At 42.7% G+C, this 144,179-nt stretch overlaps 1 protein-coding gene and 1 long non-coding RNA gene across 7 annotated transcripts; one reads left to right on the forward strand and one right to left on the reverse strand.

Annotated features, from left to right (window-relative positions):
* Window positions 1-14,967: 14,967 nt before the first annotated feature.
* On the forward strand, window positions 14,968-53,873 carry LOC130276299 (uncharacterized). Of its 2 annotated transcripts, XR_008845076.1 has the most exons (6): window positions 14,968-15,151; window positions 28,019-28,207; window positions 41,947-42,185; window positions 45,092-45,278; window positions 46,564-48,987; window positions 53,645-53,873. It is a non-coding gene; the product is annotated as an uncharacterized LOC130276299 (long non-coding RNA). The 2 variants fall into 2 exon arrangements; XR_008845075.1 differs by lacking the exon at window positions 53,645-53,873 and having other exon boundaries at window positions 46,564-49,320.
* On the reverse strand, window positions 20,163-107,602 carry SEMA4D (semaphorin 4D). 5 transcript variants are annotated; one of them, XM_056525451.1, is made up of 19 exons: window positions 97,657-97,810; window positions 59,516-59,594; window positions 53,903-54,166; window positions 53,171-53,316; window positions 52,480-52,542; window positions 51,557-51,655; window positions 51,301-51,394; window positions 50,880-50,996; window positions 49,331-49,482; window positions 41,945-42,117; window positions 41,536-41,692; window positions 40,079-40,301; window positions 38,434-38,549; window positions 38,030-38,202; window positions 36,883-36,926; window positions 28,016-28,222; window positions 25,488-25,691; window positions 23,915-24,009; window positions 20,163-20,546 (listed from the first exon to the last, which is right to left on the reverse strand). In XM_056525451.1, exons 3-19 carry the CDS (start codon window positions 53,997-53,999, stop codon window positions 20,517-20,519), a joined length of 2,190 nt encoding a protein of 729 aa, XP_056381426.1. In that variant the 5' UTR covers window positions 54,000-54,166; window positions 59,516-59,594; window positions 97,657-97,810; the 3' UTR covers window positions 20,163-20,516. The 5 variants fall into 5 exon arrangements, with proteins under 5 accessions (XP_056381426.1, XP_056381435.1, XP_056381443.1 ...); XM_056525460.1 differs by lacking the exon at window positions 23,915-24,009; XM_056525468.1 differs by lacking the exons at window positions 20,163-20,546; window positions 23,915-24,009 and adding an exon at window positions 27,250-27,272 and having other exon boundaries at window positions 25,581-25,691.
* Between the last annotated feature and the right edge of the window lie 36,577 nt (window positions 107,603-144,179).

The following is a 144,179-nucleotide window of genomic DNA, read 5'->3' on the forward strand; positions in this document are numbered from 1 at the left end:
CCGTGCGCGGGTGTTTGAGGCAATGAGGAAGTGAGCTGTCTACACACAGTGATTCTTTGTCTTTACTTTGACTGCTTTCCCTTCAAGAGTCTAAGAAAAATGGCACACAGTGTAAAAAATTACTCTTTGTTTTCTGGCATCGCAGGGAAGAAGTCTCTCCTCCACTGTCCACACTTATGGCATCGCAGGGAAGAAGTCTTTCCTCCACTGTCCACACTTATGGCATCGCAGGGAAGAAGTCTCTCCTCCACTGTCCACACTTATGGCATCGCAGGGAAGAAGTCTCTCCTCCACTGTCCACACTTATGGCATCACAGGGAAGAAGTCTCTCCTCCACTGTCCACACTTATGGCATCGCAGGGAAGAAGTCTTTCCTCCACTGTCCACACTTATGGCATCGCAGGGAAGAAGTCTCTCCTCCACTGTCCACACTTATGGCATCGCAGGGAAGAAGTCTCTCCTCCACTGTCCACACTTATGGCATCGCAGGGAAGAAGTCTCTCCTCCACTGTCCACACTTATGGCATCGCAGGGAAGAAGTCTTTCCTCCACTGTCCACACTTATGGCATCACAGGGAAGAAGTCTTTCCTCCACTGTCCACACTCATGCTACATACTTAAGCCCTGCGCAGGACTGGTTTTTCAATTCCGCTCCCGATTACCTTTTTGATGCTCCTGCCCGCTCCTGCTAACATAGGAATGTACAGACACTAGGATGCAATGCTCTGCACATACTCCCCATGTATACATGTAGTACACACACTGCTATACATGGGGGGGGGGTATGTACAGAGTATTACACTCTAGTGTATGTACAGATTTGAATAGCAGTGACTGTGCAGACTCAGAGGGGCCCTTGGTCTCTCACCGATGCAATGCTTTGCACATACCTGACCTACGGGGATGTATGAGGGTGCCGTTTTGCGCCGTGGTCTGTATTTTTTATTGGTACCATTTTTTTTATGGGACTTTTCATATTTTCATCACTTTTTATAATTTTTTATGGCATTAAATTTTACCCCACATGTTTTTTTTCTTGGTGCATGAAACATTGTATGGTAAAATAATGGATGCATATAAGTGTACAACTTGTCCTGCAATAAAATAAAAAAAAAAGTCCTTATACAACCCTATAGATGGAAAATAAAAAGGTTATGGCTCTTAATAAAAAGAAAGAAAAATGCATATTGCTACAAGTGAGAAGGGGATAATGCTGCTGTAAAACTACAACCCCCAGCATGCCCGGACAACCAAAGGCTATCTGGGCATGCTTGGAGTAGTAGTTTTGCAACAGCTGGAGGCACCCTGGTTGCAAACACTGGAATACATTTGGATAATGTAATGTCTAAGGGCCACTGTAGTGTGCAGTGTCAGTGTATTCCAGATTCTGACTCTACCTGAAACAATAGGAGTGTGCGCTTATGGAGGGCACAACAAAAGTGGTTTAACTATCCCTCTGTGTACACAAGAAATCCCTATCAGAAGCTCCTGGACAGGTCACCTCTGGCCCCCTGTGTGTCCGCTCCAGCGGCACAGACTGGAAGGGGAGGCAGCCTAATAAGAAGTGTATACAGAAACAATAATACACAGACTCCACACTTATAGAACCACATGTCACTCAAGTCTCCTCTGCTTCTTCCTCCATGTTGTCTGCTGCCACAAGGACCTGGTGAGTTCAGTACTCGCCCGGACTCCTGCTTCAGGCTCTGAGGGGATTGGGTGGCGGCAGGTCATGTGATCTCTATGTTGACATGGATGTTAAAGCACCACTGTGTGCTCTATGCAGGTGTCTACCTGGCCTATAGGTGGCAGCTGACTATGACTGTAAGCAGAGGGTGGGGCTGAGTCACTGAGGCTGCTGCGGGATTTGCAGGACCCGCAGGAATAGCGCCAGACCACCCACATGTTTTGGATTGGGTCCCGCGGGATCTCAATGCAGGATTCTACTACAGACTTCCCCGCTAGATCAGCGCTCCATGTGGAATTTGCAGCGTCTGTAGTTAAGAGTTCACAATCTTGAACCTCTAAAGACATCCCAGGTTTTACTTTGTTTCACCAGTGAAGCGATCTTCGGGTGCTGCCTATCTGGAAGGGTCCTGTTCCACCATCAGAGGCCTTTGAAGAAATTGATCGCTGGTCTGAATAGGACTCTCTTTCTCTGAGGAAAAAAAGTAGTTTTATTTCTTTTGCGTCTATTATAGAACCCAGGAACTTTCTCCTTGTAGCAGGTTGCAGATCTAACTTCTTTGTATTTACCGGCCATCCTAAATCTCAGTAGATTCGCTAAATGCTGAATCTGAACTCTAAGGCTACATTCACATGGCCGTTTACTACATATAGCGTTATATTTATAAATCCTCCGGCGGCGGTTATATCTTTAAAAACTGCACTGCGGGGGGGGGGGGGGGGTGATATATTATAAATATATATCTTGCCCCCCCAGTGCTTTTAATATAGATATGGCCCCTGCTGCCACTCACAATCTTCATTTTAAAAACCCCACCGGCAGCCCTGAAAGGCCATTCAGGACTCCCGGCAGAGAGACCCGGTGCGATCAATCCTTCAGCCCCTGTACTAACACCCCCAACATGGAACAGACTCTGTTCCATGATGGGGGTAGTACAAGCACTAATTTAGTCTCACCAGCCACCTGCAGACTCCTGCAGCTGGGGGAACTACTACTTCCATCATGGAAACAAGTCTGTTCCATGACGGGAGTAGTAGTAGTCCCACAACACTGCAGGAGTCTGCTGATTTCACCTCTTCTGAGCATGCTCAGAAGTAATAACGGATATTATAAAAACGGGTGCAAACGACATTAAAGGCTCATCCGTTTGGCATAGACTTAAATGTTAAATTTAAAATATCCATTTCTATTCCGTGATTTTTGATGGGAGGAAAAATACTGCGTGCAACTTCTTTTCACCCGTCAAAAAAAAAAAAAAAAAAACGGAGCAGGAAGCAAATGGGTGCAAACGGGTGATAAAGGATTGTAAATCAATGGGATTATTTTACAGCCATTTGCAACCCATTTGAAAAAAATTATCAAACGGATTGATAGCATGCAATTATTAACGGGGGCAGACGGCTGTGTGAACTATACTAGTAGTTTATAATTCACTTTTTATGTGTTCATATAGAAAGTAAAAAATTGTCCTGGCAACAAAAGGTTGAAGTCTACCTATAAACATTACCATGTGGATGGTATTTTTATGCAGGATGCACATTCAACCCTTGGGTAACTGATAATATTTTAATGTAATCACAACACAAGTCTTGTGTACAGTGTTAACAATTCGCCTTTTATTACTTGTATCCCCAGGTTTTCCTAAGTTAATATTGTTGAGATCACTTTTATTACATTAATAGAGGACAGGACAAGCCCAGAGCACATTGGATTTCATTTCCTGCACACAATAATAAATGCAATAAAGCATACACAATAGGAAATGCAGTACAATTACACACACACATTATATTATATATACACACACACGCATAATCTCAGTGAGTCCACCACTCATTTAAAAAAAATAATAATAATAATAAATATATATATATATATATATATTACTATATATTTTCAGGTGACAACACTGAAGAGATGACACTCTGCAACAATGTAAAGTAGTGAGTACGTAGCCTGTATACCGTAAAACTCGGCTTATACTCGAGTATATACGGTAAGTGTTTAACCACTTAAGGACTCGGCGTACCTGTATGCCCTGAGTCCGCTCCCTTTCAATAACGCGGGCCGGGACCCGTGGCTAATAGCGCGTGGCACTGATCGCGGTGCCGTGCGCTATTAACCCTTTAGACGCAGTGTTCAAAGTTGATCGCCACGTCTAAAGTGAAAGTAAACATATCCTGGCTAGCTCAGTTGGCTGTTTGGGACCGCCACGGCCCCTACCTGCCTCCTGCGTGTCCGATCGCCGAATGACTGCTCAGTGCCTGAGATTCAGGCATGAGCATTCAAGCGGCAGAATCATTGATCAATGTTATCCTATGGGATAATAATGACCAATGTAAAAGATCAGTGTGTGCAGTGTTATAGCCCCTATGGTAGCTATACCATTGCAAAAAAAAAAAAAAAAAAAGTTAATAAAGATCACTTAACCCCTTCCCTAATAAAATATTGAATCACCCCCGTTTTCCCATTTAAAAAAATGTTTTAACAAACATAAACATGTAATATCGGAAATGTCCGAATTATAAAAATATGTGATTAACCCCTTAAGGACGGAGCCCATTTTCACCTCTAGGACGAAGCCCTTTTTTGCAAATCTGACCACTGTCACTTTAAACATTAATAACTCTGGAATGCTTTCTGTAATCAATCTGATTCTGAGATTGTTTTTTCGTGACATATTCTACTTTAACTTAGTGGTAAAATTTTGTGGTAACTTGCATCCTTTCTTGGTGAAAAATTCCAAAATTTGATGAAAAAATTAAAAAATTTTCATTTTTCTAACTTTGAAGCTCTCTGCTTGTAAGGAAAATGGATATTCCAAATTTTTTTTTTTTTGGATTCACATATACAATATGTCTACTTTATATTTCCATCATAAAATTGACGAGTTTTTACTTTTGGAAGACACCAGAGGGCTTCAAAGTTCAGCAGCAATTTTCCAATTTTTCACAAAATTTTCAAACTCGCAATTTTTCAGGGACCAGTTCAGGTTTGAAGTGGATTTGAAGGGTCTTCATATTAGAAATACCCCACAAATGACCCCATTATAAAAACTACACCCCCTAAAGTATTCAAAATGACATTCAGTAAATGTTTTAACCCTTTAGGTGTTTCACAGGAAAAGCAGCAAAGTGAACGAGAAAATTCAAAATCTTCATTTTTTACACTCGCATGTTCTTGTAGACCCAATTTTTGAATTTTTACAAGGGGTAAAAGGAGAAAATGTATACCTATATTTGTAGCCCAATTTCTCTCGAGTAAGCACATACCTCATATGTCTATGTAAAGTGTTCGGCGGGCGCAGTAGAGGGCTCAGAAGCGAAGGAGCGACAAGGGGATTTTAGAGAGTACGTTTTTCTGAAATGGTTTTTGGGGGGCATGTCACCTTTAGGAAGCCCCTATGGTGCCAGAACAGCAAAAAAAAAAAAACATGGCATACCATTTTGGAAACTAGACCCCTTGAGGAACGTAACAAGGGATAAAGTTAGCCTTAATACCCCACAGGTGTTTCACGACTTTTGCATATGTAAAAAAAAAAAATATATATATCACTAAAATGTGGGTTTCCCCCCAAATTTCACATTTTTGCAAGGGTTAATAGCAGAAAAGACCCCCCAAAATTTGTAACCCCATCTCTTCTGAGTATGGAGGTACCCCATAAGTGGACCTGAAGTGCACTACGGGCGAACTACAATGCTCAGAAGGGAAGGCGTCATATTTGGCTTTTTGAGAGCAAATTTTGCTCGGGGGGCATGTCGCATTTAGGAAGCCCCTATGGTGCCAGAACAGCAAAATAACCCCCACATGGCATACCATTTTGGAAACTAGACCCCTCACTAGTCCCAGAATGTAATGAGGGGTACAGTGAGCATTTACCCCCCACTGGTGTCTGACAGATCTTTGGAACAGTGGGCTGTGCAAAATTTTTCATTTTCACGGACCACTGTTCCAAAGATCCGTCAGACACCTGTGGGGTGTAAATTCTCACTGCACTCCTCATTACATTCCGTGAGGGGTGTAGTTTCCGAAATGGGGTCACATGTGGGTGTGTTTTTTTTTTTTTGCGTTTGTCAGAACTGCTGTAACAATCAGCCACCTCTGTGCAAATCACCTCAAATGTACATGGGGCACTCTCCCTTCTGGGCCTTGTTGTGCGCCCCCAGAGCACTTTGCGCCCACATATGGGGTATCTCCGTACTCGGGAGAAATTGTGTTACAAATTTTGGGGGGTGTTTTTCCCTTTTACCTCTTGTGAAAATGAAAAGTATAGGGCAACACCAGCATGTTAGTGTAAATTTTTTTATTTTTTTACACTAACATGCTGGTGTAGACCCCAACTGTTCCTTTTCATAAGGGGTAAAAGGAGAAAAAGCCCCCCAAAATTTGTTAGGCAATTTCTCCCGAGTACGGCGATACCCCATATGTGACCCTATTCTGTTGCCTTGAAATACGACAGGGCTCCAAAGTGAGAGCGCCATGTGCATTTGAGGCCTGAATTAGGGACTTGCATAGGGGTGGACATAGGGGTATTCTACGCCAGTGATTCCCAAACAGGGCGCCTCCAGCTGTTGCTAAACTCCCAGCATGCTTGGATAGTCAATTGCTGTCCAGAAATGCTGGGAGTTTTTGTTTTGCAACAGCTGGAGGCTCCATCTTAGAAACACTGCCGTACAATACGTTTTTAATTTTTATTGGAGAAGGGGGGTGGGGGGTGGGGGGGCAGTGTACGTGTGTATATGTAGTGTTTTACTCTTTATTTTATGTTAGTGTAGTGTAGTGTTTTTAGGTTACATTCACACTGGCGGCAGATTACACTGAGTCTCCCGCTAGGAGTTTGAGCTGCGGCGGAAAATTTGCCGCATCTCAAATTTGCAGCGGGGAACTCACTGTAATCTGCCGCCAGTGTGAATGTAGCCTGTACATTCACACGGGAGGGGGGTCAAAACTACAACTCCCAGCATGCACTGACAGACCATGCATGCTGGGAGTTGTAGTTTTGCAACAGCTGGAGGCACACTGGCTGGAAAACCTTGAGTTAGGTTCTATGACCTAACTCAGTATTTTCCAACCAGTGTGCCTCCAGCTGTTGCAAAACTGCAACTCCCAGCATGTACTGATTGCGGAAGGGCATGCTGGGAGATGTAGTTATGCAATGGCTGGAGGCACGCAAGTACAACTCCCAGCATGCCAAGACAGCCTTATGCTGTTCCTGAATGCTTGGAGTTGTAGTTTTGCAATATTTAGAGGGGTTCAGGTTGTAGATCACTAAGTGGTCTCAAACTGTAGCCCTCCAGATGTTGCAAAACTACAACTCTCAGCATGCCCAGCCAGCAAACTGCTGTCTGGGCATGCTGAAAGTTGTAGTTTTGCAACATCTGGAGGGCTACAGTTTGAGACCACTTAGTGATCTACAACCTGAACCCCTCTAAATATTGCAAAACTACAAGTCCCAGCATGCCCACACAGCAAACAGCTGTCTGGGCATGCTGGGAGTTGTAGTTTTGCAACATCTGGAGGGCCACGGTTTAGAGACCACTGTAAACTGTGGCCCTCCGGATGTTGCTAGGCAACAACTCACCTAGCAGGACCCGGAAGCCGCCGCCGCCGCACGTGGGGGATCCCCGCATGGAGGATCGCGATCCGGGATCCAGGTAGGGACCTTCGGCGCCGACCCTCCCTGGACGGTTCCCCCGTTTTGCCCGGACATCGATAGGTGGGCAAAGCGGGGGAACCGAACTTTAACCCCCCCTCCCCCGGTCTGCTATCGGTCGGTCGCTCGGCCGACCAATAGCAGGGATAGGAGGGGTGGCAACCCTGCCACCAAACTCCTATCCCTTTAGGGGGATCTAGGGTGTCTCGGACACCTACGATCCCTCTTATTTTCCGGGTCACCGGGTCACCAGTGACCCGTATGACCCGGAATCGCGCAGATCGCAGGTCTGAATTGACCTGCGATTTGCGCGCATCGCGGTCATGGGGGGGTCTCAGGACCCCCCTTGGCGATGTGCCGGGATGCCTGCTGTTAGATAACAGCAGTCATCCCGGTCCGATCACCGCTACCGGTGACGCGGCGCTCCCGGAACCCCGCGACGTACATGTACGTCGCCGCGCGCCAAGTGACACTTCGCGGCGCCGTACATGTACGTCGCTCGTCGTGAAGGGGTTAAACCCCACAGTCAATGGCGTACGCGCAAAAAAATTCTAAACTCCACTTTTTATATCATGAAAAATTAATAAAAAGCGATCAAAAAGTCTGATCAATTAAAAAATGGAAAAATTAAAAAAGTTATAGGGGTCAGAAGATGACAAATTTTTTACGTATTCATTTTTGTGCATGTAGTTATAATTTTTCCAGAAGTACGACAAAATCAAACCTATATAAGTAGGGTATCATTTACAAAATAAAGAGGTGGTGTCATTTTTACCGAAAAATGTAGTGGGTAGAAACGGAAGCCCCCAACAGTTAGAAAATGGCGTTTTTTCTTCAATTTTGTCGCACAATGAATTTCTTTTCCGTTTTGCCGTCGATTTTTGGGTAAATTGACTGATTTCATTAGAAAGTAGAATTGGTGGTGCAAAAAATAAGCCATCATATGGATTTTTAGGTGCAAAATTGAAAGAATTATGATTTTTTTTTTTAAAGGTAAGGAGGAAAAATCAAAAGTGCAAAAATGGAAAAACCCTGGAGTCCTTAACCCCTTAAGGACCTGGCCAGTTTTATTTTTGCATTTTCGTTTTTTCCTCCTCGCCTTCTAAAAATCATAACTTTTTTATTTCCATCCACAGACCCATATCAGGGCTTGTTTTATGCGTCACCAATTGTACTTTGTAATTACATCACTTATTTTACCATAAAATGTATGGCACAACCAAACAAATATTATTTATGAGGGAAAATGGAAAAGAAAAACGGAATTTAGCTAATTTTGGAAGGTTTTGTTTTTACTTTGCACACTTTACGGTAAAAATGGCATGTTTTCTTTATTCTGTGGGTCAATACGATTAAAATGACACCCATGTTATATGCTCTTCTATAATTGTACGGCAAAAAAAAAAAAATCGCAAACTATTTTATCAAAATGTGTATGTTTGAAATTGCCCTATTTTGACCACCTATAACTTTCAAATTTTTCCATATATGGGGCAGTATGAGGGCTCATTTTTTGTGCTGTGATCTGTAGTTTTTATAGTTATTACTTTTGCTTAGGTTTTACTTTTTATACATTTTTTGGGGAATAAAATGTGACAAAAATGCAGCAATTTTGGACTTTATTTACGTTTACACCGTTCACCGTATGGGATAATTAACAATATATTTTGATAGTTAAGACTTTTACGCACGTGGCGATACCAAATATGTTTATTAAATACTTTTTTAAATGCTTTTTTGGAGGTAAAATGGGAAAAAAAGGATGATTTAAGTTTTTATTGGGGTAAGGGATTTTTCTAATTTTTTTCTACTTTTTACACTTTAATAGGGCATAGCACTGATCAGTGTTATCGTGATCTTCTGCTCTGGTCTGCTCGATCTCAGACCAGAGCAGAAGACCCCTGGAGAAAGACTGAGGCAGGTGAGGGGACCTCCGTCCGTCATTATGGATGATCGGATCCCAGCGGCAGCGATGCGCGCGATCCGATCATCCATTTAAAGTACTGCACTGCCGCAGATGCCGATCACGGCATCTGAGGGGTTAATGGCGGACATCTGCGCGATCGCAGATGTCCGCCATTACCATCGGGTCCCTGGCTGCTGATGGCAGCCGGGACCTGCCGCGCATGACACAAACACCAGTCTGGTGCTCGCGGTCATGGCTGAGTGTAAATTTACGTCATGGTGCGTTAAAGGGGTACTCCGGTGCTTAGACATCTTATCCCCTATCCAAACAATAGGGGATAAGATGCCTGATCGCGGGAGTCCCGCAGCTGGGGACGCCCGTGATCATGCACGCGGCACCCAGTTTCAAATCAGTCTCCAGAACGTGTTAGCTCCGGGACTAATTACGGTCGACCGCAGGGCCGGCGGCGTGTGACGTCACGCTCCGCCCCTCAATGCAAGCCTACAGGAGGGGACGTGATAGCTAGCATTGGCTTGCATTGAGGGGCGGAGCCTGCGGGAGGGGGCGTGATAGCTAGCATTGGCTTGCATTGAGGGGTCGACCATAATCAGTCCCGGAGCGAACACGCTCCGGAGACTGATTACAAACGTGGTGCCGCGTGCATGATCACGGGCTTCCCCAGCTGCGGGACTCCCGCGATCAGGCATCTTATCCCCTATCCTTTGGATAGGGGATAAGATGTCTAAGCACTGGAGTACCTCTTTAAGTACCACTGCACTATGACATACATTTACACCCATTATCGTTAAGGGGTCAATGTTGTGTCCCCTCAAAATAACTCACAACCATAAATGTCTAAACCTTGTCATCAACAAAAGTGAGTACACTCCTAAGTGTAAATGTGCAAATTGGGCCCAATTAGCCATTAGATCTCATGCATAAATGGGGAGCAGGTGTCCTAAATTTGGTGTCATCGCTCTCTCTAGATGGTGGCAAGCCATCAATCAAGCATGGTTGTGGGAGTGTCATGTTCTGGGCCTGCATGAGTGCTGCTGGCACTGAGGAGCTACAGTTCATTGAGGGAACCATAAATTCCAACATGTACTGTGACATACTGAAGCAGAGCATGATCTGTTCCCTTCAGAGACTTGGCTGCAGGGCAGTATTCCAACATGATAACCCCAAAAAACTCCAAGACAACCTCTGCCTTGGTAAAGCAGCTGAGAGTAAAGGCGATTTAATGGGCAAGCATGTCTCCAGGCATAAACCCTATTGAGCATCTTTGGGGCATCCTCAAATGGAAGGTGGGGGAGCTTAAGGTCAATATTCACCAGCTTCATGATGTGCCCCCACTTACTGTATCTAGCTGTTACTATAGACTTAGCCAATCAGCAGTCAGGGGATACCAATTTGCAGATAAATGAGATACCTAGTGGACAAGACCAGGGTTATTTTTCTGGGGGTAAGGAGTAATATTTGGTAAATTAATTTAACAATATATGTTAGAATTATATGAGCTCACATGGAGGAAAGTTGTTTTAAGTTACCGTGACAAGTCTGTTTTTTTTTATTTTAATTACACAAAATGTTTTCAATTTTTCAATGTGCATTTCTCAGTGAAACCATTTGGAGGCCTTGTTTTATGCAGGAGAAATTGTATTTTTGGCACTGAACACCAAAATAGCCAATTCTGCCAGGAGTACGGATATTCTAATTTCCCTACTGGGATTATCTAGTGAGGAGCCAACCTAAAAGGTGGCAATTTTTGATTTAGTATTCACAGATGGGAATTTGGTATCAGATATTACTGTAGGTGAAAGTGTGAGATGGAATGATCACCAGTTAGTCACAACAAACCAATGTTTTAGAAAAGCTGACTCTTCTAAAATTGGATTAGTTATACACAGTGTTCCCTGTTTAAAATATTAATCGGTTCCAGGACGACCATTGTATGTTGAAACCATAACTATGTAAGGAGTGCGGGGTGTCTCTGGCAGGAGGCTTCCCCAAAAATGCCGACAGTGCTGGAGCGCTTCACTGGTACTGGTGAAATAGAACTGCAGACTGCAGTATTAAAATCCAATAGGTATTTATTAGCTATGATAAAGGTAACAGAAAACAAAAAACAGGGGGGGGGGGGGATAGCAATCTTGTACGGACTACGCGTTTCGAAAGGTATCCCTTTCTTTGAGGACCTGAAGAAAGGGATACCTTTCTAAACGCGTAGGTCGTACAAGATTGCTATCCCCCCCCTGTTTTTTGTTTTCTGTTACCTTTATCATAGCTAATAAATACCTATTGAATTTTAATACTGCAGTCTGCAGTTCTATTGCACCAGTACCAGTGAAGCGCTCCAGCACTGTCGGCATTTTTGGGGAAGCCTCCTGCCAGAGACACCCCGCACTCCTTCCATTGTATTTTACCGCTCTCCAGCGGTCCGACATCCAGCTGCTCCTGGTCAATTAAAGTGGTCCTCCACCGACCCCTGCACACTACACGTACAGAGAGACGTGTGACCCCTACCACTATCCAAGCTCGGCTAATCCTAAGGGCTGAGGGGCGCAGGGATCTCCCGATATCTGCCCCGCATCTGGATACCTCTTCCCGCATCCTGCGATTAACATCGGAGGACCAAAGCACCTCCTCCTGCAGCACCGCTTTTCCAGCTAACGGTACCAGCAGTAACCTGCTCCTGCAGAACATCCACGGCCAGCGGAGAAGATCCAGTAGCAGAGGAGACCTCCAGCGGCATCGGGATTCCCGCCGCACTCCCCCCAAAGTACTGTCCAGAGTTGTGCCTGCTCGCTAGCACAACTTGACAAGGTGAGCAGGCATTTAATTTCCTAATACCTCTGCCTATCTAACGCCCTTTTAAGCAAAGGTAAAGGCAAAATCAAGGCGCCATCTCTGTGTTTTTTCTTTCCATATATATCCTGAAACCATAACCTGGTAATTGGTTCTGAAGCCCCAAAATGTCATTCAAAATAGGAAAAAGTGAGGATTAAACAAAAATAAGTAGATAACTAATACAGATAAAGCAAGTCCTTACATATAAAAGTAAGAAAGATCTGCTGTGAGCTGTAAATCACTGTCTATGTAGAGGACAGGAGCTTCTTCAGGGTCCTGTACAGTACACGCAATGTCCTAAAAAAGTAACATGGAGTCGCCCTTACTTGATGTCCAAAGGAGCAGCTAACTGTGCCACAGGTAAATAGTACAGAACATGTAGTACCTCCCTGTACTGTAGGGGGCGCTACTAAACAGACAGTCAGTAGATGCACTTCATTAAGAGGTATACGGGTGTTTTACCAGTGAAATGCTCATTCTCATTGGTCAGTTCTTCCAGCCATTGAAACATTTTGTTTCATATGGTGACCTGATGTCTAGAGAGAGTCTGGGAGAACTGGGACTACTTGAAAGATGCATTATTGCATGCAAAAGATACCTGCATTAGGCTTGTCCCTAAAAGAAAAAAAAAGGAAGTGGCTAAAATATTAAACAAAAAGCAATCATTTAGTAAATGATTAAACAAAAAATAACAGCAATGAGAAACTAGCATTGCCAGCGAAGAAACTAAAACAAGGAATAATTAAAAACAAAAAGGAAGGAAGGAATGTAGAAGAGGATAAAAGGACTGGCCGACTGCCTCAACAAATACTTCAGTGTAAAAAAAAAAAAATGATCTTAGTTAGGAAGGAAGACTAATGAATTATTTGATGCATGTGTCTTTACAGAGGAAGAGGTTCTATGTCAGCTGTCTAAAGCAAAGAAAAATAGGTCACAGGGGCCTGATGGGATACACCTAAAGTTATTAAAAGGGTGAACTAGGAGAACAGTTAACAGATTTATTTAAAGGGAAACTGACAGCTGTTTAACCCACACTAAACCCAATACAAAGGGTTATAGTGCGGATGAACTGGATTAATATGTATTTATCATCTGGATCGGTGCAGTAGTTTAGGAGATATACAATGTATTAAATAATATGTTAATCACCTGCTTTGAGCAATGGAGGCATCCCTGCCTATCTCTCCTCTGCTTCGGTATGCCAGCCCATCTCGTGCTCACAAGGGGCTAGAGGGTCTCATAAAGATTCATAAAGTGGATGGGCATATCAGAGGGCAAGGATGCTGGGTCCTGCCTCCACAGCAGGCAATACATTTATATGTCTGGATTAGTGACACCTATCTGAGTGTGTAATAAACGATTTTAATCTGGTTCACCCACACTATAACCCTGTGTATTGAACTTTGTGTGGGTGAACCAGCTGTCAGTTTCTCTTTAACCTATCACTGCTAACAGCAGTAGCCCCAGAAAAGTGGGATTAACAAATGTTGTGACATACACAAAAAAGGAATCGGGCCAACAAGCCTGACATCAATAGTGGGGAAATTAATGGAAACCCTACTAAAGGATAGGATTGTGGAACATCTAAAATCCCATGGATTGCAAGATGAAAAACAACATGGGCTTACTTCAGGGAGATCATGTCAAAGTAATCTTTTGATTTTTTTTGACTGGGTGACTGAAATAATAGATGGCAGTAGACATGGCATATCTAGATTTTAGTAAGGCTTTTGACACTGTCCCACATAGAAGACTTATCAATAAACTACAGTCATTGAGCTTGGACTCCAATATTGTTGAGTGGATTAGGCAGTGGCTGAGTAACAGACAACAGAGGGTTGTAGTCAATGGAGAATATTCAGAGCAAGGTCTTGTCACCAGTGGGGTACCTCATGGATCTGTACTGGAACCAATTTTGTTTAATATCTTCATTAGTGATATTACAGAAGGTCTCGATGGTAAGGTGTGTCTTTTTGCTGATGACACAAAGATATGTAACTGGGTTGATGTCCCTGGAGGGATACACCAAATGGAAAAGGATTTCGGCAATCTAGAAGAATGGTCAGAACTCTGGCAACTGAAATTTAATGTGGATAAGTGCAAGATAATGCACCTGTGGCAGAATATAGAATATTTGCCACAGTTCTGACCTCAGTATATGAGGAAAGGGATTTAGGGGGTCATTATTTCAGAAGACTTAAAGGTAGGAAGACAATGTAATAGAGCAGCAGGAAATGCTAGCAGAATACTTGGATGTATAGGGAGAGGTATAAGCAGTAGAAAGAGGGAAGTGCTCATGCCGCTGTACAGAACACTGGTGACACCTCACAGAGTATTGTGTACAGTACTGGAGACCATGGGAAAGATTTATCAAAACCTGTCCAGAGCAAAAGTTTTCCTCTGGACAGTTTTTAATAAATGTTACCAGACATTACCAGAGGACAGGTGTGGCAAAGTTTTTAGAAAAAAACAGCTATGTTTTCTAATCCTGGAAAACCCCTTTAAGCCCACTATAAGAGACAACACATTAAACAAAGACAAGTGGATTTTTCTTTTGCTTTTACCTGTAGCACACCCTTCAATAAAAAGATTTTATATATCTAAAGTTCATGTATTTCAAGAAAGCAGGTTATTGTTTATATCTATGCCTGATGTAGGCAGAAAACATAAGGTGAGATTTATCAAAATCTGTCCAGAGGAAAAGTTTCTGAGTTGCCCATAGCAACCAATCAGATCACTTCTTTCCTTTTTAACAAGGCCTCTGAAAAATGAAAGAAGCGATCTGATTGGTTGCTATGGGCAAATCAACTTTTCCTTTGGACAGGTTTTGATAAATCTCCCCCATAGAGCAGGCTCAGGAGCGGAGACTGCTTCATGCCCGTAGAGCAACTGACAGCCATAGTCAGCTAACTCCAGTTGCAGCCATTTAACTGACTAGATGCAGTTGTCAACATTGCACCCATGTAGTTAGAAGTCACATGCCAGTCACTTCAGACGTCTGATCATCCTTTCACACACTACATGTATCAGGGAGGAGTGCACTCCGATCAATGGGGCTGTGAGTAGCTGCGCAGCGACATTTACAGCTAGCACATCATGCACACTTGCTATAGATTACCATTTGTGATGTTTTATGTGCTGGACTTATAGCTGCTGTAAATTTCCTGGAATTTGTGATCAGGATCACAGGGGTGGTTTATGCAGTACCTGGTTGTGTGGGATCTCAACTATAAACATTAGATATGCATACTTGCAAATAGAGGTATACTGTCTGCATTTATGGTTTCACTTATTCTCTACTCCGAACTCACTACATTAGGAACTCCAGCCCAAACCATACTGGGGATATCCTATTTATTGGTTATAACTTGGAGATTTAAATTGTTTGACTCTCCTGGTAATTGTAGGTTCTGTCTCCCCTGAGGACCCTGTTTGATTTAGAAGCAGAAACAAGTAGGGAGCATTGGATTAACCATTAGAGTAGATTACCATATTTGTTATCTTGATTCCGGTTTTGCCCACATTTCCTATAAGTGTCAGGGGGGGTTTGTGGTTAAAAACCCAGACATTCTGCTGGTCTGCAGGACCACTGTGCAGACACCCGTAATAGTTGGCGAGACATACTTTTCGTTTTGCTACCCTTTACTGGTTGAAAGGCACTCTTTTTCTGGTGGTTTTTATCATAGTATTAATAAAATTAACATTTTAGGCACTTCCTAACTTCACACAGTTCCTTTGATAGATAAATAAAGTAACAGGGCATCAGAATATGGAGTTGCAATCAAAGTTTTACATTTTTTTAATAGTGAAAATAAACTGTATACAATTGGGTATTCTTTGTAGTCACTGACCCATAGAATGAAACATGTCAGTTTTACTGCACAACATTTGTTTCTTTCTAATTTAATCCTACAAATAACTTATTTTTTTAACTGAATGGTGCCATTGAGCCGGATAATTGGTCCAAAAAAAAAAAAAAAAAACACATATGGCTCTGTTGTGTTGTGGTATTACAACTTGGCTCCAGTCAATTAAATGGAACTTATCTGCAATACCACACACAACCTAAGGATAGATGTGGTGCTGTTCCTGGAATCTGCTCTGTTTTTCTAATCCTGGATAATTTCTTTGGAGTTATGGCTTGTAGAAAGAGAAGAAAATGGAAATTGGAGGTTAACTGGAGGCTGTATGGTCACCATTACCAAATAAAAGATCTCTTAAAACAAAGTTAATTGTTAACTTGAGCCAGCACTTTTATTGCTCAGCGTCTGCTTGGCAGAATCGTAACAGTGATTATATTGCAGTGGAGGAAATAATGCCTTAATCCACAGCCTACGCCTACAGATGTGAGGACAAGACTGCGAGATGAACTTTAACACAAAGCGCTCAGTTTAGCAAATTACCTTTTATTTGTTTTAAAGCTTAACCCCTTAAGGACCCGGGGTTTTTCCGTTTTTGCACTTTCGTGTTTTCCTCCTTATCATAACTCTTTCAATTTTGCACCTAAAAATCCATATGATGGCTTATTTTTTGCACCACCAATTCTACTTTGTAATGACATCAGTCATTTTACCCAAAAATCTACGGCGAAACGGGAAAAAAAATCATTGTGTGACAAAATTGAAGAAAAAAGTAAATTTTTTGGTAAAAATGACACCTCTTTATTCTGTAGGTCCATACAATTAAAATTATACCCTACTTATATAGGTTTGATTTTGTCATAGTTCTGAAAAAAATCATAACTACATGCAGGAAAATGTATACGTTTAAAATTGTCATCTTCTGACCCCCTATAACTATTTTTCCGCATATGGGGTTTTATGAGGGCTAATTTTTTGCGCCGTGATCTGTAGTTTTCAGCGGTACCATTTTTGTATTGATCTGACTTTTTGATCACTTTTTATTCATTTTTTCATGATATAAAAAGTGACCAAAAATACACTATCTTGGAATTTTTTTTGTGCGTACGCCGTTGACCGTGCGGATTAACGATATATTTTTATAATTCGGACATTTCCGCACGCGGCGATACCATATATGTTTATTTTTATTTACACCGTTTTGTTTTTTTTAAGTGGGAAAAAATGGAATTCAAACTTTTATCAGGGGAGGTGTTAAAACATCTTTATTATCTTTATTTTTTTTTTTTTTGCAATAACCCCCAGAGGGGGCTATAACATGCATTATACTGACTTCAGGCACTGATCAATGCTATGCCATAGATTAATGCTTTGCCGATAGTGTAATCGCCGCTTGACTGCTCTTGCCTGAATAGGGAAAAGGGGGGTGATTCAAACTTTTATTAGGGAAGGAGTTAAATGATCTTTATTCACTTTTTTTTTTGCAGTGTTATAGCTCCCATAGGGGCTATAACTAGGGATCGACCGATTATCGGTATGGCCGATATTATCGGCCGATAATCACGATTTTGGGCATTATCGGTATCGACAATTATCTTGCCGATAAGCCGATAATGCCCCGCCCCCCGCCCCCACCGCGATCGCCACCCCCTCGACGCACCCCCCACCGTGATGCTAGGCGGTATACCGGTATGGATTTTTCCCATACCGCTATACCGGTCGGGCCCCTCCCCCACCCTCCGAGTCAATAAAAAAATTTAAACTTACCCGTAATGGGGGTGGTCCGGGCCATCCATCCATCATTCCTGTAGTGTCCGGGGGCGTTCCGGGTGGACCGGTCCGGGCTGTCCTTCTCCCACGGTCTTCTTCTCCACTCCGGGCAGGCTCTGGCCTAGTACGCTGCATAGACGCCGTTACGCCGTGACGTCAGGTGCGTCGCTGCACACGGGCGTCACTGCGCAGCGGCATCTATGCAGCGTACTAGGCCGGAGCCTGCCCGGAGTGGAGAAGATGACCGCCGGAGAAGAAGGACAGCCCGGACCGGACCACCCTCCACCCGGAACGCCCCCGGACACTACAGGACCACCCTGACAGGTAGGGGGAGAGAAGCGGGTGGTGGTGGCGGCGGCCTATGGCCCCGCAAAAGCCACTGCAGATCATTGATTTTAAGCGCCCGCTTTAAATCAATGATCTGCAGCGGTGTCGCAGGGGGTTAAATAGCCGATAACTTATACCGGAATATCGGTATAAGTTATCGGCTATCGGACCTAACCTGCACCGATTATCAGTATCGGCCCTAAAAAAACGATATCGGTCGATCCCTAGCTATAACACTGCACTCACTGATCTTTTACGTTGTTCAATGGTTTCTGATAGGAAACCATTGATCAATGATGCTGCTCCTTGACTGCTCATACATGGATCTCAGGCACTGAGCAGTCATTTGGCGATAGGACACCAGGAGGCAAGGTAAGGGACCCTCCTGCTGTGTCTCAGCTGTTCGGGATGCGGCGATTTCGCCAGGGCGATCCCGAACAGCGCCCTGAGCTAGCCGGCAACATTTAGTTTCACTTTAGACGCGGCGTTCAACTTTGAACGCCACGTCTAAAGAGTTAATAGCGCGCGGCACCGCAATATTGAACGGGAGCGGACTCAGGACGTACCAGTACGTCCTTGGCCCTTAAGAGGTTAAGGACGTTTTTCGTTTTTGCACTTTTGTTTTTTCCTCAACTTCTAAAATTCACTTTGTTTTCCACCTACAGACCTACATGAGGGCTTGTTTTTTGCGCTACCAATTTTACTTTGTAATGACATCATTTCACCCCAAAATCTATGGCGCAAAAAAGCCATTTTGTAATTTTTGGCGGCTTCAGTTACTACGCAGTGCGCTTTTCGGTAAAAATGGCACCTTATCTTTATTCTGTAGGTTCATACAGTTAAATACCCAACTTATATATGTTTTATTTTATTTTACTTCTTTTTGCACATAATTGTGTACGTTTAAAATTGTCATCTTCTGACCCCCATAATTAATGTTTTATTTTTCTGTATAGGGGATATGTGAGGGCTCCTTTTTTGCGCTGTGATCTGTAATTTTTGTGTTGATGGGACTTTTATAGCTTTTTATACATTTATTAGGGTATACAAAGTGACCAAACATATGCAATTTTGGACTTTGGTATTTTTTTTTTTTATGTATACGCCATTTACCGTGCAGTTTATTTAACATATTTTTATGGTTCAGACATTTACGGACACAGCGATACCACATTTATTTTTGTTGACATTTTTTTTATATTTTATTAGGGAAGGGGTTAAATTAAATTTATTAACTTTTTTATTTTTTTTACACTATTTTATAGTCCACATAGCCATAGCATTGATCAGTGTTATCGGTGCTCAATTGCTCCAGGCTGCTGAGGCTTCCTGGAGCATCGAGCCACCGATTGGACAGAGAGGGGGCAGGTAAGGGCCCCCCTGCCATCTTCTCAGCTGGTCAGGACACAAAAGTTTTACCACAGTGGTCCCAATCAGCTCAGCTGAGCTGCCAGGACTGTTAAGGGTACAATCACGTGCACATTTTCTTCTCCAAATCTGCTGCAGATTTGCTTCAGCCGGTTTTGCTGCCCAATGACTTCAGTGGTATAAACATCTGCTACAACAAATCTGCAGCATAAAATATGCAAGTGTAAACATACCCTGACATGAAGTCAATGGGTAGCCAAATACGCCACCCATTGACTTCAAGCATATAAGAAATATGGCACGTGTGACCCTACCTGTAGGGTGTATTCACAGTATCTTGCGCATATCTGATGTACAGGATTTGAAAATGCAGATTTTAAGCTGCAAATTGCAAGGTAAACTACCTTGAGTGAACACAACTTCAAATCTGCTGCTTCAAATCCTGGGCATCAAATATGCACATGATACTGTATGTGTGACCTTTAGAGTGTATTTACACAGGCCAGTAATGTGTTGCACACCATACTGTATATTTCATCACAAACTGATGCAGTGTTGCAATGCATTTTCCAGCCACAAGGTTTTTATAAGAAAAAAAAAACTTTACCTGTAAAACTTTATCAGTCTAATTGAAGGAACTGGAAGACCGGAACATCCCGTATTGCACAGTACGGTTTCCACAAGGCTGGCAAGGCAGATTTCCATTAGTGAACAGGAAAAAGTGCAAATTAAAAGACCCAATCCTACAGATACAAATTACTTTTATTTCACGGGAATGATCAGCATATATTCACTGCTTTGTAAACTCTGTCAGTATCTTCACGGAGGGCTGAATTACTTTATAAAATATAGTGGTTATACATTAATAAAATGAAGTGCAAATTCAAAAGTGCTCATGGCAGAGTCTGACAGTACTAAATCTAGAGCCAGTCACACTCCCCATCATCTATGGATGAAAATAATAATTTTGTCCATAATGCATAAAGAAGCAAAATCGCTTTCCAATATTTTTTTTTCTGTCCCCATAATAAAACACTGTTCATGAAGGCCTGGCTGCTTATTCCGGGAATTTGTCTTGTTGCATTTTTGCCATTTTGTTTAATTGACGTCTTTCTTGTTGCAGCTCTCCTACAATAAAAGAAAACAGTTTCAGCACATTCCTATATACAGCGTTCATCAGGTCAAGTGTTATGGCAGAGTCACATGAAGTCTAAGCCTTCAATACTCTGGGATAAGTGAACATGTTCATAAAGCTCCCATGATGTTATGGAGAAAAAAATGATAACATGAATAACTTTGTGTTGACATGTTACTGTAAAGAAGCTTACCTGATATGTGCAGAAACACAATTCTCATGCAACTAACATTATACCTATATTACAACTTTATTAACATTCTCAGTTTGTGTAGCCCACATTGACTGTACTACTTACTCTCCATCTAAAAAGGCTTCTTTTTAATTTTTTATTCAAAAGGATCCTAGCAGTTGCAGTAGGAGCCTAGTTGGCATATTTTAAGCACTGCCCATATTTAAAGGGGGCTATCACAAAGATCTTGTGGGTATACTGGGCAGTACCACTGACATTTTTTTGTATGGGAACTATCACCCGACGCACGGATATACTAGTCATTCTTTGTTAACAGGGTTGTCTGGACAACCCCTATAGCACCTTAAAGCGTACCCGTCAGATCCAACCAAAAACATTTTTTTAAATATATCACTCCGTACCCAATCCTGACCATGTACATCTAATTTTTATTTGTCTAACACCTTTTTTTTTATTACACTTTTAATTTAGCTCACTAGTCTAAATTCCTCTCAAAGGCAGGGGGCGTGGCCTCACTGTGCATGTCTCCGCCCCCTCCCTCAGCATGCTGTCTGCTCACATCACCCCTAGCATTAGCAAAACTACAACTCCCAGCTTGTCCTCACTGATAGTAGTGGGAAACAAGCTGACAGTGGGAGGATTTTTCCTCCAGCTGTGAGCCCTGCGCGCTCAGCTGTCAATCAAGGTAGTGTGTCCATGACATAGGTGATGACGCATGGACACAGCAGGACTAGTATGTGTCCAAGCATGCAGGGGGGGGGGGGGGGGGGGCAGTTGTTTGACTGGCTTTTTCAGTCTAAAATACTGAACATTTTCTAATGAAAGCAATTGCAAAACCTATTGGTTTGGCATGCTTTACAACATATCAAAAGTTTTTGTATCTGACAGTGCCCATTTAAAGACACAGGGTTCCTGTGTCAGAGTACCGGCTGCAATCAGTCCAGCATGAACCCTTCAGTTGCCTTTATCAAAGTTAATTGTGGCATCAAAGAGTCTAAAAATATCATTGCCGGTCCTTTCGGGGGCAATGGGGGGACTAAAAAAATAGGAGGGGAGAAAAGTGGTTATCCACCATAAGGTGCTTTTAGTTCTTACCTACCAGACAGTAATAGACATGCTTAGGAGGGACCCATGCTTGTACTGGGGCTAAAGGACTGTGTTGTGAGATTACCATAATGCTGCTGCTGCTTTCTTTTTGAGAAATGGCCATTTCCTGTTGGAGTTCCTTTCCTCCAATTAAAAGTCCCAGGATCCCTTGTTTGTAAGTGTGAGGTCACACATCAGCCACCCCACCCATTGCAGCACACCTGAGCACCCTACAATGCTGCGCTGTGCTGTAAACTATAATTCCCTGCAGCCCTGTGGAGAATGATCCCCCCCACCACCTCACCCAGTGGTCGCTCCACTAATTGAAACTCAGACAGGCTCCCTTTTAACACCTAACTAGTTATGTAATGTGTGGGGTCGCACTGAAACCTGGGAAAAGCGGATACAACACTCATTTTTTATGCTGCTAAAAATTAACATCGGGGCACATAAGAATTTTAAAACCAGCCATTAAACTCAGGTACAGAAACTATATTATGAACTACACTAACTTTACAGCCCCTGTAGCACAGTGAAATAAAAAAATACCCCTTTAAAAAGGTGTACTCCGGTGGAAAACATTTTTTTTTAATCAACTGGTGCCAAAAAGTTAAACAGATTTGTAAATTAATTCTATTTAAACTGTGTCGGGAACTGTCCAGAGAAGGAGCAAAACCCCATTGTAAACCTGTCTGAAAAGTTCCTGACACGCACAGAGGTGGCAGCAGAGAGCACTGTGGTCAGACAGAAAACTATACAACTTCCTGTGGAGCATGCAGCAGCTGATAGGTACTAGAAGGATTAAGATTTGTATATAGAAGTAATTTAAAAATCTTTTTAAACTTTCTGCCACCAGTTGATTAGATTTTTTTTCCCCACTGGAGTACCCCTTTAACCTCTTAAGGAGGCAGGGCGTATCTGTACGTCCTCCTCCCGCGATATAACGTGACCCCGCGTCCTATCAGATTGGCCCCAGCATCTAACGATAGAGGGGACCCATGGCTAATACCGGACAGCACCGATCGCGGAAATTCCCAGTATTAACTCTTCAGATGAAAGTTTATTGCCGCGGCTAAAGTTTAAAAAAAACACAAAAAAATAAAATAAAATAAAAAAACATTCCCAGCAGCTCAGTCGGGCTGACGGGACCACCGCGGTGTCCTGCCTCCTCCTTGTCCAATCGCCAATTTGCTGCTCCATGTCTGAGATCAAGGCAGGAGCAGTGGAGCGCCGATAACACTGATCAATGCTATGCTATGGCATAGCATTGAGCAGCGTCTAATCAATGTACTGCATGTTGTAGTCCCCTATGTTAATAAATGTGATTTAACCTCTTAATAAAAGTTTGAATCACCCCCCTTTCACTATTTAAAAAAAAACTATGTTAGCAAAAATAAATATAAACATATGTAGTATCATCGCGTGCGTTAATGTCCGAAGTATAGAAATATATCATTAATTAAACCACACGGTTAATGGCGTACACGTATAAAATTCCAAATTCCAAAATAGCATATTTTTGGTCACTTTTTATACCATAATAAAATGAATAAAAAGCGATCAAAAAGTCTGATCGAAACAAAAATGGTACAGATAAAAACTTCAGATAACGACGCAAAAAAGCCCCCATACATCCCTGTATGCAGAAAAATAAAAAAGTTATAGGGATCAGAAGGACATCTTTTAAACGTATTCATTTTTGTGCATGTAGTTATGACTTTTTCCAAAAGTTAAACAAAATCAAACCTATATAAGTAGGGTATCATTTTAATCATATGGACCTACAGAATAAAGATAAGGTGTAATTTTCACCGAAAAATGCACTGTGTAGAAACTGAAGCCCCCAACATTTTTTAGTTTTTTTTACATATCTGTTTAACTTTCTGGAGCCAGTATATATCTCTCTCTCTCTTATATATCTATATCTAATCTCTCTCTAATCTATATCTCTCTCTAATCTATATCTCTCTCTCTCTCTCTCTCTATCTATCTCTATATCTACATATATAGGTTTAGATGTAACATAAATAGTAATAGTTTAATGATGAAAATATTTTTTATCCAATCACACAATTGCTATACCCATGTCTTTTTCCAGCCCTCCATTATGTTGCTATGCTCGCTGACAGCACTCTTCCATCTTGCTAGTTCATTTGACCACCCATGATTTAGTGAACCTAAAAAAAAAAAAAAAAAATTAGATCGATAGGTCACCGAATTACCTATATAGTGTGGCAGACTCATCATAAGGCAACCGTGCAGTAACTAAGGCCACATTTCCACTAGGGATCGACCGATTATCGGTATGGCCGATATTATCGGCCGATAATCACGAATTTGGGCATTATCGGTATCTGCAATTACCTTGCCTATAAGCAGATAATGCCCCGACCCGCCGCACTGCGACCGCCCCCCCGCACCGCGTCGCACCCCCCACCGTAGTGCTGGGCGGTATACCGGTATGGATTTTTGCCCATACCACTATACCGGTCGGGCCCCTCCCCCACCCTCCGAGTCAATAAAAAAAATTAAACTTACCCGTAATGGGGGTGGTCCGGGCCATCCATCCTTCCTGTAGTGTCCGGCGGCATTCCGGGTGGAGGGTGAACCGGTCCGGGCTGTCCTTCTCCACTCCGGGCAGGCTCCGGCCTAGTACACTGCATAGACGCCGCTACGCCGTGACGTCGGGTTCGTCGCTGCGCACGTGCGTCACTGCGCAGCGGCATCTATGCTGCGTTACTAGGCCGGAACCTGCCCGGAGTGGAGAAGATGACCCCCGGAGAAGAAGAACAGCCCGGACCGGTTCCCCCTCCACCCGGAATGCCGCCGGACACTACAGGAAGGAAGGATGGCCCGGACCACCCTGACAGGTAAGGGGAGAGAAGCGGGAGGTGGCGGCAGCGGCCTATGGCACCGCAAAAGCCACTGCAGTGCATTGATTTAAAGCACCCGCTTTAAATTAATGATCTGCAGCGGTGTCGCGGTGGGATAAATAGCCGATAACTTATACCGATATTCCGGTATAAGTTATCGGCCCTATCCCCCACCGATTATCGGCCCTAAAAAAAACGATATCGGTCGATCCCTAATTTTCACATGCATATAAATGCACGCGTCTGAAAAACACCCCTTTGCATTATGCCGGTATTATCGCCAATATTGTGTGGCCCCTGGTGAGAAAGTGAGGGAGGATTTTAGCTGTATGTGTTCACCGGCATGTTGGAACGTGGCCAATACTCCGTTTATGCCACTTTTTACATACAAAATGTGCCAAATTTGTGCAAAAGCTATACCAAACAGAGCACCAGTAATAGTTTTCTGTATCAAAGTCGATCACAGCAAGACAGGCTGCATTTCAAGTATATGTAGGGTCGGACAATCACATTTACTTCTCGTTTTCAGACATCATGCTTTAACATATTACGTAGATCTTTTGGACAATGTAGGATTTTAGTATCAAACGTAGAAATTTTATACAAAAAGTAATCATATGAAAAAAAACAAAAAAAAAACTAGTGAAACCAGTACTGTACTAGGCACATCGATCAAGGATGGGAAGAAGGAAAACTGAGATACAGGTTTTGTAAGCCAATACAGACAGTATAACACTACATCAGTACAATGACATTGTATAGCGCCTGCCGTAGGATTTTACCTGTAACTCTAATAAATACTTTTGAAGACTTCTGCCCAGCTTCTGATTCAATAGTGCAATGATACTCTGCATCCTTTGTGGCAATATCTCTCACCCAACTGAGGATGTGCACTTTTCCTTCAGCAAGTGGCAGTAGGGCTTCCTTAGCACAACTCTCCATTTTCACTCCATCTTTTTTCCACAAGAAATGTGCATCTTTTAGTCCTGAAGCACAAAAAAGTCTTATAACCTACAAAGTTGGGATATACCTAATGGAAGCTCTTAAAAACTTTGCGGTCCAAAATAGAAAAATTACTATGGTTGTTCAGCCAGTATTTTAGCTTCAACTGCACCAAAATTGTAGTGCAGGACAAGCATGTTTATTATACACAATGGCCCATAAAGAATAGGAAAGCGTGAGGCTTATCAGGATAATGGGCATACACCATGCCATGCACAACTATTTTTGCCAACAGTAAGCCAGTTAAGAATTGGTCTAAACTTAGTCTGGACATTAAAAACAGCCTGAGTCATTGGGATAATGCAAGAAATGGCCTAGATGTAAAAAAAAAAAAAAAAAAAAAAAAAAAAAAAAAAAACACTTTTTTTGCCTGTAAAAATGGTGTGTAATAAAGGCCTTAGCCTAAAAGTGTACCTAAACAATTATACATCCAATTTTGTTAAATGCCCTAGTTTGCTAGTAATGTAACCAGGTTAATCTTCATTTTTGTTACATATATACGTTTTTACTCGTTGTTTGGCCACGAATGCCCGATATTTGCTTATTTCCTGGATAAAGCAGGTTTAGTGGGTGCGTCTCAGGAAGTGTGATGTTGTGATATGCCAGCCACCCTTAGTACCAATTAGGCTTTGCGTCTGTATAAAACGTGAGCATACAAAAAGAGCCTCTCTCCTACTGGGTATGTACACATCTTAAACACTGTGGATTTTATGATAAACATTTTATGTTGAAATAAGCCAAAATTCCAGTCCTCAAGAGTATCACCAAGTTATATGTTTCCCTACGGTTTGTACTTTTCCCTAAATTTTTTAAATATTTTTACACATGCTCCGACGATAGCCGGGACCCGTGGCTAATACTGGACATCACCAATCGCGGTGATGCCCATTATTAACCCTTCAGATGCGGCAATCAAAGTTGATTGCCACGTCTAAAGTGTAATCTGGTTAGTTCAAAATAAATCAAAAAATATTTCCGGGAAACTAAATGAAAATAAGGACGGGTTGTTAATGGAGTTAGCATGTGACTGCACAAGTCTGTGTACACCTTAAAGGGGTATTACAGGCAAAAACTTTTTTTTTATATATCAACTGGCTCTGGAAAGTTAAACAGATTTGTAAATTACTTCTATTAAAAAATCTTAATCCTTACAATAGTTATTAGCTTCTAAAGTTGAGTTGCTGTTTTCTGTCTAACTGCTTTCTGATGACTCGCGTCCCGGTAGCTGTCCAGCTCCTATGGGGATATTCTTCCATCATGCACAGCTCCCGTGACGTGACATCATCATTGAGCAGTTAGACAGAAAACTTCAGAAGCTAATAACTATTGGAAGGATTAAGATTTTTTAATAGAAGTAATTTACAAATCTGTTTAACTTTCCGGAGCCAGTTGTTGATATATAAAAAAAAGTTTTTGCCTGGAATACCCCTTTAAAACCATCCATGGTTTGATTTCTGTCTCACTGCAGAAATGTACATTTCTTTAGTTAAAATAAAAAATATATATAATGTTTTCTGTATATTTTTGAAAGCTGGTACTTACTGTTGTCTGTCCAACATAGGTTGCTTAAAATTAACACAATGGAAAAATATAAATTTAACAGGTTAGCAAGATTATGAAAGTTTTGTTTAAATAATTTTTGCATAATAGTGGAAAATGGAAATATATTATACACACAAAATGGTATAGTATTTATGGGTATAGGGGTTGGTCACTTTATAAAATTTTTTTTTTACAAAAAGCCCATAAACCGTAATGTACAAGTAGTAGAGATTTTATACTTCACAATGTTGGTATAAAATCTGATTAATGGTATGGTACATCTACGGGTCACAAGATAGCAGCAGACAAGTCATTTATCCACTTCTGTGCAGCTGAACAGTAGCTGAGCGCCTTTAGTACATGCACGGATACAGGCAGCAGTATCTCCTGTATGTGCTTATGTCTGTTCACAGATTATACTGGGAAAGCAATAAGCCTTCAGTTCCAGAGATGGGGAAAAATATAGCCGAGTGTGCCAAGCATTACAGTTTATGTAGTTTTTGAATGTTTATTGTTTATTTATTTTTTTTAATTTATTTTTTTAGAAAACCTGGCCAAATCTTTAAAAGGGCTCATAAAACTTTTTAAAACAAATTAACTATCCTTCGGAAAGGCCTTCAATACGAGATCAGCAGTTGTCTCCACTGATCAGATGTTGATGGCCTATCCAGAGGTGGGTCCATAATTTTTTTTTTTAAGTCGAACAACCCCCTTAATAAAAGACATCATTTATGCTTACTAACTGATGTTCCACTTTCATACTTACCAGTTCCATGACAAAAGAGGTGAAAAGTTCCATGGACATGAACCAGCTGACCCTGATCACTTAGGAAAGGAGGGAGTAATTTAAGAACGTCTGTGTCTGTACTAGACAGAACTTCAAGTGGCATGCTGGATAGTGAAGGATGCAGTTCGGAAGCCATAGAGGATACAATGGAAGTGACGGAAGGAGGAAAAGGTATGGGAGATGAGGCTGTGTGACAGACAGGGACAGAAGAGAGAAAAAGGGAACTAAGAAAATAAAGGCAGTAAAGAAGTATATGACAAAATGAAATTCATGCAAGTTCAGGAAAGGTAGTTGTGTAAAACATGAAGAGCAATACCGTAGATGAATTAATGTCAACGAGTCACAACTCTGGCAAATTTTCTTAAAACAATAAAATAATACTTTAATTTTAGGGCTTTCTGAATTTACATTTATACAGCAGTGGTATAGAAAAATAGACAATCATTTTCTGAAATATAAACCGCAAGAATCACAGTGTATTCTCCCCTACAGTCTTATATATAGTATATAGAAAGTATGCCCTAAATAAATTACTGCTAGAATGCTTTCAGATTCCAGTCTTTTCATTTCAATCCAAGTTTATAAGATTCTGCAGTCTCACTCCAGTGTTCTGACTGGTAAAATATATTATAAAAAGAAGTCTTTGCTGAAGCAGTTTCTTTTTTTCCCTCATTGTCCAAACACGCAATTATTTTTTTCAAGTAGTCACTTCTAATTTCGGAAATGCTGCTCCACAGTATCATTGCGGAGGGCAGGGATTTGTTGCATCTTTCCATTTTAATATTTATTATTCATACTCTGGTTCCAGTCAATACTGTGAGACATAACACCTGGGTTCTGTTGTATATTGTAAAAGGAAGGACATCAAAAAATTGTTTCTTTTTCTCCCTGAGAAAGCAAATCAACTTAAAATATATTTGTCACAAAACCATAGCAAAAGGAAAACACTGAACATATGTACAGCATGTTGTTCTTCAATGTACTTCTTCAAGTACTAAAGAGAATAATGGGACCTATGTGGGCCCAGATGAGCACATCCTTACCAATCTGATAAACAATGAACTTCCAATTTGGAATTAACTTTATAACTCGGTATTGTGCAATGACTGAATACGCTTTATCAGTCTGCGGAGAATAGAACAAAAAACATTAAAAACAGAACAGCGTAAAGGAATGTAACAAAAAATAATAAAAATAAAAAAAATAAAAAAAAACACAGAAACCAGTGTATCTCAGGGCTTAGCTAAAAAGGAATATCCCAATATTCACATATTCTTTTACGAAAGTGAAGCTGGGCAGTGGACTAGTGGACTGCAAAACAGCCCCATTGCTTATGGCTCAGAATGCTTTAAAGGGAACATGCCAGCTTCATTTTGCTGCCCTTTGAGAGCTGCATTTGATAGTGGAAGGCATGCTGATTTCAACAGTGCATCTGCTATGTCCAGATATGCTGTAGTTTGGCCACACAATAAAACATTGAGCCTGATGTATAAGAGATAGAGTCTCCCCCTGCCACTGATTGACAGCCTTCTCCATATTACTGTGCATAGAGAGAAAGAAATCTGTCAATCAGCAATTGGGGGTGGGACCCACAGCTTATGGATAAATAGGACTCCTAGCACTTTGCAACAAGTGTAGTTTGTCTCCTCTGTATAAATAAGCTGTAAAAATGGCACACTGTAGAAATCAGCAAGCCTGTCACTTTGGCATACTGCTCTCAGAGTATAGGTGACACGTTCCCTTTAATTTCAAAAAGTCTGTTTTTCAATCGCCATCAGAATCTGCATATTTTATTTCACACTTTACATCAAATGGTTGGTCCTTTTCATTTTCCTCTGTCGTCTCAACTTCCTTGTGTGTGATGTTGCCATTGCCGCAGTCTGGCTCGGTCTCATAACCGGTGTCATGAGGTGCTTTCTGAACTCCTCCACATTGGTTCTCTGGGCACACTTTCTCCACTAAGGTTTCTTTAACACCCTGTTCACAGTCTTTCAGATTGAGAGGAGTCTTCTTCTTGCCATGAAACATAGCATCACGATACTTTAGACAAGTGGCCGGCAGAAATCCCTTGTAGCAATTGTATGTCAACAATAAGATGAAAAGAAAAAAAAATACGATGACCAAGATTATAAGGAGAGAGCAATCATTTGGGTTGGTCAAGTAGAACGCCTTTCCCACTCCAGCATCAGGCATGGAGCTGAATACCTCCATCAGGGATACTGTAGGTGTTATTTTGTTGCTTAAATGTGTTACACCAACAAATGCTGTCATGGCTTGAGTTGTTGACGTTTTGGTAGTTTTCTCCCTTGTGGTTTTATAAAAGCTAGTGGTCTCCATGGGTTCTTCCCTTCGTGTTGTAGATTGGGTTGTGCTAGTCAGAGGCAGCGGTGTCCTTTCAATTTCCAAATGATATTTCATGACCACCTGAGAAAACACTTTGTCCATTACGACCTCTTGTGACCAGCACTGATAAGTGCCTGCATCCAACTCGGTCACATTGAGTATCATTAAAGTACCGTGCATAAGATATTTAGGTGGGTTTATTTTCAAGGTTTCATCATTGAATGTCCAGAACACTGAAGCCAATTTAGACTTGCAAGAGCATTTTAGCTCTACCGTGCTTCCTGCCTTCACCTTGTACCTCATACTTTCCCGTATTCCTTTATCAGCAGAATCTAGAAAAGTGGGTACACATCAACATCCATTTGGTTAAGTGAGCCTACATTACAAAGTTTTTACTTTTTAAGCACTGCTGATAGGCTTTAATACCTTTCAGCATGCTTAGTTTTAACCCCTACATAATATTTCAAAACAAAAAAATTATTTGCTTCATGCCAAAATTCCACAGAGGTTTTTCATATAAAAACGTCGGCCAAATGTTAGCTGCAAGTCAATAGTAAACTGCAAAATGCCAGATCCACTTGCTGTTTTTCATTTTAGCGTTTTTTTTTAATCCTTTAGGCATTTTTCAGCTCTTTTGGGCTCAGAGACTGGTTTTAAAACCTCCTCAATTTCAGAGTATGGCTTTTTTTTCGGGAAAATCTTGGCGTTTTCCTCCCATGGGAGTGAAAAAACGCCAAGAAAACGCCATGTGGGTTTTAACTTTGGCGTTTTTGCAGGCAGTTTTTATTCTCTATTTGGACTTTAGCGATCCAAAAAAAGTGATGGAGATACCTTTTTTGTTACATTTCGTATTGTACCATTAAAAATATATATTAAAAAAGATACAGTAGTGATGGAAAAAATCTTAATAAAATTTATATTTCTTAGAACAAAATTTTTATAAATTTTTAAACAGTGATCAATTTATGTGGACGGGCAGAGAACTAAAAATCTAGCCGGCAATATAAAAAAAAGTGTAGAAAGGGGCCACTAAATTATAAAAAGAATATATTTTTTATAATTCATTTTGTAATTTTTTTTATTAGTAATGTATTTTAATTATGTGTTTAATAAAATGTGTGTTCTTTTACTTTAACATTTATATTTTTTTTTCGATTTTTTAGATAGTACTACTACTCTCAGCATGAAACACTGTTCCATGATGGGAGTTGTAATACCTGTACTAATAGACAGATCGCAGATCACCTACTGCAATCCTCTGGTATAAGCTCTAGAAGCTGGCCGCACTTCTCCGCTCCCCTGCCCCGCACTATACTCCGCTGTGATTTTAAGTTCTCTTCACATCACAGATTCATATTTCCCGCTGAGAGCTGTGATTGGCCGGATAGTGTCCAATTCTATTGTTTATACCAGAGGATCGCAGCGGGTATCAGGAGTGACACCTGCTGTGATCTGACCTTAACTGCAGGTACTACTACCAACATGGAGCACACTCTGTTCCACGCTGGGAGCTGTTATACCTGCATTAATAGACAGATAGCAACGGGTGTCAGAAGTGACAACCTGGGCCATCTATTACTACAGATACTACAGCTCCCAGCATGGAGCAAAGTGTGCTCCATGTTGGGAGCAGTAGTACCTGCAGTAGGGAACAGATCGTAGCAAGTGTCACTTCTGACACCTGTTGCGATCGTCCTGATGTGAATTTCAGGATTCAGCTGTGCTCACAGCTACAGAGCCGAAAGAACAGCTGATGTTGAGCAGTAGATATACGTCATATATCTACTGCCCAGCCAGAACTTTCAGTGAGCCTGCAATGTGTATACAAGTATACACATTGCTGAGCTGTGCGCTATGCGCCAGCCCAGCAAGGAAAGATTTAACTTCCACTACTGGACAGTGTAGGTTAACCCTTTGGGCGGTATACACTATATACAGCTATCTATAAATAGCTTTATATAGTGTATACAGAAGACAAAGTTGTCCCCTTACCTCCCTCCAGTCTAGCTCTGACCCTAGTGATGACGTCATTAGGGGCGGAGCTACTGACTGGAGCCAGGCTGGTAAGGGTGTCAGGCTCTGTTCACATTGTCCATTTTGTATAATGTGAACAGACCCTTCTGCCAGGGTCTTCCCAGACAGGGAGACTCCAGCTGTTGCTAAACTACAACTCCCAACATGCACAGACAGACAAAGACTGTCTGGGCATGCTGGGAGTTGTAGTTTTGCAATAATTAGAGGCTCCTTGTTTGGGAAGACATTGCAATATGGACACTCTCCCCAGCAGAGAGTGCCAAAAATTTCCTAACCATTTTTTGTGTTTCTTTTTCTTCTCAATTACTTATAGATCACCGCAGTGATCCAACAAAACCCTATTTCCCCTATATAAAACTTTGTACTTTATTAATTTTTCCTCACACTTAAGACAACCAGATTAAAATTGCAGTGCAATTCTCTCCATATAGTAAGAACAAACAGTGCAAGCCTAGCTACCTGACACTGATCATATGAACATCGCATGCACCTGCAGTTTGCTATGCGAATGGAGGCAGCACTGTGTTTTAAAATCAATTCTCAGCCCCCCTCGACCTGTTTTGCTGCTAGATGCAGCTTTGTCAAGCACTTGACAAAGCTGCGTCTAGCAGCGAAACATGTCGAGGGGGGCTGAGAATTGATTTTAAAAAGAAGTGCTGCCTCCATTCGCATAGCACACTGCAGGTGCATGCGATGTTCATATGATCAGTGTCAGGTAGCTAGGCTGGCACCGGTTGTTCTTACTATATGGAGAGAATGGCACTGCAATTTTAATCTGGTAATCTTAAGTGTGAGGAAAAATTTATAAAGTACAAAGTTTTATATATGGGGAAATAGGGTTTGTTGGATCACCGCGGTAATTGTGATTAATTTCACCCACCAAATATAGGTTTACTGGTTGCTCTTATTTCTTCTCATTTCAGATCCGTGTATGCAGAGGATTACAGCGGATTCGGAGGACTACTGCGGATGAACTGTTTTTTTTTTTCTTTTAATAAAATGGTTAACTAGGGCTTTGGGGGAGTGTTATTAAAATAAAATAATTTTTCCAATGTGTCTATTTTTTTATTGAATTTTCAAGCTTAGTAGTGGAAGCCGTGTTATTGACGGAATCCATTACTAAGCCGGAGCTTAACATTAGCCCCAAAAACAGCTAGAACTAACCCCCCAATTATTACCCCAGTACCCACCGCCACAGGGGTGACGGGAAAAGCCGGTACCAATTGGCCCGGAGCATCAAAAATGGTGCTCCTGGGCCTAGGCGGTTACAGGCTGGCGTTATTTAGGCTGGGGAGGGCCAGTAACAATGGTACGCATAGGGTTCCCCCTATTTTTATTCTCAGCCTGATACCAACCAACAAGCAACAGCCTGACGTTACCAGGGTGGGTGAGCACCATTGTTACTGCCCCTCCCCAGCCTAAATTACACCAGCCTGTTACCGCCTAGGCCCAGAAGCACCATTTTTGATGCTCCAGGCCTGTTGGTATTGGCTCTTCCTGGCACCCCTGTGGCGGTGGGTAATAATTGGGGGTTAGCACTAGCTGTTTTTGGGGTTAACGCTAAGCCCCGGCTTAGTAATGGATTCCCTAAATAAGACAGCTTCCACTAAGCCTGAAAATTCAATTAAAAAAAATATAACTTGACACATTGGAAAAATTATTTTATTTTAAAAAACACTCCCCCACAGCCCTAGTTAGCAATTTTGTTAAAATAAAAATAAAAATCCAGTTCATTTACAGTAGCCCACCGAATCCGCCATAATCCTTTGAATACACTGATCTGAAACGAGAAGAAAAAAGAAACACAAAAAATTGGTTAGAACATTTTTGGTGCTCTCCGCTGGGTAGAGCCTCCAATTGTTGCAAAACTACAACTCCCAGCATGCCCAGACAGCCATAGGCTGTCTGGGCATGCTGGAAGTTGTAGTATAGCAACAGCTGGAGTCTCCCCGTCTGGGAGGACACTGCCAGAAGGGTCTGTTCACATTATACAAAACGGACAATGTGAACAGAGCCTCACACCCTTACCAGCCTGGCTCCAGTCTGTAGCTCTGCCCCTAATGACTTCATCACGAGGGGGCAAAGCTACACTGACCCAGCGGTGACAGGGAGCGAGGGAGGAAAGCGGACCTCGTATTCTGTATACACTATGTACAGTTATCTATAGATAGCTGTATATAGTGTATACTGCCCAAAGAGGCTATAGGAGCAGGGAGTCTTGTCAGTCTGGTGACTGGATTCCAGGCTCCTGTATAGTATACACGGGTACACTATGCACCCCTGTATACTATACGGCCTGGGGAGGTGAGCAGTGATGCTGTACATCACTCCTCATCTCCTTACTCTCTGTGGACCGAGCGCTCAGCATACGACCCACAGAGTGGTACCCTGAAGACAGTGAAAACTGCCACAGGGGACAAATTTGGCTGTTTCCACACACCAGGAAAAACTGCCAAAACGCAGGAAAAAAGCAGTGGCTGTTTTTCTGGCAGTTTATCCTGCTGTTTTTGCTGGTGGGAAAAACCTCAGTGGAATCCTACCCTTAAAGGGTCATTCCGGGCAAAAACATCTTATCCCCCTATCCAAAGGATAGGGCATAAGATGTCTGATCGCGGGGGGCCCGCTGCTGGGACCCCCCGCGATCTCCATGCAGCACCTGCATTCTATGTGGGGCTGCGTCTCCAGTTTGTTCTGAAACCTCCGGGTTTCCGGGACTGGGGACGTGACGTCACGCCCCCTCCCATAGACATGAATGGAGGGGGCGTGGCGTCACGTCCCTAGTCCCGGAAACACAGAGGTTTCCGAAACTGAAGAAGCAGCCCTGCATAGGATGCGGGTGCTGCAGGGAGATCAGACATCTTATCCCCTATCCTTTGAATAGGGGATAAGATGTTTTTGCCCGGAATAAGCCTTTAATGAACACTGGGCAAGTTCACACAAGTTATCTACATTTTATTTATTTATTTTTAAGAGCCATAAAATGCTTGAAAATAACTAACCAGCATTTATTTTGTGATCTCGTGTTGATTTACCCTTTAGGCTCCTGTTGGCACCCCAGTAGTCATGTGACTTCTGCAGCCAATCAGCAGACTCTAAGATCAAAGGCCATAAAAGGAGCCTTAAAAGGAGTTATCCGGTCTAAAAAGAAAAAACGTATCACCTACCCGCAGGACAGGGGGATAAATGTCAGGTCGTGGGGGGTCTAACCGCTGGGATCCCTGTGATCTTCTGCCCAGTGCCCCATCTCTCCACATGAAAGAAATGTGTCGACCAAGACACAAAGTGGTGGCCAACACGCTCCCTCCATGCGGGTCTACAGCATTCTTGTATCTCCGGCTCTTCCATAGAGATGCATGGAGGGGGTATGTTGGCAGATAGGGGATAAGTTTTTTTAAGACTGGAATACACCTTTTAGTGAGGGATCAGCAGGGGATTGAAAAGTAACTGCTGGTTTAGAATTTGAAAGCATTTGGGATTCTTCTTTATATATTAAAGTAAAAAAAAAAAGCTTTCAAATAATAAGTAAGCAATTACTTTAAGCTGTTCCCCCTCTTAAAGGGGTTATCAGGGATTGAACTTGCCCAGACTGCCGCTGCCCGGCTGCTGCTAAAGTACCAGGAAGACTGCAGTGGCAATGAAGAAGTGGCGGTAATGTCAGCTTTTTTTTTTAAAGCTGACATTCTGGGCAGGGGTAACCCCCCTGTAGGCACTTCAGACATCCATTTGTATGGCCCTGGACCATCCGCTAATTGACTGCCACGGTCAGCTGACTGCCAGGGTGCCGATAGGAGCCTGAACTGAGGATCAGCACGGGATGGAAAAGTTTTGTTTTTTAAGAATAAAATATGAATAAAAAGGTTCACAACACATATACAAACTGGCTAACAGAATAATGTATGGAGAGACTGCAGCAGTTATTTATTTTGAGTAAAGGCACATTTTTCTTAAAAGGGGTACTTCACTGGAAAACATTTTTTTCTAAATCAACTAGTGCAAGAAAGTTAAACAGATTTGTAAATTACTTCTATTTAAAAATCTTAATCCTTCCAGTATTTATCAGCTGCTGTATGCTCCACAGGAAGCTCTTTTCTTTTTGAATTTCCTTTCTTTCTGACCACAGTGCTCTCTGCTGACACCTCTGTCCATGCCAGTAACTGTCCAGAGGAGGATAGGTTTGCTATGGGGATTTGCTCTTACTCTGGACAGTTCCTAAAATGGACAGAGGTTTCAGCAGAGAGCACTGTGGTCAGGCAGAAAGGAAATTCTAAAAGAAAAGAGCTTCCTGTGGAGCATACAGCAGCTGATATGTACTGGAAGGATAAATATTTTTAAATAGAAGTAATTTACAAATCTGTTTAACATTCTTGCACCAGTTGATTTAGAAATAAATATTTTCCAGTGGAGTACCCATTTAAATGATCCAAAGATGTTAATAATGCAATAATAGTTTGTATTATGAGAAAACATACCTGGGCAGAGAGATGCATCTCCATTTAATGCCTGGATCAATAGCCTAAAACAAAGACAATGTTTACATGACTGTCAAGACAAGGGAATTAGTGACTTAACATTTGTGGGGCATTTATCAATACATTACAGGTAAAAAAAAAAATTTGAAAAAAGAGCCTGTGCACGGTAGGGGCCTTTATTTAGACAGGCATCAGAGAGGCAGCTGTCATGCCCCCTCCCATAGACATGAATAGAGGGGGCGTGGAGTGACATCACGTCTCCAGTCCCAGAAACACAGATGTTTCCGAGACTGGAGCAGCAGCCGGCATAGAATTTGGGTGCTGCACAGAGATTGCGGTGGGTCCCAGCAGCGGGCCCCCCACGATCAGACATCTTATCCCATATCCTTGGGATAGGGGATAAGATGTCTATGGCCGGAATACACCTTTAAAGGAGTGCTGTAGTGAAATATAACTTCTCCCCTATCCAAAGGAGCAGACACCCCCGTAGCTCTTAGTGGTACGTTGCAGCGGTGCTAACTCCAAACTCTAATCTCCCTTATCTGCCAACTGGGCAAACGTGTTCAGGTGTGTCAGATCAGACACTTTCCTAGCCTTATTGTTCTGCACCTCCATACCACTATCCCTCCCCCATCTGCTTGCTCAGTGAGCCGCAGACTTTTTTCCATGTTGTCAATGTCCTCTATCTTGCAATATCTGCTTGCAAGTGAATGCTATGGGCAAAACCAGACACTTTTGGTTTCAGGCAGATTGATAAATTTGGGCCTGTGTGTCAAACCCGTCCCAGGGAGGGGAAGAGCAGGCAGGAGCAGTGTGCTTTTGGATCTTTGTGAGGTCCAGGAGGAAACCCAGCCATAAATAGAGATACAAAAACGACAAGAATTTCTAATGGTCTATTTAGAGTGTTAATATTGCATGTAGGAAATAAATTACGGTAACAATAAAACATTTCAGTGTAAGGTGCCCATAGCCTCTGATGAGCCTTCTACCTGGCATAAATGCCCCATGTTTTGTTACAGTAACAATTAATATTAAACTACACAAAATCCAAAGTAAATGCTCTCCTGTTTATGGAGTTGGCTATCTGCTATTGTGCCATATTTGTTTTTTGGCATTCTTATGACTATTTTTATGAACTGTTACATACCTGTCAGTATTAATCTCCTTGAGGATGTCAACACAAGAATTCTTGACTGGGTGCCAAGCACAATACGGGTCTCTTGTCAGTATGCACTCTGTGCAAGAAGTAAGCTTTTCACAAAAAGCAACAGGAGACTGCACCACCTCAGTGTTGGATCCAGCGTAGATGTATCTTTTGCTCTAAGATATAATGGACAGAAAGCATAAACTGTAGTGATTTGAAAGGTTAAATGGGAGATTATGATAAGTCGAAAGTAATTTTCAAAGTAATTTGAATTATCCCCACATAAATTGACCCCATAGAAAACAGTATATTGTAATTGTATATTTACACAAAAAAGCCTTGGTTATACTAAATATTTTAAAAGTAGTTTTTATTTTGCTCAAAGCAGATAAAAAAGTGAGGCTTACCAGTTTGTCTGAAAGCAATAACGTCTGGACTGACTGATGATCAGGGAACAGGACTATTTCTTCAATAATACGCATCTCCATATCATTACTGATTGCTTTGTGCAATATACCTTTATCTACAAAAGAGGTTTTTTTTATGATTATGTTCATTGCCAGAAAATATCCTACATTTGATGTGTAAAGAACAAGCATTCAATGTGATGCTACTATATAAGACTCTGAAAATCTATGCTGAAGAATTTGTGTGTATACATTGGCGGTACCGGCATACCATCCAATATGTGTGGTAGCCTCCCAACTCTCCCCTGACGTCATATGTTGGAAAAAAGAAGGGTCTGGCATCTTACAGTATCTTACTGCATGATCCTTTTGTTCTTGGGGAGATAAGCTACTGGCAGAGAAGTCTGGCAGTTTTTGTCTCCCCATCTTCCTATTAAAGGGAAAGTGTCACCAAATAATAATAATTTTTCATATTTTCTGACAAGATTTCCAAAAATATTAAAAACACAAACAAATGTATTTAATCTTTAAGAAAAAAAATTATAAAAGTTTTCTTATATCACATTCATGACCAGTAGAGGGAGCTAAAATGAGAATGTGAAGAAAAAGTAACTTGAAACTTGGCTGCTGCAAATTTGACCCACCCTTTCCCTGCTGGTGACCTCACACCACCCTTCCACTGTGCCATACCATCTTATCCCCTATCCTTTGGATAGGGGATAAGATGTATTATTGCCAGAGTACCCCTTTAAAACTACATTGTCCTAAAACTAAGTACATAAATGAAATGCTTTATCTTGATAGAACAAATTTATTAAAAAAAATTAAATAAAATGGTGACACATTCCCTTTAACTAATTCTACCCTGTACTGAGCCTCTGCAGAGTGGAGCTCCACTCTGCAGCAGAGGAGGCGAAGCACAAGGGAGGAGGCAGTTAATAGGGCCGGCAGCACATCACCGTGTATTGGGGAGATTGTGAACTTAAAAGGGGTTATCTAGGGAAAAACTTTTTTTTATATATCAACTGGCTCCAGAAAGTTAAACAGATTTGTAAATCACTTCTATTTAAAAATCTTAATCCTTTCAGTACTTATGAGCTTCTGAAGTTAAGGTTGTTCTTTTCTGTCTAAGTGCTCTCTGATTACACGTGTCTCGGGAACCGCCCAGTTTAGAAGCAAATCACCATAGCAAACCTCTTCTAAACTGGGCGTTTCCCGAGGCACGTGTCATCAGAGAGCACTTAGACAGAAAAGAACAACCTTAACTTCAGAAGCTCATAAGTACTGATAGGATTAAGATTTTTTAATAGAAGTAATTTACAAATCTGTTTAACTTTCTGGAGCCAGCTGATATATATATATATATATATATATAAAAAAGTGTTTTTTCCTCGAATACCCTTTTAAATACCTTAATTTCTTCTTCTGGCAAGTAAAAAATAATGAAATTAGTCGTCAATACTAAATGTAATATCTTTTTTTTTTTTGCTCTATAAAGATCAGGAGAACTTAGACTGTGTTGTCATTTGCTAGAAGGCAGTAAATCTGCCAACATGGTCTCTGTGACTTCATGGTGTTGTTAGTATCGCCACCTAACCCACTAAATAAAAAAAATAAAAAAAACACTGACAGCAAATCAGTTTACCTGTACTAATAAACATGACATCGTAAGAGTTGCCATCCAAGGCTTTGACCTGGTCTACAACTATCTGTGTATAGGTCACATTTTGATGCACAAGCTTGGGTCTCCTTCCTATGGGAGTCACTGTCTCATCCATGAGGGGGTGGTCTTTCACAAATTGCAACGTCTTGTCTGGAAGGTTTAGTGAGCTAGTGTAGTTCATGAATTTAGCTTCGTTGTTAATACACTGAAAGGGAGAAGATAATTTTTATGATTTAAGATTAAATATATTACTTTTAAAAGCAGAAAAAAATAAGTAAAAAAACAGAATGATTGATCATAACCTTATGAAACTACAAAAATGATGCCAAATTTAGCAAAATGGTGCAAGGATAGACATGTTAAACAGTTTTGTCTTCCCAATGGCATACACAAATCTTTTGCAGCAAACAAAAATAGCACAACATCAATTTGGAATTTTTACGCCCCTTTTTCTAGACATATTTCAAACCTGTCAAGGAAGGTCGAAATAGCATTTAAAATGCATAGTAATTCTGGAGCACCCATTTACTGCACTTTTGCCTGCACGATTTGTCAGAATTCTTGTGATTTCAGTAAATTTCTCTTGTAGACAAGTTATAACTAATCTAGAAATGAATTCTACAAAAATAATGCAATTTCTAAATTAAAACATACAAAGTAAAACATGGCCAAATATAGCCTATATTATATTAGTTCCTGTCAATTAAAGGGTGCCTCTAGTGCATTTTGGGTAAATGACTATCTTTCAGTGCTGTGCACAATAGTCATTTGTCCAAATTTGACGCCTAAATGTTCAAAAGGGTGCCATTTCCTGACTCCATAGCGCTCTGTATTATGAGACACAGCTTCTCCCTCTGTCTCCATAGCAGCAGTCTCCAATCCGGGACCCTGTGTAATGTGACTATGGCCCGCTGTGCCCGGGCTGTAAAACTATACATAATAACCTTTCACTTACCTGCCTATGATCCCCCGTTGTTCCGATTTCGCCGTCCCGTTCTCCAGTCCCTTCCACTTCCAGCGGGTCGGTGACTTCACTCTGCGCTCAGCCTATCAGCGGCCGCAGCAATGTCCCGTCGCAGCCGCTGATAGGCTGAGCGCAGAGTGAAGTCACCGACCCGCAGGAAGTGGAAGAGACCGGGACGGCGATATCGGAACAACGGGGGATCGTAGGCAGGTAAGTGAAAGGTTATTATGTATAGTTTTACAGCCCGGGCACAGCGGGGGAGAAAAGATTTAGCTTAGAGAACTCCTTTAAGATGACTGCTATGGAGCCTCATAGCAAAGAGTTATATACAAAGAGAACCACCATTTTTCAGAAAATTGACCAAGGGATAAGAGGGACGCTTTTAACATAAAAGCAGAATTTTCAGCTGTATTAAACCACTCTATACTTGAATTACTTGGTGTACATCAATAACTTCCTTAGAAGAGCTACTTACTGCTCCAGGCCGTGGCTTAGGCATTTCACCGTTAAACTGCACCCACTTAGTGTGTGCTTGTTCCACAGTGGCACTCTGCATGTACTTTCCCTTAGTGAAGACATCTTCCACAGTAGATAAGCTGTATGAACATACTGCCGACATGCCAACATTGTTACTTTAAAAAGAAAGAAATATGTTAAAATATTTGAACAGCTTTTAAAAAATAAATAAGAAATTCATAGACCAAAAATGCAGGATAAAAAAATTAAAAATAAATAGATCTATAAACTAGCTAATGGACTTGCACAATAACACATAACATATACACAGTTCACAGGAACTATTTCTAATGATAAAACTAAAGCAATCATGACAATCTAAATCAGAGAATTTATTACTGTAAAAAGTTATCATAATTTACACTTACAGGTGAGAAGTGAAAACTCCATAGACGACGGGTTCTTCCATTGGTGACTTCAAGATAAAAACATCATTGACAACATTGAAAATCAAATTATTTTCTGGCGAGTGACAAATCATCCTGGCTTTGAGAAATGTCGTCCATTTCTTCTGCAACGTTCGTAGACCTCCTTGATCACTCTGGGACATAAAACAAAGATGTGAAGATAAAAAGGATCAATAAAGGCTTCATGAAGCTAGTTATACAAGTAAGATCAACTAATGTAGATTCGGACAAATGTCTCCTAGGTACTTTGGTGACAGAATGTATTAAACAGCTTTGTTGTAGAGGATGGCCCAAAGTAGTATTTTCACACCTTTGCAACACTGCCCTTCTGTTAACACTTTTTGTCTGTGCTATTACTGTGACTAGGGAGAATAGGACTGCATTTCATGGATATTTCTGAGTTCAAGACCGTAAGTTTGCAAGGATCAGTACGTGCATTGAAATTTCTTTTTTTTTTTTACTGGTATACCACCAAATCTGCCAACAAGAGTTATACCTGCTGATTAGATTATAATATATATATATATATATACACACACACACATACATATACATATATATATATATATATATATATATATATATATATATATATATATATATATATATATATATATATATATATATATATATATAGATATATAAATAATATATATCATAGTAAAATTGAGTAGCCGTAATAGTCCAGTGATGCAGATGCAAATCAAAAAATGTTGCAGTATCTTGTAATACCTTATTTATTGGACTATTCTCATTCTCATCCTAGTTTATGTTTCTATAGCTGGACAATTTATGACCCATCTTAGTGTGAATTCTCCACATCTATTGTCTTAACCCCTGCATATTTGTGAGATGTAACCTGTGTCTTCTGCTTGTGAGCTTAGATTTGCTTTGGACTTGATAAAGAGAGGAATCCCGAAAGAGTGTCTCTACAAAATTCTGTTAGTCCAATAAAAAAGGGATTACAAGATACTGCAACATTTTATGATTTGCATTATATATATGTATATAAAGCATATTTAAACTGGTGTTCACTGCAACTTTATACATTAATTTACACACTGCAGTTTAACTGGAAATTTGTGTCAGAATAATAAAGACAGAAGACAAATGGCACAAACAGAATGATATGGCAACCATGAGCATTCATAAATATTCACAGCATATGTCATTTATGAACACATTCAGGTCAGAAAGCTGGCAGAATTATGTCAGTTGTTCCCAGTGGGTATGAAATATGAGGCCTCTGTTCATGGAAAATAAAAGCTTTATAAACTAACCACCTACTCCCCAACTTCTCTATGAAAGTAGTCTGGTAGATAAGTACTGAAAGACAATATTTAAACTGGTGAAGTTTAAACGTTATGTGGAGGATAAAAAGACTGACTTTTTAATGATTATATGTTACAGCTATTACATACAAAGTGATCAATGGTGCATGATACACTTCTCTGTTCACTTGTTGCAAAAAGTTATTTACTGTACATGTAGACACGTGCTGTCATTTTGACCTTCTTAAAACAATATCTATAAAACATGTATAACTATGTCAGAGTGCTGCAAAAATAAACAATCGCAGAGTAGGCAGTACCTGCATTAATAGGATATCATAGGGAGCATAGTGGAGAGCACTTGGGTCTATTCAAACAGTATAGTATAGAATCAAGGCAGGAGAGTATAATTTTGCATTTGCAGCACCCAAACTCTTATTTATTATTTCTACCTATGATACAAGGTAACACAGGCATTTTTGCAACACTGCTAAATATTAAAGGGGTGTTCTAACTTAGATTAACTTGTCCCCTATTCACAGCCTCTCTCTGAACAGACAATGAATGGAGGAGTGGAGGACGCGCCGACCCGCCACTCTATTCAACAAAGTCGGGGCACTGTTCTGACATTTATTTGCTACTGACCTTGCTCCCAATACATTGGGTTATATGTGGGTGAACAGGAGTCTCTACTGGGTTCACTTACTTAGTAAAGTTTTATTTTCGCCGAGTTAGCGTCCTCTAAAGAGTGTCCGACATCACCTCCTCTCTTGCGCTCTGGAGGCGGGTCCCCGCCGGCAGTCTTACTTCAGATTCTGGAGGAAGGCGGTGAAGCCCGCCCCTTGTTGCACATTCATTTTGTGCTAATCCACATCTTAGTGACGTGGAGTCATACGTCTCCCTGAGCACAGCGCTCTGCCTTCAGAGCACATGCACTGATGTTTTTACCCAGCTCCCACGTCATCAGGATTAGCACAAAATGAATATGCAACAAGGGGGGCGGGCTTTGCCGCCTTCCTCCAGAATCTGAAGTAAGACTGCCGGCGGGGACCCGCCTGCAGAGCACAACACAGGAGGTGATGTCGGACACTTTAGAAGACACTAACTTGGTGAAAACAAAACTTTACCAAATAAGTGAACCCGTTAAGAGACTCCTGTTCACCCACACTATAACCCAATGTATTGGGTTTAGTGTGGGTGAACTTGCTGACAGTTTTCCTTTAAGCTCAGCTCTATTACAGCAGAGCTGGGATCTGTGGAATCTTGACGCTGCTGATGCACTGCCGACAGTCACAGAGCTACAGCAGAGTAAGCTCCCTGCTGCTGCCGCAGCTCTGCGTTTCTGCTCGTGACTGTGGATTTCCTGCTGCAATCACCAGGTGATACACAGAGCTATGGCAGCAGGGAGCTCGCTCTGCAGTAGCTCTAACTACTGGCAGCGCATCTGCAGTGTCAAATACACCGAGGATGTGCTCCTGTGTGATCTTACCCTTATAGTAAGATTCTTTTGCCAACAGCAATCACAACTCAGATTTCAAACCAAAGCAATATGAGAGATGAAATCGGAGCTCTGACTGGTTGCTAAGGACAACAAAAGAGAACTTTAATATAAGACAGCTTGTAAAATCTCACCCCCTAGGTCTCTGCCAAAAATGCAGCACAGTATGTTTTGTACCAACAGATGATTTACCAAGATATTTGCACTCAGCAACACCCATACCAACTAATAAGATATTTGCTCTAGCTTTTCATAGATTCCAGTGTCTTCATATAATACTGGGGCAATATAGAGAGAGAAAAAAAAAACATATACATACCTACCCTTGGTCCCTTACAGGGCACATTCAGCTCTTTCCGGTCCAGAGATGCTCTTGTCTTCAGCATGCTTCCCCGACAAAGTCGGAGCAGAACTTCACTCAGCCTATTACTGGTCGCAGCGGTGTCCTGAGCAGGCAGGTCCTGGCCCGCAGCCTCTGTCGCCCGCAGCCTCTGTCGCCCGCAGCCTCTGTCGCCCGCCCGGATCGGTAAGTGGATCTTCGGCGCTGGTCCCCGTCGTTTCCCCGTCCTGCCCCGCCTATTGTGGGTGGGCAGGACGGGGAAAACTAAAGTTAACCCCCCCCGCCCACGATCTGCTATTGGTGGTTGCGTCACCTCACTCCTATCTCTTCAGGGGGATTGTGGGTGTCTTAGACACCCGTGATCCCCCTTATATTCCGGGTCATCATAGACCCGTAATGACGCGGAATCGCGCAAATCGCAAGTGTGAATTCACTTGCGATTTGCGCCGATCGCCGACATGGGGGGTCTGATGACCCCCCTCGGCATTTGCATGGCATGCTTGCTGAACGATTACAGCAGACATGCCGTTCCGATCTCTGCCCGGCGCGGCAGAGACCGGAGAAACATCAGGACGATCTGGAACGTCCTTGGTCCTTAAAGCCCAGGGTGCGGGGACGTTCCAGAATGTCCTTGGTCCTTAAGAGGTTAAAGGGGTATTCCAGGAATTTATTTTATTTGACTATGCTACAGGGGCTGTAAAGTTAGTGTAGTTCATAATATAGTGTCTGTACCTGTGTGTGATGGTTTTCTCACAATTCTTATGTGATTTTCACCCCAATATTTATTTTTAACAGCATACAAAATGACTGTTGTCTCAGGTTTAACCCAGGTTGCAATGCACCCGAGACCTGACTCACTAGTCAGCTGATGACAGGGAGCCTGTCTGCTTCAATGGGTGGAGCGATCGCTTGGTGGGAGAGAGATCAATCTGCAACTAATGCAACAGCTGTAGGCACCCTGATTGAAAACCACAGGTCTTTTGAATGGATGCAGCTAATTTATGTTTCAACGGGTGGGGCGGCTGATGTGTGGGAGGGAGGAAAATGGAATTATGGGATTTGTAGGCAAAACAGAAAGCCCAAACAGGGAATGCCAGTTCACAAAAAAAACTAGCCACAGTGTTATGGTAATCTCACAACATAGCCATTTAGCCCCAAGACAAGCGCAGATCCTTCCTAAGCATGTCCATTACTATCTGCCAGGTACGTACTAAAATCACCTTATGGTCGATAACCCCTTCAACTATACTGCTATTTTTCTTTGCCAGGCTCTGTTCAGGCCAAAAGTATACCTTTACAGAAGCTGTCAAAGGAAAATCTATATGAAATATACATGTCCAAAATATCAAATAAATTATAAATTTAATAAAGCATTAACTATACTTTTTTATAGTAGGTGTGAAAACCACACTTCTGTGTCTATTTATGTAAAGTGATGTAGTCTGATTTTTTTTTTCTTTTCTTTTTCTAGACCCAGTCACCAATTCAGAAGGTCACAGCTGAAATTTGTAGCTGTCTGGTTAGATGTCTCTTAGGGCCTCAGGTTGCCGTGGAAACTTACAGGTTTAGACTAGACATTTTCAGCTCCAGACTGTCACTATATTCAACAGGGCATGGCTTAAAGATCAGATTCATTTAACAAGAATCTGTCATTTTCTGTAAATTAAAAAGGACCTGTGGCCTCTCCTGACCTAGCTTTCAGTTACTACATGTATTCCTAATGATATACCGTAACATCCTTTCTTATACGCTTGGTACTGTGCCGTCACAGTTAGTCTTACTAGAAAGGTATAACTAGCCAACTTGGTGCTGCTTTCAGCATAGGAAAGGGGGCACTGACTTTAAAAACACCAATTGGATAGCATCTGAAAATGCCTCCTGGTAACACCCAGTTGTCAATTTGTTTATAAAATTCTAAGATCAAATAGCACAACAAAAACAAGAGAAAAATGCAAAACAGGTCAAGCGAGATGTCCTTAAAACTTCTATCGTTTGCCATAATGCTGTTCAATGCATGCTGCTGCATCCATTAAAGGGGTACTCTGGATAAAAGGAAATGTTTTTAAATCAACTGGTGCCAGAAAGTTGTACAGATTTGTAAAGGACTTAGATTTAAAAATGTTAATCCTGCCAGTACTTTTCAGCTGCTGTATGTTCCAGAGGAAGTTGTGTAGTTCTTTCCAGTCTGACCACAGTGCTCTTTGCTGCCACCTCTGTCCATGTCAGGAACTGTCCAGAGCAGGAGAAAATCCTCACAGCAAACCTCCCTTGCTCTGCACAGATCGAAGTGGCAGCAAAGAGTGTCTGAATGGAAAGACTACAAGACTTCCTCCAGAGCATACAGCAGCTGGTACAGGATGGCTTGAGGCATTTTTTTTTTTTTTTTTTTTAATTAGTAGTAATTGACAGTACAAATCTGCATAACTTTCTGGCACAGTTGATTCTAAAACAATTATTATTATTATTATTATTTTTTATCTACAGAGTAGCCCTTTGAGTTGGTGCCAGCACAATCTCTGACCAGAATTTTGCTAACAGCATAGTTAAATGTTGCTGCTCTGTCTCTACAACTCCTATTTACTTCAACTTGAGTTACGGAAACAGAAAGCTCGGCTGTTTATTGTAATCCCAGACATCTTTTGCCAAACAAGGTCCCATTCTAGAGATAAGTAGGACCTGCGCTCATGGCAAAGTATTAGGCATAGGTTCATGAATGTATATGGGAGGTTTTTTTTATTTCATAAAACCTAACATCGCCCAATAAATACTTATATGGGTGGAGTGGCAGAGGTTTATCTGGGATTTCAGTATCATCACCGCTACTGAAATGCACATGAACACCAATAAAAGTTCTCTGTGTACAACGGAGATTGTCCATTGTGAAACATTGCCAGCCTCCTCTATAACCAAGTGATAGGAGCAGGCAGCTGGGCTCATTTTTAGGTTTGAGTGATGACAGCTTAGCATGAATTTCCACCTGTCAACGCTGGTTAAGACAAAACACAGCCTGTCAGAAGCATCTCATAACACTTAAAGAAAATATGTGAAAGGGGGAGCGCTCATAAATTTCCAACATAACTCACTCCCCAAAACTACAATTAACATTAATGGGATCACAGATACATTTGCAGCAGCACAACCTTGGAATACTGTGTGTGCTCAAATCTATGGTTCTCTGCCTTGGAAAACTCCTGTTTGCCAAAAGGGCCCTTGACAACAAACTGATCCCAAAGTGTCCACTGGGGAAATTCTGTAGTCTTTAATTTCTCTGCAGCGCCACCACAGGGGAGATCACACATTACATAATCCCCATTTAAAGTGGACCTGTCAACAGCTAAACAGGGGTAAAAATAAGCCCCTGGCTTAACAGGGCTTCTAATCAGGATTCTGGCCATACCCTTTTTTTTTCCTCTTTCCTCTTCATAAGCCTTTATGTTAATATGTAAACAAGAGGGCCCAGGGTGGCGTCCACAGCATGGCCAAAGACCTAGGTTAGTTAGCCCATCTCCTGTTATTCACTCCATACCAATTTCCATTCACCCGACCCCTTTGATTGACAGTGGGTACTGAGTTATGCTGCAGTAAGCATAAGACAGTGATTGACATGCTGTCACGGTGGCCCCCTTTATCATTAAGTTCTCCTAATCTACTGTATACTTCAGCAGGGTATAGGCAGCATAATTTAACTAACATAGTATCTGTGTAATATAGGACAGGACAGGTTACCCAGAGAGAGAGTAGCTTTTTACACTCCCCAATCCTGGCCCAGGTTCCGTCTTCAATAATTACCTAAGAGTATATGACAATGTGTTTACTTAACAGAGAACCCCCATTAATGAGGAAGATGAATGCAGGGCGCCGCAGGAGCCAGAAGTAGCGCGGACCCCAGGAACAGGTAAATAAAAAAACGGGGATGGGGGAGGCAATGGGGCAGCAGCGGTCTCTGGCCGGGGCGGTGAGGGGACGGTGCGGGGCATTATCGGCAAGGTAATCTGCTGACATCATGACCACAGTGCTCTCTGCTGACATCTCGGTCCATTTTAGGAACTGTCCAGAGCAGCATATATTTGCTATGGGGCTTTTCTCCTACTCTAGACAGTTTGTCCCTCAATAGCAGCAGGGGACAGTTTATAATCATATTACTTCACGCATTTAAAAAAAAAAAAAAATACGTTGTTGTGGGTGGCGCAGTACTAAAGATTCTCTTTATATAAAAACAAATGTATAGAACAACCCACCTTACAAACTCTGGCTATTCTTGGGATTAGAAGCTTGTTGAAAAATTCATACTCTACAGACACTTCAGTGAAGAAGAAATAGATCTTGTCATCGTCTCCCTCGGGGTTATTTTCAGGTGCTCTGATAACATCTGCATGCACAAATCTGGGCTCTAGAATGAAAACAATAAAATATTGATGAACAACCAAAAGAATGTAACCTATATATAAACTACTTGAGCTCTACCACAAAAGTCCTGAAAGTGGTCTTTACACACGCTCAGCACTTCAAGGTGTCAGAACTGCATCACTCCCACAATAAATAAAATATGCATGGGCTGTAAGCAATATTAAAGGGGTACTTCGATTGGGGGGGGGGGGGGGGGGGGGGATTCTAATCAACTGCTGCCAGAAAGTTAAAACAGATTTGTAAATGACTTCTATTTAAAAATCTTAATCCTTCCAGTACTTATTAGCTGCTGAATACTACATAGGAAATTGTTTTCTTTTTGGAAAACAGAGCTCTCTGCTGACATCATGATCACAGTGCTCTCTGCTGACATCTCTGTCCATTTTAGGAACTGTCCAGAGCAGCATATATTTGCTATGGGGCTTTTCTCCTACTCTAGACAGTTCGTCCCTCAATAGCAGCAGGGGATTACCCCTTTAAGGCTAGAAACTAAAATAAAGTTTGAACTACAGATGGGGCCAAACAGATCTTCAGGTTTGTCAGTCATGCAACCTACATAAACACTAACTAATATGGCTCTGTTTTTAATTGTGAAATTTCCCAATTACATTTGATCCAAACACAATTTTGGCACTAAATAAGGGAGAACTATATTAGGACTATATTATTGTGTCCTAACTAAAAATGCTTAGATTCTATTGCACTTAACCTCTGTATTTATCACACTCGCAGAGGTCCAGGAAGCTGAAACAGAATTGTTTGGCAGGGCACTCACAATGGAAACCTTGTTGTAACTGGTGATTTCCTTTCCCTGTGTAGGATTATTTTTCCTCTTATTACCCTGCAGAGTCAATATTTTGTTCAATATTGGCAGAGTCTGTTGACAACTGAATGGCTATGGGTGGCCATAGATATCAGGTAGATCTTGTCATATGCTGCAGTTTGGGGGGTTTATTGCCACATTTAGTCAGGAAAAAAGCATTTAATCTGGACACTAGCCCTTAATGTACTTTTTAGTGACCTGGATTTTGTTCATAACCAGAAATTAAACTAAACCCCTAGCTTTGATGAATAGGATTTTACAAAAAAAATAAAAAATAAAAACATTTATATTTGATTTAAATTTCACTGCAGAGAAACTTTCAGTTGGAAAATGACAAATCTCACAGACCTTTCAGATTTTTCTAGATAACAATGCTGTGACTGGTTCATTGTATGTATTGATTTGAAAGAAGACCAGTGGATCCCACTCTACGTTGCGCTAGGGATCCACTGAGCTGTCTACAGATTTGATTGCAAGAGTAGTGATACATACATATTTATAATCAAATTGTAAATATAGACAAAAAATAAAAAGGCTAAAGAGGTCTACTGACTTACCATTAAGCCAAGGTACAGCATACTCTGTCCTCAAGTTGCTTTGGTGTTGTGAGTGTCTATATATGATTGGCTCACTGCCAAGGAAGGTAAAGGAGGTTCCTGAATACAAGTCTCCATCTTTAGGGAACAAAAAACTATATATTAGTTTTATGGTGTTTAAAAGACAGCTATAAAAAAATAAATAAAAAAAACTCTATACATAGTTTTGCAAATAAGATTTTTCCTTAAACCAGTGATTTAAATAAGAACATTTCCCTGTTACTATTTCTGAAGCATCACCTCCTTATATTAAAAACAAACACATACACCTTTGGTGGTTATACTCAAATAACTAACAATTTTGCACATTGCAGTTTTTATATATAGGTAGACTGTACACATTAATGGATTTAAGAACAGATGAGAAATAATGGGCACTTACCAACCATCACTGAAGTGTAACTCTGTGCAGGGTCAAATGGACATCGCCCTTTACCATCTTCATTTTTTCCCAGTAATTTAAAATTGTTTAATTCCTATAAATGGCAAACAAATCAATTTATGATACTGTGCAAATAGAGATATATGTCTAAATAGAGTTTATACTGTTACTTCCCCAATAGCAAATAGGTGATATCTCCCCACTCTATTTATCATGCCAACATGCGAAAGCAGACAGCTGCCTTTAAATGACTAACCAGAATGTCGCACACAGGCTGAAATGCATTTGTTCCACACACGTACAAAGCACTTTCATTAAATGGCTGCAGGACACGAATGTAATTCAGACACTCCATCTAAAAAATAGAACAAGATCAATAAGTACAATGAGGAAAAAAGGCAGAAATGTTGCATGTAAAATCTCATACATGTGCAACACCGAAGACATACACTGAGCAGGTTATTTATTTAATGCTATATAGTAGGTAAGATTTTACAAAATGTCACCCCCAAGCTGCAGATTTTCAAATCCATAGCATGCTCATTTCTTGTGGATCATCGCTGCAGATTTCATCACCTTTATCACATAACAGGTAAAATAATGGTGAACCTGCAGAAAAGTCTGCATTTAATACTTGCAGAGCTTGCGGCAGATATGTAGAGAGGTCAACAGTGGAACATTTCCACAGCATGTGGACCCAGCCCTATAGTGATGACCTACAATTTATAAGCCAACACAATCGCACAGGTTAACTCCTTGTGGGCTGCAGAAAAAACATCCAGCCAGTCCACAAGAGACACTGCAAAGATCCTGAACATCCTTGCAATGTCCACAGCTTCATGAAAATGCTGCAGCTGTAAAAGTGGGTGAGAGACAAGACATATACACTTTATTAGTGTCCCTGCCTTTGTGGGCACTGTACACACTATTCAGCAGACAGTAATAGACCTTCCTCTTTTCAATCCCGGTAATCACCTGACTGCCAGGCGTTTGCTGGTTGCAGGAGCTCCTGGGTCTTATGAGACCCAGCTCAGCTCTGCTGCCAGTGTTAAGAATCATGGGAAGAGAGCTGCACCACTTTGCTTTCCACATCTAAAAACTAACCGTCTATGGCACAGTGTTTTACACCCTGTTTTAAATTATATGGATTTACTTAAATTTCCTTTATAATAAAAGTACCTGTTTGGATTTGCCTTTTCGAGAACACTCCTCATTTTTTACTTCAGTGACCTTCCAGTAAGCCTAGAGCAGAAATGTAAAAGTAAAATGCTTAAAAAATAAGCTGGTATATACAACCAGAATATAGGACTAAGCTTAAGTATTATTTGATTATGATTTATAACAGTAAAAGCACATGCAGTAATATGGGGCTGGTATACTGGATTACGGGGCAGTCACAGCAAATGTGGGGTAGAGAACCATCAAAAAAACAGTGAAAGATAAAATGTTATCACAAGACTAACTTTTGTTTTAACCAGAGGAATCTATGCCCAGTCTTCTGCTGCAAGTCTTGTGACCTTTCACACTTTATTTCCATTTTGTCCTATAGATATGCCCCATTATTAGACTTTATAGACTAAAAAAGGATTTAAACTATACTACTTATGGCTCAGATACAACACCCGCATCTCATTATCTTGGTGGGAACAACAGAGCGCTAACAAAAAGTACATCCCAGCCAATACCCAGTCATCTACCAAGTTCCAAAAACACATAACAGTGTCTAAAACATGGGCTTGAACAAAACATGTAAGCCTTTTTTCTTTGTGCAAACAGTCAGAATTCTGGCACATTTTGCCTATTAAATACTGCCAGTTATATCCAGGTCACTAAATGCTCATAGGCAAACATATTAGTGATAAATATTCACCTCATGCTTCTTCTCCGATATATTCTGTGCATTCACTGCAAAAACCACTTCCCGGGCCCCGATATACAGAATATCCTTGTCGTCACTTAGCAACAATGTGGAATAGTTATAAATGTCTTGTACTTGAAAACGAATAAGGCTAATTTCTGGGGGGGGGGGGGGGGGGAACAAAAACAAACAACAAAAAAAATTATTTATTGCATTAGAAAATAGAAAAAAAAAAGTGGCTTCATATGTGTATACAATACTGGAACATATCATGAGCACATATATCTCCATCCACATAAACAGAAGGGGTTTTAAGTCATGCTATGTAATATATGTATTTAAAATATCTAGCACGTCAAAGGTTAGAGAGACTGAAATTAAAAGATGGAGTCTTCCAGTGGACTACACAGTCTCTGTAGTTATCAACATACAGTTTGCAGGGGTGAAATAAATTGGACACTGATAATTGTCATGGTTTCTTTTCAGTGGCTGCAAATAGTTAAAGTGTAACCCAAAAGGAAGTAACTGCATGCTGTCACAAGTTTCTTTAACTTCAACGCTAGGAAAAGGTTAAAAACAAAGCTGAAAGCTATAATTATGCCTGGGATTTACTTGAACAGCTGTGCGGCAAGAGAGTTTACCAATCACAGTAAAAATAATACGTTTAAGAGGTGGCACATCGCTGAGAAACCCGAGCCGCAAACAACTTTAAAGTGTGACTAATCAGAGCAAATCAGTCTTTACCTGTTTCTTGCCATGTGAGTCTTGAATCTGGGGCAAATGCTTCAGCCCTTAGTACGTAGCACAGAAGTGCGCTCAGGAGGTACACAGCCATCTCCATGTAAATCTTCAAATGGAGCAAAGACAGGTTATAAACCCAACAGCTGTAATGGAGGAGAAGTGATGGCCAGATCACACCAAAGTAGAGTCCATTACGTCTAGGTAAAAACTGACTGGAGTACGCCACAATGTGACTGCGATCACAGTTCTTCTTCCTTTATGCATCTTCTGAAACAACAATATAGGAAGTGTGTAATGAATGGTTACATAGCTATAAAAAGGACTTCCTACATATTCATACTGTAACATCAAGTAGGGGGAGAGAAAAAAAAAGCATGCGGAACAGGTGCACAAAATACAAGCCTGTATATATTTCTCTTACAGAGAATGTAATATTCTTTGCATAATTTATTACTTCATAATATTATTCATCTAAAGGCTATGGCTGCCTTTGTATAGATTTTTATGGTTCATTTGCCTCCTAAATGCAAAAACAGGCAGCTTTTGCTGTGCTAGTACATGAGAGCTAGGACAGGCAGTGTGTCCTGGATTCCCAGAAGACATGTCCAGCGTGTGTATTACTGGGACACATGAGCCAAGTCTGAAAATAGGAGCACGTAGAAAACTGAAAATCCTGGAGCCTGAAGATGAATGAGACTGCAGTCTAAAAAATGTTCTTCCTTTAATAGCTATAGCAAAGTACATTACAGGGCAAAAAAAAAAGGGTTTTCCAAAGCCCTATTCGCACACTGCAGGGACATTATGTGAGGCAGATTTTCACCAGAAACTCCGTAGCCTTTAAGACTATTAATTTCAGTAGATTGTGAGAGTTTGTAAAACAAGTCCTCCAAGTACTATAGATAAAGGGACCTGGACCTACATGAGAAGGAGCCATACTAGATGCTGGAACAAAAAGGTTTTCCCTTAAATGGCAATAGCTGTTGGTTGCCCTGGAAACTTTAAAGTAAAGGGGGATGGGGGTCTATGATGGAGCTGGAGATCACAGCTCACGTTGTGGTGAAACCAAGGCAGACTGAGTGTTATGGCATCCTTCTAGGAGACCAGCTTCGCTCCATGCTTGTAGGGCTACACCACTTTTTTTTCCAGGGCAAAGTAATTGCCGTTGAATGATCCTGCACAATTTCATTTTACTTTCTGTATTCAAAACGTGAAGAAAATGTGCCTGTGTCTGCCGCTTACCAGCGTGAATGAAATCTGGTACACGCATATTAAACACTAGCTGGGAAAGTTGCTCTTTGTTCGGAATTGCTAAGCAGGTCAACGTCTCACATTTCCCCAGCATCCATTTGGCAGGACATTTATCATTCTCTTTACAGAACAATTGTATTCCGATACCAACAAGTACGAGAAGACAAAAGCTGGCTAAATCTAGGCTGCCATCTCTCGTACAGCTTGTTGCTAGGAAACCTTTCAACTCCTAAGCAGCTTGTTGATGCTCATCATTTATTAAACAGCCAAAAGCGGAGAAAGGGAATGGGCAAATAAATGCAGTGCTAATGTACAAACCTGCCACACCGCACAGGGCACTGGCAAATGGCAGAAATGAATACCTCATGCAAGCTATAAAAAGGTGTTATGATGTAGCACAAAGATACACTACTTGTGCTCCACAAAAAACACAACACAATAGATGCAGTGGAAATGTATAAAGCAATATGTGCTGTATGTGATGGCTGGTAAGAGACAAATAGGAAATGCTCTTATGACTGATAAAAACCTTTAATGTGATACTGTGTGGGGGTGTGTGTATGTATGTGTGGGTGTGTGTGTGTGTATGTGTGAAAAATAGGTTGTGGTTACACTTTATATATTAAAAAAGCTGATAGAAAATTGTTATTTTGCAGGAGCTTAAAAAGGTGGTTATCAACTAAGCAAAGTTGGTAAAAACTGATGTGTACTCTATACATAATGTAAAGGAGTGAAAATGTACTGTTGAGAAAATTCTTTACATCCCTCATCTGACCACTTCCTAGTTCCTCTTAGAACGGAGGCCATGTTGTTTCCATAAGGTAGTACAAACACTTCCCCATAATCTTGTTGTTTGCTTGCACAGTTGAGACTAAATGACCAGGAGACTGCAAGTGCCATAAGGCAGCCGTAACCATGGGTCTATTAACACTTGAGGCTGCAGATTTGATGCTATGTTCAGTCATTTCGTTTATATTAAAGGGGTACTCCACTGGCCAGCCTTCCGGCTGCGTTCGGAACATTTATTGCCGAACGCTGTGCGCGAACTGCAGGGGTCGGCCACGACCCTCTATGCAAGTCTATGGAAATGGGCGTAGCGGCCTTCACGCCCCTTCCCATAGACTTGTATTGAGGGGGCGTGGCCGACCCCTGCAGCGTGCACACAGCGTTTGGAACTATATTGGGACTAACTTTACAGCACCTGTAGCACATAAAAAAAAAAAAAATCATGGAATGCCCCTTTAACCCCTTAAGGACTCAGCCCATTTTGGCCTTAAGGACTCAGACAATTTAATTTTTACGTTTTCATTTTTTCCTCCTCGCCTTCTAAAAATCATAACTCTTTTATATTTTCATCCACAGACTAGTATGCGGGCTTGTTTTTTGCGCGACCAGTTGTCCTTTGTAATGACATCACTCATTATATCATAAAATGTATGGCGCAACCAAAAAATACTATTTTTGTGGGGAAATTAAAACGAAAAACGCAATTTTGCTAATTTTGGAAGGTTTTGTTTTCACGCCGTACAATTTATGGTAAAAATGACGTGTGTTCTTTATTCTGAGGGTCAATACGATTAAAATGATACCCATTATTACATACTTTTATATTATTGTTGCGCTTAAAAATCACAAACTTTTTAACCAAATTAGTATGTTTATAATCCCTTTATTTTGATGACCTCTAACTTTTTTATTTTTCCGTATAAGCGGCGGTATGGGGGCTAATTTTTTGCGCCATGATCTGTACTTTTTTTTGATACCACATTTGCATATAAAAAACTTTTAATACACTTTTTATAATTTTTTTTAAATAAAATGTATTAAAAAAGTAGGAATTTTGGACTTTTTTAATTTTTTTTCGTTCACGCCGTTCACCATACGGGATCATTAACATTTTATTTTAATAGTTCGGACATTTACGCACGCGGCGATACCAAATATGTCTATAAAAAATGTTTTTTACGCTTTTGGGGGTAAAATAGGAAAAAACGGACGTTTTACTTTTTTATTGGGGGAGGGGATTTTTCACTTTTTTTTTACTTTTACATTTTTTTACATTTTTTTTTACACTTGAATAGTCCCCATAGGGGACTATTCATAGCAATACCATGATTGCTAATACTGATCTGTTCTATGTATAGGACATAGAACAGATCAGTGTTATCGGCGATCTTCTGCTCTGGTCTGCTCGATCACAGACCAGAGCAGGAGACGTCGGGAGCCGCACGGAGGAAGGAGAGGGGACCTCCGTGCGGCGTTATGAATGATCGGATCCCCGCAGCAGCGCTGCGGGCGATCCGATCGTTCATTTAAATCGCGAACTCCCGCAGATGCCGGGATCTGTATTGATCCCGGCACCTGAGGGGTTAATGGCGGACGCCCGCGAGATCGCGGGCGTCGGCCATTGCCGGCGGGTCCCTGGCTGCGATCAGCAGCCGGGATCAGCCGTGCATGACACGGGCATCGCTCCGATGCCCGCGGTTATGCTTAGGACGTAAATGTACGTCCTGGTGCGTTAAGTACCACCTCACCAGGACGTACATTTACGTCCTGCGTCCTTAAGGGGTTAAGCTCTAGTGCCACAGAGAAGGTGCTGAGCTACAGAATGTATGCCTTCGTGCTTCCAGCACCAACGCCTGTGCATCAAAAGAGGGAGGGGTAATGGAGGTGTGCATGTTGCAGCTTAGCATCCCCCTCTATGACACTTAACTTTGCAGACAGCCATTGACAGAGACTGTTAATTGTTTCATCTCCCTATCAGTCAACTGTCCATGTCTGCAGGTCAGACCATGATATAGAGCTCACAGATTTTCAAAAGTTAAAAAGAAAAATTTAGTCCATTTTGTTCTACCATCTGTGGATTTGTGACATGAACAAGCATAACAGATACCTGTACAAAAGTTCATTTGCCACGTTGGATTTTTTGTGTCATTGCCTGATACAGTCAGGCCTGGTACAAGGATTTTTGCCACCCTAGGCAAAAGCTAAATTTTGCCACCCAATGACCCCCAACCACTTGCTCCGCCCTTTGACACACCCCACCTTACTACTTGGGTGACACACTAACAAACCTCCTCTTCATGTAATTACCACATCACTGGAGTGATACACTAACCAACCCCATGCCTGTCTGCCCCAGATGCAGATTATTATAGTGGGGGGGGGGAGAAGAGGATATTGGGGGGGGGGGGGGGGGGGGTGATGGCGGGGTTTTGCTAGATGGGCGGGTGCTTCGTATGCTGGCTAACTTTATTGCTGTGAGCAGAGTGGCGCCCCCATCAAGAGTGTGCTCTAGGCGGCTGCCTATTTTGCCTATAGGCAGAGCCGGCCCTGGATAATGTCACTGACGTTGTTCATGACAACCACCAGATCTGTATCCCTCGATCTGGCCTCAGAGAAGGCAGAGTGTGCTTGATTTTTTTTTTTGCCATTTTACTGTATGGTGTTGATATCCAAAACAACTTTCACAGGCCAACTATAGTGAATATTCATTAAAAAAAATAGTCCATCGGCAATCCCTAATGATTAGCCAGCTTTAGAGGGTGCATATTTTAGATCATGAGGCTCTGAGCATTTGTATATATAATTATTTGATCCTACTGTTTAGAAAAAGGTAAAAAAAAAAAAAAAATCCTTCAAAGTATACCTGTCATTCCTAGAAACTGTGATTGGTGGGAGCCCTGTTCTTTCCACTGATTTTACCCATCAGCAGAACAAAGAGGTAAAATCACTTTGCCAAACACTATATTCAGCTGCATACAGAGAGCTGGAAACCAGTCAGACAGTAGCTGTACAGTATTTTCAGATCACTTGTTAGTTGTAGTAGTGATTGAATTAATAAATTAGAGAATTACTATTTATTTAATAAGCTAAATTCACGTCTATCTAAGCATCACGGAGGTCACATTGGTTCCACTGAATTCAAGGTTAGTAGCTTTATCCTGGAGGCTATGAACCGAGATCTGCTTGCATTGAAGTCAATGTCAACAGCTTGCCCTCACCACTACCCACATAGGACACAGCTGTGGGATAAACTATGCCCCTTTCTTCTTAATAACTACAGATAATATTGCTTTTAATACAATCAATAAGCCGCTACAATGTTTAGAACGCCTTTACCATATAGAAATCCTATTTTTCTGTTGCTGAGAGAAACGCCGTGGCCGCATTCTGCCTTATGCACCTGCCAAGTGACATCTGTGCAGGGAGGTAATTCACATATGCTAACATCTATTGATGTGGAATAAATTAATGTAATTGCGATGACAGCAACTTGCTGCTACCATATAGAAAATATGTAATAACAGGGAGCTCACAGCCTTTGTAAAGGTAACATACAGTACATAACACTTAGAATAGACAGACCTGCTCCTTTACTTGCACATGTTCGATGTGATCCAGAGAAGTGGACAGTGTTTCCTGCTCTTCGTTTATTTATCTTGACCTGAACGTGAAAAGAAAACACATACGATGTTTTGTAAGTATGGTGCTTTAAAGTAAACCTGGAAAGTAACATGAAGGAACACATGACAGTTTAGGCGCCGATGTGTTAAGCATTTGATCGAAGTGACATTGCTGTGTTACATGCCTTGGGGTGATGCCAAAAAATAATCTTTGCCGGGAGCAAAGAAGTCAGAGTGGAATGGATACATTGCATACCTAAAGGGCTTCCTAAATAGCCTCTGTACTTAACAGCTTGTTTTCTTTGATGTCATTCTTTTATGGTTAGATTTTTTTTTCTCACAAACTGGAGAGGTTTAAATGCTTTAAAAGGGGTTATCCAGGAAAAAACTAAATTTTTATATATCAACTGGCTCCAGAAAGTTAAACAGATTTGTAAATTACTTCTATTAAAAAATCTTAATCCTTTAAGTACTTATGAGCTGCTGAAGTTGAGTTGTTCTTTTCTGTCCAAGTGCTCTCTGATGACACCTGTCTCGGGAACCGCCCAGTTTAGAAGCAAATCCCCATAGCAAACCTCTTCTACTCTGTGCAGTTCCCGAGACAAGCAGAGATGTCAGCAGAGAGCACTGTTGCCAGACAAACAACAACTCAACTTCAGCAGCTGATAATTATTGAAAGGATTAATATTTTTCAATAGAAGTAATTTACAAATCTGTTTAACTTTCTGCAGCCAGTTGATATAAATTGATATTTTTTTCCAGGAATACCCCTTTAATGTTCACAGAATTACTGTTCTCATGCCACGTTCACTGCTGGAGACTCCATTACAGATTCTGTCCAAAATACCAAAGAAAAAAACACAATAAAAGCTTTGCTATTTGCCTGGTGAAATGCTGGACATCATGCCGGACCCTCTTTAAACTCAATTGGGTTTGTAGTCTGTTTCCAATGACTGAGCAATACGGAAAACAACACACACAAATGTGAACCCAGCCATATTTCCCCCATATACCTCAGCATCTACTGTCTCATATGGGCACTATATGGCTCCAGAATAGGCAATTCACCTATCTGTAGTGCCGTAAAGCAGATTCTGGCAGTAATAATTACCAGGAAACGCTGAGCAGAGACAATGCAGCATTAAACGCCACCATCAAGAGTGCAGAGATATACATATAAACCTTCCAGGGAACCTACATTATGTCTAAAAATAAAAATCCATTAAGAACATGACTTTATGAACCACTAGCATAAATGAGGTCACGTTAGAAGAGAATTGATATTCCGCAGGCTAATGCCTTGCTCTGCAGCAGTTATCGATTGGTAGAGGAATAGCACAGGTTAAATGGACATCTCCTAGCAACAAGGCAGCCATGGGTAAAGGTTATATCGATTGATCCTTGAAGACGGCAGATCGGCAGAACAAATGACATGATACGGAGGCAGCAGAGATATGATATCATACATTTCCCACAACATGGATGATCGTATCCATGAAAGCATAGCTAGGAATGAACTATCATGCATAGGGACTGCTCTTGTAGGGTTACCACACACTTACCGATGACTTACACAATCATGTGACTGGGTAACACACTTTTTCCCAGAAACTTAGAGAGACAAGTTTTTTCACATTTGACTTGACAATCATTACAGAGAAAAAAAAAAAGAGAATACAGATCTATAAAACACAATGCTATTGTAATGTCATATAAGAAATAACAGAACACCTACACGTGTAGCAGCAGAAAGCTTAAAGGGGTACTCCACTGCTCAGCGGACAGCCCCTCCCATAGACTTGCATTGAGGGGGCGGGGCATGATGTCATGAGGGAGTGGGGCTATGATGTCACGAGCTGCCGGCTCCAGCGTTCAGACCAGTTTGTTCCAAATGCTGAGCAGTGGAGTACCCCTTTAAGCAGGTGCTTTAACTATAACAGCCTTGTTTTATGTAGGGTCTACAAGATGTGTGAAAAATCACCAGTATATAGTAAAGGGATACTGGACCCCCTATAAAGTAATCCCCGCATATATATAAAAAAAAAATCTCTATTGAGGAAAGAATAATAATAACATTTAACTTTTAATAAACTAGTTAAAATAGAGCTTGGACCAACAACACAAATAATTAATTGTGGAAGTATTATAGGACATGCTAATCAAACAGTGGTGAAGATAAAGCACAAAGGTGAGATGGGAACAGGTATGTGCGGGGGGATAGTAAGTGAGTATGGGCCGTCAAGGATGTGATCCTATTTCTAAACTCACCCTATATCTCACCCTAGACCTCCCTTCTTGGCAAGTGTTGCATCGCCCTTAGAAGGGTGGCCCCACACAGGAACCTGACCCTAGGATTTCCTTTATATATCCCTAGATTCCCTACGCGTTTCTTCTGCTTGTATCAGCAGAGTCCTCAGGGGAAACAATTGGAGATATTATAGCTTGAGATATCCAAAAGAATCAAAACAAAAAATCAATAAATACATATGGACTTGAATCCACACAAATATCAATTAGGTCCAGTGAAGAGTTGCGGATGCACTATACCGCATGGGTGCATCATACGCAAAAACGAAGAAATGTTTCTGTTACCACTGTTACACAGACAGTGATATTGTAACAGAAACCAAAGAGAAAATAGTGATCTCTCCTAGTGTCAACTTATTTCTAAATATGCCCTTGGTGATGGGACAATGCAGTCTATTTTTCATGCACAAGAAAATAATTGTTAGACACTAATTAAATTATTCAAAAGAACCCCCCAAGGTACTCCCGATACCCAACATTTCAGGGTCCGAGTACCCGTGGTATAGGGGGACTTGAATATCCGACCGGGCTGATGTTACCTAAGATGAACAGACAATGTGGGTACAAATACATTAGTCCCAAATACAAAAATTAAACCCATTGCTGTACCTTGGGGGGTTCTTTTGAATAATTTAATTAGTGTCTAACAATTATTTTCTTGTGCATGAAAAATAGACTGCATTGTCCCATCACCAAGGGCATATTTAGAAATAAGTTGACACTAGGAGAGATCACTATTTTCTCTTTGGTTTCTGTTACAATATCACTGTCTGTGTAACAGTGGTAACAGAAACATTTCTTCGTTTTTGCGTATGATGCACCCATGCGGTATAGTGCATCCGCAACTCTTCACTGGACCTAATTGATATTTGTGTGGATTCAAGTCCATATGTATTTATTGATTTTTTGTTTTGATTCTTTTGGATATCTCAAGCTATAATATCTCCAATTGTTTCCCCTGAGGACTCTGCTGATACAAGCAGAAGAAACGCGTAGGGAATCTAGGGATATATAAAGGAAATCCTAGGGTCAGGTTCCTGTGTGGGGCCACCCTTCTAAGGGCGATGCAACACTTGCCAAGAAGGGAGGTCTAGGGTGAGATATAGGGTGAGTTTAGAAATAGGATCACATCCTTGACGGCCCATACTCACTTACTATCCCCCCGCACATACCTGTTCCCATCTCACCTTTGTGCTTTATCTTCACCACTGTTTGATTAGCACGTCCTATAATACTTCCACAATTAATTATTTGTGTTGTTGGTCCAAGCTCTATTTTAACTAGTTTATTAAAAGTTAAATTTTATTATTATGCTTTCCTCAATAGAGATTTTTTTTTTGGTCTACAAGATGTGTGGAAAACAATCTGCCATTCCAGATCCATTCCACGTATCTGCAAGATACTTGCTTTACTGGAAGATCCTTACATGGCAAAATGTAGGCGCTTTCTAACCTGCCACGGGCTGGTGGCACTGTGTGAACAGAAACTACAATATATGACGACATTTAATGCTACCATTTATAATGTATCTTCTGGAAAATTTAAATATTACTGTTATGGGGCCAGCAACTGGGACCCTGCTACTTCACACAACCAGCCTAGATGCCCAGTGAATCACAAATGCTACTTGGCGTGGCCCAGAAATTCCCAGCCTGTAGGGCCTTTGACCCAGACCATTTATTTATTAAGTAGATGTCCTGAGCGGTTATATTCCGAAATAATAAGGGGGGAAACTGGGTGAACTCAGTACAATGACTTATTCAACCCTTGCAGCTAATGTCACACATATAGTTAATCCATCATGAGCTATGAGATGAAGCCAACAGAACGTGCTGGTTCAGGGCTTGGCACAGCATGATGTACAAGCAGTCAGACATATCTGGAGGCAAGGTGAAAGGAGCAGTGAACAGACCACGCCTGTAAGCGGCAAATGATTCCAAGCGTTTACAACAATATATGCACGCGCCAATAACCCCTGTCCAGCTACAGCTTTGCACTAGAACGCTATATACAGGACTAGTAAAAGCACCTTACTACTGACGAAAACCAAACTTTACAATGGCTACAACGTGCAAAAAATGGAGCTATAATAAAATGGTTAATAGGTTTAATAAAGTCCCACTGCTCTCCAACCTCTATTGCTACAGCTATTCTCCCATATCAAAAACAGATTAGTCCAGTCTACACCAGCCATGTGTAGTATGTTTCTCAGCCCTGCACCTCTTTCAATCACCATCAGCATAAACTATATCAAAACAGACAGATTTACCCCTGTCCTTTGGGCCTCAGGCTGATATTTTATTTTTTACTATATATTGTGCAGAACATTTTTTTTCCTTCTCTTTTGTTAACATTTAAGACTCTGGGTGATTATATATATATATATATATATATATATATATATATATATATATATATATATATATATGGCAGATGCATTGGAAGTATTATCCAATGTATCCATCTGATACATTGCTTTATACATTAGTGAAAATATGACACATTTCGGTGCATGTTAAAGGTATCTGAAATCTCCATGAATTCTGAGTCCCTTTGAATTTAATAGGAAATCAGCAACTAGGCAACACTGATTTTTTCATCTGTTTAAGGATGCGTTCCCACCTGGCGTATACGCAGCATATTTCTAGCTGCGCAAAATTTGCGGCAGCAGCGGGAAATACGCTGTGCATTCCTTGCTCACTACACACACACACACACGGCTTTCCGGTGGCAGCCCTATGCGTGTAGCGAGTTTTAGAGGCGGGGCCGTGTGCCAGCATGACTGAAGTGTGGCTCCGGCTCCAAAACGCACTAAACGCCTTGTGTGTATAATGAGCAAGGTGTACACAGCGTATTTCCCGCTGCTGCCACAAATTTTATGCAGAGTGAAATACACTGCGTATACGCCAGGTACCCTAAGGATACGTTCACACGAGCGGATCCCCAGCGTGCATTGCGCTGTGGGTCCACCGCTGAAGGACCGCTGTATGCTGCCTTTAAAGGTGCCCGCTCGGAGCGGCAATCCGCCGCTATGAGCAGACACACTGCGATGTGCGAGTCACCATTCGCATGAACAGTATACTCGCACATCGCGGCTGCTCTCTGCCTAGCTCAGGGAGCAAGGGGAGCAGCCGTGATGTGTGCGAGTACACCGCGCATGTGAGGCAACTCGCACATCGCAGCAGTGTGTCTGCTCGTAGCGGTGTATTGCGGCTCCAAGCAGGCACATCTAAAGGCACCCTGTAGGGGTCCTTCAGCAGAAGATCTGCAGCATAAAATACGCTGTGGATCCGCTCGTGTGAACGTACCCTAAAGGGGAACTCCACTGGAAAACTTTTATTTTTTTATATCAACTGGTTTCCATCAAGTTAAGTAGATTTGTAAATTACTTCTATTAAAAATCTCAATCCTTCCAGTACTTATCAGCTGCTGCTATGATCCACAGGAAGTTCTTTTCTTTTTGAATTTCCTTTCTTTCTGACCACAGTGCTCTCTGCTGACACCCCTCTCTTTTTTAGGAACTGTCCAGAGCAGGAAAGATTTTCTATGAGGATTTGCTCATACTCTGGACAGTTCCTAAAATGAACAGAGGTGTCAGCAGAGAGCACTGTGGTCAGACAGAAAGGAAATTCAAAAAGAAAAGAACTTCCTGTGGATCATACAGCATCTGATAACTACTGGAAGGATTAAGATTTTTTTTATAGAAGTAATTTACAAATTTGTTTAACTTTCTGGCACCAGTGGATTTAAAAAAAAAAAGTTTCCCAGTAGAGTACCCCTTTAAGGAATTGACAAGATTGACATGGATTCTTCGTGGATCATTCCACTGAAGACAGTAGGGACTTTGAAACTGTACTCAAAATCCAAATGTGAAGCAGATTTGTAATGCATATTTTGACAAGGATTTCCATAAAATGTTACTCCTTAAAGGGGTACTCCACTGGAAAACTTTTTTTTTTTTTTATCAATTGGTGCTAGAAAGTTAAATAGATTTGTAAATTACTTCTATTAAAAAAATCTTAATCCTTCCAGTACTTATCAGCTGAGGTTATGATCCACAGGAAGCTCTTTTCTTTTGGAATTTCCTTTCTGCCTGACCACAGTGCTCTCTGCTGACACCTCTGTCCATTTTAGGAACTGTCCAGAGCAGGAGCAAATCCCCATAGAAAACCTATCCTGCTCTGGACAGTTCCTAAAATGGACAGAGGTGTCAGCAGAGAGCACTGTGGTTAGGCAGAAAGGAAATTCAAAACGAAAAGAGCTTTGTGTTGATCATAACCGCAGCTGATAAGTACTGGAAGAATTAAGATTTTTTTTAATAGAAGTAATTTACAAAGCTGTTTAACTTTCTGGAACCTGTTGATTAAAATTTTTTTTTTTCCAGTGGAGTACCCCTTTACGTTACCATACGTCAACTACCAAGCAATCATAACTACTTTGAGTAGAATACATTTTAAATCAGGGGACCCATATAACATCTCAGCACCTTTTTACTGAAGTGAGCTGTGGGACAGAAGGATCAGATGATGGAGAACGAAGTGTGACCAATCTCTCATCAGCTAGTCTAGGAGGAATGCTCTCCATGTCATTGCAGACAAGCTGGGCACAATCGCACTGTAGGCTACATTTTTAAGTATTACTTCCCGGCACATCTTTCGTGCTAAAAATAAACAGGCAAGCCAACAAAAGTCTACCACAACTGAGATAAGAAAGACCTGTACATGCTGTAGTATATGAAGCCCATAGACATGAAATAGTTCTTGGCCAAAACTAGGATCCAGCTATAGTTGCCTACAGTGCGACATTTATTGTAAAGTTCATTAGTCGGTAAATGGTCATATTACAGCATATGATATGATCTCTTTTACCTTCAGGGATAAGATTTGTGTTTTTCGGGGTTGGAGGGTGCTCTGGGGATGTTAGCACGTGATCAGAAATGTGGGCCATAAAACCTACAGTCTTAACTAAACCATACTGACAGCAAAGTTACAGCCAACATCTTATAGCAAATTAACAGAACATACCAATGTGGCACAAGCAAAGCCTCTCAAACACAAAATAATGTTCACAGCATAAAAGAAACCAGTTAATAGCCAGATTTGTACGTTTGTGTTCAAACACTAAGGTGAAGCTCTTTGGAGAATTTTACCACCACTCATAATGCTCAGTGACATCAGTATATATATATATATATATATATCTCTATATGAGTCCCCGTCAACAATGATCATAACAGCTAGTTCCTCTTTGCAGAAGAGAAATATCTCATTTTAAGTGTCCATGTGCGGTATCAACACAACACAAAAAATAGGTATTATTTTACCACTTTATGTGGCCAGAAGTTTTTGAGAAATTGACCTCAATTGATAAATCCTGTGAAAGCACAGCAGCTCAATGATGTCACACAAAGGCACCTTTGGTAGCCAACCAGCATGCTTCTAGCAATACATGAATTGGAATCTATAGCTGCTGGCTGCACACCATGCACTTGACACTACAGTAGACCATAAGAGTTATAGGCTCGCGTGTATCAAAATGCTTTTGTGATGTCATATGATCCCTCTCAGCCAGTCAGCGGACTGTAACCTTTGATCCTTGGCTGGTTCCTGTTCCCGGTGATGTCTGGACACGCAGGAAATGCCAGTTCAGCCAATCGCAGGCTTAGGTCACCCTCCGCGTAGGCCTGGTAAACAAGACACTGAGTCTAAGCTTTTTATAAAAACAGCATTTGTTTGTTGGCGCTACAGTGTAAGAACACGCTCTGTAGTCCCTGATATTTATGAGCTGTTGCATACAATATAGATTCTATTCAACCATCAGCTCCAAAGCCAAAGAACAGCATTAATGTGAACACATCCTCTAAGGTTCAAATTAAGTTTCAGTTTGAGAAAGCTGATCTTGGCAGGTCCCTCTTGGGTTACACTAAGTGCTTGCTCATGCGACTATTTTACAGTCTGTATGACCGTAGTACATGGAGACTTGACTTAAAAGCCCATAGATGTTTATTGAGTACAACTGTAACTCTGTATATCTCTGATTTTCTGTTGGGTTCCATATGAAATGGGCAGAAGAAAAACTACCGTATGCTGCGTTCCATTGAAAGCCATATGATGGAACTATGTAATGCTTCTGGGGTAGATTGTCCCTGTAATATGATGATGTACAGTGGCATATGGAGTGGAGCAATAGTCACTTCATGTGCCAAAATACCACTTCCGCGCACACAGAATATACGATGGTACAACATCAGATTTTTTGATCTTGTCTTATATCAGAAGTGCACTCTGTTATTAGCCTGGATAATACCTCTTCTATATAGTCACCTGCTGTGCTTGGATGGCGATTTTAAACTATGATAATCTCTGGCGACTTTATACTCTAATAAGTTTATACTAAAGGCTCCAAAACAGAGGGCTGAAAAAAAATGCAGCATTCATACAGTAAACATGTACTGGTACCATGCCTGCCAGTTCCATCACACAGAAATCATCCGATTTGTCAGACTAAGTTACTTCTAGCTTTCAGATGCCCAGCTAATCCCCAGTATAACTGTAAAGTACGCTGAACCGTACAAAGCTGATAACACAAAGACGTATTATACATGGATCAGCCATGTCAATAAAACCAGGTGACGTTCTGTGTACTGTCTACACAAGATGTAAGAGCACCATAATGGCCCAGAACAAGTCCTGGTTATAATTCTAGCCACAATATTAAAAGGAAAAAACTGTCAGCTTGCCCCCCCCCCCCCCCCCACACACACACACACACACACTAACCAGCGGTACTGGCTGGTAGTGCAGGGGACGCTGATTAGTTTGATGCTTACCGTGCCCAGATGAACCCCGCCGTTTGGCTGTAATCTTCTATTTTCGGTATATGCTAATTAGCTGCTAACTTTCACCGACCGGGCTAACTGCCACTCTGACTTCAGCGTTTCTGGCCGCAGCGCCGCCCAGCTCATCAATATTCCTCCCCTCCCTCCACCTCTCCCTCTTCTCCCCACTCTGTAATGAAGAGAGAGGGGAGGAATATTGATGAGCTGGGCGGCCAGAAACGCTGACGTCAGAGTGCCAGTTAGCCCGGCCGGTTAAAGTTAGCAGCTAATTAGCATATACCGAAAATAGAAGATTACAGCCAAACAGCGGGGCAGATCGGGGCACGGTAAGCATCAAACTGATCAGCGTCCCCCACACTACCAGCCAGTACCACTGGTTAGTGCGGGGGGAGCAAGCTGACAGTTTTCCTCTAAGCTTCATGTAAACTGAAAGATGGTTTCCAATTGAATTCAATGGTGAAAAAAAATTCAGTTTTTAAGGAGCAAAATAAAAATGTTATGCCTGCCTAAAATGAGGTCCAGAAGACTCCGGGATGTGGAAATCCTATTGCCCAACGCCCGGGACATGCAGTTCAGGCCCTGAAAGTCCTCAACAAGTACAGTGGCGCTCAGGGTGTATTGAGCAGGCTCCTGACTCATGCCCCCTCGATACCCAACGGCCCCCAGCTGACTTCAGCAGTTGGGCCGCCGCTTATAGCTGGCATGTGTCGATCACCGTGGCCAGCTATTAAAGGAGTAGTGTACTGCAAAGTATCTCCAGTCCATTGTGCCCAGACTGCAAAAAAAAAAAAAAAAAGAGAAGAAACTTTAACTCACCTTCCTGCGTTCCCCCGTAGCGCTGCTACAGCTGTTTGGAAGAAGACTGGACAGGAGGACTGAACAGCTGTAGCGGTGCTACCGGAGAATGAAGGAAGGGGAGATAAAGTTTATTTTCTTTTTTGCAGTACACTACTTCTTTAACCCTTTAGATCTAGTCTAAAGGGACATGTAAATGCTCCCTGGTGGTCTAGTGGGGTTTATCACCAGGACATGTGGATTGTCATGAGGGACAAGTAGATTGCGCTCATGTTTTAGTCCCTTGGGCAAGTAGTATTTTTTTTTTACATTTCCACACCCCTGACTACATGTACACATAGCCAAACATCTGCAAAAACATCTGCAGCAGTTAAGGAAGAATGAAAAAGAGCCCAACTATCTGTTTCTGGAATGCTGGCCACCTCAGGCTGGATAGGGCCAGGACTCCCATTCTACAGACTTTTGGACCAGCACCTATCTTGTGGGTATGCCATCAATGTCCAAGATAGAAATGCATCTTTAAAATGTGAAGCCTTCAAAAGGTGACGCCATGGCTAAACACACTGAACATACTGATATAGGATATTAGATAATTCACCTAAAATAACAACAACACTTCTGAGTATCCTATTAATGGTGCCTTGGTACATGAGAGTTTCCCAGATAAATTATTGCATAACACATTGGAGAACACCAATAGATCTGTAATGGACAAATATTCCCATATTACAGTAGTTTTTACTGTCTATAGAGCATTGGGCATGTGACTTACTCATTGTTGGTCACTGTGCTTACACTCACTGGCTGACTATTCATGCATGAACTTCAAAAGACTCCACAGAACATGTATTTTCCTGGAAGAGATTATCAAGCTCAGGGGAGCAGAGAGAAATCCACAGCCATACAGGTGAGCAATCACTACAAAGCATGACAATGCCATTTCTCATGCCATAACATGCCAAATGTTTACAGCCTTCTTCATAGAAATGTTATAGACAATCCAACTCCCGTAGTGACAGCTCCCAAAAGTGGAGGAATTCAGAGGACAGATTACTAAAGAGTCTTCTCCTTATGCCATCAGCCCTGTATCCCTCTATACATTTAAAATCCAGAAGTTGAAGGGTGACACCATTAAAAAGATCCGATCTCAAAAATATTCTGATGGAAAAGGTTATCATAGTGAGTGAAAGTCTCGTAGACCATCCGTACATCCGTACACCCCACACTTGTCTTTCTCAGGTAAGCCAAGCAGAAATTAGAAGGACACATCTCTAAGGGGTCTATCCCTTCCTTTTAGGGCTACACAGCTGGACCCCCGCCGATCCCAATATCTGACATGTCTCTAAGTTGTTTAGGTACCCTCTAAAAGTCTACTCTGGTGTTGGATATTAGTTTATTCATTGTATAATAAATAGTCATTTCTTTCTATACTTTTGTATGAATTCCCAACAGTTTTCCAGTTCTCTGCTTGTCGTCACGGAATGTAAACCATCAGTGTTTAGCTCCAGAGGAAGAAAGTCTGATCTAGTCATGTGAGGCTTGTGTAGCTATGAAGCAACTACTCTGCTTTCCATCATGTGACACATCCCCCGCGACCATCAATTTCATTTTTTATTTTCCTATGACAGTACAATAAAACAAATTAAAAAGGAAAGATGTGAACCATGCCTAAAGTCTTTACCAGGTGCCTTCCACATTGGTTTATCTATTGGCCCAACAAAGGATCCAACAGGTTTGACCATTCTTTCTCTTTCATCTGCTGTTGGTGGACTGGTGATTCACGCTAGGTTTACACGTTGTGCTCCAAATCATTTCAGCTTTTTTTTTGGCACTGAACCTACTCGGAACATGTCAGAGCACAAAAGACACCAATGAATGGGCTCCATCAGGTGTCCAGTATTTTACAGGAGTAGTGCAGAGAAAAAAAGGATTGGTCACGCAGTATTTTTTTTAGTTTTTCTCCGGTCAACTCCCATCTTTCCAAAGGACTGAGCAACAGGGCTCCCTTTAGCGGAGCACAGCAGCAGCCTTAACACATAAACATAAGCTTATCGGCCGATCTTATTGCAACTCTTTGAAAGTGTAGCTGTTTTCAAAGTCTTAAATTAACCCTTCCGATTGGTGACAAGGTGATTTTTGGTGCTGTCATTAAAGGGGTACTCCCGTGGAGAAACCCAAAAAAGAAATTCATTTCCTCTGATGTCATGACCACAGTGCTCTCTGTTGACCTCTGCTGTCCATTTTAGGAACTGTCCAGAGCAGAGGAAAATCCCCATAGCAAACATATGCTGCTCTGGACAGTTCCTTAAATGGACAGCAGAGGTCAGCAGAGAGCACTGTGGTCATGACATCAGAGGAAATGAATTTCTTTTTTGGATTTCTCTTTAGTATACAGCCCCTAAAAAGTACTGGAAGGATTAAGGTTTTTTAATAGACGTGATGTACAAATCTGTTTAACTTTCTGGCACCAGTTGATTTAAAAAAATAAATAAATTAAAATAAAAAGTTTTCCACGGGAGTACCCCTTTAAGCCCTTGAGAGTCCCCTCCATGGTACACAGGGCAGGGCCAGAGCTGGACTGTCTGCAGGCACAAAAAGGCATTTCTTCCCTTGATCATCTTCAATCTTTCGGCAGATTCAAATTCCACAATGGAACTTTTGAAGTGTGAATTGTGCAGCAGAATCCCATTTGAATGACTGGAAGGCTGATACAAACAAAATCCGCTGCCACTAAGTACTGAACTGCTGCCAAGATAAGAGGGAAGCCTTCATTTATCTTTCAGGCACAAAGTAAATCCTATGGAGGAGGAAGATAGGCTTCTCCTGCACATAACACTAGCTAAGCCTTGCCTCCACATTTTGTGTTGTGCCCTGGTCTGTACTTACTGAAGACAGAATTCCCCTAACAAGCAGTGGACATCAGAGAAGTGAAAACCTAATGGGCAACAGGAGTGGAGTGGGCAAGTGAAGTAATTTTTGGAAAATTAAGTGATATACAAATAGGTTATAGATCACATATGTTATCAAATAGAGGGACGTTGTTTGAAATGACAGTAACCATTTAAATAAACAAACTCTTAGGGTCCCTAGGGTATGTGTTCATTGTCTGGAAAGAAAAAACTGAAATCGTTGTGAATAGCCATTTTCCAAAGTACACTACAGACAAACTTATGAAGCAGGATAAAGGAGGGAAGTAAGTCCCAGAACAAGGCGAGCACAGCTTGAAAGTTGACCTCTGAAGCCAGAAACTTCAATGACTCTTTATAAACTTTAGTAACCAGATAACCTTATGTGGAATGGCTTGAGCAATTACATTGAATAATCTTTATCATGGCAAAGACACAGCTGATGACACTTGCGCTGCATGCTCAACTGCCGGGGCTGCTGTGTGACTAGCGTGCTCTATGAGGTGACCACATTAAAGCAACGCTCACACATTACATACTGTCTCAAGTCTTGCTAAACATTCTTACTGTTTCAACATTTCTGCGGCTTTACTTTTTTTGTGTATGGTGATTTACTGAGGTTATAGGGTTTCCTAGACAAACGGAACCTGTCATCAGTTTCATGCCACCTGGGGTTCGGGCAGCATAAAACTGATGACTGGTTCCTTTTCTGATGAAAATTTCAGCCTGCAGTCACAAAAAACGCTCGGGAAATGATACATGGCTATATGCACAGAAGACTAGGTATTTAATATAGTATAACATTAGCGCCAAAACAGAGTCAAGTAATTAGATGGCCATAATCCAGATAACCCCTTACAGAAGATTTATCACAACTACTTTGAAAGGGAAACCTGTAGCAACTGCTCAGACCTCTACAGTCATTTGTTTACATACACTGTGCACACTGTGAATTATGGGGGTTAGGCAGTGGGATCAGAGGTAGTGGGAAGATTTAGGGGGGATTCATGAAAAGTGGAGAAGGTGCACAACTTTTTACTCCATTATTTCACGTAGTGAAGCTGTGCACCTGCATCAAATTTTTTACATGAAGCAAGGCATGTATTAAATCTGGCGCAGATCAAATTTCTCTGCGACTTTTCACTCGTGCGATAAATGTGCGACTTTTAATAATGCTGTCCACAGCCAGTTTCTAAGGCATGTCAGGACTGGTGTAGAATTGCGCCTAAATTAGCACAGTTGTGCCAAACAATGCGACAAACTGAAAAGTCGCACATCATAAATTCCGGACCATGATTTCAACTGAAATGACGACTTCCAGTGTCACTGTCGCAAAAAATTTTATTTGGTTTGTCGCAAAAAATTTTCTCTAAAAACAACTGCACCAAAAAATAGAGACAAACTACAACCAAAATAATGGAGTACAAGGTTTTATAAATCTTTAATATATGTTCTAATCCTGGACACCACATTGCATATGCATACTGGGGGAGGTTAAGCAAACCTTGTGCAGTGAACAGTTCACAGTAACCAATGAGATTCTTTTCCATCTAGGGCAGTGGTCTTAAACCTGCGGACCTCCAGATGTTGCAAAACTACAACTCCCAGGATGCCCGGACAGCCAACGGCTGTCCGGGCATCCTGGGAGTTGTAGTTTTGCAACATCTGGAGGTCCGCAGGTTGAAGACCACTGATCTAGGGAATCCAATATGCTGTAAATCAATGTCCATGGCACAATCCCAGCCCAGTCTGCACTAGAGTATAAGCAAACGTTAGAAGTCCAAATAATGGGACCCATAGCATGTTACGGACAGCTGTCAGCCAGTGCACAAGAGATCAGTGTGTAATGAGTGAAAAGGAGTCCAGTATAGTTTTCTTATGATCACAAGAAAAAGGTCAGTTTTGAAGCTGTAATAAAGAGTAACCTGGAATGGAATACTTTTCCTTGTTTCTGCTTTCCAACGACAGGATCCAATCCTGTTTTAGGAGCTAGACACCAGGCTCCTGCGACTGAGGCTTCTACTGAAAAGCACAGAGTTGCAAAATTTGTGCAACTTAATGCTTCTCTGTAACTTCTGATCACACTAACATTCCAGCTGTCACATGCCATTCATTTCAGTAGAAGACACGTGCAACTGGTCCGATTCCTGAAGTCACGTGGCTTACTCAATTCTTCACTGTTAAAATGCAACTTAGGCTCCCTTTACATATGTCAGTCCTCCGTTTTCTTTTCCCTCCGACGCTGCAAAAAATGCGCTGGAGGGAAAATGAAGCCAGAACTGACCCCATTTATTTGAATAGGACTGTTTACAATCATCCTGCATCTCCGTTTAGATGCCGGATGATTGGACTCGCCAGATCGGAACAGACAGGGGAATGCATCTTGCTGCGTTCCCCCGTCCGGCGATCACAAACAATGGACTCCAGACGATGCACAACTGATGTCAACTGATGCACTTCTGGCATCAGTCGGTGCATTAGTTGTGGCAATTTTCACTTTTCATCCAGGATTTAACTGGATATATAATTGAGAAATAACAAAGGCTGTTTGGAGATCACTTTAAACTGAACCTGAGCTTTAGCTTTAAAGGGGTACTCCGTCCCTAGTCATCTTATCTCCTATTCAAAGGATAGGGGATAAGATGTATGATCGAGGGGGTCCCACCACTGGGGACTCCCGCGATCTCGGCTGTGGTACCCCAGACATGCAGTGAACTTCGCTCCATGCCGGATGACTGGCAGTGCAGGGCGGAGGCTCGTGACGTCATGGTCACACCCTGCTCGTTATGTTATGGCCACGTGACGTCACAGCCATGCCCGCTCAGTGGCAGTCTGCACAAAGGGCGCGTGTTGGCCACCACACGAAGCGGCGGCTGACACGCCTCCTCAATACAACACTATGGTAAAGCCGGAGCCCTGCATTCGGCAATCTCTGGCTCTACCATAGTGCTGCATTGAGAGGGTGTGTCAGCCGCAGCTTCCAGCAGTGGAGTACTCTTCAAAGCCATCAATATAAAAGTACAGATTTGTGGGTAAAGATCCAATATAACTCATAAATGGGGGCTCTCCTATCAACAGTCATACATGTTCACAATTAATTTGTAAGGGTTAGGCTATGTTCACACGGCAAAATTTAGCAGAATGCAATTCTGCAGCAGCAGAGTCCCATTGTATTCATCGCGAAAATTCTAATTCCTGTGTCCGCAGATAGACTTGTCTATTCTTTCTGCGGACTTTGCACGGAATGCATTGCGGTCTACGAGACAGTGCATTCCCAAGTGGTCCGCATTCAGGGATATGTCCAGAGCAGGTAAAAGCTGGGTACATATTTTCAGATTATAAAAAAAGTATAGGTAATTGGTATCTGCGAATACTTGTACTTTGTCAGATATGAAAACTGAGCTGTGATCAGTTGATGCAGGCAAATCAGACAGTGTATGTCTGAGACAGATTGATAAGTCTGAGCTAAAGTGTTTTTTTCTTCAGTTCTAGTGTTTTCAGGTCCATGGCATTTGTTTTAATACACAACATTCTACAGGTATAATGTTCTCTTCTAGGTAAAATCATAACCACAGTAAAGAAAAAACCTGAAAACACAATGTGACATGTAGAAAAACAGACAAGGGCGCAATTCTATGTCTTGTACAGAGATCCTTGGCTTCTCAGCATATTTACAAAACAGGTTGTTAGTGAACCTTACCATCAAAATGTGCAAGCTTGCCACGTCATGGCCACCTAGAGAGGTTTCCTAATGTTCCTAACTTAAAATGCTGTAGTGGAGAGCGGCAACCACTACTATCGCGATACCGGTGGCCATGGCGGACCACCCAGTGGCCGAACAGCCCCAATATTGCGCGACCCAGTATTGGGGTTACCCAGGATTCCAGGTTTGAAAAATATTATTCAAACATAAAACTGGCACCTGCAAAAAGTGCTAAAACCTACATTAGGAAAGTCTAGTAGTTATATATCACCAACATATTTCACTATACATTCAATTTGGGGAAGTAGCAAACAAGTAAAATGACTTAAGTCATGAAAACAAGTTGACTAATAATGAGACAAAAAGGAGAGAGGTCCCGGGTCTATAAAAGCCTGCAATCAAAATGGGGGCTGTGACACAAAAGGTAACAAAGAACCTGCCCCTTGTATTGGAAAGAAGAGAATATCAAGCTGCCACTAGCCATATCTGTGCCACCACATTGTAGAGTTAAGTAACTATTAACCATTAGAGAAAATGTATTACTGATTATACAAATGAAACTGCAGATGTGATATATATTACATTAGGCATGTGCTAGGTGACAAAGGCTAGGGCGGTCTATTCAGCAGATCTTTCCCTGATGACTGTACTTCATACACTAATGGGTCCCTGGGGAGCTTCCTAATGACATTCTTTCAATACGTCAAGGGAATCAGCAGTGTCTTTAACTAAGACAGTATAAAATTAGGTTGGAGAGCTAATATTAATCAGGGGTAGAGCTTCACTAGAACTACAGTCAGCCAAAGAAGAAAACAGACAGAAAGACATCAATCCCATTTAGGGTGCACTCACATGTACAGGATCTGCTAATTTTGCTACACATTGGGGGATATTTATCAAAGTTGTCTATGTCCCGCATCAATATAGACCAAACTACAGAGGGTTAGTACGGTCTAATGTGCGCCTAATTTATCAAAAGGTGCACGGCTCTTGATAAGTTGTGCGCACTGATTCAGGATCTATGCTTTAGACTGTATTTAAACCTGCTCCAACATGGTCTGACATTTCGGCGTACTTTCAGCCGATGAGACTTGTCGCAGAAAAGTCGCTTTTGATAAATTCAGCACCAATTAATTTTCCAATTCATTTCCGTCTAAAATAGACTAGAATGCATCATGTTCTAAAAATCCTCTAGAGCAAAAGTCGCAGATAAGTCGCACATATTTAGACTGCGACTTTCTGTGCGACAAATTTAGACAGGAAAAAACAGTCTAAATCCTTTGATAAATATCCCCTATTGACTTCAATGAGTAGAGAAATCAGATGCAGAAAATATGCAGCAGATCCTGTACGTGTGAATGTACCCTTAAAAGAGGAACTCTGGTACTTAAAGCAAACCTGTCATAGTGCCAAAAGAAAAAGTGATATGTTACCCAGTACCTAATCCTAATCATGTACATATACATATATTCTTTTGTGTGTCTAGGGCTTATATATCCAGAGCAAATAGCATTTATATGTAGCTCACTTGCTTTATCTTCTTGCCTTATGGAGGGGGTGTGTCCATCTGTCTCCCTCACTGTGGATGACTCATCTGCTCCGAGTCTCGGGAGCGAGCCTAGACAGTCTGCAAATCACTGTAGGCTGCTCTGTGAAACACTTTTACAGCAGTGTTGCCTCCACCTCTATGCCTTCAGCTGTTGCAAAACTAAAACTCCCAGCATGCCTGCACAACCTTTGGCTGTCCTGGCATGCTGGGAGTTGTAATTCTGCAGCATCTAGAGTCCCCAAAGTAGGAGAGACAATGCCTGCAGCCCCCTGGAGTTCTACCCCCTCACCTACTTGCTGACAATCTGTACTGCACAGAGCTCTATGTGCACCCCAGGCTGTGACCTTTTTCAGGCAGGAAGGATATGCAGCAGACATGTGCACGAGGAGACATTCTGGCTCCTTTTCTCTGCTGGAGACTCCTCCATGCCTCACTACATGTACCCGGCTGAAGCCTCTGACCCTGCTCCACAGAGGCTGGATCACTAAACAACTAACCTACCCAAACAGGCGGAGGGAGCAGCAGCTGCTAATGCTGTAGGGCCTGTGAGTGTTTTCCCGGCTCGCTATACTTTTATCCTGCAGGATAACTCCACACTGCCTGTGTGTGCGTGCTCCCTGCGCTCGCTCACAGGAAGCGCATACCTGTGCCTACACTGTCCCCAATACAGCAGCGATTTCCTATACTGGATACCGGAAAGAGATATGTGAACAAGTTCCTCTAAAGAAGGCGCTGGTACCCAAAGATGGAGGTATACTTCTTTATCAGTTATACTGGATACCGGCACACTTCACGGCCGGTATTCAGTATGTTGCAAAATACAGACTAGTCTGTCTGTATAAAGATAGATGACCCCTAGTGGCGGCTATTTTTTTTTATAAATGTATATTGAAAAAAGTCATCTTAGGAGTAGTTCTAAGTTATAAAAAGTTTTTCATTATGACAGTGCCTCTTTAACATATCCACAAGACCCCGATAATCTTCTGCCCAGCACCCCGGCTTTTGCCGGAGCAGAGTCACTGCACAAAGCGGTGGTCAACACGCCCACTCTATGACTCTCTATGGGAGAGCCGGAGATACAATCACTTGGTGCAATATTTTCAGGTATTTAGCAGCCGAGTTGATCGTAGGTGTAATTTTGAAAAATTACTATAGTACACAGTGTTTCACTATTGTTATTTTTCATAAAACTTTGGATCTGCACATTAACATGTCTAGTAAGAAACAGCAAACTTGTTATACAACACGTGCCACTAGGTGTTCCCTGTCCAGTCTGCTTTAATCAGGTCTAAGGGGATAAGTTATATATCACGGGGGGGGGGGGGGGGGGGGTACGACCGCTGGGACCCCCCGCGATCTCCTGAACAGGCCCCAGCAGTGTGCCGGAAGTGGCCATTCCGTCCCCACAGGAAACTGCAGTTGACACGCCCCCTCCATGTATCTCTATGGCCGCTGCTCTGTGCGGGGTCGGTATGTCCCCTTCCAGCAGACTGCTGGGGCCCTGTTCAGGAGATCGCGGGGGGGAATAGGTGATAAATGATCTTTCACTACACTAATCCTTTAAGGTTATTTATTTCTCAATTTGTAAAATCTTCCCTGGGTGCGATCATACTGGAGACACAAACTTTCATGCAGTAGGGTTTATACAGCCTCCTTATTCCCTCTAGATACCAGTGAAAGACAGAGAAGCTGAGTACTTCATACTTCATGCATGTTTCTATTTTACAGTCTAAGCATCCGCAAGTATTATACAGCCTCTAATGTGGGAAAACTCTGTTCACATTGTCCAAGTCTAAGCAGCAAGGCTTAAAAAGTAAGCTACAGAAAAGAAAAGAAAAAAAAACACCCAATTGTGACTTATCTACTGATTGTTTTGAAAATTGGAAAACTGAAGACTTAAGTCAAAAGAAAAAAAAAAAAAAGAAAAAAAAAACGATTTAAATAATGTGTCATTTTCTGACTATACGTTTCCTTTACCAGTAGCAATGAAAGTGTAATGTGTCAGGACAAGCCTGATGCTATAAACATTAATATATGATTGCATCTCAGACTAAAAAAATACCCGTTCAGTGAAGGAAACCTGAACCTTGTAATTAGATTTCACTACCACATGTAAGATATACGAGTATGGGGGCATTAGATCGCTGTGGACTTTCATTTTGCTAACTCAACACCAAATGAAGATCTTACCAAGTGTCAATGCTCAGTAGAAAATAATTCAAAATTTGGGTACAGAACCAAGGTGAAGTAAACTGTTTCTTAGAATAACCGTTTCACGCCACACAACCACCCTTTGTCCCAGTCAATTAATCCTAATTTTAGGCTGAGGCTATGTTCACACCTCTGAATCTCCATGCAGAATTCCACATTGGAATTCTGCACGGAGATACCTCTGAAGCAGAGTCCTGTTGCATTCCACAGGATTTGGCTGCGCTGTGTATACAGCAGAATTTCCACGCCAGATGTTTCAGGCGTGGAAATTCCATGTCCACAGAAAGAATGAACCTGTTCATTCATTATGCGAACTCCGCATGGAATGCATAGCCATCTCTGGAATGTCCGCATTGAAAAGTGTAAAAATATCTCAAGGTAATCGTGAGAAATGGGAGGCCCCCAGAGCTACATTTCATGTGTCATAGCAAAGGGTCTGAATGCTTATGTTCATGCTAAATTTACCCTTTTTCCTTTTTAATAAATTTGCTTACATTTCTAAAATTCTGTTCTCACTTTTGTCATTATGGGGTATTGAATGCAGTTAGCACAAGGCCGCATCATGTGAAAACAAAATGTGAAAAAAATTGAAAGGGTCTGAAAACTTTCGGAATGCATTGTAGAATGATAAACCCATAAATTTATTTTACAATAAACAATTTATATGATCTGTACAGAAGGTTTATAATGACAACAAAAAATCATATCTAGGGTCAGTGTAGTGTAGCATGCTGCTCTACTCTATCCTTCCTAAGACAAAAACAACAATGAGAAAAAGATCAACTGATTAGCCTGAATGCAGTTCATTTGGCTTGGCCTTGCATGACGCCAAAAGGCACTCTCCAAAACACAGCTCCTAAACCCTTTTAAATTACAGGGCTTTAAGAGGATCAGGCCAGAGCCATGTGCTGCTTGCCTGGTTACCTAACTCAACAGAAGAGTCAAGTGGTCTGAGCAGAACTGTACTGCATAAGAAACAGAAGAGATTTCTGGGCTTTTTAAACCATTTTAAGGTATAAAGATGTAGAAAAATAAGCCATTTTATGACTTAAAAATGTTGGTGTCAACCCAGAGTAAAAAGCAGGGGCTTGGAGTTTGGCAGGGCAGCAGAGTTTGGACTTCCCCCAGATCAGACACTTAGGCTATGTTCACACCTTGGAATTTTTGTGCAAAATTTAGCTTGGAATGTCCGCACAGAAATTCCACTGCAGCAGAATCCCGTTGAATTCAATGGGATTGTGCTGCACTGTGCACATGGCAGAATTAAACTTTTTGTCCATCTTGGCAACACATTAACCCTTCTAATATACTTCATAAGAAATGGTTTTTTTTTTTTTTTCATTTTTATAAAATCATGGCTTTGTCCAAGCTGAAGCACAGGCATGGACAAAGTCCAGTAAATGCACACTCCTCTGTGCTCTTTCCTGTCTGATAGGACAAGAGAGAGCACAGAGGAGTGCTATCAGACTGGAGAGAGAGCACAGAGGAGTTCTATCAGACTGGAGAGAGAGCACAGAGGAGTTCTATCAGACTGGAGAGAGAGCACAGAGGAGTTCTATCAGACTGGAGAGAGAGCACAGAGGAGTTCTATCAGACTGGAGAGAGAGCACAGAGGAGTTCTATCAGACTGGAGAGAGAGCACAGAGGAGTTCTATCAGACTGGAGAGAGAGCACAGAGGAGTTCTATCAGACTGGAGAGAGAGCACAGAGGAGTTCTATCAGACTGGAGAGAGAGCACAGAGGAGTTCTATCAGACTGGAGAGAGAGCACAGAGGAGTTCTATCAGACTGGAGAGAGAGCACAGAGGAGTTCTATCAGACTGGAGAGAGAGCACAGAGGAGTTCTATCAGACTGGAGAGAGAGCACAGAGGAGTTCTATCAGACTGGAGAGAGAGCACAGAGGAGTTCTATCAGACTGGAGAGAGAGCACAGAGGAGTTCTATCAGACTGGAGAGAGAGCACAGAGGAGTTCTATCAGACAGGAGAGAGAGCACAGAGGGGTGCTATCAGACAGGAGAGAGAGCACAGAGGAGTGCCATCAGACAGGAGAGAGTACAGAGGAGTACTATCAGACAGGAGAGAGTACAGAGGACTACTATCAGACAGGAGAGAGCACAGAGGAGTGCATGTTTTGCCAAGATGTACAACATATAAGAAGTTTTTGTATCTGACGTGCCCATTTGACCTTCATTCCAAATTTTGTTGGTATCAGTTTTATCAGTTTCAGTTCTAAAGATGACCCATACAACTGTTGGCTGATTGGGCATGCTGGAAGTTGTAGTTTTGCAGTAGCTTGAGGCACACCGTTTCAAAAACATAGCCATAAAACTTCAATAGCTGTCGTCCAAACGTTCGTCTGGCTGACTCAATCCCCCTCCTCCCAATACATGGACATTCAGTTCATTTGTTCAAAATGAGAAGGGGGCAGTAAGTCATTGTCAGACAGCTCTCCCAGAAAAGCACAAGAGGTAGCTGAAATCTAAAATGGCCAATCATTTTCTCCCTGAGTACGAGTCTGGAGGCGCCCATATACTTCAGGTTTGAATGGCTTTTGATTAGTGTACGGGCACCTTTATATGAGGCCATAAAAGAAGACCATGGTAAGACAAACAACGCATACCATCAAATGGAGACCAAATAGGTCACCAATGAGCCCAAGAATTTTCCAGTTTTGTAGCCCTCTTAACTTTTTCCACACTAATGGGCACTCAAACTGTCCCACTTTATTGTGTCTAATATAATGGCTGACTACTTGAGCAGGGTGGTCCCATGGGGTCGGTAAAAGAACCCAGAAGAGAAGGAGACCAGCAGAGAACTTGGAGCATCAGTGAGGCAGCTGTGGTGAACTAGAAGGGTATTTTTACACCATTCCTAGCCATGAAGTTTATTTTGGTTTTCACAGGACAACCCCTTTAACCAATAAATAAAAAACATAAACACAGGGCGTAAATCTACACCCTGCACCCGGTCTATGAAGTGTGCTCAGGAGTATGCTCAATTCCAGATTGGTCCAGACTGCTATCAGCAGCTGGTACCCATGGCTAATGCCGGACATCGCTAATCAGACATAAGTCCGGAATTAAAGGAGAATTTCGGCAAAAATGAACTTATCCCCTATCCACAGAAAAGGGGATAAGTTTGGAGGGGACCTGAGTACATCGCTCTGCAATCATCGATGCTCCTATAGAAATTAATGGAGCGTGAAACATTAAAAGTGCTGAAATTAGGTTGCCAATAGCTCAGGGTTGCTGATCGGGACCACCACGACCAAATCACAGAGTACAATCAGCTCAGAGGATGGGCGAAGGGTCCCTGCCTGTCTCTGTCCCATCCGATCGGCTCTCCATCAGAGCAAGCAGCCTCGGCAACCTGTACTAATGGAGAGCCGATAACACTTAATTCTGTGCTATAGCACAGCATGGTTCAGTGTATGCAATGAAAAGATTGCATGTAATAGTGTCCTATGGGGACTAAATAGTGAGTAAAATGAAGGAAAAAAAAATGTTAATAAATGTGAATAAGCCCTTTAATAAAAGTTTAAATCACCCGCTTTTGTCCCATTTTTCAAATAAAGCAATGTTAAAAAAAATATATAACCTTAACAAATGGTGTATACCTAAAAAAAACATCTAAGTCAAGAATTGCAGATTTTTGGTCCTTTCATATAGGAGAGAAAAAAAATAATCAATAAAAAGTGATCAAAAAGAATAAAAGTAGAATAAAATAAAAATTAGATCCCAGCGCAAAAAAAAATTTGCTCTCAAACAGCCCCATATACAGTAACAATGTTTTTATTGTTTTGCTCTGCGGTAGATATTGTGGTAAAATTTGTACTATTGCAAAGTGCATTTGGTGGTGTAAAAAATAAGCCCTCATATGGTTCTGTAGGTTGAAAATTGAAAGCGTTTGATTATTAGAAGGCGAGGAGGAAAAAAATCACAATGGAAACCACCTTTATCAAGACAATACAGTAACAGCAAAACCTTAAAGTGATGCCATTAGAAGGGAACAAACTAGCGTCTTCAGAACACAAAACTTTACTGTCTGTCTGGGATTTTCTTTTCTTTCACAATATCACTACATGTTCCTGGTTTTGTCACTAATGTTAGATGAGAATAAGACAGCCTTTTCATGCTGGCAGAGGAAAAGCTAATACTTCAAAAGCCTTACTCAAGATATGCTGCAGCTACCTACGACAGGAAAGAAACCTAGGAGCACCAGGCTCAGACAGGATCAAAAGACCCGAAGGGGGGAACATTGTCATTTACACTTTGTTCACACTTGTGCACTACAGAAGGAGCACAGGAAGCCAACTTCTCCACACCTCATAAACCGCTCTCTCTACATGAAAGGAACCTCATCTCCTTCATTTACCGATAGTAACTGTATTGTAGATGGAGTAAAAAATGTAATGCCTGCTTCAAGGTTTATCAGACCATTAAATATTACAGACAATTCTCAAAGTCCTATTGTGACCAGACTTCAAACAGAACAGCTAAAAAAATTATATATATATATATATATATATATATATATATATATATATATATATATATATATACATACATACACACACACACACAGTGATCCCTCAACTTACAATGGCCTCAACATACAATAGTTTCAACATACAATGATCTTTTCTGGACCATTGTAACTTGAAACCAGACTCAATATACAGACAGTCCAGATCTGGAGGAACTGACCAATTAGAATGGGCATTTTACTGGTAAATCACATGTATTACTGAAGTGCATGCACTGACTGGCTGTCTGGTAGCGTCCCCTACAGTACAGGGAGGAACTACAAGTTCTGTACTACTTCTTACCTATGCCAGGGTTACCTGCTCCTTTTGGACACCAAGTAAGGGCGGCTCCATTTGGGACACTGTGTACTGTATAGGACCCTGAAGAAGATCCTGTCCTCTCCATAAACCATTGTTTCCCAACCAGGGTGTCTCCAGCTGTTGCAAAACTACAACTCCCAGCATGCCCTGACAGCCAACGGCTGTTCGGGCACGCTGGGAGTTGTTTTGCAACAGCTGGAGGCACCCTGGTTGGGAAACACTGACATAGACAGTGATTTACAGCTTCCAGCAGCTCCTTCTTACTTTTATATGTAAGTACTTGCTTTATCTATATTAGTTATCTACTTATTTCTCTTTAATCCTCACTTTTTTCCTATTTTTGGATGACTTTTTGGTGGCTTCAGAACCAATTACCAGGTTTCCATAGAGTTCTGGTTTCAACATACAATGGTCATCCTGGAACCGATTAATATTGTAACTTGAGGGACCACTATAATATATATATATATATATATATATATATATATATATATACACACACACACACACATATAGCTCAAGCATAAGTTTCCCCATCACTGAATCAGCTCTACAACAAACTATATATATATATATATATATATATATATATATATATATATATATATATAAATATGAAAAGGATGTTCTTTTGTGACCATATAGATTTCAAACAGGACACCGCTTAAAAAAATAGATAACCATAAGTTTCGGAATTACAGCTTCAGCGCTACAATAAACCTCATGTACTCCATCTATAAAAGGACTTTCTTTGAACAATGTAGCCACAACTGACAACTTGCCAGTGGTCACCATTGAATTCCTGTTAGTTCTATTTTAAAAGGTGAGAAACATGCACGTTTTCAACCTGGGTTCCCACGTGGTATTTTGGTCAGTATTACTAGCCAAAACCAGAAAAGGAACCAGAATTAAAACATTTACACCATTCCTGGTTTTGTCTCAAAATACTGAACCCAAGACCACCTTCACATGCTATACTGTCACACTGCTATTGTAACCTGCCCATAACAGGTTTTTTTTGGCCTTTAACAGCCGTTATCAAGACAGGTCACAACAGGCACGGGCAGGGTCCCGACGGATCCCTTTAATTATAATGGGGTCCGTTGTTTCAAAGGAGTATAGCGGGAGAAAAAGACGGTGCATGCGCAAATTTTTCTTCCGCTATACTCCCTTCGTTTTACAACGGCCGTTGTACTGCCGGGTCACAGCGGCAATGTGAAAGTGTCCTTAGGACAACATCTGCAACCAGGTTAAATGTTCTCCCCCAGTTTGCATGGTTTCCTACCACACTCCAAAACATACAGCTAGGCATTCTGGTGAAGACAGGGACCAAATTGAGTGTACAGCACTACCAAAGCTGTGTGCGCCATATAAAAAAAGAATTGTTATTTTAATAAGAGGTGTACATGTTTCCATTATAGTTTTTCCTCAGTGGGAGTTCCAATCCTTGTTTTGGCTTAAAAAAAAAAAAAAAAAAAAAAATATAAAGTTTTCCACTGGACTACCCCTTTAACCCATTAAGGACTCAGCCCATTTGGGCCTTAAGGACTCAGACAATTTTAATTTTACGTTGTAGTTTTTTCCTCACATTCAAAAAATCATAACTTTTATATTTTCATCCACAGACTAGTATGGGGACTTGTTTTCCCTCACTTTACCATAAAATATATGGCGCAACCAAAAAAATACTATTTGTGTGGGGAAGTTAAAAAGAAAACCACAATTTAGCTAATTTTGGAAGTTTTTGTTTTCACGCCGTACAAGTTATGGTAAAAATGACGTGTGTTCTTCATTCTTTGGGTCAATACGATTAAAATGATACCCATGATTACATACTTTTCTATTACTGTTGCGCTAACAAAAAAAAAAAATCACAAACTGTTTAACCAAATTAGTACGTTTAAAATCCCCCTAATTTGAAGACCTATAACTTTTTCATGTTTGTGTATAAGCGGTGGTATGAGGGATCATTTTTTTCGCTGTGATCTGTACTTCTTATTGATATATTTGCTGATATAAAAAACGTAATACTTTTTTTATTAATTTTTTTGGAATAAAATGTTATTTATTTATTTTACTTTTACACTTTAATAGTCCCCATAGGAGACTATTTATAGCAATCATTCGATTGCTAATACTGTTCAGTGCTATGCATAGGACATAGCACTGATCAGTATTATTGGTGATCTTCTGCTCTGGTCTGCTCTATCGCAGACCAGAGCAGAAGACCCGTGGAAGGCAGCGGAGGCAGGTGAGGGGACCTCAGTCTGCCATTCTGGATGATTGGATCGCCGCGGCAGCGCTGCGGGCGAACCGATCATCCGTTTTAGTGTCCGCAATGCTGCAGATGCCGGGATCTGTATTGATCACGGCATCTGAGGGGTTACTGGCGGACAGCCGTGCGATTGCGGATGTCTGCCATTACGGGCCAGTCCCTGGCTGCTATCAGCAGCCAGGACCTGCCACGCATGACGCGAGCATTGCTTCGATGCTCGCGGTTATGCATAGGACGTAAATGTACGTCCTGGTGCATTAAGCATCAGCTCACCAGGACGTACATTTACATCCTGCGTCGTTAAGGGGTTAAGCTTTCATTTTACCAGAGCGGTCTGAGAAATGAAAGCAGAGCTATGATTGTTTGCTATGAGCAAATAAGAGTTTTTGGAACAGCAGTTTATGCATTTCTCCAAATCCATTTCAAATGGATGGTAAAAAGATACCTTTAAAGGGGTACTCCACCCCTAGACACCTTATCCTTTATCCAAAAGATAGGGGATAATATGTCTGATTGTTGGGGTCCAGACACTGGTACCCCCTGATCTCTGTGCTGTCACCCGGGGTTCTGAACATTATGTTCAGAATGCTGGGTTTGTGCAGCTGTGGTTGGGTCATCACACCACACACCCTCTATTCATGTCTATGGGAGGGGGTATGATGACTATCACACCCCCTCCCATAGACATGAATAGAGTGGGCGTTGGGTGACGTCACAACCACGGCTGCCCAAACCCAGCATTCTTAACATAATGGAAAGAGTCTCCTAGTATTGTATCCACCTTTTCCAGCCCACCGGAGAACTTGAAAGCTGAACTAATTAATGCAGGCTAAAGTCAGCAACTGCCGAGCCGAGAAGTTCGTGACAAATCAAATTTACTGTAAGTTCGCTCAACTCTACTTGAGGCCATACAGTTTTAATGACTGTCGGGCGAATGTTCGTTCAGATGACCGATATCTCTCCCGCCCTCCCTATACACGTGAATGCTTGGCACAGCCAAACGTTCATATGTTCTCTACAGGGAGGGGTAACCCACAGCCAGAACAATAGAGTCAGGTGGTGATAATCAAACACATCCGACCCTGCTCTCCTCCAACATCATTTGTCAGTGGAGAGTCAGAAGGCCGCCATACCCCTACATAGACAGTTGGCAATAGCCACTGAAAGCAGTGGGTTCGGCCCACTTAAGTCTAAGGTCTATAGGCACCTTTGGATCACTATACTGTAGTTTCCTACGGTGATCTAAGTTACTATGTTGCAACATCCATGATAAAGCTTTTCTGATGTGTAAAGTTGCAATAAACTGAACACGCCCCCCCCCCCCCCCCCCCCCCCCCCTTTCTAACAGAATTCCCTCAAGGCTTTTAGGAATATAGGTTTTCTAAACTGGACAATCTCTTTAATTCCACCTGGGAAATCAATTCTGCCATGACATTTTATTAGTATGAAAATCTTAACCATCAGAGTTTTAACATGGTAACACAAACAACATTTATCGTTCAGTAAACTTCACCAGCTGCTGGATGTATGTAGATATGTTATTTGTGCATATCCACCTGCTGTTCTATAAATCCACACGTTTGGAGAACGTTCACATTTGTCCCATTTTTTGGAGTTAGATTACATCCCATTTAAAACCAGTGCATTCTGACTGATATAATGGAGTCACCCAGGACAAACAGTCCTGACAAGTTTACAATGGCATGGGCCCAAAATGCTAAACTCCGCTGGACATTAACAGGTGCAGAGCTGCCGGTAGTCTTAGGACCAAGCTCATTTCTCATGGAAAACACACAAAAAAAAACAAAAAAGGGCATATACATAAGGCTATGTTTCCATAACATTTTTTGAACCGTATTTTAAAGCTTGAATTCTGATTTATGTTTTGTTTTTTTGGTAAAGGTCGGCTGAAAAAATTACGTATTTTTCAGACGTTTTATTTTTTAACCATCTTGGAGACCTTTGGCTGTATTTGTGTCTGTTTTGTGGGCTGTAGTAAAGCACATAGGTCTGAACTTGCAATGTATTTTGGGCCATTAACAGCTGTAAAGTTCATGTGTGAGCACTAGGGGGATGTTTCCATTGAGTTCAATAGAATTTATTGGGAAAGAATTGGAGGTTTCACAGCCCGGAACAGAGCCTCAATTATCTATGACCTTTAATAATAGGGGTTGGAAACAATAAAACCTCCTATATACCTCTGTATGGCCATGCATGTACACTGTCGTCATCTGGGCATTCCTGGTGTTTTGTTTTATATTATCTTAAAATGCCAAAAATAAATACTTAAAAAAATAAATAAAAAATAGACTGAGTTTACATGTTGTGGCCATGACTTGGCAAATCCACAGCCATATGAAATCCGTGCAGTTATCAAGCCAACAGCAGATAAATTCTATTTGATTGCCATTCAGTATGCCAGCAGGATGGCACTTTTACCTGTAATGCTGGGCAGCCATTAAAATGTAATTAAAACCCAAACTAAAATCGGGCTAGACACATGGCAGCGGGAATGAGCTTCACTGGTGAAGTAAATAGGACAGATTGGAGCGCAAACACTGATCTATTTTTATTTATTTTAAACTTGTGGATTTATTTATTTTTTATTGAATCGGTGAACCCCTTTAGCAATCAAAATGCTTTTAACTGACGTCAATAATACAGCTGTGCCAATGTGCCAGACAAGCATCCTGGCCATAAACCCTGAAGTCAGCTTTGAGATTTCTTAAAGGGTCATTCCGCTCCCCAGCGTCCGGAACATTGAGTTCCTGAGCGCTGTGTGCGGGCTTCCATGTTCACGCCTGCCCCTCGAGACGTCACGCCCCGTCATGTGATGTCACGTCCCGCCCCCTCAATGCAAGTCTATGGGAGGGGGCGTGACTGCCGCCGCAGCCCCTTCCCATAGACTTTAATTGAGGGGGCAGGCCGTGACGTCACGAGGGGGTGGGCGTGTACACGGAAGCCCGCACACAGCGTTCAGGAACTCAATGTGAACATTGAGTTCCTGAATGCTGGGGAGCGGTGTAACCCTTTAAATATAATTTCAGAATTTGTTTCCAACAATTAAAGGAGATATCCAGTGCAAAAAAACTTATCCCCTATCCTATAAGTCTCAGATGGTAGGGGGGTCCGACAGCTGGGGCCCCCCGGATTCTCCTGTACGGGACCTCAGCAGCCCGCAGGAAGGGGGCACGCCCCCTCAATACAACTCTATGGCAGAGACTGAGCGCTGCCTTCGGCAATCTTTGGCTCTGCCATAGAGTTGTATTGAGGGGACGTGCCAGCCGCCGCTTCGTGTGGTGGTCAATACACCCCCTTCCCAGCTGCCGGGGCACCATACAGGAGATGGCGGGGGCCCCAGCGGTCGGACCCCCCGCAATCTGAAACGTATCCCCTATACTTAGCACTGGACTACCCCTTTAACCCCTTAAGGACTCAGCCCATTTGGGCCTTAAGGACTCAGACAATTTTATTTTTACATTTTCATTTTTTCCTCCTCACCTTCAAAAAACCATAACTTTTATATTTTCATCCACAGACTAGTATGAGGGCTTGTCTTTTGCGTGACCAGTTGTCCGTTGTAATGCCATCACTCACTTTACCATAAAATGTATGGTGCAACCAAAAAAAAAAAAAAATACTATTTGTGTGGGGAAATTAAAAAGAAAACCGCAATTTTGCTAATTTTAGAAGGTTTAGTTTTCATGCCGTACAATTAATGGTAAAAATGACGTGTGTTCTTTATTCCTTGGGTCAATACGATTAAAATGATACCCATGATAACATACTTTTCTATTACTTTTGCGCGAAAAAAAAAAAAAAAGGAAACTAACCAAATTAGTACCTTTAAAATCCCCCTATTTTGAAGACCTACAACTTTTTCATTTTTCCGTATAAGCGGCGGTATGAGGGCTCATTTTTTGCGCCGTGATCTATACTTTTTATTGATACCATATTTGCTTATATAAAACTTTTAATACATTTTTTGTCAATTATTTTGGGAATAAAATGTAAAAAAAAAAAAAGCAGCAATTTTTGACTTTTTTTTACGTTCACGCCGTTCACCATACGGTATCATTAACATTATAATTTTAATAGTTCTGATATTTACACACACGGCGATACCAAATATGTATATAATTTTATTTTACACTTTTTGGGGGGTGAAATAAGGAAAATGGGACAATTTACATTTTTATTGGGGGAGGGGGTTTTCAAATGTCCTTTTTTTCACATTTATTTTTACACTTTAACCTCTTCAGGACACAGGGCGTATGGATACGCCCTGCATTCCGAGTCCTTAAGGACCGAGGGCGTATCCATACGCCCGTGGGAAATCCAGTCCCCACCGCTAGCCGGTTGGGGACCGGAGCCGGATGCCTGCTGAAATCATTCAGCAGGCACCCCGGCACATCGCCCAGAGGGGTCCTGAGACCCCCCATGTCGGCGATCGGAGAAAATTGCATGTCAATTCAGACATGCGATTTTCTCCAATTCCGGGCTGATCGGGTCTCTGGTGACCCGATCACCCGGAAAATAGGGCTGATCGGAGTTGTCAGCAACAGCCCCGATCAGCCTAAGGGATAGGAGTGAGGTCGCAGAGCTGCGATCTCCTCCTATCCCCTGCCATTAGTCAGAACGGAGTTCTGACCAATGGCAGCGCAGGACGGGGGTTGCCATGGCAACCCCCCGTTCTGCCCGCCTCTGGATGTCGAGGGGATCTGGGAAGAAGATGGAGGCCGTACCTGCAGGAGAAGATGCCTGGGGACCTGGGATCTTTGCTGGAGCCTGCTGGATCCTTGCTCAGGTAGGGAATCGACGGTGGGGGGGGGGGAATTGAAAGTGAAAGTAAAATGATCTTTACTGTGGCAACCACTAGGAAGGCCAAACTGCAATTTTAGCTTTTTGAAAAAATTAGAGGGCTTCAAAGTGGAGCAGCAATTTTCAAAAATGTCATGAAAATTGCTAAATCTGAAGGGACAGATGTTACAGAACTACAACTCCCAGCATGCCTGGGCAGTCGAGGCATGCTGGGAGTTGTAATTTTGAAACATCTGGAGGGTCACAGTTTGGAGACCACTGTTACAGTGGTGCCCAAACGGTAGCCCTCCAGATGTTGCCAAACTACAACTCTCAGCATGCCTCGACTGCCCAGGCATGCTGGGAGTTGTAGCTCTGTAACATCTGTCCCTTCAGATTTTGCAATTTTCATGAAATTTTTGAAAATTGCTGCTCTACTTGGAAGCCCTCTAATTTTTTCAAAAAGCAAAAATATGTCCATTTTATGATGCCAACATAAAGTGGACATATTGTATTTGTGAAGAAAAATAAAATGTATTTGGAATATCCATTTTCCTTACAAGTAGAGAGCTTCAAAGTTAGAAAAATGCTAAATTTTCAAAATTTTTATGAAATTTTGGTATTTTTCACCAAAAAAGGATGCAAGTAACATCGAAAATTTACCACCAAAATAAAGTAGGATATGTCACGAAAAAACAATCTCAGAATCAGAATATTCGGTAAAAGCGTTTTCGCGTTATTAATTCGTAAATTGACGGTGGTCAGAATTGCGAAAAAGGGCTCAGTCCTTAAGGTGAAAAAGGGCTGCGTCCTTAAGGGGTTAATAGTATTGCTAATACTGTTCAGTGCTATGCATAGGGCACAGCACTGATCAGTATTATCAGCCATCTTCTGCTCTGGTCTGCTCGATCGCAGACCAGAGCAGAAGACCCGTGGAAGGCAGCGGAGGCAGGTGAGGGGACCTCTGTCTTCCATTCTTGATGACCGGATCGCCACGGCAGATGCCGTGATCTATATTGATCACGACATCTGAGGGGTTAATGGCGGACGTCTGCCATTACCGGCAGGTCCCTGGCAGCTAACAGCAGCCGGGACCTGCCGCGCATGATCCGGGCATCGCTCCTATGCTCGCGGTTATGTATAGTATTATGTTATATATTATGTCCTGGTGCGTTAAGTACCACCTCACCAGGACGTACATCTACGTCCTGCGTCTTTAAGGGGTTAGGACACTTCTGCTTTTTGCCATCAAATTTTGCCAAGACATGGGTAGGGATTATTTATCAGGTGGAGGAGTACCAAATATATAACTATAAGCACATTCTGTCTCACAGGAACAGAGCGACAAGTCAGAGCTTGAGCACACACTGTCCATGTTTTGTATAAGAAATAAGTCACAGACTACAACAAATCTGTCCGGCACGCGGCCCTACTTCTAAACCTTACTGAACACATAGGGCTGCAGCCAGGTAGCCATGTAAGTATATGCTGATCGGAGAATAAGCAGCGTAATTCCCACTGTGCAGCATGAAATATGCTGTGTAAGCGCTATGTGGGACTATACATTAAAAGTCAATGTCTGGCGCTTATCATTGTAGTGTAAGTGAAGCATTTTTCTACCCTTTTTGTGTGCTGGTAATCTGTAGGAGCAACACAAAAGGCGCATTTCATAAAACCCTTCCAAAAATTGCAACTCAAAATCTGCAGAAATGTGTAAACCAAAAGACGCAAAACAAGGTAAAAAAATAAACCTTGCTTGCGCCTATTTTGGACCTTTTCTAGACACAAAAAAAACTGACAATGATAAATGTCGGCCAATATACTGAAGGTCACATAGGACCCAGAGCTGTGTTATAAAAAATGTATAATGTTACAGACATTTATCATGAATATTTCACCTCCCTGCAAACACCCCGGGTACTCCTGCTTTGGCAGGGTACCTACCGTAATCGGCTCTGCGGGCAGATACCTTGGCTAACGCCAAGGGGGATGCCGGGAGCATTTGTGATCCCCTAGTAGCTTCGGCGAAAAGGGACATCGAACCTGGAACCTCGCAGGTACCTTTTGGTCCGGAGGCGAAGGGTAAGGTTTGTTGGGGGGCCTCTCTCCTATCGGAGAAGGGCTTGCGATAGACCGCATCCTTTGTGCACGTTTTTTTAGTGTAACACGTTTGCACTTTTTCTTGCACTTTGGGTGAATCGAAAGCACGTTCCTCTGCTTTAAAAAAAATAAAAAATTAGCTGCCAGAGGCAGGAAGGTCAATGGTGTGATCTCATTATTGGTACATTATTAGATTGCTTCTTCTGCCATAAGAACTGCCAGAAAATCCTCCTTGCCTGCCGCAGGATTAGGCTGGTGACTCTCACTAGTACCCCGCTGTGGAGAGTGGGGAGGGGGCATCTTACACTACAATAGGGGGCTGACATTTAATAGATAAGCAAATGAGTCAGGTGGGAGTGGAAAGGAGGGCAAGAGCAACACAAACATACACTGGCTGTGTATAGCTATCCCTCTCTATACACTGTACACGTACTGATAGATGTATATACAAACTCAGATAAGTGTATAGCCAACATGTACAGATATATACAGATATTAACAGTATACAGTGACTGTATAGCTATCCCTCTATACACGGTACACGTACTGATAGATGTATATACAAACACAGATAAGTGTATAGCCAACATGTACAGATATATACAGATATTAACAGTATACAGTGAATGTGTAAAGCTATTCCTCTCTATACACTATATATGTACAGCTAACAGTATACAGTGACTGTATAGCTATCCCTCTCTATACACTGTATATGTTGTGCTTTCTGTACACAGTGTATTGTGACTGTATAGCTATTTCTCTCTATACACTGTATATGTACAGCTAACAGTATACAGTGAGTGTATAGCTATTTCTCTCTATACACTGTACATGTAGTGCTTTCTATACAGTGTATTGTGACTGTATAGCTATTTCTCTCTATACACTGTATATGTTGTGCTTTCTATACAGTGTATTGTGACTGTATAGCTATTTCTCTCTATACACTGTATATGTAGTGCTTTCTGTACACAGTGTATTGTGACTGTATAGCTATTTCTCTCTATACACTGTATATGTAGTGCTTTCTGTACACAGTGTATTGTGACTGTATAGCTATTTCTCTCTATACACTGTACATGTAGTGCTTTCTATACAGTGTATTGTGACTGTATAGCTATTTCTCTCTATACACTGTATATGTTGTGCTTTCTATACAGTGTATTGTGACTGTATAGCTATTTCTCTCTATACACTGTATATGTAGTGCTTTCTGTACACAGTGTATTGTGACTGTATAGCTATTTCTCTCTATACACTGTACATGTAGTGCTTTCTATACAGTGTATTGTGACTGTATAGCTATTTCTCTATACACTGTATATGTTGTGCTTTCTATACAGTGTATTGTGACTGTATAGCTATTTCTCTCTATACACTGTATATGTTGTGCTTTCTATACAGTGTATTGTGACTGTGTATAGCTATTTCTCTCTATACACTGTATGTTGTGCTTTCTATACAGTGTATTGTGACTGTGTATAGCTATTTCTCTCTATACACTGTATATGTACAGCTAACAGTATACAGTGAGTGTATAGCTATTTCTCTCTATACACTGTACATGTAGTGCTTTCTATACAGTGTATTGTGACTGTATAGCTATTTCTCTCTATACACTGTATATGTTGTGCTTTCTATACAGTGTATTGTGACTGTGTATAGCTATTTCTCTCTATACACTGTATATGTTGTGCTTTCTATACAGTGTATTGTGACTGTATAGCTATTTCTCTCTATACACTGTATGTAGTGCTTTCTATACAGTGTATTGTGACTGTGTATAGCCATTTCTCTCTATACACTGTATGTTGTGCTTTCTATACAGTGTATTGTGACTGTATAGCTATTTCTCTCTATACACTGTATATGTTGTGCTTTCTATACAGTGTATTGTGACTGTATAGCCATTTCTCTCTATACACTGTATGTAGTGCTTTCTATACAGTGTATTATGACTGTGTATAGCTATTTCTCTCTATACACTGTATGTAGTGCTTTCTATACAGTGTATTGTGACTGTGTATAGCCATTTCTCTCTATACACTGTATATGTTGTGCTTTCTATACAGTGTATTGTGACTGTATAGCTATTTCTCTCTATACACTGTATGTAGTGCTTTCTATACAGTGTATTGTGACTGTATAGCTATTTCTCTCTATACACTGTATGTTGTGCTTTCTATACAGTGTATTGTGACTGTATAGCCATTTCTCTCTATACACTGTATGTAGTGCTTTCTATACAGTGTATTATGACTGTGTATAGCTATTTCTCTCTATACACTGTATGTAGTGCTTTCTATACAGTGTATTGTGACTGTATAGCCATTTCTCTCTATACACTGTATGTAGTGCTTTCTATACAGTGTATTATGACTGTGTATAGCTATTTCTCTCTATACACTGTATGTAGTGCTTTCTATACAGTGTATTGTGACTGTATAGCCATTTCTCTCTATACACTGTATGTTGTGCTTTCTATACAGTGTATTATGACTGTGTATAGCTATTTCTCTCTATACACTGTATATGTTGTGCTTTCTATACAGTGTATTGTGACTGTATAGCCATTTCTCTCTATACACTGTATGTAGTGCTTTCTATACAGTGTATTGTGACTGTTTAGATATTTCTCTTAATACACTGTATAGAGACTACAACATATACAGTGTATTGTGACTGTATAGTTTTTTTTCCTCCATTTACTGTACAATCACCTCTAGATCTGTATACAGGCAAATAGAAAGTCACCGTGTATTGTGAATGTGTTTAGTTGTATCTATCAATGTTTCCCAACCAGGGTGTCTCCAGCTGTGGCAAACTATAACTGTAGTTGTAGTTTTGCCACAGCTGGAGGCACCCTGGTTGGGAAACATTGATCTGTATACAGTATATTGTTTAGCTAGCCCTCTCTATTTAGTGTAAATATATTGATGTGTACATGTAGATATCTATTCACAATACACTGCAGATGTCTATATACTGTACATACAGCTATAGACCTATATAAATGTATATGTAGTTAGACATCATTGTATTGTGAATGTGACAATATAAATATAAAGTACACACATCTACACTGTACACTAACAACACTGCTGCCCAACCCTCTCCAGCTGTTGCACAACTACAACCCCCATCATGCCCTGACAAGTAAAGGCTGCCATGGGAGTTGTAGTTTTACAACAGCTGGAGAGCCATGGGTTGGGCAGCAGTGTTATTACAGTTACAATAATACTAATATTAATAAATTTATAAAAGGACATCTACAGTAGGGGTATGTCCACACACTGCATATCAATGGACTTAAAATCGGTGCCAAGATTTCCCCCAATTCCATGCCAAAATCTGCATCGCATCTGCACCCTTAAACCTATATTCACACAGGACAAAATGTAAAAAAAAAAGCTTAAATAGGGAAGTGAAATAAAAAAGTAATATTAATAAGCTGACTACAGGGCTGAGATTGGATCCTAATGGAGCCCTGAGCACTCTACTGTTTTCTGGTATCTGCCATTGTAGTGTACAGGTAAAAAGTCGCACCAGTGAGCACGGTGCCCAGCGCTTAGTCGCGTTCTCCCCTCACGGTCGGCAGTTAGTGTCACGTGATGCAATGCACCCTGCGCCCGTTTAGTGTAACAATTGCGGTGAGAGCCGTGCCCGCCACAACCTGGCACCGGGAATACCCACAATGGACTGCGGTACGTATAGAAAGGGGAAGATGAGGGGACGGAGGAGGAGAAGCGGCGGCTCCATCAGCCTCTTACCTGCTCCTATATGCGGGCTGCGGTGTGGACGAGGAACAGGCTACAAGGCTCATCCCCCAGCAGCAAATGCACAGCGGCAGCACCGAGGAGGGGGAGGAGGAAGGGGGCTGTCACATGGAGGAGGGGGAGGGGAGGAGTAACGAGCCACAAAGCGCTGACTATTCTATTCAGCCACTGTTGGAATGTCCTCCCCGGCATACAGGTGTGCACTGCACTGCACGGAGAAACACGGTGGTACACCGACCAATCAACTCACCGCTTTCATTTCTCAAACTGCACTTGGAAAATGAAAGCAGCGATCTGATAGGTTGCTATAAGGAAACTGGTTATCTTTTTAAAGGGGCTGTCCAGATGAATTATTAAAAATTATCACCTGCCACATGCTAATTTAAATGGTCACTCTCAATAAAACAAACGTTTGCTATTGCACTCCTTATGTAAATAACAAATCTTTCTAATGTACTTTGTTTAAAAAAATGAAGTTTTCTATGTTTTAGGCTGCTTTCACATTATAAAATTCATCCGTTAAAAGATCCGTTATAAACGTCCGTTACAAAATCCCATTAAAGTCCATCAGATTTTTTAATTATCCGTTATGACCCATTATAGTCCGTCATGAATAACGGACGTTAGTTGTGACGGAAGAATTAACGGAACATGCACAAATTTTTCTTTCATCACAAGAAACGGATAAATTAACGGCCGTTATTTTTAACATTGAAGTCTATGGCTGACGGATGAGCCTTTATGTCATCCGTTTTCACCTGGTTTATAAGATCCGTTATTACTTCTGAGCATGCTCAGAAGAGGTGACATCAGCAGACTCCTGCAGTGCTGAGGGACTACTACTACTCCCATCATGGAACAGACTTGTTTCCATGATGGGAGTAGTAATTCTCTGGCTGCAGAAGTCTGCAGACAGCTGGGGAGGCTATATTAGTGTTTGTACTACTACCCCCATCATGAAACAGAGTCTGTTCCATGATGGGGGTTGTAGTACAGGGGCTGAGGGATTGATCGCACCGAGTTTCACTTCCTGGACCCAATGTGATCCAAAGTTATTAAGCAGGGGAACGGACTGCGATGTATGGTGCGTTTAACTTTCATTTTTAAATCCCCCGTGGGGAGCCCTGAATGGCCGCTACTGAGGAGCCATTCAGGGCTCTCCGCTGGGTTTTTATAATGAACATTGTGAGTGGCAGCAGGGGGCCATATGTATATTAACCTCTTGGGGATGAAGGGCGTACAGGTACGCCCTTGCTCTCTGGTACTTAAGGACCAAGGGCGTACACCTGTACGCCCGTGGGAATTTTGGTCCCTGCTGTGCGCCGGGCAGGGACCGGACCGGGGTGACTGCTGATATCGATCAGCAGGCACCCCGTGCAAATGCCCAGGGGGTACTGAAACCCCCCCATGTGTGAATTCACACCGGCAATTTTTATTCCAGGTCATACGGATCTCTAGTGACCCGGAAAATAAGGGGGATCGGGGTTGTCCAAGACACCCACGATCCCCCTGAAGGTATAGGAATGAGGTGGCAGGGGTGCCACCCCTCCTATCCCTGCTATTGGTCATCGAGAAGCGACGACCAAGAGCAGATCGGGGGCGGGGGGTTAACTTTCGGTTTCCCCGTTCTGCCCACCCACAATAGGCCGGGCAGAACGGAGAAACCGATGAGGCGGTGATTGGCGGCAGAAGAGGAAACCGACGATGCGGCTCCCTGGATTCTAAGGAAGCCGGTGAGTTGCCTAGCAACATCTGGAGGGCTACAGTTTGAGACCACTATACATTGGTCTCTAAACTGTAGCCCTCCAGATGTTGCAAAACTACAACTCCCAGCATGCCCAGACAGCTGTTTTGTGTTTGGGCATGCTGGAATTTGTAGTTTTGCAACAGCTGGAGGGTCACAGTTTAGAGATCCCTGTACAGTGATCTCTAAACTGTGACCCTCTAGATCTTGCAAAACTACAACTCCTAGCATGCTCACACAGCAGTTTGCTGTCTGGGCATGCTGGTATTTGTAGTTTTGCAACATCTGGAGGGCCACAGTTTGGAGATTACTTTGCAGTGGTCTCTAAACTGTAGCCCTCCAGATGTTGCAAAAATGCAAATCCCAGCATGCCCAAACAGCAAACAGCTGTCTCGGCATGCTAGGAGTTGTAGTTGCATACCTACATCTCCCAGCATGCCCTTTGGTGATTAGTACATGCTGGGAGTTGTAGTTTTGCAACAGCTGGAGGCACACTAGTTGGAAAATACTGAGTTAGGTAACAGAACCTAACTGAAGGTTTTCCAACCAGTGTGCTTCCAGCTGTTGCAAAAGTACAACTACCAGCATGCACAGTCTGTGAGTACATGCTGGGAGTTGTAGTTTTTAAACAGTTGGAGGTTTGCCCCTCCTACAGGGTACATTCACACGGGCGGGTTTACAGTGAGTTTCCTGCTTCAAGTTTGAGCTGCGGCAAATTTTTCGCATCAGTGCAAACTCCTAGCAGGAAACTCACCGTACCCCCACCAGTGCGAATGTACCCTAAAAACGCTACACTACACTAACACATAATAAAGGGTAAAACACTACATATACACCCCCTAACACTGTCCCCCCCTCCCCCAATAAAAATGAAAAATGTTTCCAAAACGGAGCCTCCAGCTGTTGCAAAACAACAGCTCCCAGCATTTCCGGACAGCCACTGACTGTCCAGGCATGCTGGGAGTTTAGCAACAGCTGGAGGCACCCTGTTTGGGAATCACTGGCATAGAATACCCCTATGTCCACCCCTATGCAATCCCTAATTTAGGCCACCAATGCGCATGGCGCTCTCTCACTTCGGAGCCCTGTCGTATTTCAAGGAAACAGTTTAGGGCCACATATGGGGTATTTCCGTACTCAAAGAAATTGCACTACAAATTTTGGGGGGCTTTTTCTCCTTTTACCACTTATGAAAAGGAAAAGTTGGGGGCTACACCAGCCTGTTACTGTACAAAAAAAAATAAAAAATTTACACTAACATGCTGGTGTTGCCCCATACTTTTTATTTTCACAAGAGGAAAGAAAGACCCCCAAAATTTGTAACGCAATTTACGGAAATACCCCAGATGTGGGCGTAAAAATGATCTGCAGACGCACAACAAGGCTCAGGAGTGAGAGCGCACCATGTACATTTGAGGCCTAAATTGGTCATTTGCACAGGGGTGGCTGATTTTACAGCTGTTCTGACATAAACGCAAAAAAATAAATACCCACGTGTCACCCCATTTTGGAAACTACACCCCTCACGGAACGTAACAAGGGGTATAGTGAGCCTTAACAACCCACAGGTGTTTGACGAATTTTTGTTAAAGTTGGATGGGAAAATGAAAAAAAATTTCACTTCACAAGTGAAATCCGGTGCAATCAATCCCTCAGCCCCTGTACTACAACCCCCATCATGGAACAGACTCTGTTCCATGATAGGGGTAGTAGTACAAACACTAAAATATCCTCCCCAGCTGTCTGCAGACTCCCACAGCCAAGGAATTACTACTCTCATCATGGAAAGAAGTCTGTTCCATGATGAGAGTAGTAGTAGTCCCGGCTGTGGGAGTCTGTAGGCAGAGGTGTTATGGCCATACATGAGGGATGTTATAACGGGTCTTAAAGGATGAATTTTTATTCAGCCGTTAGCACCCGTTATTTCATCCATTATTATACATCCGTTTTTACACAGAAAACGGATGTTTAATAACGGATGAATGCTCATAGTGTGAAAGGAGCCTTATTTGTGTTTAAAAAAGCTGCCACTAGGTGTCTCCCTACTTGCCCAGAGCACATTTACCCCCCATCTTTTGCACAGACTTTGGACTCATGCTGGCCTTAGCCAATCATAGCTCATCTCACACTAAACTGCTCTCGGCTGTGTGTAGCAGAGTGAGGTTAGGTTTCCACTGAGGTTTTTTCCCACCAGCAAAAACGCCAGGAAAAACTGCCACAGCTTTTTTCAGCATTTCTGTGGGTCAGATGCTGAGCGCCCGATCTACAGAGTGTAAGGAGATGAGGAGGGATGTATAGCATCACTTTTCACCTCCTCCGGCTGTATACTATACAGGGGTGCATAGTGTATCCGTGTATACTATGCAGGAGCCGGGAATCCTGTCACCAGACTGACAAGACTCCCTGCTCCTATAGTCTCTTTGGGCGGTATACAGCATATACAGCTATCTATAGATAGCTGTATATAGTGTATACAGAAGACGAAGTCCGCTTACCTCCTTCGCTTAATGTCCCTGTCGAGTCTGTGTAGCTCCGCCCCCTAGTGATGACATCATTATGGGCAGAGCTAAAGACAGGAGCTAGCCTGGTAAGGGTGTGAGGCTCTGTTCACATTGTCCATTTTGTATAATGTGAACAGACCCTTCTGGCCGTGTCCTCCCAGACAGGGAGACTCCAACTGTTGCTAAACTACAACTCCCAGCATGCACAGACAGCCAAAGGCTGTCTGGGCATGCTGGGAGTTGTAGTTTTGCAACAATTGGAGGCTCTCTGTTTGGGAAGACATTGCATTATGGGCACTCTCCCCGGTAAAGAGCACCAAAAAGGCCTAACCAATTTTTTGTGATTCTTTTTTCTTCTCGTTTCAGATCCGTGTATGCAGAGGATTCCGGCGGATTCGGAGGACTACTGCGGATGAACTGGATATTTTTTCTTTTAATAAAATGGCTAACGAGGGCTGTGGGGGAGTGTTTTTTTTAAATAAAATAAGTTTTTCAATGTGTCAAGATTTTTTTTAAATTGAATTTTCAGGCTTAGTAGTGGAAGCTGTCTTATGGACGGAATCCATTACTAAGCTGGGGCTTAGCATTAGCCCCAAAAACAGCTAGCACTAACCACCAAATATTACTCCGGTACCCACCGCCACAGGGGTGCCTGGAAGAGCCGGTACCAACAGGCCAGGAGCGTCATCAATGGCACTCCTGGGCCTAGGCGGTAACAGGCTGACGTTATTTATGCTGGGGAGGGCCAGTAACAATGGTCCTCAACCACTTTGTTAACGTCATATATAATGCCCTCATCATGCATCTCTCACATATAATGCCCCCATCATGCGCCCCTCACATATAATGCCTCCTGTGCTGTGCCCTTCACATATAATGCTCCTGTCATGTGCCCCTCACATATAATCCTGTCCTGTCACCTCAGGGGGCATTATATGTGAGGGGCACAGCAATGGGGGGCATTGTATGTGAGGGGCAGAGCACAGGGGGCATTATATGTGAGGAGCACAGCAGAGGGGGCCCCACCTGTCATGTGCTCATAACATATAATGCTCCCTGTGCTTTGCCCCTCACATTAAATATTCCCTTTTCTCTGCCCCCAAGTTTTTAACCCCCCCCCCTCCTCCTCCTGTATGACATAGTGCCCTCTGGGCCCTGAGCATACTTGTCTTACAGTATGCGAGCCGCTGGAACGGGATCTCAATGCGCCGGTGCGATTATGTGATGTCATCGCGCCAGGCTGCCGTGGATCACGTCCCCACGGTTCAACCGCTGTGTATTCACAGCGTGTGAGAAAGGTTTCACAGCGTGTGAGGAAGTAGATATACGACTTATATCTACTGCTCAGCATCAGCTGTTCTCCCGGCCGTGAGCACAGCTGAGTCCCGAAATCAGGACGATTCACATCAGGACGATCGCGATCTGTCCCTTACTACAGATACTACTACTCCCAACATGGAGCACACTCTGCTCCATGCTGGGAGCTGTAGTATCTGCACTAATAGACAGATGGCCCGGGTGTCACTTCTGACACCCGTTGCATTCTGTCTATTAATGTAGGTACTACAGCTCCCAGCATGGAGCAGAGTTTGCTCCATATTGGGAGTAGTAGTATCTGCAGTTAAGGTCAGATCTCAGCAGGAGTCACTCCTGACGCCTGCTGCGATCCTCTGGTATAAGCAATAGAATTGGGCAGCAGCCGCACTTGTCTGGTCCTCTGCCCGCACTATACTCCGCTGTGATGAGGTTATCTACACATCACAGATTCGTATATGCCACTGAGAGCTCTGAGTGGCCAACACTATCTGGCCAATCACAGCTCTCAGCGGGAAATATGAATCTGTGATGTGAAGAAAATTTCAAATCACAGCGGAGTATAGTGCCGGGCAGTGGAGCGGATAAGTGCGGCCGGCTGCCGGCTTCTATAGCTTATACCAGAGGATCGGAGTGGGTGTCAGAAGTGACACCCGCTGCGATCTGTCGATCAGTACAGGTACTACTACTCCCATCATGAAACAGTATGTTACATGCTGGGAGTAGTGGTACTACCTAAAAAATCTTTAAAAAAAAAAAAAAATTTAAAACACACATTTTGTTAAACACATACCGTATTTATCGGGGTATACCACGCACCGACCTATAACACGCACCCTCATTTCACCAAGGATATTTGGGTAAAAATTTTTTTTTACCCAAATATCCATGGTAAATTGAGGGTGCGTGTGTGTGCGTGTATACCCCGATATACCCCCAGGAAAGGCAGGGGGAGAGAGGCCATCGCAGCCCGCTTCTCCCCCCCTGCCTTTCCTGGGGTCTAGAGCGCTGCTGTCGGCCCTTCTCACCCCCTAGCTAGCCAGGGGGAGAGAAGCGGCGCCGACAGCCAGGGGGAGAGAAGGGGCAGCGGCACCCATTGCCGGCACCGCTGCCCCGTTGCCTCCCCCCATCCCCGGTGGCATAATTACCTGAGTCGGGTCCGCGCTGCTGCAGGCCTCCGGCGTGCGTCCCAGGCGTCGTTGCTATGCGCTGAACGGCGCGGCGCATGACGTCAGTGCGCCGCGCCGTGCATAGCAACGACGCTGGGGACGCACGACGGAGGCCTGCAGCAGCGCGGACCCGACTCAGGTAATTATGCCACCGGGGATGGGGAGAGGCAACGGGGCAGCGGCGCCGGCAATGGGTGCCGCTGCCCCTTCTCTCCCCCTGGCTGTCGGCGCCGCTTCTCTCCCCCTGGCTATCGGCGCTGGCACCGATAGTCAGGGGGACAGAACGGGCAGCGGCGCCGATAGCTAGGGGGTGAGAAGGGCCGACAGCAGCGCTCTAGACCCCAGGAAAGGCAGGGGGAGAGAAACGGGCAGCGACGGCCTCTCTCCCCCTGCCTTTCCTGGGGGTGTATCGGCGTATAACACGCACACAGACTTTAGGCTAAAAATTTTAGCCTAAAAAGTGCGTGTTATACGCCGATAAATACGGTAATTAAAATACATTACTAATAAAAAGTGTATTATTTTTATAATTTAATGGCCCCTTTCTAAATTTTTTGTATTGCCTACTAGTTTTTTAGTTCTCTTTAGATCCCTGTTTAAAAATTTATAAATTTTGTTTAAAAAAATATAAATTTAGTTAAATACAATTTTTTCCATCACTACTGTATTTTTCTTTCTTTTTTTTTCTTTTTAATGGTACCCTACAAAATTTTACAAAAAAAAGGTATCACTTTTTTTTGGATCACTAAAGTCCAAAAAAAATAATAAAAACCGCCTGCAAAAACTCCAAAGTTAAAACCCACATAGCGTTTTTCTTAGTGTTTTTTCACTCCCATAGACTTATATGGGAGGAAAACGTCAAGATTTTCCCCCAAAAAAACCATACATACTCTGAATTTGAGGACGTTTTTGAAAACCAGCCTCTGAGCCCAAAAGAGCTAAAAGATGCCCAAAGGATTAAAAAACACCAAAATGAAAAATGGCAAGTGGATCTGGCATTTTGCAGTTCACTATTGACTTACAGCTAATATCTGTCCTCAGCGTTTTTTCATAGAAAAAACGCTGTGCAGCAAAATGGAAGTTTTTCTCAGCGTTTTTTTCATGAAAAACCTCAGTGGAATTCTAGCCTGAGGGGGGAAGTTCTCCCCTGAATGGCTTCAGATGATGTCACACCTGCTGCTTCCCTGTCTGTGAATCTGACCGAGACTGAGCAGAAAATACAGAGCAATATTAACCTCTTCAGGACACAGGGCGTATGGATACGCCCTGCATTCCGAGTCCTTAAGGACCGAGGGCGTATCCATACGCCCGTGGGAAATCCGGTCCCCACCGCTAGCCGGTTGGGGACCGGAGCCGGATGCCTGCTGAAATCATTCAGCAGGCACCCTGGCACATAGCCCAGGGGGGTCCTGGGACCCCCACATGTCGGCGATCGGAGAAAATCGCATGTCAATTCAGACATGCGATTTTCTCCAATTCCGGGCTGATCGGGTCTCTGGTGACCCGATCACCCGGAAAATAGGGCTGATCGAAGTTGTCAGCAACAGCCCCGATCAGCCTAAAGGATAGGAGTGAGGTTGCAAAGCTGCGATCTACTCCTATCCCCTGCCATTACTCAGAACGGAGTTCTGACCAATGGCAGCACAGGACAGGGGGTTGCCATGGTAATTGAAAGTGAAAGTAAATTGATCTTTACTGTGGCAACCACTAGGGGGGCCAAACTGCAACTCCCAGCATGCCCAGAGAGCCAACGGCTGTCTGGGCATGCTGGGAGTTGTAGTTTTGCAACATCTGGAGGGTCACAGTTTGGAGACCACTGTTACAGTGGTGCCCAAACAGTAGCCCTCCAGATGTTGCCAAACTACAACTCTCAGCATGCCTCGACTGCCCAGGCATGCTGGGAGTTGTAGTTCTGTAACATCTGTCCCTTTAGATTTAGCAATTTTCATGACATTTTTGAAAATTGCTGCTCTACTTTGAAGCCTTCTAATTTTTTCAAAAAGCAAAAGTATGTCCATTTTATGATGCCAACATAAAGTGGACATATTGTGTTTGTGAAGAAAAATAAAATTTATTTGGAATATCCATTTTCCTTACAATTAGAGAGCTTCAAAGTTAGAAAAATGCTAAATTTTCCAAATTTTCATGAAATTTTGGGATGTTTCACCAAAAAAGGATGCAATTAACGCCGAAAATTTACCACCAAAATAAAGTAGAATATGTCACGAAAAAACAATCTCAGAATCAGAATATTCGGTAAAAGCGTTTTCGCGTTATTAATTTGTAAAGTGACGGTGGTCAAAATTGCGAAAAAGGGCTCAGTCCTTAAGGTGAAAAAGGGCTGCGTCCTTAAGGGGTTAAGGTAGAAAACTAACAAATAATAAAAATAAAGGCAGGGGGTGGCTTATCATGATGGGGCAGTGAACTGGGAGGATTATAAAATTTAACAAGATCATAAGAGGTACTCTTTAAGAAAGAGTGAGAGATAATAATTAGAGCGAAAAATCAGCTCACTACTTTCTTACACTGCCCATAGAAAATGAAAGCAGGCATATAATTGGTTGCTGTAAGGAAACTGGTTATTCTTTTTAAAAAGGCTGTCCAGTTAAATTATATTTAATATTTATTGACTGTCACATGCTCTTTGACGTTGCAAATTCTTCTAGTGATGTTCACCATGCTAAGAGCTTGTTCACGACTATAACACAGCAGTACGCCGGGAGATACGTTCGTGCGGTACCTAAATTATACTAACATAGGCAAGAGTATGTCACTTTAGGCTATGTTTGCCCAATGTACTATTGGCTACAATTTCTTTGGGGTATAGAAAAGTTTTTCACACTACGCTTTTCTGTACCACAAAAAAAAGCATATAGTATAGATCTACTCATGTATACATTTAAAACGTGTGTGTAAATTTTTTTTATTATTATTTTACCATTTTACACATTAACAAAAAAAAATAAAAAAAAACTTGTAACTGTAACCAAACATATATGATTAAATAATATGCAACTTTGATCCAAGCTGATGGATGTAAAAAAAAAGGCAAACTGTCTCGGCACCAGGGAGGTATCACTTGAGCACTGTAGGATGCAGATGGCTATGCCACTGAGGTCAGTATGGAGGTGCTCCCGTATGGAAAACCACAACTGTACAGGCTGGTATATAGAAAATAACATAGCACTCACCTACTGACTGGTGCAAAAATGGACACTTTAGTTCATAGGCGTGATTAAGAAGAAATTACCGCGAAACGGAGCCGTCGCTCCCCATTGTTTGTCCGTACTCTCCTGTTGTTCCTGCACCTTGGAATGAAATAAAGTCTGATAAGTACTGGAAGGATTAAGATTTTTAAATAGAAGTCATTTACAAATCTGTTTAACTTTCTGGCACCAGTTGATTTAAAAAATAATAATATTTTCCCCTGGAATACCCCTTAAAGTCATGCTCACATTAGCAAAACAACAAAGTAATCTTCACATCAAAAAACACTAAGTAACACTGAAGCTACCTTTTAAAGGGGTACTACGGCCCCAAGACATCTTATCCCCTATCCAAAGGTTGGACCCCTGCAATCTAGCATGCAGCACCCACCCGTACCTACTGCCGGAAGCGCTGGAGGTTCTCAGTCTCTTGGGAGCTGTGCAGTTCCTATGGGGATATTCTCCCATCATGCACAGCTCCCGGGACGTGACATCATCATTGAGCAGTTAGACAGAAAACTTTAGAAGCTAATAACTATTGGAAGGATTAAGATTTTTTTAATAGAAGTAATTTACAAATCTGTTTAAATTTCCGGAGCCAGTTGATATATATATATAAAAAAAGGTTTTGCCTGGAATACCCCTTTAAAATCCACACTGCCAATGAATTTCTGCTGTAGTTCTCCACAGTGTGTGGTTGATATTTTGGAAATCTCATTCAATTTGCCTGTACTTTGCAGGTATGTTCACACGGCGGATTGTCCGAGCAGAATTCCACTTGATTTCAATGGGATTCTGCTTCACTGTTCACACAGTGGAAATCCTGATTCCGGCAACTGCAATAAAGAATAGACTTCTCTTGGAAATGCACTGCTGTCTATGAGACGGTGCATTTCCGATTGGTCCTTGCACCAAATGTGTAATTATTAAAATGTGCGGCATGTCTGAATATGTTTTCTGTCCGGACAAACATGGCCTAAATGTTGCACATTTTTGGAATGGAAATTCCATATGGAAGATCCACAGCATATCCTCCACATGTGACTGTTAGGCCATGTTTACATGTCAGAATTTCCATGTCACCAGCTTTATAGGCACCAGCCCAGCCTGTATATATACCAGAAGGCTGGTGCCAGTATTTAGTCTGCTTTGGCAATGGGGACGAGATGAAATGGTCAAAGTCTCTTGCAGCAGCTTAGTACTAACACAAACAATATGACAGTATTGCCTGTAATGGAGGAATAATGAAAGGGGATGTGATGCATGAAAAACCCTAAAATGGATAGTTTTCATAAGAGAAAAGTACACTTTGTCAACCGTCAAGATTTCCAGTCACATTGAGCTCTAACAAGCGATGAAATAGTCATATGTTATTAGAATACAGGAAATGTCTACAACCACGACTGAGGTACCCTGCTTTGGAAATACCATCTGCAAGCTTTCGGCGGTTACCATCAGAGACTGGGTATTTCCCTGAGATATGACTGGAGACTGTGGAGGTGATTGTTAATATTGGTAGCTGTATGGCTGATCCAAGTATCATGCTGATAAACTACATTTAGGGTGCGTTCCCACCTAGTGTATACGCAGCGTATTTCACGCTAGAAAAATTTGCGGCAGCAGGGGGAAATACGCTGCGTATTCCTTGCTCACTATTATGGACATTTATCAACGTGTTTAGTCAGGTTTTCTTTACTATAATTGTCGTAAAATTGTCGCAACTGCGACTATGCGATTTTTCGTGCGACATTTTGACTGGAAAGCGAGAAAAGCAAGTTTTCCAAAAATTAACTTTGTAGTAATAATTTTAAAATGGACTATGGGTAGTAAGGTATTTATTAACTGCGACAGTCGCAACTGCGCAAAAAAGTCGCAACAGGGTTAAAAATTGACTAAATTTACTCCAGCTCAAACATGGAGCAGGAAAAGCTACTACCAAAGTAAAAAAGGAAAAATTGCTTACGTGAAAGAAAATTATCAACAGGCTGAAACCAGTTGAGAAATAAGTCGCACATAAGCAAAAAAAAAGTAAGGAAAAAATTACTAAAAAAAAGAATACATAAGCAAACATTGATAAATGTCCCTCTATATAGACAGAGCTTTCCAGTGGCAGCCCTATGTGTGCAGTGAGTTTTGGAGGCAGAAAGCCCTGTGTGTATAGTGAGCAAGGAATACACAGCGTATTTCCTCCTGCCGCATACGCCAGGTGGGAACGCACCCTTAAAGGCTGACATGTGCAGTAAGGAGAACCATTGACCCATTAGCAATGTTTTTTGGCCTTCTGGAATACTCTACATTTTCCGTAACTAAAAGCTTTAAAGCAGCAATAGGAAGTCTTGATTTGTATTTGTATTTTTTGCAGATATCTTATAAAGGCATTGTGGTCCAACCTCTGAAAGCTACACTAATCCTTAGAATGAAGGAGTTGTACCACTTTTTAGTACTGTGGCTGCTTCCACAGGCTTACATGCGGGGTGTGGAAGTTGTGCCTGGGCACACCCTAATCATCCCGAATACAGCACCAACGTCCATTTTCTCACTCACTAGTCTTTAGTCTAGTGCTGCCACAGAGTGCAATATGGGCACACTATGACTACCTCAATCGTCCCCAACAGCGCCCATTCTCCGAGCTTGTAGTGACCCCAGCAAAGTCAATCCATGCAAATCAACCTGGCTGGAAGTACCACCATGTAGAAAATTAAGTAATGGTATCATACATTATATTTTAATAGTTTGGATAATTATGTATGCGGTGATACCAAATATGTTTTAGTTTCTTTTTTTTTAAATGGCTAAGCCCAGGCTACATCCTTGGATCGGCGGCAGGAGGCAAGTAAGGGGACCCTCCTCTGCAATCACGTCATGGGCGGTCCATGAGCTTCACTGCGCTACCGACAAGCTTTACTCTCTCTTTAGATGCCGTGATCGGCATTGATCATGCCGTCTAAAGGGTTAAATGATTGCTGCTGCCAGTCATTAGCACTGAGTGTCTGGCAACTGATAGCAGCCGACACTCACTGCTCTGAAGCTCCTGCAGCTCCTGCGCCTGCTTCAAACCAGCTTAAAGGGGTACTTCAGAAAGTTAAACAGATTTGGAAATGACTTCTATTAAAATAATCTTAATCCTTTCAATAATTATCAGCTGTTGGAGTTGAGTTGTTGTTTTCTGTCTGGCAACCTTGCTCTCTGCTGACATCTCTGCATGTCTCGGGAACTGCACAGAGTAGAAGAGGTTTGCTATGGGGATTTGCTTCTAAACTGGGCGGTTCCTGAGACAGGTGTCATCAGAGATCACTTAGACAGAAAAGAACAACTCAACTTCATCAGCTCATAAGTACTGAAAGGATTAAGATTTTTTAATAAAAGTAATTTACAAATCTGTTTAACTTTCTGGAGCCAGTTGATATATATATATAAAAAAAAGTTTTTTTCCTGGAATACCCCTTTAAGGATTCAGGGCGTCGTACCAGGACACAAGGGAATACTTGTATGCCCTATGGCTTGAACGGGTTAAACAGGTTCTCAGGAAGAAAAAAAATGCTTTCAAATCAACTGGTGCTTAAAATTTTTACAGATCTGTAAGTTATGTCTATTTCAAAATCTTAATCCTTCCAGTACTTATCAGCTGCTGTATACTCCAGAGGAAGTTGTGTGGTTCTTTCCAGTCTGACCACAGTGCTTTCTGCTGACACCTCTGTCCATGTCAGGAACTGTCCTTGGCAGAAGAGGTTTTCTATGGAGATTTGATCTTTTTCTGGATACTGGGCCTAAATGATCTTTTTCATATTTCATAAGCACAGATGTTGAAGTCTTGAGAATGTAAAAATGCATTCTGCAAATAATAAGCAAAATGACATTGTTTCAAACAAAAATGTGACACCAGGAGTGTGGTTTTAACAGGTATGTTTAGGGATGTTGGTGGTAGTAGTCTTGCAGACAAAGTTCAACTCAAGTTGAAACAATCATTGGTATCCAAGTGTCGGGAAAGAAATCCTCAAATGCTGGGATTTTGGATAAACACTTTTTAAGTTAACTGAGTAAATTGCAGGATCACAATACAAAATTGACAGTTCAGATATTGGAGACAAGGTTACACAGGTGCAATTGAACTTAGTGAGAAGCCACAGTCACAGTCTACTGGAAATTGTGGGACTTGTAGTACTTGTGGAAGCAATCTGGACAGACTTGACTCAGGACTTTACACTGTTTGTTGACAATTGACAATCCTGACTTGTGCTTACTGACTGGTTGCTGACTTGGACACTTGAATTTAGAAGCTAGTTTCCTCTTTTGTGTTGCTATAGGCTAGAGGCTTACGAAACTCTGAATCGCTTTGGATATGACTACAGATTGATTTACTGGATAACACAGACAAGAACTGGGTACTTTGCTGACGGGGTTCCTTTAGTCATGCATACCACCAGGGTCTTCACAGGGGCAATCCATGGAAACTAGAAAGGCCACTCTCCCCTCACCTATGTTTCATCGGATGAAGCCTGGACACCACTTCTGGAGAACATCAGGAAGAAAGGCCCAAGAAACATGTCTATCACTGGAATAAATGCGGCCCTGAGGATTGCCCACTCCCTTATCCTAGTGCTAGAGAGCTCCTGCCCTAAAGCACCACTTAGACAATGTTTTCCCCCTGGTAACGGGATCCATGTAAAAGTACTTCAGCAGGCTTTGGAACAGGTGACAGGTGGACAACACTTGAGGCCTGCTCCCATTAGAGGCATGGGAGCAGAAGGACCCTGTGGGAGATTGTCTCTCTCTTCTGGCCAAGACCAGACTAAACTAACTAGCTGGACTCCTCCCTGTTCCATTGGACTAGGGTGGAGGCAGGGCTGGCTTGCCTTGATTGGCAGAGGACTGTCTCCGTGGCTACTCCCCCGTTCGTACAGAGGAAAACAATTAACTCTTACAGAGCAGTTAAAGGCATGGTAGCAATAAATGCTGGAGAACACAAATAAAGACATTTGTACCTCAAAACACATTAAAACTCAGATCAGGATTAGAAACAGGCACTTTGGGGTAACAGCCACCCAGACAGAGCTCAGGTAGTAAAGGTGTTCTGCTTTGGGACACCCTCACATATTTTATCTTAACAAATTTTACGTTACTTAATTTGTTTGTTTTTTATACGTTACATGTGACTTCTGGAGAGCTTTATCCTCAGATTATGGAAAAGCAGTAGACTATCTGTCTGCATTATATTAGTGGATATCACATGCTTATATGGAGTATGACTATGAGAACTAACAGCACACCACAAACAAAGTAATATCACAAGCTTTTTGATAGCTTGGCTAACTTTGTAAAAGAAAGACAGGATAGTTTATGTAACGAACAATCATGGGACAATTTTTAGACCAGAAATCACACTCTGGGTGGCAAATATGAATCAGTGATGTGAATTTCTATTCACATCACTTGCCGGCCCAGAGTATAGTGCAGAGATGTCAGATGTCAAACTGAAAAATGTGGAGAAGGCCTTTTGCGTTTTCCTATTGACTTGCAACTAACATTTGGCTGCAGAGTTTTTTCATTTTTGGCATTTTTTATTGGCGTTTTGAGTGGAAACTTAGCCTAAGGGTGCGTTCACACTGAAGAATTCAAGAGGAATTCAAAAGGAATAATTTCGGTCAGGAAATTGTTGCCTTCTGTCATTTGCGTAAATGATGAGGAATGAAGGAGGAGGTTATTTAATTCTACTATTCTGAATTCCGCTTGCAATCCACTCGAATTTCGCTCGATTCCGCTTGAAAACTATGTCGGGCAGAATTTTTTTTTACCAGTGACTTCTATTGGATCCTGCTCATGGATTCCTCTTGAAGAATGAACATTTTCTTTCTTCAAGCGGAAAGGAATTCAGCGTCGGAATTCTGCTAGCGGAATTTCCGCAGTGTGAACAGGACAGCAGAAATAACATTAAAGTCAATGGGCAGAGGAGATGTGCATTAATTTGGAGCAGAGAATTCAAGAGGAATTACTCAAGTAAATTCCTCTTGAATTACTCAGTGTGAACGGGCCCTTACTGAGAAGAAGCTTTTTTTTCTTGCCATAAAGCCCAGATTGGTGGAGTGCTGCAATGACGGTTGATCCAATCTGCACACAGGATCTTTGGAGCTCAGCCCGAGTAATCATTGGGATCTTGGTTCTCTCTTTTACCAAGGTCCTTCTCCCCTGATTATTTAGTGAACTTCTTCCATTTAAGAACTATAGAGGCCAATGTGCTCTTTAAGTGCAGAATAATTTTTTGTAAAGTTCTGTGCTTCGACGCAATTCTGCACCTGTGCTCTATACACAGCACTTTCCATCCACAATAGAGTTTTCCTCTACTTTATATTAAAATGAAATTTTTGTTTTTCTTTTTTAATACATTTGCAAGAATTTTCCAAAATGTTTATATTACTTTGTCCTTAAGTGACATTGGCCGGCATTTATCATTGTAGGTGTAAGTGAAGCCTTTTTCTACACCTTTTTTTGTGTGTTGGTAATGTGTAGGAACAGCAAATTTATTAAAGGATTGCAGAACATTTGATACATTTTGTGCAGGTAAACATTTTCTAAAATTCCAATCTTCACATACACCAAGAAGCTAAGCTAGGTCTGGGCTGGTGTAGTTTTATAAACTTTTTGGTGGCTTTGTGCCTTTTTTGTGCCTTTTCACAAAAAGGCGCAGTTCATAAAACCCTTCCATATCATGCATATTGCCAAAATCAGTGGATTGCAAATCAGCAGAAATATGTAAACCAAAAGGCACAAAAAAAGGTGCAAATAAACCCTACTTGTGCCTTTTTTGGGCCTTTTTTAGACATAAAAACAGTCTAAAGACAATGATAAATGTCCACCATTGAGTACAGAATGGTCGGGGGAAATATGATTTTCTTTGATTGTAAGCCTCAACAAGAATTTTACAAGGTATCGCAAATCAAAGCAACAGTAAGAGTTTCTCCACAGTAAGAAAAGGATAGATTCTGAAGAGGTTTTTAAGATGCAGATATTATGAGTGCACAAGTGATTGAAATGGAGTGAAAGACAGAACTCAGTTGCAATACATCTATACCCTAAAACTGTGGCAGGAGTAGAAGCTCCCATTTGTTGAAGATGATGTTCACACCAGGAAATGGCATCCCACTTTTGGTATATGTCTAAAAAAAACCTGGCTTGGCGGTATTCCAACATATACCTCAGCAAATAGTCACAGGATCCATTAATTTTAAAGTGCTAAACATATTCTAAAAGTGGCAATGTTATGCACACTTGTATGGTGCTACACCTACACCCCCTCCCCCCCAATTCTCTTACTTACTTTTAAATTTGAGTGTTATTGTCATTTCAAATTTTTTTTAAACTAAATCTACATTTTTAAACCATCACAGCGGCTAAGATTTTCAGGGAGAAATTCAACAGATTAAAGAAGAAAAGATGGCTACCTGCTGTTCAGTATTTGGCTTTCTAAATAGTACTAATAACATGTGAGATGAGTAGACAGATGGACTACTAAAGCAGAACAGTGGGTAATCATGGACAGCACGAGAAGTCATTTCCGACACACACTCAGATATTCTCCTCAGCTGACATTTGTTTATCCAACATGGAAAAAATATCAATAAGGCCAAATTATATAGGCTTAAATCATATAAACCTACACCTAAGTTATGTGATTCACAAAAAAACACTTTCCCTACCTGAAAGTCAGAATTTAGCCTTGCAATTTACCTAGCATCCATCAGTTTTTACATAAAGGCTTACAGTGACTTTTAGTACCAAACATTGGTGGCTGGGTTAAAACTGTTGTCTGTAGAACATAGATTCCACAATAGTTAATTAGAGGAGGACATGACAATTATGAGGACAAGACAGAAAATGCGCTGCCTGTGAATAAGGCCTGGCTGCTAGACAAATGAGGGTGCAATCACACCACGTTTCAGAGATCCAGCTGGGAAATTTCAAAAACGGGTGCTCCCATATCTGGTCGGCAAATTTTTGCCACATATCTGGTTTTGTGGCCGGACTAAAAACTATGGTATGCGCGGTTTTCAGTCAGGCCACAAAACCGGATACAGGACAAAAATGAGCCGACCAGAGTCACTATCTGACTCCGGTCAGCGCATTTAAATGAATGAAATTTGGTGCCGGACCGGCTTGGATACAGGAGCACCCGGTTTTTAAATTGTCCAGCCGGATCCAGCAGCCAGATCTCTGAAAAGTAGTTTAAATGCACCCTCATTTGCCTAGCAGCTAGGCCTCATTCACAGGCAGCACATTCTCTGTGGAGCCGGGTCCGGCAGGCATACGGTAGGGGGCAGTTTTGACATTTCCCTGCCAGATCTTGTAACCGTATAAGCTAAAAGGGGTGTGAATGCACCCTAAGTTGGATTTGGAGGAGCAGAAGCAGCAGCGGGGGCAAGGTTTTCTTCACATAGTGGGGTGCCTCTACTGTCCCAGACATAGAGGGGCATTCATCAATATTTTACTAGTATACGTGCTATTATAGATGTGAAAAGAGAATATACCTTCCTGCTCCAAATTCTCCAAAGGTCGCATGCCACTTGATGAATTACGCCCATGCTACTCGTTTAGACTGCTTTCCAGGGCTGAAGTGACATGGTGTGAGTTTGTGTGTAAATCACGGTGCTGCAACGTTTTTAGACTTTTTTGAGACTTTCAGAGAAAAGTCGCAGATAATGAATCAGTGGCCACTGCATAAAACTAGTCTAAAGAACTGCACATGGTAGTTCATTTTCAGATATGATCTATAGCAAAAGTCACAATAAAGACGCAAGGGAAGTGACTGAGACTTTTTTGAGACAATTTCATATAAAAAAAACCACGATCTAAACAGCTTGATGAATTCCCCTCATATTTCCTATACTTGAACCCTGGCCACGGCTTACTTTTTTGTTTGCAGAGATGGCGCAGTGCCACGTTTTCTGCATCTGGTAGGGTAGAAAAGAATTTCGACATGGCAGAATACCAGATAGGTACACAACCACCTGACTGTGCCCCTCCTCTGGAAGGTTCTTTTCTCGGGCCTGCAGATGCAGAAGCGTTGATGTCACCTGCTCCAGATCTATTCAGACCAGCAAGCCTATGTCTGGTACGTTTGACAGGTATTCTGGCCCCACCTCGACTCTGCTTTTCTTCACTGACAATACCACTACCACTACATTGTAATTTTTAAACTCCTCTCCATCATCCCTGCCACTCCTCTTAGCATATCCGATCATAGGATCCTTGCTCCCCCTCAGCATGTCCACCATGATTCCTTACTATATCACCACCAGACCTACTAATGATATGGCCTGCCAACGCTTCTTAACATTTTTTAAAAAATTTATGACTTACTACAACTCCCCCTTATTGTCTCTTCTCAGCATTGATGGGTTCTTTGCTCTTCCTCAGCATACCCACCATGAAGCCTTATAGTATCACCACCAGCCCTACCACCACCAGTCCCACTATTGCTATGCTCAGCCACTACTTGCACCCCCACCACTGCAACACACTCCAAAGACTGACTGTCCTCACACAACTCCTCTTCATGGCTAATGCTATTCTTCTGCTTAGCACTAGAAGAGGAAGCAAAGGCAGAGATGATGGAACAGACCATGTTGGAAGAACATTTCCAGCTCGTCATGTAACTGCAGATGATGAGGAATTCAGGCTCAATCTCATATTGTCAGACTCTTTCTCTGTCTGAGATGACCAAGAAAGAGTCCACCAGTCTAGAAGGGACTTATTATCCTCCAAACCACTCAACCCCTGAAAGACAGTAACAAAATTGCTGATGCTACTGCTACTACTAACCAGGTACCAGCCTGCTGCTACTACCTGTACTGTCCATGTGCATATGGGAGGTGCCCACAGAGCTGCTACTGCCATTAACGTGCTTACTGGCAGAAGACATGGCAGGGGTGGTCTTTCCTCTACCCCTTACTCTTCCAACCATTTGTTTAAAAGACATTTGACCTAAAATGTGTATTTCGTGTTCACTCTCTGTACTTTCAATGCATATTTATGTTAAACACAAGCAGAAAACTATGACCCTAATTAACTAAGAGTGTTGGGTTTTATTAGTGTGGAAGGTTGTTTTAGACTTGCATGATTCTATTCCATATACCATAAGGATTCATGGGTCGGGAAAGTTTTTTTCTTGGTGGGAATTTCCAGACAGTTATTTACAGGATTTTCGGTGTAAATAGGTTGTGCTGTGAGGACACTCCTTTTTTTGGTTGGTCACACCTCTTTTCTGGTCAACCATGCCCCTCTTTCCAGTTTGCAGGTGTATTTTGGTGCATTGCACCACAAATTACACAACCAATTCTGGTGCAGACATTGCCAGTCAACTTTCACTCCTAACACTTTTAAAGGAAAACTGTCATCAGTGTCATAGCACTAACCTGCTGCTACAGGCAGGTAGTGCGGGTGACACTGATGACAACCATACTTAGGTGTTTTAGCAATTATAAACACATCAACATAAAACCATAACCCACCCTCTCCCAGAGGCCCTCCCCACCTCTCCAACAACATCCACCCCCCCCCCAAACATAACAGTCCAACAGACACTCAATACTTTCAGTCTGTATTTATGTTAAACACAGGTAGAAGGTGGCAGGTTTGATTAAACCTACATCATATAGGCAACTTATAGGCCTAAAATACGTATTCCACTTTCACTGTAAACGCTTTCAATGCGTATTTATGTGAAACACAGGTAGAAATACTATATGTCTGTTTTATATGTATATAATGTACTATATTTATTAGCCTAAAATGTGTATTTCACGGTTACTATAAACTCCATATGGTTACAAGGATACCCAATTTATGTAGATTTTATTTTATTTTGCTACTTAAAAAAATTATAACTACATGCACCAAAATTTGTATGTTTAAAATTGTCATCTTCTGACCCCTATAACCTTTTTATTCTTCTGCATACAGGGCTATATGAGGGCTCATTTTTTGAGCCGTGGTCTGTAGCTTTTACTGGTACCATTTTTTGTTTTGATGAGGCTTTTTGATCTCTTTTTATACATTTTTTTTATGGTATATGAAGTGACCAAAAGTATATGAAGTGACCAAACAATTTTGGACTTTTACGCACCCAGCGGTGCCACATATGATTATTTTTATTTTTTATTTCACTATTTTATTTTTTTTAAATGGGAAAGAAGGGGGATTCAAACTTTTATTAGAAAGGGGTTAATTCACTTTTATTAACTTTTTTTTTTACACTTTTTTTTATAGCCCCCACAGGGGGCTCTTTTGGTTGCATACACTGATCATTGCTATGCCATATCCATGTTATCGGTGCTCTGCTGCTCCAGCCTGCTATGCAGGCTTGGAGCAGCAGATCACTGATCGTACGACGAGGAGGCAGGTAAGCACCCTCCTGCTGTCCTCTCAGCTGATCGGGACATTGCGGTTTCACGGCGATGGTCCGATCAGCTCGACTTTGATCGCGGCGTCTAAAGGGTTAATGCCGGCATTGGCCCGATCGGCGGTGCCCTGCATTAACCCTGGGTCCTGGCTGCTGATAGCAAGTTGTAATGTGATAGCTGTGATAACTTTTATGGGCTTGTTCTGCAGTGACACTGCTGGGATCTGTACTGCACCAACTGGACACAGGAATGCAGGTGACAGGAGGTCACTTTTTGAGGTCAGCCCACTGATCAATGCTTTGCTTAGTTTGCTTTCTATTAGATTTGTGAAAGCTGTCCTATGCACTGTTTGCTCTGTCTCAGTTTTTTCTCTAAGATGTTGGGCACAATACAGTGCATAGGGTTTAATGAGTCTCTTAAACACACCCCTATGCGGTCTCCTGAATGGCCTGGGAGCTGTGTGTCACATAATGCAAGCCATAATTGAATAACCTAGGATGCAAGGTATGCTGGGCTACCATGAGGTCATCTCTGTGTTCCCAGTCCTTCCTACATTCATTCAGGCACCAGTACGCCATGTGTTTCTCATCCCTTCTGCTAATAATAATGCCATTGCTAGGCTTGTACGAGGACCCTGCAATCGGCTACCTGAGGTAAGATACTGATCTTGCCTCATGGCAGATGTGTTCCTGATGCTAAATAAGTGTATATGTCTGGGATATTGTCTGAACGTGGTGACTAGTTAAATAAATGTAAAGAGAAAAATAGAGGTGGCACTGGATCTGTGTCACGATGCCGGCTGGCAGGTAGTGGATCCTCTGTGCCAGAGAGGGATTGGCGAGGACCGCACTAGTCGACCGGTTCTAAGTCACTACTGGTTTTCACCAGAGCCCGCCGCAAAGCGGGATGGTCTTGCTGCGGCGGTAGTGACCAGGTCGTATCCACTAGCAACGGGTCACCTCTCTGGCTGCTGATGATAGGCGAGGTACAAGGGAGTAGACAGAAGCAAGGTCGGACGTAGCAGAAGGTCGGGGGCAGGCGGCAAGGTTCGTAGTCAGGGTGGATAGCAGTAGTTCTGGTACACAGGCTTTAAACACACAATACGCTTTCACTAGGCACAAGGGCAACAAGATCCGGCAAGGAAGTGAAGGGGAAGTGAGGTTATATGGACAGGGAGCAGGTGGAAGACAATTAAACTAATTGGGCCAGGCACCAATCATTGGTGCACTGGCCCTTTAAGTCTCAGGGAGCTGGCGCGCGCGCGCCCTAGAGAGCGGAGCCGCGCGCGCCAGCACATGACAGCAGGGGACGGGAACGGGTAAGTGACCTGGGATGCGATTCGCGAGCGGGCGCGTCCCGCTGTGCGAATCGCATCCCCAACGGCCAAGACAGTGCAGCGCTCCCGGTCAGCGGGACCGACCGGGGAGCTGCAGTGAGAAAGACGCCGTGAGCGCTCCGGGGAGGAGCGGGGACCCGGAGCGCTAGGCGTAACAGTACCCCCCCCCTTAGGTCTCCCCTTTTTTTTGTCCGGTGACTGCCTCCCCTGGGATGAGGACACCGGGACGGAATGGATGGTTTCCTCAATGGCAGGCAGTACAGCAGGAGTAGGAATGGGGAGGGAGGGCAGAGGGTGAAGCTTGACACGGGGCAGGGAGACACAAGGACGGGAGCCATGAGGGGACACAGAGGCTTGCCTGAAGGGACTGGGAGGGGGGGAGAGGCATTTTCTGTGGCAGGCAGAGTCCCTAACGACCTTAGGGGGACCGGATACAGGAGGAACCACAGGGTCACGGCAGGGAGTATTGGGAACCGGTTTAAGGCAGTCCTTGGAACAAGAGGGACCCCAACTCTTGATCCCCCCAGTGGACCAGTCCAGGGTTGGGGAATGGTGTAGAAGCCAGGGTAGTCCAAGGAGAACTTCGGAAGTGCAATTGGGAAGGACAAAAAATTCAATTTTCTCGTGATGAGGTCCGATGCACATTAGGAGGGGCTCCGTGCGGTAACGCACGGTGCAATCCAACCTGGCTCCGTTGACCGCGGAAATGTGGAGTGGCTTGACAAGACGGGTCACCGGAATGCGGAATTTATTCACCAAGGACTCCCGAATAAAATTCCCAGAAGCACCAGAGTCCAGGCAGGCCACGGCTGAGAGGGAAGAGCTGGCTGAAGTAGAAATCCGTACAGGCACCGTGAGACGTGGAGAAGCCGACTTAGCATCAAGAGACGCCACACCCACGAGAGCTGGGTGCGAGCGTGCGTTTCCCAGACGTGGAGGACGGATAGGGCAATCCACCAAAAAATGTTCGGTACTGGCACAGTACAGACAAAGATTCTCTTCCTTACGGCGATTCCTCTCTTCCAGGGTCAGGCGAGACCGATCCACTTGCATGGCTTCCTCGGCGGGAGGCCTAGGCGCAGATTGCAGTGGAGACTGTGGGAGAGGTGTCCAGAGATCTAAGTCTTTTTCCTGGCGGAGCTCTTGATGTCTCTCAGAAAAACGCATGTCAATGCGCGTGGCTAGATGAATGAGTTCATGCAGGTTAGCAGGAGTTTCTCGTGCGGCCAGAACATCTTTAATGTTGCTGGATAGGCCTTTTTTAAAGGTCGCGCAGAGGGCCTCATTATTCCAGGAAAGTTCAGAAGCAAGAGTACGGAATTGTATGGCGTACTCGCCAACGGAAGAATTACCCTGGACCAGGTTCAGCAGGGCAGTCTCAGCAGAAGAGGCTCGGGCAGGTTCCTCAAAGACACTTCGAATTTCCGAGAAGAAGGAGTGTACAGAGGCAGTGACGGGGTCATTGCGGTCCCAGAGCGGTGTGGCCCATGACAGAGCTTTTCCAGACAGAAGGCTGACTACGAAAGCCACCTTAGACCTTTCAGTAGGAAACTGGTCCGACATCATCTCCATGTGCAGGGAACATTGCGAAAGGAAGCCACGGCAAAACTTAGAGTCCCCATTAAATTTGTCCGGCAAGGACAGGCGGAGGCTAGGAGTGGCCACTCGCTGCGGAAGGGGTGCAGGAGCTGGCGGAGGAGATGATTGCTGCTGAAGTTGCGACTGAAGTTGCTGCACAATGGTGAATACTTCTGACAGCTGGTGGGTTAGATGGGCGATCTGTCGGGATTGCTGGGCGACCACCGTGGTGATATCAGAGATATAAGGCAGAGGGACGTCAGCGGGATCCATGGCCGGATCTACTGTCACGATGCCGGCTGGCAGGTAGTGGATCCTCTGTGCCAGAGAGGGATTGGCGAGGACCGCACTAGTGGACCGGTTCTAAGTCACTACTGGTTTTCACCAGAGCCCGCCGCAAAGCGGGATGGTCTTGCTGCGGCGGTAGTGACCAGGTCGTATCCACTAGCAACGGGTCACCTCTCTGGCTGCTGATGATAGGCGAGGTACAAGAGAGTAGACAGAAGCAAGGTCGGACGTAGCAGAAGGTCGGGGGCAGGCGGCAAGGTTCGTAGTCAGGGTGGATAGCAGTAGTTCTGGTACACAGGCTTTAAACACACAATACGCTTTCACTAGGCACAAGGGCAACAAGATCCGGCAAGGAAGTGAAGGGGAAGTGAGGTTATATGGACAGGGAGCAGGTGGAAGACAATTAAACTAATTGGGCCAGGCACCAATCATTGGTGCACTGGCCCTTTAAGTCTCAGGGAGCTGGCGCGCGCGCGCCCTAGAGAGCGGAGCCTCGCGCGCCAGCACATGACAGCAGGGGACGGGAACGGGTAAGTGACCTGGGATGCGATTCGCGAGCGGGCGCGTCCCGCTGTGCGAATCGCATCCCCAACGGCCAAGACAGTGCAGCGCTCCCGGTCAGCGGGACCGACCGGGGAGCTGCAGTGAGAAAGACGCCGTGAGCGCTCCGGGGAGGAGCGGGGACCCGGAGCGCTAGGCGTAACAATCTGTAGTTACTCAAAGTTTATTCCATCAAGTCATGGATACAACTGTGGCCGACGGGCCGTTTCTCGCTCACATGCGCTTAATCATGGCCAATTGAGCGAGAAACGGCCGCAGTTGTATCCATGACCTGATGGAATAAACTTCGAGTAACAGCAGATCTAGTGCCTCCTCTATTTTTCTCTTTACATTGGATTGCCTCTCTGGATTATCCGAGGACAGTGCACTGACATCAGGTTACCACTACCAGTGTTCAGGTGTTGACCTAATTCACACTACGTCTTTGCGCTATAGAAAAAAGGTACGCGGCAGTGCCGTACTCACTATTTTCTTCTATATGGACTAGTTAAATATGTTCAGACCATTAAAGTGAATAGGCCTGCTGCAGTGTGCTGTGATTTTTTTTTCATGTGATGCTGAAATATACCGGGGGCAAAAGCCAATAATATTGTGTGAACCCAGCTTTCAAATACTTTTTCCTTTTGATCAGGGGCTTGTATGTGAAGTGTAAATAACAAAAGGAAACTGGTTGATAACATTAAGTACAATACAAACTACGACAATTCTTATCATAACAAGACAGTATTGAATCTTCTAAGATGAAATGGGAAGGTTGAAGGCAGGGGGTAGGAGAGGTATCAATAGATGTAAGGAAACTAATTATGAATGGTATGTATGTCACTCTAAAAGAAGTAAGGATGTTGAAAAAGTATCAAAGAGAACTGAGGAAATGTCTGCTCAGAGGTACAGGAACATGGCAAAATGGATTTCAAAACATGACATCTTAAAAGTCTATGGGGGAGATTTATCAAAACCTGTGCAGAGGAAGAGTGGTGCAGTTGCCCATAGCAACCAATCTGATTGCTTCTTTCATTTTCCACAGGCCTCTAAAGAGGCCTGTGGAAAATGAAAGATGCAATTTGATTGGTTGCTATGGGCAACTGCACCACTCTTCCTCTGCACAGGTTTTGATAAATCTCCCCCTATGTCCTTCACAGGTTGTGAGAAGTCAGTGTCTACCACCATGTCTGGGAGAATAATGTATTCTTATTCTCTTCCTGTAAAGTTACATTTTCAAAGTAGAAAAATGATTATTCAGCCTCATGGAGATATACTGTACTACAGTATGTCAGCACTGCATGCTTACTTAAAGCAGACTGTTTTTACATTTTGGGTATTTCAGGCTAAAGGAATGGAATGTTTATGGATTGAAATTATTCACACCATAAGACAAAAAACATTTTCAAGCACCTGACCAATTTTATCCAATAAAAACAAATAACAATATAAGTAGCAAAACACAGTGGGCCTTATTTACTAAGGCTTTTCTGAGTAGATTTTGTAGGGTTTCCGGGGCGGGGCGGGCCACCAGGAAAAGTGGCATGCCTCTTAAAAAGGGGTGTGTCCCACATCATTTTCAGAAAGAAAATAAGAAATTTACTAATGTTCTCACGTTAAATGTAGTGGATTTGAAATCTGAAAAAAAAAAAAAAACAAAAGCTCACAACATGTGCAAAAAAAGTAAAATGTAGGGAAAAGTGCAAATTAGTAAAAAATCCTCAACAAAGAAAACTTTACTCCACTATTAGTAAATGAGGCCCAATGAGGGTATATGCATGTAGGAAATAGGAGAACTTAAAAAGGTACTGTGTGTTTGCTGGCTAAAAAATGTTTTACTATAAATTATAGGGAAAAGACCCAAACATACCATGAGGTTTACTGTACGCCTTGTTCGTGCACAATTTATATTTTATCTCTATCTGGTGCGGATGAACACATATGAATGCCATCCATGTGGACTACTGGCATGTTTATGCATGTAAGGCACGCTAGATAACTATCCTGGAATGCAATGTTATGGATAGTGGATTGAGAAACCATGAAACATTCCACAGCACAGAGATTAGTAATATTAATAAATAAAAAAAAGCTAAGCAAACCACCTATTACTTTTGTAATTTATGTTCTTTTCATAGAGAGAGCTTGTTGGCTTTAGTTTAATGTAGCATATTGTTCATTCTGTCAAATACAGAGCGGGTTAAAAATGGCCCATATGGATATGGCACACGGGGTAATTCATAGAAAGACTATTTTGCACTTCTGGCAGGGCCGGTTCTGCCTATAAGCAAAATAGGCAGCAACCTAGAGCGCCCTCTTGATGGGGGCGCCACTCTGCCTGCTGCTAGAAAGTAAGAAGCCAGCATCCGAAGCACCCGCCCAGCCAGAACCACCATTGCAGGGGGGGGGGTGTTAGGGTGCGTTCACACCACGGAATTCCCGTGGAGTTCCACAAGCGGAACTCCGCAAGCGGAATTCCGCGGTGTGAACTTAACATTAGTGTGAATGGGACCCGTTCACACTGCGGAATTTCCGCGTTGGACAGTTCTGCTGAAATTGTTCTGCGCAAAGAAAGAACATGATGATTCTTTGCGCGGATTCCACGAGCACTGCATAGCCGTCAATGGTGACGGCTCAGTGCCCCGCAAGCCTTGCACCGAAGCACACCGGCAATGGCCGCCAGGCAGAATATCCGCTTGCGGAATTCAGCGAGTGGAGATTCCACAGTGTGAACGCACCCTTACAAAGGGGAGTGTTAGCGTATGTCACTGCAGTAGTAAGGTGATTACATGACTGGAAGGTTTGTTACAGTGTGTCACCTCAGTAGAAAGGTGGGGCGTTTCAAAGTCGGAACCAAGGGGTGGGGTTAAGGGGTGGCAAAATTAGCTTTCGTCTAGGGTGGCAAAAATCCTTGAACCAACCCTGATTACTGCTGTTCAGGATAGAATAGGAAACGTAATCTGGGCAAACTCTGTGCAGGTTTTGCCTTGGAAAAAGGTCACATGACCTGAAAAGCGTCATGCATTAGCATTTTCTGCTTTTATCCTGATGTTTGATGTTTACGTTTGATTCTGCTGTCCAGTTTTTTACCCAGAAAACCGAATATAATGAAGTACGCTTAACTGCTGGCTTCCTTCTGTTTTGCTGCAGGTTTTGCCTTGTTTAAATTTGAATCCAGGCCCACAGCAATGCAAGACAAAACTGCTAACCACTGAGCCAATGTGCTGCCCTGTGTTGAGGCCCGTGCGCGGACTTTTGCCTACACAAGCGAAGCTACATTATAGCGCACCCCTCCCAGACAACAGCACCCGCTATAAAGTGCCCCCATATAGTGCTTAATATATACAGTGCCCCTATTTAATACCCATGGCCCCACTTATACAGTGCCCCCAGGCCCCATATAGTACCCAATATATTCATTGCCCCCATATAGTGCTCAATATATAGAGTGCACCCATATATACAGTTCCCCCATATATCTTGTGAAACTCACAATCTTCTCTGGCCTCTCTAGTCTACTCTGCTGCTACTGACTTCATTTCAGCTCAGACCAGTAGCATGATTCTCCGCTCCCACCACACTCTGCTTCTGTGTGATGGCAAAGTCAGGCAAAGCCTTAGGATGCAGTGGCGTTGCTGGGTTGGTGTCACCTGGTGCGGTAGAAAATGATGTCACCCCATACAAACCTCCTCAAAGTAATCTTATAGCCTGTTTTGAAGGAAGCCAGGGGTGAAGTGCGTTGTGGAAAAATAATTCTAGTATATTATGCAAATATACCAATTGCCAAGTAATGGCAAAGTGCTAAAGATGTTTTTACCATGTAAAACTACAGCTCCCAGTATGGCTTTAGCAGTGGTAAGGGTATGCTGGGAGTTGTTGTTTCACCCATTATTACTGCAGAACTATCAAGTGACAACAACTCTGATGGGACATAGTGAGGAGAATACACAATGATATCAGTGACTACAGGTGACATCTTCTCTATAGTGAGGAGAATACACAATGATATCAGTGACTACAGGTGACGTCTTCTCTATAGTTAGGAGAATACACAATGATCTCAGTGACTACAGGTGACGTCTTCTCTATAGTGAGGAGAATACACAATGATCTCAGTGACTACAGGTGACGTCTTCTCTATAGTGAGGAGAATAAACAATGATATCAGTGACTACAGGTGACGTCTTCTCTATAGTGAGGAGAATAAACAATGATATCAGTGACTACAGGTGATGTCTTCTCTATAGTGAGGAGAATACACAATGATATCAGTAACTACATGTGACATCTTCTCTAAAGTGAAAAGAATACACAATAATATCAGTGACTACAGGAGAAGCCTTCTCTATAGTGAGGAGAATACACAATGATATCAGTGACTACAGGTGACGTCTTCTCTATAGTGAGGACAATACACAATGATATCAGTGACTACAGGTGACGTCTTCTCTATAGTGAGGAGAATACATAATGATATCAGTGACTACAGGTGACATCTTCTCTATAGTGAGGAGAATACACAATAATATCAGTGACTACAGGTGATGTTTTCTCTATAGTGAGGAGAATACACAATTATATCAGTGACTACAGGTGACGTCTTCTCTATAGTAAGGAGAATACACAATTATATCAGTGACTACAGGTGACATCTTCTCTATAGAGAGGAGAATACACAATAATATCAGTGACTACAGGTGACGTCTTCTCTATAGAGAGGATAATACACAATAATATCAGTGATTACAGGTGACGTCTTCTCTGTAGTGAGGAGAATACACAATGATATCAGTGACTACAGGTGATGTCTTCTCTGTAGTGAGGAGAATACACAATGATATCAGCTATTACAGGTGATGTCTTCTCTATAGTTAGGAGAATTAAGAATGATATCAGTGACTACAGATGACATCTTCTCTATAGTGAGGAGAATACACAATGATATCAGTGACCATAGGTGACTTCTTCTCTATAGAGAGGAAATACACAATAATATCAGTCACTACAGGTGACGTCTTTTCTATAGTGGGGAGAATACACAATGATATCAGTGACTACAGGTGACGTCTTCTCTATAATGAGGACAATACACAATGATATCAGTGACTACAGGTGACTTTCTCTCTATAGTTAGGAGAATACACAATGATATCAGTGACTACAGGTAACGTCTTCTCTATAGTGAGGAGAATACACAATGATATCAGGGACTACAGGTGATGTCTTCTCTATAGTCTTTGCTTATCTACCGTATTTATCGGCATATAACACGCACTTCTTAGGCTAAAATTTTTAGCCTAAAGTCTACCTGCGTGTTATAAGCCGATAAGCCGCTGCAGTTCAATGATTTAAAGCGGGTGCTTTAAATCAATGAACTGCAGCGGCTTTGCAGGTGCAGAGACTGCCACCGCTGCCGGCTTCTCTGCCCCTGCCTGTCCTGGGGTCTAGAGCCCTGCTGCCGGTGCCCCATTGCCGGCGCCAATAGCCAGGGGGAGAGAAGCGGCGCCGGCAATGGGGCAGCGGCGCCGACAGATAGGGGGAGAGAAGGGGCAGCGGCACCCATTGCCGGTGCCGCTGCCCCGTTGCCTCCCCCATCCCTGGTTGTATAATTACCTGTTGCCGGGGTCGGGTCCGCCCTGCTTCAGGCCTCCAGTGTGCGTCCCCTGCGTCGTTGCTATGCGCTGCGAGACGCAATGACGTCACTCGTCATTGCGAACCACCGTGCAGTGCATAGCAACGACGCATGGGACGCACACCGGAGGCCTAAAGCAGTGCGGACCCGACCCTGGCAACAGGTGACGGGGCAGCGGCGCCGGCAATGGGTGCCGCTGCCCCTTCTCTCCCCCTGGCTATCGGTGCAGCTGCCCCATTGCCAGCGCCGCTTCTCTCCCCCTGGCTATCGGCGCCGGCAATGGGGCACCAGCACCGATAGTCAGGGGGAGAGAATGGGCAGCGGCGCAGATAGCCAGCGGTAGAGAATCGGCGGCAGCAGGGCTCTAGACCCCAGGAAAGGCAGGGGGAGAGAAGCGGGCAGCGACGGCCCCTCTCCCCCTGCCTTTCCTGGGGGGTGTATCGGGGTATACGCATGCACTCACACGCACCCTCATTTTACCAAGGATATTTGGGTAAAAAACTTTTTTTACCCAAATATCCTTGGTAAAATTAGGGTGCATGTTGTAGGCCGGTGCGTGGTATACCCCGATAAATACGGTAATTCAGATGGAATATACTACCGGGTCCAGCTATGTCTTCTCTCTGCAGAACTTGACGCCCAGATAGCATTGGTTCTTCACTTTGTCAGAGGAGTCTGATCCTCTATATGAAAATGATAATTAATATAATGCTGCCAGGCACTGTATACTCTGAATATAATACTGCCAGACGCTGCACTCTCTAAATATAAACCTGCCAGACACTTTATCCTCTGAATAGAATACTATCCCTCACTGTACCCTCAAAATATATACTACTACTACACACTGCTCTCTGAATATAAACATGGCACACACTGTACTCTCTGAATAGAATACTACTGCACACTGTGCTCTCTGAATATGATACTACTGCACATTGTACCCTCTGAATATAATACTACCACACACTGTACCTTCGTAATATAATAATGCCACACACTATACCCTCTGTGTATAACCTTGCCATACAGTAAACCTTATATGATACACTATATCTCTGAAATGCAAAACACTGTGTGCCCCTCACATAATGCCTCCTGCCCTGTGCCCCCACATCCACATATAAAATATAACAATGCCCAGTGTAGTGATAAAACACCCAATGATTTCACAATACAGGGATAATACACCCCCAATGATGTCACAGTACAAGGATTTATACACCGAATGACCTTACAGCACAGGGATAATACACAGTGATGTCATAATACAGGGGTTATACACACAGTGATGTTACAGTACAGGGGTAACGCACACAGCAATGTCATAGTAGAGGGATAATACACAGTACAAGGTTAATATACAATTATAGAACAGTACATGGTTAGGACTCACAGTGGGGTGGAATGGGGGGGGGGGGGGCACAGTATTTATAGTGTTACCTGTAACCTGCCTGTCATGCCATAATCATCTGTTCTGTTGCACTCTGGTTCTTCCTCTGACCCCAGCAGGCCTCCATATGAGTCTCTGATGAGCTGGGGGCCGAGAGTATGGCAGTTTTTCCCAAGCAGGGTGCATACAGATATAGCAAAACTACAACCAGACAGCTGTCTTGGTATGCTGGGAGCTGTGGTTTTCAACAGCTGGATGCACACTGCTTAGGAAACACTGCAGTACAGAGGCAGTGAAGGGGTTCATATATATATACACAAACAGGACAAGCATTGTATGTCACAATAGAGCAGGTATATTTCCCCTCCCCTGGCTCTCCACTCATGGCTGGAGCTGCTCAGAGTCCAGGGCCCGGCTGTATTAGTCCTCTGTGACTGGTGACTCATAATGATGCGCAAAGTCCTGAAGCTGCCTGCCGCCACGGTGCCAGTCACAGCCCCCACACACTGCTGTGCTGTACCTGCGTGCTGTGCCTCAAAGAAGTGATCGCAGGCTCGCACACAGCGCACACTTGTCAGAGCGCCCAAGCCTGGCAGGCAGCAGTGAAGCTGCATAATGTTTTATAAGAATAAAAACCTGTTTACTTTCCTGTCAGCGCCCTAAAGCAGCCGCTTGGCCAGCCTTATGCCCGGGCCTGCCTGTGTGTTTACTGTATACCCCTGTACAGTATACAAATCACCTACAATAGAGATCTTATGGTAACTTTCCAACTCTTATGACTGGGTCTGCTTAGTATATCCCTTCATCCAAAGAAATTGTGTGATATTACTGATTATGATTTCCATGGCAACTGCCTGTAAGGGATCAAGATGTCACTATGACAGCCCAATCTTAAGCATGCGCCATCCTTCTACAGAGCATAAGTAACAGACTATGGGGGACATTTATCGTCGTTGCTTTGGTAAGCGAGTTCTGTAGGCATTTTTTTTTTGCTTTTGGTTTTGCTTATGAATGACATATTTATCATACTATCACAGGGGGTTGATAAATTTGGCTCACATAAGCAAAAACCAATAAAATCACGTTGGAATACCATTTTCTTAGCACACATAAGCAAAAATAATGTATGTGTGTTTGTTACATTTTTTAATCACTTTTTCCCCCCTAAATGTACTAACCCATGTTTTTTTTTTTTCATTTCAGATCCATCTAAGTACGCACCACCACAGGGTTGTCAGCAAGAGCCAGTATCAACAGGCCAAGAACAACATAAATGGCACTCCTGGGCCTAGGTGGTAACAGGCTGGCATTATATAGGCTGGGGAGGGCCAATAACAATGGTCCTCGTCCACCCTGGTAACGTTAAGCTGTTGCTGTTTGGTTAGTATCTGGCTGAGAATAAAAATACAGGGAACCCTATGCGTTTTTCTTTTATTATTTAATTATTTATGAGGGAAAAAAAACGCATAGGGTTCCCCATATTTTCATTCTCAGCCAAAAACCAATCAAGCAGCAACAGCCTGACATTACCAGGGTGGGCAGGGACTATTCTTACTGGCCCTCCCCAGCTTAAATAATGCCAGCCTGTTACCACCTAGGCCCCTGAGCGCCATATTTGACTCTCGGGGCATGTTGGTAGAGGCTCTGGGTGGTGGGTACCGGGTTAATAATCGGGGATTAGCGCTAGTTGTTTTTGGTGCTAACGCTAAGCCCCAGCTTAGTAGTGGACTCTGTCTATAAGACAGCTTTCACTACTAAGCCTGTAAAGTAAATAAAAAAATAAAATAAAAAAAACATGTTTAAAAAGCTTTTATTGGAAAAACAACCCTGTAAACAAACAAACAAAAAAAAAAAAAACACTGGTCATCAACATAGTCCACAGGATACACAGATCTGAAATGAGAAGGAAAAAAAAAACAAGGAAAATAGGTTAGTACATTAATTGTAACCCACCAGCACATTTCCAGCCTGCACTGCATGACTACAACTCCCAGCATGCCCTTACAGTAAGGACTTAATGGGAGTTGTAGTCATTCACCAGGGCTGGGGGAAATGTGCAAGCAGGTGACAAGCTTGTCACCTGCCCCCACTGCATGACTACAACTCCCAGCATGCCTTTACAGTAAGGCCATGCTGGGAGTTGTAGTTATGCGGCATGGGCGGGTGACCAGCTTGTCATCCCCCCGCCCATCTAACACACTCCCCCCGTGCTGCACAACTACAATTCCCAGCATGTCCTTACAGTAAGGACATGCTGGGAGTTGTAGTAGTGTTGCGTGGGCGGGAGATGTGTGGGTGGGTGACAAGCTTGTCACCCTCCTGTACATCTCCTACCCGCTCGTCCCACCGTGCCTGTGAAAATCAAATTGAAACAAATTCGCACAAAAAGTCTCAAGTACGACTTTTTGCACAACTTCGCTCCCCGATCACCCACTCACATCTACTACCCACTCGCTAGCTATAGCAGGACTACAACTCCCAGCATGCCCTTAAAGTGATGACATGCTGGGAGTTGTAGTCCCAACACCTTGCAGGCAGGTGGTAGATGTGAGTGGGTGCCAGGGAGCGGAGCTGTGCAAAAAGTCTCAAAAAAAGTCTCACGTGCGACTTTTGAAAATGCTGTCATAGGCAGGTTTGACCTTGCTTACACTTTTTGAGGGGGGTTTTCGACTTATATTTGCTTATGTGCGACTTTCGCAATGATAAATCCTGGACCACTGCAAAGTAAAAACTGAAAATTGCTTAGGTAGGGCAAATTGGTATTTTTTGGTTACCCACAAAAGTCGCACAAAAAATTGCTTAGGCGCACGTGAGAATTTTTGTGCAAATTGTGTAAGCAAAAAAAGCTGCTTAAATCCCTTGATAAATCTCCCTCAATGTATGTCAGGTTCATTGAGGTCAATAAACTAAATATAGTCTACTTGTTTTTGTGCTCTGTTATGTGCAATCTAAAAAGGCATAGGAACCGCATCACTGAAAGGTAGAACAAAGGCTGGGTGGACTAACTCCAGCAAATCCAATCTAAAATGAAGCGATGATCCAGCATGTATTTAAAGTAATCTGCTTTTTTATGACAACAGCATAGTACAGTAGTGGTAAGTTTGTGACCTTAAAGGGGTACTTTGCCCCTAGGCATCTTATAAGATGTCTGATCGTGGGGGTTCTGCCACTGGTTTGTTACGATCTCCCTGCTGTACTCGTTGTTCGTTTAGAGCGTCGGGTGCAGTGCCGGAGGCTCGAGACGTCACTGCCGCACCCCGCTCGTGACGTCACAGCTACGCCCCCTAAATACAAGTCTATGGGAGGGGGAGTGATGGCTGTCACGCCCCCTCCCATAGACTTGCATTAAGGGGGTATGGCCATGACGTCACGAGCAGGGCGTGGCCATGATGTCAAGAGCCTCCGCCCTGCATCGCCAGTCATCCGGAATGGAGTGGAGTTCACTCCGTGCACCGAATGTCTGGGGTGCCGCAGCCGAGATCGCCAGCTTTGGATAGGGGATAAGATGTCTAGGAGCAAAGTACCCCTTTATGAACACGTGGGTCCAGCGCAGACCAGCATATAAATCTTCCTATTGATCATATACACACATTTGAGTTGTAAACATCATGGACTTTGAAAAAGTTACAACTAAATGACAAATTTCAGGAGAATTTCAGATCCAAACCAACTGGTTTGGGTGGTTATCTGCAAATTGCACATGTCAATGATGGATGGATTTTCTTGTATGAGTCATCAGTGTTTGGTTCAAGGTATTGATTATTTTTTAATCCCTGATCATTAGCTTAATCTGTCAGATTTATGTATATTCTCAATAATCTATATCTACTTAAAAAAAGAAGTATAACCAATAGTGCTGGGAACTCTTAGAGAACTCACTCTTGGTCCGTAACTAAGTTATTAATTGAAAATCAATAACACATCATAGTTTGCTTTTAAATGTATAATATACAATAGTGACTGTATAATTTTTAGCTGACAACAAAGGCCTAAAATATACACTTTCACATAAATCACTGTACAGTTGTATATTTGTTAAGAACACAGACGTCCATATTAAACTGTCTTCAAGATCTTGGGGGTAAAACCGACACAAAAACTATGTCACAGAAAGCTGCATTCTTCACTCCTAAGAAACCTTTTTGGCTTTCCTTTTAGGATTTGTGCACAGGGACCCTAATAAAATTTTGTTGTACGTTTTTTTTTTTCTATTTTAATTTTATTTGAATTTAAAACTGGGTTTTTTGTTTTTATGAGATTTACTAATTTGGCAGACCGATAAACAGTCATGCATTTGTGATAGCCTGGGGAATGTAGGGTATGGGGAGTGTAGCTGTGCAGTGATTAAAGGGTGCTTGTTAACCCTTGCTATTCGTGACGCCAGGGTGAGGGGTCCTCAGTAATGCTTGTCCTACCACCACCCTTCCCAAGAGCAATAGGGAGGTAGATAATAATAGAATGTCCAACCGGAGAGTTTTCTGAAACAGGTATAACTTTTACTGAAGGTTTTCTGCAAGCTTCATAAACTGAACAGTCTCTATGCATACAACTGCTTCTTTGGAGATTGACAAAGGTTGGGACTTTAGCAATTTAGAGTCTTTAAGCATTAGGCGCTGTTCCGCTGGATTTAGTTGCGGTCCAGTAATCACGCTAGCATTAGCGGGGGTAGTTTAGAACTCAGGGTTTCGGTTCAGCTGAGGTCGGTAGGTTTTTCAGGCCTAGCGTGTCTTTGCAAGTTGTGCAGATCTGTCCTGCTAGTTCGGCATCCACGAGAGCAGCAACCCAAGAGAGCGATAATTGGCTACAGCTCCCTTATATGGGCAGGGGCTGGACTAGTGCTAATTGGTCAACTTAGAATTGTGGGCAACACGTGACCCAAGGACCTCCAAAGGTCCTCCAACATACCATAGAGGATATTTAACATAGCCACATGACCGAAGGTCCTGCGACGCTAAACAAGTTAAGTACTATACATTATATTAGATATATATTAATTATATTAATATTAAGTATATACACGTATTAACATTAGAGAATTAGACTTAAGGAGAGGCGACTAGGGGCTGTCCCACCTGAGGGACCCTACCTGAGCGTAGTTACTCTGACTTTGGGGACCTCTACACTAGGTACGGTATGCAATACGGTACCGGGACACCACAAATTGTGCTCTAGTTGGGCTTAACAGATAAAATATAATGGATTTTTCTGACTGCTTTAAGATTTGTGAAGTAAAACCAGTATTTTTGTGTAGGCTTCAAAAATAAATCTGTAGAGTTTAGGGGAAAACTTTATCTGGTTAAAAATGAAACTTGTGGGGTTGTTTGGGTTTCTTCATGTAAAGTGCCACATCTTACTAAAACTGCCGCTCAAATGCCTACACTAAGCTTTTGGGATGGTAATATTTGACCATGCTACCGGGGCTGTAAAGTTAGTGCGGTACATAATATAGTGTCTGTACCTGTGCTTGATGGTGATTCTTGTCCCAATGTTTATTTTTAACAGCATACAAAAGGTCTGTCCTCTCAGGTTTGCAGTGCAGCCTGAGACATTACATCACTAGTCAGGTGATCAGAGGGAGCCTGTCTTTGCTTCAATGGGTGGAGTGACCTCTGGGTGAGAGATCATTCTGCAGTGAATTGTAGGCTTGCAACAGCTGGAGGCACCCTGGTTAGAAAAACACTGGTCTATTCCATTGAAACACAGGCGTGTTTCAATGGGTGGGGTGGCTGATGTATGGGAGGAAGAAAAATAAGTTCACGCTTACAAACAAGGAATTATGGGACATGTAGTTTGAGGGAGGTAACTCCAACAGGAAATAGCCTCAGCATTATGGTTGACTCGGAACATAGCGGTTTAGCTCCAAGACAAGTGCGGATCCTTCCTAAGCATTGCCATTACTGTCTGGCAGGTAAGTACTAAAATCACTTTATGGTGGAGAACCCCTTTAATTGCTGGATGTCATGTTTCAAGTAAGTTGGGATTTAGGCAAGGGCTGTCTGGTACCTTTGGTTTTTCACATTGCAACACTGCATCAACTATGTCAATGTGGTCACATTGCACCTGAAACACTGTCACAGAAATCCAAGCCAGTTGTATTTTTGTTTTCAAGGTGAACGCAACTTTGCCAGCATTATCTTCAAGGAAAATCATGTGTAACTGTGACTATTATGGAAGGCATGTTGCCACATAGTCCAAGCCTTACAACACAGTGCAGAAAAACCTACACATGTGGGGTATATATCTTTTTTGGCATTTCAATCACCACATCAATGATTATGAACTTTTTACCTTTATATGTGTGTGTGTGTGTGTAAGAAAAATGTACTTCTAGTCCTGAATTGCAGGGTCTCACTTCAGGAACTACACAGGCTGGAAGATCATTCTTAATACTTTGAGTTCTTTACATTCAGGAATAGTGGAATCAAGTACTGTCTTTAACCCCTTAAGGACGCAGGACGTAAATGTACGTCCTGGTGCGGTGGTACTTAACGCACCAGGACGTACATTTACGTCCTGTGCATAACCGCGGGCATCGGAGCGATGCCCGTGTCATGCGCGGCTGATCCCGGCTGCTGATCGCAGCCAGGGACCCGCCGGCAATTAACCCCTCAGGTGCCGGGATCAATACAGATCCCGGCATCTGCGGCAGTGCGCGATTTAAATGAACGATCGGATCGCCCGCAGCGCTGCTGCGGGGATCCGATCATTTAGAATGCCGCACGGAGGTCCCCTCACCTTCCTCCTTCCGGCTCCCGGCGTCTCCTGCTCTGGTCCTATACATAGAACAGATCAGTATTAGCAATCATGGTATTGCTATGAATAGTCCCCTATGGAGACTTTTCAAGTGTAAAAAAAAATGTAAAAAAATGTAAAAGTAAAAGTAAAAAAAAAAGTCCCCTCCCCCAATAAAAAAAGTAAAACGTCCGTTTTTTCCTATTTTACCCCCAAAAAGCGTAAAAAGTAAATTTTATAGACATATTTGGTATAGCCGCGTGCGTAAATGTCCTAACTATTAAAATAAAATGTTAATGATCCCGTACGGTGAACGGCGTGAACGTTAAAAAAAAAAAGTCCAAAATTGCTACTTTTTTAATACATTTTATAAAAAAAAATTATAAAAAATGTATTAAAAGTTTTTTATATGCAAATGTGGTATCAAAAAAAAGTACAGATCATGGCGCAAAGAATGAGCCCTCATACCGCCGCTTATACGGAAAAATAAAAAAGTTAGAGGTCATCAAAATAAAGGGATTATAAACGTACTAAATTGGTTAAAAAGTTTGTGATTTTTTTTAAGCACAACAGTAATATAAAAGTATGTAATAATGGGTATCATTTTAATTGTATTGACCCTCAGAATAAAGAACACACGTCATTTTTACCATAAATTGTACGGCGTGAAAACGAAACCTTCCAAAATTAGCAAAATTGCGTTTTTCTTTTTAATTTCCCCACAAAAATTGTGTTTTTTGGTTGCGCCATACATTTTATGATATAATGAGTGATGTCATTACAAAGGACAACTGGTCGCGCAAAAAACAAGCCCTCATACTAGTCTGTGGATGAAAATATAAAAGAGTTATGATTTTTAGAAGGCGAGGAGGAAAAAATTAAAATGTAAAAATTAAATTGTCCTTAAGGCCTTAAGGCCAAAATGGGCTGAGTCCTTAAGGGGTTAAAGGGGTATTCCAGGCCAAAAACGTTTTTTTTTATATATCAACTGGCTCCGGAAAGTTAAACAGATTTGTAAATTCTATTAAAAAATCTTAATCCTTCCAATAGTTATTAGCTTCTGAAGTTGAGTTGCTGTTTTCTGTCTAACTGCTTTCTGATGACTCACGTACCAGGAGCTGTGCAGTTCCTATGGGGATATTTTCCCATCATGCACAGCTCCCGGGACGTGACATCATCATTGAGCAGTTAGACAGAAAACTTCAGAAGCTAATAACTATTGGAAGGATTAAGATTTTTTTTTATAGAAGTAATTTACAAATCTGTTTAACTTTCCGGTGCCAGTTGATATCTAAAAAAAAGTTTTTGCCTGGAATACCCCTTTAACCACTTAGTGACCACGAAAATGTACTTGTTTTTGTGTTTTCTTTTTATCTCCTTGCTGCTCAAGAGCCGTAACTCTTATATTTTTCCATCTACAGAGCATAAATGCAGTGTAAAATCATAGATATTTGTTTGGTGAAAAAAAAGGTAAATTCTGCAAATTTTAGGGCTGATTTAAAAAAAAATATACTTTTAGGAACTTAAAAAAAGAGATTTTTTTCCTAATGTTTTTGTTAGTTTCTCCTAGGGGACTTGCACAAATGAACATTGGATTGCTAATACAATACACTGCAATACTATTTGTGTCAGTTTTCCATCTTTGTATGTAAATTGTCTCCTTCACTCTTTGCTGAAGATTTAATTGATCTACAATAAAAGTTGACTTTTAACTGCGATTGCTGGCTATCTGCTATATTTAAGTATTTTGGCAGTCTACTATGGTAGATCTGACATGGCAGCCTTGGAGGTCAATGCCAAAATCCCTGGTGGTCTAGGGTGGGGAAAGGGTTAATGTAAGTCTACCATAGGGTTTAGTGCACTGTGGGGTTAGCTCCAGCATCCTTTTCAGTCTATAGCAGTGATCAATATAAGGATCCCTGGTAATATGGGTAAGCTAAATGATTAAAAGGTTACTTTTGTATTTAACAACGTATCCCCTATCCACAGGATAGGGGATAAGTTTCTGATTGGGGGGTCCAACCACTGGGACCCCCCTGAGATCTCCTGCCTGGTGCCCCAGCTCTTCCCATGCACTGAGCAGCCACCACTCCTTACATTGGGCTGTGTCACCCATTTCATACAGTGGTGACCAAAACGCCCCCTCCATGTATTCCTATAGGAGAGCTTGTGTATCTTTGGCTCTCCAATAGAGATGCATGGAGGGGGGTGTCGTCCATCGCACAAAGCTACTTTGTGCATGGGGAGAGCCAGTGCGCCGGGCAGGAGATTATGGGGTCCCAGCAGACAGACCCCCACGATCAGACACTTATCCCCTATCCTGTGGATGGGGAATAAGTTGTTCAGTACTGGAGTACCACTTTAATTTTAGGTTTAGTAGCAGGGGGCAATGGAAATGTTAATTCTGCCTCTGCAGGCTCCAGCCTTGTCTAAGCAGCAAAAAAATCCAGAACTTGGATTGCGCTCCATAGTGTAATACCTTCCTTGTTAACCATGCCTGATGAAGCCGCACCTGCGGGGAAACGCGTAGCATTGTTTTAATAAAGCCATCCTCCATCTTACCTGACGTGTCTGCTCCTGCTCAGCGCCATTGAATCCCATCACACCTTGAAGTCTTATCCTGCCATTGTCATTGCACTGATGGTACAGATAAGTATTTTGCCTGTTCAAACAGAGAACTCAGGGGTGCTGCATGGTAGCCGACTCCCCCTGAGTGGTGATGGCTGCTACCATGCAGATTAGAAAGAACTAAGCTTGGTAGTGGACAGGTGTGGTCCTTGGATCAAAAAAAAGTTGTGCACCTCTACCTAAGAACATGTAGTTTGGCATCTTCTGGAGAGATATCTTGGAGTATGACAGATAAAAATTGCATTATGTATAAAAATTAGATTTATGCAATGCTGGCTGTATCCATGAGCTTCCAAAACTATTTATCACTATGGCTTTGCATGAAGAGTCTGGCACTCAGTGTGTCAATCAAGTGTGAGTGGCTGGGAGGATGGCGGGAGAAGCGTGACTACATGACTAACTCACTTGACGGCGAAGAGTGGTGACAGGTGTTTTTTTCTTTTTACCAAAGTGCAGCATCAGGGGAAGCTTATAGCCACAGCATCCAAACTCATCTACAAGGCACTGGGAAGGGGTTAAAGGGCTTAGGGCTTTCTATTAATAAAATGTGTCCAGTACCATAGTTGCTGAGGTAATGACATGTCCCTGCCATGAGCCATGTTTCTTTACCTGACAAGTAACCCCATATGATAAATTAGTGAGGAAATTGTGTTCTTAACATTTATATGTTTCATTACAACGGCACCAGACAAAGGTTTCGACATCATCTTGTTGCCCAACGCAGATTGGTGATTCATCACTGAATATCACTTTCATCCAATCCTCCATGATTCTTTTCCACACACATCCACACTAACATTGTTTTCTTCGGTTTGGGTCTATGCAGGGCCGTTTGAAGGAATTTGGGGGCCCCAAGCAAAATAGACATGGAGCCCCCCCCCCCCCGACGCAAAGCCTACAGGAACCACAGCATAGCCATACAGTTTAAGTTTACCCACAATTTATATAAATAAAAAAGGAGATTAACATTGCAATTTCCATGCACATTAAATGCAATAGCAGTATTTGCACTGTGCAAATACTGCTGTTGCATTTAATGTGCATGAAATTTGAACATTTTCAATAAATGAACATTTGCGAAAAACACCACTGTACCATGCAAATTGTGTGGTACAGTGGTGTTTTTTGCAAATGTTCAATGTATATTCGATACAATGTAGTACCCCCAGATTAACCCCCTCCCCACAGTAGGCAGGTAGTACCCCTAGATTAACCCCCTCCCCCCAGCAGGCAGGTATTACCCCCAGATTAACCCCCGTAGGCATGTAGCACCCCCACATTAACCCCCTCCCCCCCAGTAGGCAGGTAGTACCCCCCGCACCCCAGGTGGGGGTTCATCTGGGGGTGCTACCTTCCTACTGGGGGGAAGAGGGGGTTAATCTGGGGGTACTACCTTCCTACAGGGTGGGGGAGTGGGGGTTAATCTGGGGGTACCACCTTCCTACTGGTTGGGAGGGGGTTAATCTGGGGGTTACTACCTATCTACTGGGGGGCCCAAGATTACCCCCTCCCCCCAGTAGGCAGGTAGTACCCCCAGATTAACCCCCCCCAGTAGGCAGGTAGTACCCCCTGTACCCCAGGAGGGGGTTAATCTGGGGGTGCTACCTTCCTACTGGGGGGGAGGGTGTTAATCTGGGGGTACTACCTTCTTACAGGGCGGGGGTGGAGGTTAATCTTGGGGTACTACCTTAATACTGGTGGGGAGGGGGTTAATCTGGGGGTACTACCTACCTACTGGGGGGCCCCAGATTACCCCCCCAGTAGGCAGGTAGTACCCCAGATTAACCCCCTCCCCCCAGTAGGCCGCCAGTACCCCCAGATTACCCCCCCCCCCAGTATGCAGGTAGTACCCCCTGTACCCCAGAGGGGGTTCATCTGGGGGTGTTACCTTCCTGCTGGAGGGGAGGGGTTAATCTGGGGGTACTACCTGACTACTGGGGGGCCCAGATTAACTCCATCCTCACCCAGTAGGAAGGTAGTACCCCAGATTAACCCCCCCCCCCCAGTAGGCAGGTAGTACCCCCTGTACCACAGGAGGGGGTTCATCTGGGGGTACTACCTTCCTACTGGGGGGGGAGGGGGTTAATCTGGGGGTACTACCTGACTACTGGGGGGGGGCAGATTAACCCCCCTCCCCCCAGTAGGCAGGTAGTACCCCCAGATTAACCCCCTCCTCCACCAGTAGGAAGGTGGTACCCCAGATTAATCCCCTTCCCCCCAATAGGCAGGTTGTACCCCAGACTAAACCCCTCCCCTCCCCCCAGACCTAGTAGGCAAGTAGTTAGGGGTACTCACCCCAGTCAGAGTCACTGAAATGTAACTGACGCCACACGACGCGCACAGTCACGTGACACGTCACATCACGCTCTACGGCCGGCGTTAGGATGCCCTCGGACTCAGCGTGACGTCATGTGACGCACGAACATATGAAGTCCGGACCAGAGGTGAGCCGGGGCGGGGCACAAAAGGAGCCGGAGGCAGCGACTTCAGTCTCTGCCTCCCGCTCCAGACAAGCTCTAGCACTGCTGGCCCGGCAGGCCGACAGGGCGAGCTGCCTGCTGAACGGGATAGGGAAGGAGGAGAGGCAAACACAGGCTCTGCTTCAGGGCCCCGGGCCAGCTCGCGGCCCCAAGCAATTGCTTGGTTTGCCTGTCCTCTTCCGAAGGGCCTGGGTCTATGTATTGGTTTCCATTTGGCTTTCCTGTATGTAAATCGCATTTCGTTCACCTAAAAGTTCTGTCAGAAACCTCCACTCACATCTCACGTCTCTTCATTTGTTTATTATTTGTTTTGTCGTATATTTTCAAGACATATTGAGGGGCATTTACTAAGGGGTTTAGTCATTTTTTTCTGACTATTTTTGGCGCAAAATTGTCGCAATTCCGCCTACCCTATAAATTGTGCGACTTTCCCTAGCAAGAGCTAGAAAGTCAAATTTTTTTTTTCCCCGCTTAATTTACGCAAGTTTTCAGTATTTACTTGCAGTGGTCAGGAATTTATTAACTGAGACAGTCGCAGTTGCGCAATAAACTGTCGCAACGGCCGTAAAAATTGACTAAATTTACTCCAGCTCCAACATGGAGCAGGAAAAGCTACTGCCGCCCGGGCTCCGACATACTTTCTCCCCGCTACCCTCACTGCGCTACCGGGACACTACAGTGATTTACATCCCCCCCTCTCACTTGCCAGCGCCACACAACTTCCATCTGTCTGCTGTTGCAAGACTACAAGTCCCAGCATGCCCTTACAGTGAGGACACGCTGGGAGTTGTAGTCTTGTAGCAGCGGGAGCTGAGCGGCGCGGGCGGGAGACAAGGGGGGGGGGGGGGTAGCGGGGAGGCCGTATGAGGAGCCCGGGCGGGAGACAAGGGGGGGGGGGGGGTGGGTAGCGGGGAGACCGTATGAGGAGCCCGGGCGGCTGCACTGTAATGTCAGCCCGGGCTCCTGCCCTGAGAGCCATAGGCTTTGGCTGTCAGGGCATGCTGGGTGTTGTAGTTTTGCAACAGCTGGAGGGCCACAGTTTGCAGACCACTGGTGTGTGGTCTGTAAACTGTAGTCCTCCAGCTGTTGCAAAACTAAACAGCTGAAGGGGACCGGCGAAGAAGTTCACTTACCCTTCCGAGGCTCCAGCGACGATCGCTGACGGAGATCGTCGCGCGGCACTGTCGCGCGGCAGTGTCGCGCGGCAGTGTCGTGCAGCGCTGGATCCTACGGAAGCCGGTAAGTTGCGCAAGCTTCCCAACCAGGGTGCCTCCAAATGTTGCAAGACTACAACTCCCAGCATGCCTGGACACCCTTTGGCTGTCCGGGCATGCTGGGAGTTGTAGTTTTGCAACAGCTGGAGGCACCCTTGTTGGTAAACACTGGCCTAAAACAGTGTTTCCCAACCAGGGTGCCTCCAGATGTTGCAAGACTACAACTCCCAGCATGCCTGGACAGCCATTGGCTGTCCGGGCATGCTGGGAGTTGTAGTTTTGCAACAGCTGGAGGCACCCTTGTTGGGAAACACTGGCCTAAAACAGTGTTTCCCAACCAGGGTGCCTCCAGATGTTGCAAGACTACAACTCCCAGCATGCCTGGACAGCCATTGGCTGTCCGGGCATGCTGGGAGTTGTAGTTTTGCAACAGCTGGAGGCACCCTTGTTGGGAAACACTGGCCTAAAACAGTGTTTCCCAACCAGGGTGCCTCCAGATGTTGCAAGACTACAACTCCCAGCATGCCTGGACAGCCATTGGCTGTCCAGGCATGCTGGGAGTTGTAGTTTTGCAACAGCTGGAGGGCCACAGTTTGCAGACCCCTGGTTTGTGGTCTGTAAACTGTAGTCCTCCAGCTGTTGCAAAACTAAACAGCTGAAGGGGACCGGCGAAGAGGTTCACTTACCCTTCCGAGGCTCCAGCGACGATCGCTGTCGGAGATCGTCGCGCGGCACTGTCGCGCGGCAGTGTCGCGCGGCAGTGTCGTGCAGCGCTGGATCCTACGGAAGCCGGTAAGTTGCGCAGGCTTCCCAACCAGGGTGCCTCCAGTTGTTGCAAGACTACAACTCCCAGCATGCCTGGACAGCCTTTGACTGTCCAGGCATGCTGGGGCTTGTAGTTTTGCAACATCTGGAGGCACCCTGGTTGGGAAACACTGTTTTAGGCCAGTGTTTCCCAGCCAGGTTGCCTCCAGATGTTGCAAAACTACAACTCCCAGCATTCCTAGACAGCCTTTGACTGTCCAGGCATGCTGGGACTTGTAGTTTTGCAACATCTGGAGGCACCCTGGTTGGGAAACACTGTTTTAGGCCAGTGTTTCCCAGCCAGGTTGCCTCCAGATGTTGCAAAACTACAACTCCCAGCATGCCTAGACAGCCTTTGACTGTCCAGGCATGCTGGAACTTGTAGTTTTGCAACATCTGGAGGCACCTTGGTTGGGAAACACTGTTTTATTCCAGTGTTTCCCAGCCAGGTTGCCTCCAGATGTTGCAAAACTACAACTCCCAGCATGCCTAGACAGCCTTTGACTGTCCAGGCATGCTGGGACTTGTAGTTTTGCAACATCTGGAGGCACCCTGGTTGGGAAAC

This window comes from Hyla sarda, chromosome 1 (assembly GCF_029499605.1).
Source record: "Hyla sarda isolate aHylSar1 chromosome 1, aHylSar1.hap1, whole genome shotgun sequence".
NCBI lineage: Eukaryota > Metazoa > Chordata > Amphibia > Anura > Hylidae > Hyla > Hyla sarda.

Coding starts and splice junctions, on each gene's coding strand:
- SEMA4D (XM_056525440.1), bottom strand. CDS start 53,999: ATGGAGATGGCTGTGTACCTCCTGAGCGCACTTCTGTGCTACGTACTA. Junction 50,997..51,300: donor TTACACTTCAGTGATGGTTG/GTAAGTGCCCAT, acceptor TGTTCCCTAAAG/ATGGAGACTTGTATTCAGGA. Junction 30,712..36,882: donor AGATGCATCTCTCTGCCCAG/GTATGTTTTCTC, acceptor CCACTTTTCTAG/ATTCTGCTGATAAAGGAATA.